We start from the raw sequence: 144,179 nt of genomic DNA, 5'->3' as shown, positions 1-144,179 counted from the left end.
ATACTGAAGTGAGTAGATGCAGAACGAATATTGAACATTCATGTTATTTTGCACTTCTAGTAAAAGAAATGGCCCACAAATGTGCAATTACCCCCTTAAATTTTTTGGTTTGCTTAACCACCTGAGCTTCCAACACTTGGCACTTCATCCTTTGAGGTTGTTTTGGGAGTGGTTTCAACATCGTGGCCATCATGTAACTGAAATCGGTCGCAGGGGGAAGTTCTGGGTGGTAAGAGCATCTACAACTGGAATGGGATTATTTGGCCCCTTATAACTTGGACGCGTCCAGATGGTGTCTGCGCTTGTCCGTTTTGAACTCTCATTTGTCCGTGCACGCAGCCATGTCGCCCAAATGGGTGAAGAGTTGACACTCATAATATCTCAGAAGGGTAAAGCGGACTCAAAACTATTGGCGATAGTTGCATATTTGCTATATATTTCACCTCTAGAATTTGGTCCAGGCAGCTAAATTTTTGTTGATTTCTTACTTGCATGTTTCCATTGATGAGGTGTGCATGCAACCGCAGTAGAAGAAATTTAGAGATGACACCAGGAATTTTGTTGTAAAACATAATTCAAACTCTGAAAATCAGCTTCATAAAACTATAATCTATCCCTTTGAAATTTTGTTGATGGGGTAAGGTGCTGACCATCTCTTTTCTACTCTCCTCTGGAATGCCATCACGCACAGCCATGAATAGTATGACTAAGCAGAGCTGTACATAGTGACTTGCTGGGACATAAAATTACTATTCCCTTTGAATCCTTTGCGGTGGCATCTTAGTACTTACATTTGCAATAAAGGTCCTAATTATAAGTAATCCTTTTGCATTGACATGATTCTTTCCACTGTTTATCAGCAAGAGTGCGAGGAATTATCCAGGAAGGTTGCTGAGCTGACAACTGAGAACAACGCCCTCAGAACTGAGCTTGACCAGCTTAAGAAGGCCTGTGAAGATATGGAAGCACAGAATGCACAACTAATGGTGAGCACATGGCACTCCGCCCATACTTTGCCATATGTACATATGAGGAATGCCAATTTCATTCTTGGTAGTACTTGCCCTGATGGTATTCTAACTCTGAATGGTGAAATGATTCAGTCTCAGGAACCTGCTGCGGTCACAACCACACTGGGCATGAGCATCGCAGCGCCCAAAGTGCAGCAGCACGATGATGAGGGTAAACTTCATAAGAAGGCTAATAATAACAGCAACGGGAAGTACGTAGGTGGCAGCCACAAACTGGAGGCTAACCCTAGGTGAGAGACCCCACGAGGGAGTGACAGAGATGAGATGTGGTGTTCCTTTATCTAACCACAACACCCATCATCGATTCAAGGTGCTTTTAGCAGATGATGTTTTAGTTCACTTCTCACAGCTCACCGGGGGCCCTGAGAGTTGCCCCGTCGCAGCCATGTATTATTTATGGCTCGTTGCCGAGAAGAATGTGTAAACTGATTGGTGTACTAGAGCTTGCTAACTTTTCATGAGGATTCATATAACCTGCCAATTTGATGGCCTGATCGGTTGATCATATGCGTAACAAATAACCTTTACACTACGTCTGACACTTCCTCTAACAAGTTCTTTTTTTGAGGGGAAATGCCCTTGGGCACACTTTATTGTTTTCAAATAATAGTTACATCGAAGATGATGTGTGGAAGAAAAAAGCTAGGAGGATCACCGTCCTCAAAAACTACTCCCTCCGTTCCCAAATATTTGTTTTTCTAGACATTTCAAATGGTTACAACATACGAATATATGTAGACATATTTTAGAGTGTGTATTCACTCATTTTAGTTCGTATGTAGTCATTTGTTAAAATCGTTAGAAAGACAAATATTCGAGAATGAAGGGAGTACAACTTTAGAATCATAAACATGCTTAGCTAAATTATGTTTGACCCTATTGGTGTTACTAGGACGGTGCTGAAAGCTAACTGTACCTAGTCTTGTTGCTTGCTGGAAACAATCTACAAGTGGCCACCTAGTCTTGTTGCTTGCTGGAAACAATCTGCAAGTATGGCCACGGACAGTGCTGAAAGCTAACTGTACCTAGTCTTTGCTCGCTGGAAACAATCTGCAAGTATTGCCGTGGCCGAGCTCAAAACTTCATTCATACTAGTGCAAGCTTGAATTAATTCCAGTGAGACTCCATGATAACATTGCATCCTATATTTTCAAGCATTTTGCACAACTATTATTTCAGTTGTGCTAGCATCATACACATTATTCAGAAGCCATGAGCCACCTGCTACTGCCTTGCTTGCAATTTCGAATCACTGCTGTTGCTCCCGACCCATCATGAAAAAAAGATGCGTCCACGTTCATTTTGTACTCCCTCCGTTTTTAAATATAAGTCTTTTTAAAGATTTCAATAAATGACTATATATGAAGCAAAATAAATAAATCAACACTCTAAAATATGTCTATATACATCCATATGTAGTCTTTTATTGGAATCTGTACAAAGACTTACATTTAGGAAGGGAGGGAGTAGCTATCAGCCGAAGGTTTCTGCAATGATAGTCCACGTTCATCTTGTAGCTGTATGTGGCTGTATAATGCTCTGAGCAGCTGTAAAGTTTGATTTGATTGCGTCGATAGAGAATGTTGTCCTGCCAGGCGAAGCCACTGGGTGTTCTTTCATAAATTCTCTGCCACCGTATATACCAAGCGTTTATGACAATCGATTCTGCAACACCAAGGTTTGGAAGAATTAGTCTAGCATATATACCCGTGCGTTGCAATGGAAAAAACAATTGGGATGTCTACCAAAACACTCATCAATGCGACACTATAATATCCAAACGACACAAGCTGGCGGCAACCGGAAGGTGCATGCCGAGGTCTAGCAGAAATGCACATTAGTCCAGCATTAAAAATCCTGGTAAACGTGGATATTTTTGGTATGATTGTTGTTTGACAGTTTATTGAGACCATCCATGAATAAATCAAAGTTGAACAAAACCTAGACTGAAATCTACTTCATCGGTTCATCCCTTTTAGTTTCTTGGGGCTATCTCAGGAATTTGAACCAGCCCACTGTCCAATCTACGCACTTTTTTTTCTCTTGAAAAAATAGATTAGCTGTGTTAAAAAAAATGGATGAACTGGCTTACAGCAACAACCCCAGCGCATGCACGCGCACCCCTCGCTGAAGCTTCTTGGGAATTCAAAAATAACGCTCACAAATCTGTCCGAGATTCGTCAAAAAGGAAAAATCCGTTCGGGATTTTTTAGAAGGAAAAATCGAGCAATATAGTTTAATGAGCGGAATTGATCTCGTACTAGAGCTCACGCGTGTGCACTCGCGCGCATGCATGCACGATCTGATCCATTTCTCTTTTTTTTCCCGCTGTTCCTGCATGCAACGCTGACTTAGTTCCTAAGGATCCCATTTAATTAGCTAGCCAAATCAGCCAAATCAGCAGTCGTGCATGTCCCTTCTTCGTACCATCCGTCAGCCATGTTCATTACTCCATCCCATCTAAATTAGGAGGGCAGCCCACAAATCCATTTATAGCATCCGCATGTCCTTCCTAAATTAAGAGTTTTTCTCGATTTAATTGAAACTTGCATCAACCAACTGAGAGGGGTTTTTCAAGCGGTAGCTCAGCAAGGAGGCGCAAGGAGGCCCGGTGAGTGACTAGGAGTAGCAGAGGTGTCAAAGTTGAGGAAGAACGCCGACAACAGTAGCGATGAAGACGTGGTCGATCCAGTTGATGTAGTGGCATAGAACTCGACCTCGTGGCCGGGGAGGAAGCATCGGACGGCGTCGGTGCTCCTGGCGCAGTCCTAGGTGGCGGGGAGGTCGTAGAGTGCGCGTGCAGAGGAGCAGGGACGGAGCCAGGAATTTGACATGGTGATGTAGGGTAGAACCCTAATCGCCTGATCTTTCACGAAAGGAGCGGATCCCGCGATGAACACGAAGAACACGGGAAAATCACTAAAACAACACAAGATAGTCACACATGTGCTAGATCCTCGGATACATAAGAGATCACACGGTACACGATTAACTAGGGACGATACAAGGGTAGCCGGTCTTCTCTGTGAGGAGGTCTTGATGTTCTTGTCCGCGAGGAGGTCTTGAATCCAAAGGGATCTTCTCCGAAGAGGCCGCGGTCTCTCTCGAGGAGTAGATCCGATGTGGATGAGCAATGCTCTATCTCTCAAATGAGCTAAACCAATGCTAACCCTAGCTAGAAGGAATAGGAGGGCTATATATAGTCTAAGTGCAAATGGAGGCGAAAGTAGGGGTACATGGGCCTTGGGCCCGAAACTGGACACAGCCAGGTACCAGACGTTCGCCGGGGACTGGTCGTTCGGTGTCTCATGAGCGTTCGGTCGTCCGGTCTCTCCGGACGTCCGCTGGATTCGTTCTGTGATGGGGGTGCCGGACGTCCGGTAGCTCCGGACTTCCGCTGATGTTGGCTCGGGTGCGGTCGCGCTGGTCATCCGGTCGGGGCCGGACGTCCGCTCCTTTGCCTCGGGTGTAGGGGCACCGGTCGTTCGGTCGGGACCGGACGTCCGCTCGCTGGGGCTCGGCTGATGCTTCAGGCGCCGGATGTCCGGTCCCGGCCGGTCGTCCGGTGGCTGGGACCTTTCCTGCACCCCTTCTTCTTCGTCTCTGTCTTCACGTCCATCTTCCTCTCCTTCTTCTCCTCGCTCCTTAACTTCTCCTTGATACCTGAGTATGCACAATGTGTCCATATGAGGTAGTAGCCATGTCTCATGTGCATCAAAGTGGAATTGTGAGAGGAGAGATGTCACCTCGGTTTCAAGAGCTCTTGCGCGTGCTCGTGTCATGGGTCCGAGTGGTGTCGTAGGAGATGTAGTTGGGTCCATGGGGATGACCTTGGGATGCTCCGCATCATCTCCTCTCCCTTGGGGAAGATCCGTCCTCAGATCAAATTCTTCATCACCATGGAAGGGGGAGAGATCTTTGACGTTGAAGATGTCGCTCATGTTGTACTTATCGCGCAGGATGTCGATCTTGTAAGCGTTGTCGTTGTAGCGTGCGAGCACCTTGAAGGGTCCATCCGCTCGTGGTCGAAGTTTGGACTTGCGTTCTTGTGGAAAGCGGTCCTTGCAAAGGTGTAGCCACACGAGGTCTCTGGAGTTGAATACCATAGGTTGCTTGTTGAAGTTGAGCTTGGTCACAAGGCGTTGAACTTGGTGCTCGATGATGTTTCTTGTATCTTCATGCACCTTCTTGAGATGTGTCGCTCGTGCACTTGTGTCCAAATTGATGCGCTCTTGGAGTGGTAGAGGTAGAATGTCCAATGGTGACAATGGGTTGAATCCGTAGACGACCTCGAAGGGGGACTTGCCGGTTGTTGAGTGTCTTGCTCGGTTGTAGGCGAACTCGGCGATAGGTAGGCACTCCTCCCACTCCTTGATGTTCTTCTTGATGAGTACTCGAAGTAGAGCGGAGAGTGTGCGGGTGATAACTTCCGTTTGGCCATCGGTTTGTGGATGATACGCCGTGGAGAAGAGTAGCTTGATTCCGAGCTTGGCGCATAATGTCTTCCAAAGTAGCTAAGGAACTTGACGTCGCTGTCCGAGACGATCGTTTTTGGCACTCCATGTAGACGCAATATTTCCCTACAAAAGAGATTGGCAACATGTGAAGCATCATCTATCTTGTTGCAAGGAATGAAATGTGCCATCTTGGAGAAACGGTCCACAACGACTGTGATGCCCCAAGACCGGAGCTTCAGACGCCTTCCTTTTATCGTGTTGTCGTTGTGTGTTTGAACTGTTTGTTGCCTTGATCGGATCAGTGTCATTGTCATATTTTGCTTCTTGTATCATGTTCATCTTTTGGTTTATTGCATTGCCATGCCCATCATTGTCATGTTGCATTTGTGCCTCTTGTATTTTTGCATTCTCATAATCATCATGTGCATTGTCATATTCATGCATGTCACTTTGTTGGATGCTCCATGTATGATCATGCATCATCACCTCCTCCTTCCTTCTTCTTTCTTTCATTTTGGCAAGTGACCTTTTCCCCTCCTCAAGAAATGTTCATTCTTTTCCGGATGCTAGTTCACCATGCCTAAACCCTCTCTGTCAAATTTAAGATCCTTTGGAGTTGTTTTGGTTAGGTTCAAAAATGCCTCAAGTTTGAATCATATTCAAACTTGTTTTATTTTTCTACCCCTAAAAATGTCCAAACCAATTTTATCAAATAGAGCTCATTTTCAGGATCATGAGAATATTTTTATATTTCTCTAGACCATCTCCTTTACCCCCTGCTCTTTCCTTTTTGTATTTCTGTCTGAAGAAATGTAAAAGAAAAGTAATAGCAGTAGCAGTGCCAGGCCGGCCAACCAACAGCCTGGCATGCTGCCAGTCGGGCCTTCCCTGCGGCCCACCTAGGCCCAGCCTCCAGTGGCCCAAGGCCCAGCGCCGACGCTGGTAACCCTAGTCGATCCCCACGTGCACTCTTTCTCCTCGACCCCTCCTCCTCGTTCCTCCTCCCGCCGCCACTCTCACCACGCGCGCATTGGGACAGGGAGAGGAGCTCCCCTCGACGTCCAATCCCCTCATCGCCTCCACCGCGAGACCCTCGCGCCCTGCTGCCCCGTCGTCCTCACGCAACCGCATGACAGCTGGAGCGCCGCCTCCCACGCTCCTCCCTCCTCTCGCCGCGCCATGGAGCTCCGCCACCTCCTCTCGCGTTGCGTGCACCCCTTCCACCATCGCCCTCGCCTTCCTGCCATGGCCACGGCTCCCCGCCGAGCCGCCCCTTGCCGTCTCCGGCCAACTTCACGAGCGCCGCCATCCACACCTCGCCGCTGTTGTGATCTGCTCCGCCCTGAGCGCCTCCTCTACCTCGACGTCGAGCCAAACCGGGAACCGCTCCGCTCCTTGCTGGACCCCGCTCACCGGCGTCCCATTCCTGTCCGGATCCAGAGGACCCCTGTCGTCGTTGCTGTCCCTGTGTCGTTGCTGCCTTCTGTCGAGCACGAGCTCGATCCCTTGCTTCCATGCATCGAAGGGACGAGGCCCGTTGACCACTCCTGGGCTGGCAGTGCCTCCAGATCCTCCTGTGTCCCAGCTTCGCATCCACAGCCGACCTCTCCTTGAGCCCCTATCGCCACTGCAACCCTTGTTGCTCCTCTGCTGGAGGCCAGCACCACCCTCGATGCCTGGCAAGATGCACCCTGGGTTTTGCCAAGACCCTACGTTGGACCTTGTGGACGACTACAGAACCTGAGACCAGGATTTTCGCCAAGTCCCTCGACGACAAGTGCATGACTATGCGGATTGTACCAAGTACCCCTTCGTTTCGTCGAGACCGGCAAGTCTGAAGACCGCGTGTACCTTTACCGTTGCCAAGTACCTATCGAATCCGACAAGTACCCTGATGGCATGTGTACCACTACGCTCGAAGACCTTGGATGCGCCAAGTTCCTGTACCGGTGACTCGAACATCTATGAAAACGTGTACCTCTACCGCCGCCTTCAGAATCGCCAAGAACGCCAAGTACCCCGACGCCCGATGCCTAGAACGACTACCGTTGTTGTGGATCCGACAAGACCAAGTGTATGACTATCGTCGACATGGATTCGTCAAGTACCTCTCCAAAAAACGGAACATGTACCACTACGTCCGGAGGCATCGGATCCGTCAAGTCCAACAACGAATTTGTACAACTATCGGCGACCCCAAACGACTACGAAACGTGAACCTCTACTTCCCCTCCAAAACGTGTCCCACTACCGTCGTCGAGATCGCGAGAACCTCTACCGTCGACCCTAGAGCATGCGAGAACGACTACTTCCACTACCGCCATCGTGAGAACGCCTACCTCCCTCTACGAACGAGAACCGTCCCCTTTGCACGCTCAGAAGGTATAACCCCGAGACGAAGCCGTGGACCGAATGCATGTGTTGTATGAGATGCATGGTTGGTTGTTGTATTCGCGCGTGAACCTTAGTTGTTCCTCCTCGTTTCCATGCCGTCGACACATGGGAACCCGGTAACCGGGAGCACCCCATCGTTCTTTGCATGACACGCTCCCGTCACACTTGTTCTTTTCCACCGGTATCTCAATCGAGTTTTTGGAACCGGAACGTTGCCGTGGCACCGTTTCCGTTATCGTCGCCGTGGCACCCTTTCTTTCCGCCACGATGGCAAATGCTCCATATAATGCTCTTATCAACATTTTCTTTAAAACTTGCATAATTTTGCACATGTCATCCGCATCATGATAACAACATTAAGGATGTTTAAAATTGTTGTTTGCTTTAAATTGCTAATTGCATATGGGGTTTTATCGGAATTGTTGTTTGGCGTTCCGGCCTCATTTAAACTTGACTAAATAGATAATTTCCTTATGCTCTCCTCTTGCCATGTTTAGCAACATTTAATATTGTTGAGTACCTAAACGAGATCGAACTAAATAACTTGAATGTGGTGTTCCATCAATATGCAACTCGTTGCATATTGAGCTCCACTTAATTTGTAGGATTGTTTGTGCATTTTGCCATGCCATGCCTCATTAAACCGACATGCATCATACTTGGTTGTGCATCATGCCATGTTCATGTGTTGGTTGTTTACTATGTTGTGTGCTTCTTTCCGGTGTTGCTTCTTCGGGTTGGTTTCGATAATGTCGCGTTTGTGAGGATCCGTTCGACTACGTCCGTTTGTCTTCTTCATGGACTCGTTCTTCTTCCTTGCGGGATCTCAGGCAAGACGACCATACCCTCGAAATCACTTCTATCTTTGCTTACTAGTTGCTCGCTCTATTGCTATGCCTATGCTGCGATACCTACCACTTGCTTTATCATGCCTCCCATATTGCCATGTCAAGCCTCTAACCCACCTTGTCCTAGCAAACCGTTGTTTGGTTATGTTACCGCTTTGCTCAGCCCCTCTTATAGCGTTGTTAGTTGCAGGTGGAGATTGGAGTTTTTTCCTTGTTGGAACATGTTTATTGTTGGGATATCACAATATCTCTTATTTAATTAATGCATCTATATACTTGGTAAAGGGTGGAAGGCTCGGCCTTATGCCTGGTGTTTTGTTCCACTCTTGCCGCCCTAGTTTCCGTCATACCGGTGTTATGTTCCTTGATTTTGTGTTCCTTACGCATTTGGGTTATAATGGGAACCCCTTGACAGTTCGCCTTGAATAAAACTCCTCCAGCAATGCCCAACCTTGGTTTTACCATTTGCCACCTAGCCTTTTTCCCTTGGGAGTCGCGCTCTCGAGGGTCATCTTTATTTTAATCCCCCTGGGCCAGTGCTCCTCTAAGTGTTGGTCCAACCTGTCAGCCGCCAGTGGCCACCAGGGGCAACTCTGGGTTGGCCTACCGGAAGTTTGGACAATCCGGTGTGCCCTAAGAACGAGATATGTGCAGCTCATATCGGGATTTGTCGGCACATTCGGGTGACTTTGCTGGTCTTGTTTTACCATTGTCGAAATGTCTTATAACCGGGATTCCGAGACTAATCGGGTCTGCTCGGGAGAAGGAATATCCTTCGTTGACCGTGAGAGCTTGTGATGGGCTAAGTTGGGACACCCCTGCAGGGTTTTGAACTTTCGAAAGCCGTGCCCGCGGTTATGTGCAGATGGGAATTTGTTAATGTCCGGTTGTAGAAAACCTGAAACTTATCTTAATTAAAATGCATCAACCGCGTGTGTAGCCATGATGGTCTCTTCTCGGCGGAGTCCGGGAAGTGAACACGGTGTTGGAGTTATTCTTGAACGTAAGTAGTTCCAGGATCACTTCTTGATCATAGATTCTCAAACGTGCTTTGCCTTCTCTTCTCGCTCTCTTTTGCTTAAGTTAGCCACCATATATGCTAGTGCTTGCTGCAGCTCCACCTCATACCTTTTCCCTACCCATAAGCTTAAATAGTCTTGATCGCGAGGGTTTTGGAAGTATCTGTGAGTCATGGGGACTCAGCAATCTCGCACCCTCGCGATCAAGACTATTTAAGCTTATGGGTAAGGTAAAAGGTATGAGGTGGAGCTGCAGCAAGCGACTAGCATATATGGTGGCTAAACATACGCAAATGAGAGCGAGAAGAGAAGGCAAGGCATGGTCGATAAAACTATGATCAAGAAGTGATCCTAGAACAACCTACGTCAAGCATAACTCCAACACCGTGTTCACTTCCCGGACTCCGCCGAGAAGAGACCATCACGGTTACACACGCGGTTGATGTATTTTAATTAAGATAAACTTCAGGTTTTCTACAACCGGACATTAACAAATTCCCATCTGCCCATAACCGCGGGCACGACTTTCGAAAGTTCAAATCCCTGCAGGGGTGTCCCAACTTAGCCCATCACAAGCTCTCATGGTCAACGAAGGATATTCCTTCTCCCAAGACAATCCGATCAGGCTTGGCATCCAGGTTACAATACATCCTCGACAATGGTAAAACAAGTTCAGCAACACCGCCCGAATGTGCTGACAAATCCCGATAGGAGCTGCACATATATCGTTCTAAGGGCACACTCAGATGAGCTCTCCATACAACTAAAACCAAACCTCGAGTTTCCCCGAGGGGGCGCTGCACAGGGCTCTAGTTTGGACCAACACTCAGAGGAGCACTGGCCCGGGGGGGGGGGGTTTAAATAAAGATGACCCTTGAGTCTGTAGAACCCAAGGGAAATAAAAGGCTAGGTGGCGAATGGTAAAACCAATATTGGGCATTGCTGGAGGAGTTTTATTCAAGGCGAACTGTCAAGGGGTTCCCATTATAACCCAACCGCGTAAGGAACGCAAAATCCGGGAACATAACACCGATATGACGGAAACTAGGGCGGCAAGAGTGGAACAAAACACCAGGCATAAGGCCGAGCCTTCCACCCTTTACCAAGTATATAGATGCATTAATTAAATAAGAGATATTGTGATATCCCAACAAAATATCCATGTTCCAACATGGAACAAACTCCAATCTTCACCTGCAACTAACAACGCTATAAGAGGGGCTGAGCAAAGCGGTAACATAGCCAAACAATGGTTTGCTAGGACAAGGTGGGTTAGAGGCTTGTTTCAACAATATGGGAGGCATGATAAGCAAGTGGTAGGCATCGCAGCATAGGCATAGCAAAAGAGCGAGCAACTAGCAAGCAAAGATAGAAGTGATTTCAAGGGTATGGTCATCTTGCCTGAGATCCCGCAAGGAAGAAGAACGAGTCCATGAAGAAGATAAATGGACGTAGTCGAACGGGTCCTCACAAACACGACGTTAACTGAACTAACCCGAAGAAGCAACACCGGAAAGAAGCAAACAACATGGTAAACAAGCATCACATAAGCATGGCATGATGCGCAAACAAGTATGATGCATGTCCGGTTTAAAGAGGCATGGCATGGCATGGCAAAATGCACAAGCAATCCTACAAATTAAGTGGAGCTCAATATGCAACGGGATGCATATTGACGGAACACCACATTCGAGTTACTTAGTTCGATCTCGTTTATGTACCGAACAAGATTAAATGTTGTTAGCATGGCAAGAGGGTGATGCAAAGTAAAACTACCCATCTAGTCATGTTTAAATGAGACCGGGAACAACAAACAACAAACCCGGAAACTCCTCATGAGCATATTTTGGTTATGGTACTGTTCTTCCCTAAACCATATTTTATAGTTGTTAAACATGCAAAGTGAGGCCACCATGTTAAACTAGGCATTTTTCCACCCCATTTACATATAAAGTTTGTTAGGTTTGGAGCTACGGTTATTTAGTTATGATTTAAACCGTTTTAGCAAGTTATTTAAGCAAATTTAAACAAACAACATTTTAAAGATTTTAAACATAGATGAAAGTTGCAAATTATGAAACTAGACACAATTTTAAGCATTTTTCATATATAAAGTGTTTTAAAATGATGCACTGTTTGAGAGATATGATATGCATGAACAACAGGGGGTATTCTGTAAAACTGCCAACTCTGGATAAAAGACAAAGTCACCAGAGCCTAAAAAAAGACTCTGGGCCGAATCTGGCCGGCCCAAAGTGCACAGGGGGGTTCTCACCCAGTGGGCCTGGCCCAGATCGGGAGGGAGGCTGCAGGAGGGGCGCTGGGCCCTGGCGACTCGAGAAAGAGGGCGTAGTCAACATGCTAGCGAAATAGGGGGGTTGAGACGCTCGTCCTCCTCTGCATCTGCTTCGATGCAGAGGACGCCGACGATGTAGGAGGCCGCATCAGCGGGTCTGGCGGCGGCTTGAAGGATGGAAGCAGGGGCGTCTGGGGAAGAAGCACGGGCGGCACATGAGGAGATCGGGCACGACGTGAAGCTCCAAGGGGAGGACATGGCGGGTCCCTGGGTGGCGGAGGCGTCGGCAGGAGGTTCCCGACGAGGTGAACTCCGGCGGCGGGACGAGCTTGGCAGGGCGACGACTCTCTGGTGGCCAACGGCTCATGACGTCGCTGTGGGGCTCGATTTCCTGCAAAGAAGAGGGCAAGGGCAGAGCTTAGAGGGAGAGCCACGGGAGGAAATCGAAGAGAAGGGCTGACAGAAAGAGGAGGGACGGCGAGGACGGCCTGCTGGTTGTTGTTGCTCGTCGGCAGCGGCTGGGTCGACGACGGGGTCGAGGTGCACCTCGGGCGCCATGGAAGGAGCTTGGCGGTGCAGGGCTTCGCGACTGCGAGCTCCAGGACATGGGAGGAGATGGCCATTGGGAACAGGGAGAAGGAGGCTGCGGCGCGGGGCTTGGTGAGGTGCTGTTGCGCGAGGAGTCCGGCGAGGAGGCAGGAGGGCCAAGCCGTGGAGGCCTCGGGCGGCTGCAGGGGCTCGGGCTCCTCGATCCAGATCGAGGCGAGGAGGGGCTATGCTCTGGATTGGCTGGTGTTTGAACGAGAGAGGAATCTGGGATCAGGGAGAATGCTACTAGTTCGGTGTGGAACCCGAGGAAGAGAGTGGCAGCGGTGGGATGGATCCCTAGAATATTGGGATTTGGTCTAGGATTAGACTAGCTATATATAGTAGGTGGGTTTGACTAGGGGCTATCTCGTCCCTCCAATCGTAATCGAACGGACGGAAAAAAATAGTTAGGGAGCCCAATTAACAAAATGGAGAAGTTTTGTAGATGTTTGGGGATGATCCGGACACAACGGTAATGACTGTCCGGGTCGGGTCCGGGACAGATTTCGGACGCGCGCGAGGAGGGGTCGGTGCACTATGCGAAGAGGGGTTAGGTTGGGTCTGGCGGATTGTTAAGAGCGGGTTGGTCTGAGAGAAGAGGGGAGAGATGCAGCCCGACACGGTTTCCGAAGACCGAAAACGTCCGATGTTAGATGGGCTATAATGCCGCTATAGTTTAACGGTTGGGCTATCAAACGAACTCTGAATGCGATGAAACTTGACAGGCGGTCTATCTACACTAAAATAATACCGCACGCCAACTTTCGTCCCATTCCGAGAACATTGTCCGGCCACTTATAAAATAATATTCGGACGTGCCGCGGGCGCGTGCGAGTGTGTCTGGGTTCTGAATGGACAACAGACGGAACTGGGGAAACCCGGACGGATGCAAGTTTTGAAAACATGATGATGCAATGCACATGATGACATGATAATATGCAACACGCAAGCAAATGACAAACCAACAACAGCAAATAAGCGGAGGACACCTAGCACATCGGTCTCGGGGCGTCACAACAGTCCACCACTACGATAGGATCTCGTCCCGAGATCTAGAATGGCACCGGAGGGAAAACGAAAAAAAGAAAGAGGAGAGGTAAAACTAAGTTGCTTCTACGACAAACGAGTGAGAACAAGGAACCTTGAAAAGGTTAAGCCATTTTGAGAAAAGAATACAATGAAGATGACGAAGTTGAAAACACTCCGTTAGCAAAAGAGGAACAAGGAACAACAAATTCGGACAGCACTCCGGTTGAAAAGAGATGAAAGACTTGATAAAACGAAAAGAAGTTGAGGAAAGGGCACAACACTCTGGTTAAAAACAAGATAGAGAGGGAAAAGAATGGTATAATTTGGGCAACACTTCGACTGAAAATGGAAGGAACTGAATATGATCTTGACAAACAAGATGATGGGTTGAAGAGAGCAACATCACAATGCCCCCGGAACAAAAGTAAGAATGGAATCAAAAGAACGGAGGAGAAAACAACATCTTCTAACTCAAAAGAGCTTGAAAAGCATCTTTAGGAGAAGAGTCGAACGGAGTTGTTGGAAAAAACCAACAACGAAAAGAGTAAGCTTGATGTGGGCTTAAGGAAAACATCTCAAAACTGAGGTGAAATTCTGCCACTAACGGAAATAAAAGATTGGATTGATATGAACAAGGATACGAGAAACTTAATTCACTAGGAGGGTAACTGAAGAATTTGGGTCATTTATGAGCACCATAATTAGCAACAATCCCAAAGGAAGGCTTTAGGTGAAATATATACCAAAATAACTCCAAGCGAGAAAATGATGGGTTTAAATATCTCATTCCTGACAACTTTTGAATCATGAAACATGAAAGAAAATCATCAAGAATGACATAACACCACCTCAAATGATACTGCAGAAAGAATTGCACTATCGAATGCAATAAGAGGAATACTTGAGCTCCTCTGAAGAGAAACTCAATGAACACTTCGAGAAGGAATTAAATCCTTGATGAACCATCATGTAGAACCTCCATGAAGAACTCCGGTAACAAAAGGATAACGAAAAGAAAGCGAAGTTGAAAACACAAGGTGAAACCTTGTAATGATTTAGATGGATCTCCGTGATAATTAGAGCTTGGATCTCCGAGAAAGAAAAGATGATCAAAAGAAAAACAATAATTTTGATGAACCTCCGGAGTAAGGAATTAATCACTTGGATGAAACAAGAATAAGAATTACCTTATGCCCATCCTTCACCAATTAAATTGATGACAAACAATGGATTTGGCATACTACTTATTCTCGTAGAAAGGATTAAGATAGATATAGCGCAAACTTGAGAAAGTCTTCAACGAACCACCGGAAGGATTGAAAACAACGAATAAATTGATATGATTACGAATGACGAGAACTCTTGAACGAACCACCGTAAGAATTAAAATGAACGAAGAGAAGATAAAGAAAACACCGGGAAGAATTAGCAAATGAATGAAGGTGCTTGAGAGAATTTATATATGAGAGAACGAAGAGATCATGCACTGATTAGAGGATATTAGATCGATGCACCGGTAAAATTTAGAGAATGAGAGCTGAAAGCTGGAATGAATAACTCTGAGATGATGGGCTCCGGATAATCAGACTGAAAAGACTACTGGATTGCTCCGGAAGGATGAAAAGAATTCCCACAATCGAAAATAATTATGAGAGGATGGCCTTGAACTAGAACCACAAATCTCTGGGAGAACGGATAAGATATGGAGGTAAAACTCTTCTTCGGTCTTCAAATGCAGAGAATGATGATGAGAAAACACCACCATGAATTATTTAGACACTCCGGAAGAATCAAAACGAAGAGGTTGAGCCAACGATGAAAAGATTTTGACAGATCTTGGAGAAGACATTTGACTGATGATAACTCATTCTTACGTCAAACTTTGAAAAGAACTTTAAGGATATCTCCGGGAGAATAGAAGAGTCAGGTAAGATCCTGGAAAAGACCTGTGGGTTAGGGCCCATTCAAAAGAAACATCGTAGAATGATTCAAAAGAGAGAAAGCACCGGTTGAATTAAATGACTTGAATGAGGGAACATCCTCGAAAGAGCTTGAACGAATGTAGAGTGGAAACACGAATCTTCGAGATATCTTCAGCACTCCGGAATAATAAATAGCGAGAAGTGGAATGATAATGAGGTGCACCGGCATGAGAAAGCATTAAAACAAGGAAAAAAAGGTATGATCAACAAAACTTGACTTGAATCCACTGGAGAAGAAAAAGAACGAAGAACGATGAACTTGAAGCTCCGTTAGAATCTTCATGAGAATCACCGGGTAAGAACTTGAAGGAAAAGAATGGAGAGACTTCACATGAATCAAAGAATCAAATGATACTTGATTAAGAAATCTGAGTCCTTGAAGAAAAAGGGTGGGTGGGTGGGAAAAACAAAGACAACTTGGGATGGACGAAACGAACAACATTGAGAAAGTTGAGATTGAATCTTGCGGATGTTGAAAATGAACGGATCCGCTTGAAGAGAAAACACACTGGTTGAACAAGATTTACATGACAATCTCAATTATCAAGAAGGATTAGTATTCACATAGGAATATGAGAACACCACTTAGGAAAGGTATGGAATCAACATTTGACTTCGAAGCAACTCGAATACCACAACTCAAAACAAAACAAAGGATTGGCTTGCAAATAAGCCGGAACAAACATATGATAGAGATTTCTTCCAAAGTTTTTGTGGTGGGGCCTACACGGGCTCGATCGTACATCACCATCATGTACAAGGCAGTGCACATGACATACGAAGCGTCCCTGAGTCGGCATAGCCAAGGACTCTTTAAGACACAAAGAGACCACTGTAAAACCAACCGTGGATAGGCGGACCACTAGACGTCGAACCCCAATTTCATATCATACATCTGTCGGAAAGATATCCTAAGAGCTACTTGAATTCCCACTTATAAACTCCCAAAACTTTCCGGTTATGCAATCGGGTGTTGGGGATACAGGGGAAGCATAATATCTCACCCAAAACTAGCAAATCCTACATCCAGCTGTATCCATCCTTCAACACATAACCAAGAAACCTTCGGAAATCGTTTTTCTCAACCTTCGAAAAGCATCCGTTATACGAGTTATGGCAATACTCCCGAACTCCCGCCACAGTACTGGGTGGCGTCGAGGTTATCTCACCAACAACTGCATAAAAGAGATTTTCGATGTCGGCGAAACTAAACTCAGGTATTCCAGAACTGCAGCGATAAAATTGTGATGACAACACCTCGGAGCTCAACTCCCTGGGACACTGCCACAACCCCTAAATGACAGGAGGCACCAAGAACAATGTTCTCGTCACAAATCGATCGGAACGATTCCAAGATACCCACGTGATCCTAATTTTTTTTGTGAAATTTGAGAAGAGAAGAGACAAAACTCTACGTCAGGATGCCTCACCAGAGCGACGAAGGGACCAAGGAGTAAAAATAAGTCCTCACTCTCTGATATATATAATCCTAAATGACTCAAAACATTTCTAGACTCAATAACGCCAGCGATTCGATCAAGCAGGGGGCTCCTAAGGTCGGGGAAGGCTCTGATTACCAACTTGTAATGCCCTCGATGTGGCTATATCTCCCACGTGTCGAAGCACGACTTAGAGGCATAACCGCATTGAAAGCAATGTCGCAAGTGAGGTAATCTTCGCAAACAACCCATGTAATACAATAAGGGAAAAGATACATAGTTGGCTTACAATCGCCACTTCACACAATACATGAATAAAGCATTACATTCATCCAAATACACTCAAGGTCCGACTACGGAACCAAAATAAAAGAAGACTACCCCAAATGCTACACAGATCCCCGATCAGCCCCAACTGGGCTCCACTATTGATCAACTAGAACGAAACAACACAAAGGACCAGATCTTCATCGAGCTCCTCCTTGAGCTTGGTTGTGTCACCTGCATGGTTCAACGGCACCTGCAAGCTGGTTTTGGAAGTATCTGTGAGTCATGGGGACTCAGCAATCTCGCACCCTCGCGATCAAGACTATTTAAGCTTATGGGTAAGGTAAAAGGTATGAGGTGGAGCTGCAGCAAGCGACTAGCATATATGGTGGCTAAACATACGCAAATGAGAGCGAGAAGAGAAGGCAAGGCACGGTCGATAAAACTATGATCAAGAAGTGATCCTAGAACAACCTACGTCAAGCATAACTCCAACACCGTGTTCACTTCCTGTACTCCACCGAGAAGAGACCATCACGGTTACACACGCGGTTGATGTACTTTAATTAATATAAACTTCAGGTTTTCTACAACCAGACATTAACAAATTCCCATCTGCCCATAACCGCAGGCACGGCTTTCGAAAGTTCAAATCCCTGCAGGGGTGTCCCAACTTAGCCCATCACAAGCTCTCACGGTCAACGAAGGATATTCCTTCTCCTAAGACAATCCGATCAGGCTCGGCATCCAGGTTACAAGACATCCTTGACAACGGTAAAACAAGTCCAGCAACACCGCCCGAATGTGCCGACAAATCCCGATAGGAGCTGCACATATCTCGTTCTCAGGGTACACTCCGATGAGCTCTCCATACAAATAGAACCAAACCTCGAGTTTCCCCGAGGGGGCGCTGCACAGGGCTCTAGTTTGGACCAACACTCAGAGGAGCACTGGCCCCCCCCCCCCGGGGGGGGGGTTAAATAAAGATGACCCTTGAGTCTGCAGAACCCAAGGGAAATAAAAGGCTAGGTGGCGAATGGTAAAACCTGTTGGGGAACGTAGCAAAAATTCAAAATTTTCCTACGTGTCACCAAGATCTATCTATGGAGAGACCAGCAACGAGTAGAAAGAGAGTGCATCTACATACCCTTGTAGATCCCTAAGCGGAAGCGTTCAAGTGAACGGGGTTGATGGAGTCGTACTCGTCGTGATTCAAATCACCGATGATCAAGTGCCGAACGCACGGCACCTCCGCGTTCAACACACGTACAGCCCGATGACGTCTCCCACGCCTTGATCCAGCAAGGAGAGAGGGAGAGGTTGAGGAAGACTCCATCCAACAGCAGCACAACGGCGTGGTGGTGGTGGAGGAGCGTGGCAATCCCGCAGGGCTTCGCCAAGCACCGCGGGAGAGGAGGAGGACTTGGGAGAGGGGAAGGGCTGCGCCAGAACTTCGTGTGAAGCTCCCATGCGTCTCCCCACTATATGTAGGGGTGGAGGGGCTGGTTTCTTGCCCTCCAAGTCCATTGGGGCGTTGGCCAAGGTGGGAGGAAAGAAATCCCATCATTTCCTTCCCCACCGATTGTTATCCCCCCTTTTAGGGATCTTGATCTTATCCCTTCGGGATATGATCTTATTCCTTCTAAGGGGGGATCTTGGTGCGCCTTGACCAGGGGTGTGGGGCCTTGCCCCCACTACCCACGTTCATGTGGGTCCCCCCATGCAGGTGGGCCCCACTCCGGAACCTTCTAGAACCTTCCCGGTACAATACCGAAAAATCCCGAACATTTTCCGGTGGCCAAAATAGGACTTCCCATATATAAATCTTTACCTCCGGACCATTCCGGAACTCCTCGTGACGTCCGGGATCTCATCCGGGACTCCGAACAACATTTGGTAACCACATACAAACTTCCTTTATAACCCTAGCGTCATCGGACCTTAAGTGTGTAGACCCTACGGGTTCGGGAGACATGTAGACATGACCGAGACGTTCTCCGGTCAATAACCAACAGCGGGATCTGGATACCCATGATGGCTCCCACATGTTCCACGATGATCTCATCGGATGAACCACGATGTGAAGGACTTAATCAATCCCGTATTCAATTCCCTTTGTCTATCGGTATGTTACTTGCCCGAGATTCGATCGTCGGTATCCAATACCTTGTTCAATCTCGTTACCGGCAAGTCACTTTACTCGTTCCGTAACACATCATCCCGTGATCAACTCCTTGGTCACATTGCGCATATGATGATGTCCTACCGAGTGGGCCCAGAGATACCTCTCCGTTTACACGGAGTGACAAATCCCAGTCTCGATCCGCATAAAACAATAGATACTTTCGGAGATACCTGTAGTGCACCTTTATAGTCACCCAGTTACGTTGTGACGTTTGATACACCCAAAGCACTCCTACGGTATCCAGGAGTTACACGCTCTCATGGTCGAAGGAAGAGATACTTGACATTGGCAAAGCTCTAGCAAATGAACTACACGATCTTTGTGCTAGTCTTAGGATTGGGTCTTGTCCATCACATCATTCTCCTAATGATGTGATCCCGTTATCAACGACATCCAATGTCCATAGCCAGGAAACCATGACTATCTGTTGATCACAACGAGCTAGTCAACTAGAGGCTCACTAGGGACATATTGTGGTCTATGTATTCACACGTGTATTACGATTTCCGGATAATACAGTTATAGCATGAATAAAAGACTATTATCATGAACAAAGAAATATAATAATAACACTTTTATTATTGCCTCTAGGGCATATTTCCAACAGTCTCCCACTTGCACTAGAGTCAATAATCTAGTTCACATCGCCATGTGATTAACACTCACAGGTCACATCGCCATGTGACTAATACCCAAGAGTTTTAGGTTTGATCATGTTGCTTGTGAGAGAGGTTTTAGTCAACGGGTCCGAACCTTTCAGATCCGTGTGTGCTTTACAAATCTCTATGTCATCTCCTAGATGTAGCTACCACGCTCTATTTGGAGCTATTCCAAATAACTGTTCTACTTGGAGCTATTCTAAATTGTTGCCCCATAATACGTATCCGGTATCTCTTCTTAGAGCTATCCGGATAGGTGTTAATCTTGCATCGACGTAACCTTTACGACGAACTCTTTTACCACCTCCATAATCGAGAAAATTCCTTGGTCCACTAGTTACCAAGGATAACTTTGACCGCTGTCTGTGATCCATTCATGGATCACTCTTGTACCCCTTGACTGACTCATGGCAAGGCACACTTCAGGTGCGGTACTCAGCATGGCATACTGTAGAGCCTATGTCTTAAGCATAGGGGACGACCTTCGTCCTTTCTCTCTATTCTGCCGAGGTCGAGCTTTAAGTCTTAACTTCGTACCTTACAACTCAGGCAAGAACTCCTTCTTTGACTGGTCCATCTTGAACACCTTCAAGATCATGTCAAGGTATGTGCTCATTTGAAAGTATTATTAAGCATTTTGATCTATCCTTATAGATCTTGATGCTCAATGTTCAAGTAGCTTAATCCAGGCTTTCCATTGAAAAACACTTTCAAAATAACCCTATATGCTTTCCAGAAATTCTACGTCATTTCTGATCAACAATATGTCAACAACATATACTCATCAGAAATTCTATAGTGCTCCCACTCACTTCTTTGGAAATACAAGTTTCTCATAAACTTTGTACAAACCCAAAATCTTTGATCATCATCAAAGCATACATTCCAACTCCGAGATGCTCACTCCAGTCCTTAGAAGGATTGCTGGAGCTTTGCATACTTATTAGCATCTTTCGGGATTGACAAAACCTTCCGGTTGTATCACATACAACCTTTCCTCAAGAAAATCGTCGAGGAAACAATGTTTTGACATCCTATCTGCAAGATTTCATAAATAATGCAGTAATCGCTAATATAATTCCAACAGACTCTTAGCATCGCTACGAGTGAGAAAATCTCATCGTAGTCAACTCCTTGAACTTGTCGGAAAACATCTTAACGACAAGTCGAGCTTTCTTAATGGTAATTCTTACCATCATTGTCTGTCTTCCTTTTAAAATCCATCCGTACTCATCTGCCTTACGACCATCGAGCCGTTCTGCCAAAGTCTTCACTTTGTTTTCATACATGGATCCTCTCTCGGATTTTATGGCCTCAAGCCATTTATCGGAATCCGGGCCCACCATTGCTTCTCCATAACTCGTAGGCTCATTGTTGTCTAGCAACATGACTTCCAAGACAGGATTACGTACCACTCTCAAGTAGTACGCATCCTTGTCATCCTACGAGGTTTGGGAGTGACTTGATCTGAAGTTTCATGATCACTATCATAAGCTTCCACTTCAATTGGTGTAGGTGCCACGGGAACAACTTCCTGTGCCCTGCTACACACTGGTTGAAGTGATGGTTCAATAACCTCATCAAGTCTCCACCATCCTCCCACTCAATTCTTTCGAGAGAAACCTTTCCTCGAGAAAGGACCTGATTCAAGAAACAATCCTTTATTGCTTTTGGATCTGAGACAGGAGGTATACCCAACTGTTTTGGGTGTCCTATGAAGATGCATTTATCCGCTTTGGGTTCTAGCTTATCAGCCTGAAACTTTTTCACATAAGCGTCGTAGCCCCAAACTTTTAAGAAACGACAACTTAGGTTTCTCTAAACCATAATTCATACGGTGTCATCTCAACGGAATTACGTGGTACCCTATTAAAGTAAATGTGGTTGTCTCTAATGCCTAACCCATGAACAATAGTGGTAATTCGATAAGAGACATCATGGTACGCACCATATCCAATAGGGTGCAACTATGATGTTCGGACACACCATCACACTATGGTGTTCCAGGCGGTATTAATTGCGAAACAATTTCCACAATGTCTTAATTGTGTGCCAAAACTCGTAACTCAGATATTCATCTCTATGATCATATCATAGACATTCTATCATCTTGTCACGAAGATCTTAAACTTCACTCTGAAATTACTTGAACCATTCAATAATTCAGACTTGTGTTTCATCAAGTAAATATTCTCAACATCTACTCGAATCATCTGTGAAGTAAGATCATAACGATATTCACTGCATGCCTCAGCACTCATTGGATTGCACACATCAAAATGTGTTACTTCCAACAAATTGCTATCTTGTTCCATTTTACTGAAACGAGGCTTTCAGTCATCTCGCCCATGTGGTATGATTTGCATGTCTCAAGTGATTCAAAATCAAGTGAGTTCAAACGGTCCATTTGCATGGAGTTTCTTCATGCATATACACCAATAGACATGGTTCGCATGTCTCAAACTTTTCTAAACGAGTGAGTCCAAAGATCCATCAACATGGAGCTTCTTCATGCGTTTTATACCATTATGACTTACATGGCAGTGCCACAAGTAAGTGGTACTATCATTACTATCTTATATCTTTTGGCATGAAAATATGTATCACTACGATCGAGATTCAATAAACCATTCCTTTAGGTGCAAGACCATTGAAGGTTTTATTCAAATAAATAGAGTAACCATTATTCTCCTTAAATGAATAACCGTATTGCGATAGACATAATCCAATCATGTCTATGCTCAACGCAAGCACCAAATGACAATTATTCAGGTTTAATACTAATCTTGATGGTAGAGGGAGCGTGCGATGTTTGATCACATCAAACTTGGAAATGCTTCCAACACATATCGTCGGCTCACCTTTAGCTAGTCTCCGTTTATTCCGTAGCTCTTTATTTCGAGTTACTAACACTTAGCAACCGAACCGGTATCTTATACCCTGGTGCTACTAGGAGTACTAGTAAAGTACACATTAGCATAATGTATATCCAATATACTTCTATCGACCTTGCCAGCCTTCTCATCTACCAAGTATCTAGGGTAGTTCTGCTCCAGTGGCTGTTCCCCTTATTACAGAAGCACTTAGTCTCGGGTTTGGGTTCAACCTTGGGTTTCTTCACTAGAGCAGCAGCTGAATTGCCGTTTCATGAAGTATCCCTTTGTTCCCTTGCCCTTCTTGAAACTAGTGGTTTCACCAACCATCAACAATTGATGCTCCTTCTTGATTTCTACTTTCGCGGTGTCAAACATCACGAATATTTCAAGGATCATCATATCTATCCCTGATATGTTATAGTTCATCACGAAGCTCTAGCAGCTTGGTGGCAATGACTTTGGGGAAACATCACTATCTCATCTGGAGGATCAACTCCCACTCGATTCAAGTGATTGTTGCACTCAGACAATCTGAGCACAAGCTCAACGATTGAGCTTTTCTTCCTTAGTTTGCAGGTTAAGAAAATCGTCGGAGGTCTTATACCTCTTGACGTGGGCACGAGCCTGAAAATCCCCATTTCAGCCCTCGAAACATCTCATATGTTCCGCGACGTTTCGAAAACGTCTTTGGTGCCTCTACTTAAACCATTTAACTGAACTATCACGTAGTTATCAAAACGTGTATGTTCGATGTTCGAAACATCCACAAACGACGTTTGGGGTTCAGCACACTGAGCAGTGCATTAAGGACATAAGCGTTCTACTGTCCGCATAATTGCTACTATCAACTTTCAACTATATTTTCTCTAGGAACATATCTAAAACAGTAGAACTAAAGCGCGAGCTACGACATAATTTGCAAAAGGTCTTTTGACTATGTTCAGGATAATTAAGTTCATCTTATGAACTCCCACTCAGATAGACATCCCTCTGGTCATCTAAGTGATTACATGATCCGAGTCAACTAGGCCGTGTCCGATCATCACGTGAGACGGACTAGTCATCATCGGTGAACATCTTCATGTTGATCGTATCTACTATACGACTCATGCTCGACCTTTCGGTCTCCGTGTTCCGAGGCCATGTCTGTACATGCTAGGCTCGTCAAGTTAACCCTAAGTGTTTTCGCTGTGTAAAACTGTCTTACACCCGTTGTATGTGAACGTAAGAATCCATCACACCCGATCATCACGTGGTGCTTAGAAGCGACGAACTGTAGCAACGGTGCACAGTTAGGGGAGAACACTTCTTGAAATTTTGTAAGGGATCATCTTATTTACTACCGTCGTCCTAAGTAAACAAGATGCATAAACATGATAAACATCACATGCAATCAAATAGAGTAGTGACATGATATGGCCAATATCATATAGCTCCTTTGATCTTCATCTTCGGGGCTCCATGATCATCTTGTCACCGGCATGACACCATGATCTCCATCATCGTGTCTTCATGAAGTTGTCATGCCAACGACTACTTCTACTTCTATGGCTAACGCGTTTAGCAATAAAGTAAAGTAATTTACATGGCGTTGTTAAATGACACGCATGTCATACAATAAATAAAGACAACTCCTATGGCTCCTGCCGGTTGTCATACTCATCGACATGCAAGTCGTGAATCCTATTACAAGAACATGATCAATCTCATACATCACATATCATTCATCACATTCTTCTTGGCCATATCACATCACATAGCATACCCTGCAAAAACAAGTTAGACGTCCTCTAATTGTTGTTTGCATGTTTTACGTGGCTGCTATGGGTTTCTAGCAAGAACGTTTCTTACCTACGCAAAACCACAACGTGATATGCCAATTGCTATTTACCCTTCATAAGGACCCTTTTCATCGAATCCGTTCCGACTAAAGTGGGAGAGACTGGCACCCGCTAGCCACCTTATGCACCAAGTGCATGTCAATCGGTGGAACCTGTCTCACGTAAGAGTACGTGTAAGGTCGGTCCGGGCCGCTTCATCCCACAATACCGTCGAAACAAGATTGGACTAGTAACAGTAAGCATATTGAACAACATCAACGCCCACAACTACTTTGTGTTCTACTCGTGCAAAGAATCTACGCAATAGACCTAGCTCATGATGCCACTGTTGGGGAACGTAGCAGAAATTCAAAATTTTCCTACGTGTCACCAAGATCTATCTATGGAGAGACCAACAACGAGTAGAAAGAGAGTGCATCTACATACCCTTGTAGATCGCTAAGCGGAAGCGTTCAAGTGAACGGGGTTGATGGAGTCGTACTCGTCGTGATTCAAATCACCGATGATCAAGTGCCGAACACACGGCACCTCCGCGTTCAACACACGTACAGCCCGATGACGTCTCCCACGCCTTGATCCAGCAAGGAGAGAGGGAGAGGTTGAGGAAGACTCCATCCAACAGCAGCACAATGGCGTGGTGGTGGTGGAGGAGCGTGGCAATCCCGCAGGGCTTCGCCAAGCACCGCGGGAGAGGAGGAGGACTTGGGAGAGGGGAAGGGCTGCGCCAGAACTTCGTGTGAAGCTCCCATGCGTCTCCCCACTATATGTAGGGGTGGAGGGGCTGGTTTCTTGCCCTCCAAGTCCATTGGGGCGTTGGCCAAGGTGGGAGGAAAGAAATCCCATCATTTCCTTCCCCACCGATTGTTATCCCCCCTTTTTAGGGATCTTGATCTTATCCCTTCGGGATATGATCTTATTCCTTCTAAGGGGGGATCTTGGTGCGCCTTGACCAGGGGTGTGGGGCCTTGCCCCCACTACCCACGTTCATGTGGGTCCCCCCATGCAGGTGGGCCCCACTCTGGAACCTTCTAGAACCTTCCCGGTACAATACCGAAAAATCCCGAACATTTTCCGGTGGCCAAAATAGGACTTCCCATATATAAATCTTTACCTCCGGACCATTCCGGAACTCCTCGTGACGTCCGGGATCTCATCCGGGACTCCGAACAACATTCGGTAACCACATACAAACTTCCTTTATAACCCTAGCGTCATCGAACCTTAAGTGTGTAGACCCTACGGGTTCGGGAGACATGTAGACATGACCGAGACGTTCTCCGGTCAATAACCAACAGCGGGATCTGGATACCCATGATGGCTCCCACATGTTCCACGATGATCTCATCGGATGAACCACGATGTGAAGGACTTAATCAATCCCGTATTCAATTCCCTTTGTCTATCGGTATGTTACTTGCCCGAGATTCGATCGTCGGTATCCAATACCTTGTTCAATCTCGTTACCGGCAAGTCACTTTACTCGTTCCGTAACACATCATCCCGTGATCAACTTCTTGGTCACATTGCGCATATGATGATGTCCTACCGAGTGGGCCCAGAGATACCTCTCCGTTTACACGGAGTGACAAATCCCAGTCTCGATCCGCATAAAACAATAGATACTTTCGGAGATACCTGTAGTGCACCTTTATAGTCACCCAGTTACGTTGTGACGTTTGATACACCCAAAGCACTCCTACGGTATCCAGGAGTTACACGCTCTCATGGTCGAAGGAAGAGATACTTGACATTGGCAAAGCTCTAGCAAATGAACTACACGATCTTTTGTGCTAGTCTTAGGATTGGGTCTTGTCCATCACATCATTCTCCTAATGATGTGATCCCGTTATCAACGACATCCAATGTCCATAGCCAGGAAACCATGACTATCTGTTGATCACAACGAGCTAGTCAACTAGAGGCTCACTAGGGACATATTGTGGTCTATGTATTCACACGTGTATTACGATTTACGGATAATACAGTTATAGCATGAATAAAAGACTATTATCATGAACAAAGAAATATAATAATAACACTTTTATTATTGCCTCTAGGGCATATTTCCAACAAAACCAATGTTGGGCATTGCTGGAGGAGTTTTATTCAAGGCGAACTGTCAAGGGGTTCCCATTATAACCCAACCACGTAAGGAACGCAAAATCCGGGAACACAACACCGATATGACGGAAACTAGGGCGGCAAGAGTGGAACAAAACACCAGGCATAAGGCCGAGCCTTCCACCCTTTACCAAGTATATAGATGCATTAATTAAATAAGAGATATTGTGATATCCCAACAAAATATCCATGTTCCAACATGGAACAAACTCCAATCTTCACCTGCAACTAACAACGCTATAAGAGGGGCTGAGCAAAGCGGTAACATAGCCAAACAACGGTTTGCTAGGACAAGGTGGGTTAGAGGCTTGGTTCAACAATATGGGAGGCATGATAAGCAAGTGGTAGGCATCACAGCATAGGCATAGCAAAAGAGTGAGCAACTAGCAAGCAAAGATAGAAGTGATTTCGAGGGTATGGTCATCTTGCCTGAGATCCCGCAAGGAAGAAGAACGAGTCCATGAAGAAGACAAACTGACGTAGTCGAATGGGTCCTCACAAACACGACGTTAACGGAACTAACCCGAAGAAGCAACACCGGAAAGAAGCAAACAACATGGTAAACAAGCATCACATAAGCATGGCATGATGCACAAACAAGTATGATGCATGTCCGGTTTAAAGAGGCATGGCATGGCATGGCAAAATGCACAAGCAATCCTACAAATTAAGTGGAGCTCAATATGCAACGGGATGCATATTGACGGAACACCACATTCGAGTTACTTAGTTCGATCTCGTTTATGTCCCGAACAAGATTAAATGTTGTTAGCATGGCAAGAGGGTGATGCAAAGTAAAACTACCCATCTAGTCAAGTTTAAATGAGGCCGGGAACAACAAACAACAAATCCGGAAACTCCTCATGAGCATATTTTGGTTATGGTACTGTTCTGCCCTAAACCATATTTTATAGTTGTTAAACATGCAAAGTGAGGCCACCATGTTAAACTAGGCATTTTTCCACCCCATTTACATATAAAGTTTGTTAGGTTTGGAGCTACGGTTATTTAGTTATGATTTAAACCGTTTTAGCAAGTTATTTAAGCAAATTTAAACAAACAACATTTTAAAAATTTTAAACATAGATGAAAGTTGCAAATTATGAAACTAGACACAATTTTAAGCATTTTTCATATATAAAGTGTTTTAAAATGATGCACCATTTGAGAGATATGATATGCATGAACAACAGGGGGTATTCTGTAAAACTGCCAACTCTGGATAAAAGACAAAGTCACCAGAGCCTAAAAAAAGACTCTGGGCCGAATCTGGCCGGCCCAAAGTGCACAGGGGGGTTCTCACCCAGTGGGCCTGGCCCAGATCGGGAGGGAGGCTGCAGGAGGGGCGCTGGGCCCTGGCGACTCGAGAAAGAGGGCGTAGTCAACGTGCTAGCGAAACAGGAGGGTCGAGACGCTCGTCCTCCTCTGCATCTGCTTCGATGCAGAGGACGCCGGTGATGTAGGAGGCCGCATCAGCGGGTCTGGCGGCGGCTTGAAGGATGGAAGCAGGGGCGTCTGGGGAAGAAGCACGGGCGACGCATGAGGAGGTCGGGCGCGACGCGGAGCTCCAAGGGGAGGCCATGGCGTGTCCCTGGGTGGCGGAGGCGTCGGCAGGAGGTTCCCGGCGAGGTGAACTCCGGCGGCGGGACGAGCCTGGCAGGGCGACGGCTCTTTGGTGGCCGACGGCTCATGGCGTCGCCGTGGGGCTTGATTTCCTGCAAAGAAGAGGGCAAGGGCAGCGCTTAGAGGGATAGCCACGGGAGGAAATCAAAGAGAAGGGCTGACAGAAAGAGCAGGGACGGCGAGGATGGCCTGCTGGTTGCTGCTGCTCGCCGGCAGGGGCTGGGTCGATGACGGGGTCGAGGTGCACCTCGGGCGCCATGGAAGGAGCTTAGCGGCGCATAGCTTCGCGACTGCGAGCTCCAGGACAAGGGAGGAGATGGCCATCGGGAACGGGGAGAAGGAGGCTGCGGCGCAGGGCTTGGTGAGGTGCTGTTGCGCGAGGAGTCCGGCGAGGAGGCAGGTGGGCCAAGCCGTGGAGGCCTCGGGCGGCTACAGGGGCTCGGGCTCCTCGATCCAGATCGAGGCGAGGAGGGGCTATGCTCTGGATTGGCTGGTGTTTGAACGAGAGAGGAATCTGGGATCAGGGAGAATGCTACTGGTTCGGTGTGGAACCCGAGGAAGAGAGTGGCGGCGGTGGGATGGATCCCTAGAAATTTGGGATTTGGTCTAGGGTTAGACTAGCTATATATAGTAGGTGGGTTTGACTAGGGGCTATCTCGTCCCTCCGATCGTAATCGAACGGACGGAAAAAAATAGTTAGGGAGCCCAATTAACAAAATGGAGAACTTTTGTAGATGTTTGGGATGATCCGGACACAGCGGTAACGACTGTCCGGGTCGGGTCCGGGACAGATTTCGGACGCGCACGAGGAGGGGTCGGTGCACTATGCAAAGAGGGGTTAGGTTGGGTCTGGCGGATTGTGAAGAGCGGGTTGGTCTGGGAGAAGAGGGGAGAGATGCAGCCCGACACGGTTTCCGGAGATCGAAAACGTCCGACGTTAGACCGGCTATAATGCCGCTATAGTTTAACGGTTGGGCTATCGAACGAACTCTGAATGCGATGAAGCTTGATAGGCGGTCTATCTACACTAAAATAAGACCGCATGCCAACTTGCATCCCATTCCGAGAACATTATCCCACTACTTATAAAATAATATTCGGACGTGCCGCGGGCGCGTGCGAGTGTGTCTGGGTTCAGAACGGACAACAGACGGAACTGGGGAAACCCGAACGGATGCAAGTTTTGAAAACATGATGATGCAATGCACATGATGACATGATAAGATGCAACACGCAAGTAAATGACAAGCCAACAACAGCAAATAAGCGGAGGACACCTGGCACATCGGTCTCGGGGCGTCACAGCTGTGTTGTTTCGTTTCTAGTTGATCAGTTGTGGAGCCCAGTTGGGGCGATTGGGGATCTGCAGCATTAGGGGTGGTCTTCTTTTATTTTGGTTCCATAGTCGGACCTTGATTGTAACTGGATGATTGTAATGCTTTATTTGTGTTATTGTGTGAAGTGGCGATTGTAAGCCAACTATGTACCGCTTTCCATTTTCAGTACATGGGATGGGTAAAGATTACCCCTCTTGTGACATTGCCTTCAATGCGGTTATGCCTCTAAGTCGTGCTCTGACACGTGGGAAATATAGCCGCATCGAGGGTGTTACAACGACAAATACCGGATCCTTTCCATTTCTAGTCCTAGGCAAGCCAAGTACAAAATCCATGCTAATGTCTTCCCATGGTTGATATGGAATTGGTAGAGGCATGTAAAGGCCATGGGATTGAGATTTTGACTTAGCTTTGCAACATGTAGAGCATCAGTTGATGAAGCGGTTGACATCGCGGAACATCCTGGGCCAAAAGTAGTTCTTGGAGAGCATGGTGAAAGTCTTGTCGCGCCCAGAATGTCCCATTAATCCTCCTCCATGGGATTCCTGCAAAAGCAACAAACGAAGAGAAGACTTGGGGATGCAAAGTTTGTTAGCTCTCATAAGATATCCATCTTTGATGTAATAGCGTTTCCAAGAGTTGTGCGTCAAACACTTGGCATAAGAAGTAGCAAAAGTAGGATCATGCTCATACAAGTCTTTTATATGCTCAAAGCCAATGACATCCAATTCAAGTTGAGTAACAAGCATGCATATGCAGGAAAGGGCGTCCGCCACAACATTTTTCTTACCTTTAATGTACTTGATGACATAAGGAAAAGACTCAATAAATTCACTCCATTTAGCATGACACTTGTTCAACTTGGTTTGGCCTTTAAGATACTTGAGCGTTTCATGATCGGTATGAATGATAAACTCATGAGGGCGAAGATAGTGTTCCCATTCATGCAAAACACAGACTAAAGCATATATCTCTTTGTCATATATGGGGTAATTGAGTTGCGTGCCGGAGAGTTTCTCACTAAAGTAAGCTATGGGGCGCTTATCTTGCGTTAACACACCTCCTATGCCATTACCACTAGCATCAGAATGAATCTCAAAGGGTTTGCCAAAGTTGGGTAATGCAAGCACGTGAGCATGAGTAAGCAAATTCTTAAGCTCATTGAAAGCAGTATCTTGGGTTGATCCCCAAACAAAAGGCACATTCTTCTTACTCAAAGCATGCAGAGGCGAAGCAATGGTGCTAAAATCCTTCACAAAGTGACGATAGAAACCCGCAAGGCCAAGAAAACTACGCACTTGATGCAAGTTGGTTGGTTGTGGCCAAGTCTTGATAGCATTGATCTTGGAACCATCAACATGAACACCCTTAGAGGAAACAACAAAACCCAAGAAAACGAGCTTCTCAATGCCAAAAAGGCATTTCTCCATATTAGCATAGAGGTGCTCTTTTTGAAGAGTTTGTAAAACGGTGCGAACATGGGTGACATGATCTCTAAGATATTTGCTATAAACAAGGATATCATCGAAGTAGACCACAACGAATATACCAATGTAAGGGCGAAAGACATGATTCATAAGACGCATAAAAGTACCCGGTGCTTCCGAAAGACCCATAGGCATGACTAACCACTCATACAACCCAAACTTGGTTTTGAAAGTGGTTTTCCATTCATCACCCTCATGTATGTAGATTGGATAGTAACCACTATTAAGATCAATTTTGGAAAAGATAGTGGCACCACTAAGTTCATCAAGCATATCGTCAAGGCGTGGAATGGGATACCTATAACAAACGGTGATAGCATTGATAGGTCTACAATCGGAGCACATGCGAAAGCTACCGTCTCATTTTGGCACAAGAATGACCGGGACGGCACAAGGGCTCAAACTTTCACGCACATGTCCATGGTCTATGCGATGCTTTACTTTCCTTTGTATTTCTTTGGTTTCTTCGGGGTTGACGCGGTAGGGAGCTTTGTTCGGAAGCGGTGCTCCGGGGATGAGGTCGATGCGGTGCTCGATGCCTCATAGTGGAGGTAGTCCCGGAGGTAGCTCGTCGGGGAAAACATAATGAAATTCCTGCAAAAGAGAAGACAACACTAGAGGAAGAGTGTGAGAGGTGTTAGCTTGAGGTTCATTGTCCTTGCACAAAAGGACGTAGTGTAGGACAGTAGATGGGTTCTCACACACTCCTCTTATCTCACTTTTGCTGGCAAACAGGGCTAAGTTCTTCTTTTCACTCATCGTGGATGTGCTCGATTTGGGCTTGTGGAGCTCACTCTCTTTTTGGTGGCTCGCTCTCTCACTATGATCTCCACGATGGGTGGCTTGCTTGTCGGCGACAACTTGGCTTGGAGACATGGGACGAAGTACGTACTCCTTTCCCTTCATCTTGAAGATGTAGTGGTTCGTTCGGCCGTTGTGGACGACTCCTCTATCAAATTGCCATGGGCGTCCAAGGAGAATGTGGCAAACAGTCATTGGAACGACGTCACACTCTAAGGTGTCTTCATAGGCGCCAATTTTGAAGGAGACTTGTACTCGATGCTTGACTTGGATAGTGTCGGAGTCTCTAAGCCATTGCACTTTGTATGGATGTGGGTGCTTCGTCTTCGGCAATTGGAGCTTGGAGCAAAGTTCTTCACTTGCGAGGTTATGACAACTCCCTCCATCGATGATGACCTTGACGGAGCGTCCATTGATGCCGGCCTTGGTGTGGAATATGTGGCATCTTTGGTCTTCTTCTTGGTGATGTTGGAGAGTCAAGACCTAGGAGATAACAAGAGCGAGACTTGAATCTTCATCGCAAAAGACTTGTTCTTCTTCATTGTTCACTTGCCGGTGCATGGCGACTTGCTCAAGAGCGTCCATTTCTCCTTCACTCATCGAGTCGTAGGTGCCGTCGTCGTTGAGGATCATGGTCCGCTTGTTGGTGCACTGATAGGACTTGTGGCCTCGGCCTCCGCATGTGAAGCATTTGAAGGAACTTGTCTTGACGGTCTCATCGGTGGGGGTTAATGATGATGACGCTTTTGGCTTGAAGTTGCTTGTAGTAGGAGGATGACTTGTAGTTGACGAAGATTTCTTGTGACTCGACTTGTCGACATTGCTTGTAGAAGGCTTGGTAGACAGTGTTGGAGTCGTTGAAGCTTGGGTGTTGGAGAAGCCGTAGGACTTGGATGAGAAATTGGCATGCTTGAAATCGTCTTGCACTTGACGCTCCGCTTTGGTAGCTTGATGCACTAGCTTGATGAGGTTCGAGTATGGTTGGAAGTCGGTGATCTTCTTGATGGGATGGTTGAGTCCATTCAAGAAACGTGCCATTGTTTGCTCATCATCTTCCGTGACGTTGGCTCTTATCATGGCAATGTCCATCTCCTTGTAGTACTCTTCAACGCTCTTGGTTCCTTGCTTGAGTAGTTGGAGTTTCTTGAAGAGGTCGCTGTTGTAGTAGGTAGGCACGAAGCGTGCTCTCATGACATCCTTCATTTGCACCCAAGTAGTGATGAGTGGTTCACCTCTTGCCCCACGGCGCTCGATGACTTATTCCCACCAAATGAGGACATAGTCTTGGAACTCATGGGATGCCATCACGATCTTCTTCTCTTCATCGTAGTTGTGCAAACGGAAGATCCTGTCAACTTTCAATGCCCATGATAGGCACCCTTCGAGATCGTTGCTTCCATTGAACTTGGGCATTGTGAACTTTAGCTTGCCGTAGCGTTGCTCTTCATTGTGTTGGGGTCGAGGATGATGACGCCCATGTTGTTGATGATTGTCAAACTCGTGTCGCTCCTGGTGAGGAGGGTTGCCAACCTCATGTTGCTCTTGTCGTGGAGGATTTCCATCGTCTTCATGCTCTTGATGAACTTGATGTTCTTGGCGAGCTTGTGGAGGAGCTTGTCGAGCTCGAGGAGGAACTTGACGATGCACACGAGCTTGAAATCTTCGTTCGTGAGCTTCTTCGCGAAGTGCTTCTTCATGTTCACGAGCTTGTCAGCCTCGGTTGGCTACGGTAGGACTTGAATTTTGGAGGGCTTGTTGCGCCTCAAGTGCTTGAGCTTCACGGAGTTGTTTTTCTTGTCGTTGTCCCTCAGCATCTTGTGCAACTTGGTGTAGGCGCGCTCACTCTTCCTCTTCATGTTGGCGTTGTCGTTGCCATTCTCATGCTAGCGCAAAAGCCTCTTGGGTATGATGTTGTCGGTGCTCTTGAGAGTTGATGTTGCATAGAGGATTGAGGCTTGCTTGACGATCATTGCGCGTGGCATGTCGAAGAGTGTTCGATGTCGGTGTACTTGAGCTGGATAGGGTGAAGTCGGAGTGGCGACTTGAACGGCTCCTTCTTGTAGAGGATGAAGTGGAAGAATAGCAGTTGAGTAACAAAGCGCGAATCTCGTCCATCCTTGTGTCATTCTCTTGCTTCTGGTCATCGAGGTTGTGGTCGAAGTAGTCCCTTGTACATTGCTCGGAGAGTCATAAGTCGGCGGCGAGGTTGTTGATGCGTTCACTCATGGCTTGTTGCTCTTGATGCAAAGCATGTTGTGCACCAAAGAGGTGACTCTTGGTGACGTAGGAGTTCATGTCGTCGTGCTCAATGAATAGTGGGTTTGTAGAAGTACTTGGCCTATCCATCATTCCAAGAAAATGTGAGTAGTAGAAAGAGAAGAACGAATACCAAATGTACCTTGACCGAAGTTGAAAGTGGATCGATGATCACTCCAATGTAGGACAAGGAAATAGCACAATTGGTATTAGCTCTTGTTGGTTTCTCACACCTACACAAGTAAAAGCTTATGGTGGAGCTTGGTTAGGATGGTGGCACAAAATTTTAATGCAATTGTAAGTGAGCTTCAATAATGTTGGAAAAGATTCGCACAATGCAATGCAACAAGTAGACCAAGCATATAAGGTACACGGGAACACACACGCAAAAAGATAAGTGGGGTCGTGCAACCAAGGATGAGCCAAAATGTGGAATCCACAAAAATGCTATTGTTGCACAACACTAGAGAGACGCTGGCACGATTGCACAATAGGCGGATACAAGAACGTGTGCACAACCTATTTAGCAAAAATGCAACGACTTATATCCCAAGTATGCTCTATGCAAGGGGGTTATATGATATGATCCAAGATGATCTAGTATGACAATCTTAATGTTGTATGATGCTATGGTTCTTGCTTAAAAGCTCTTTGCTTATCTTTCCTTTTTGCTTAAAAGCTTGTGTGGCTCTTTGTTGTTTGAGCTCTTTGCTCATGCAATGCTTGACGAACCAAGATAGCAATTGTGTATGCAATGACAATGTTGTGACACAAGAGATGATACCAATATATGCACCTATGATGTATGTATGCTATGGGAAGTATGATCACTAATGTGCACAAGTCTCGTTGTGGCAATACTCAAAGGCTAGTCTCGATGGGTAAGCAACACAAAGGAGTAAGGCTATGATGGCTATCAATGTAATCGCAAGAATGATATGTCCAATACCAAGACGAGGTAACCATTTCTTGCTTACGATATGGTGTCAAAATGGTGGCACGAATACCAAGGTGTAGTCGAGGTTGTCATTGTTGATGACGCGTCCGTGGCGAAGATGAGCGGCGGTGATTGTCGATGTCGAACCGTACCTAGATAGCTGAAACACAAAAGTATACGATACCGCAACTCAAATTCTCAAAGCTGGAAGTAGAAAACGTGTCGGGGAGCAAAACGGATAAGCAATGGTGGTGGTTTGCGGAAGTGGTGATGGTGTATAGGTGGTAGGAGTGCGTATGCGTAAATGTGGGTCGGTGGTGGTGACTAAACTAAAGAAATTCAGTTTAGTCAGGGAACTTCGGACGTCTGGTGGGGGAGCGGTCGTCCGGTCGTCGGACGTCCGGTGGCTAGCGGACGTCCGGTGCCTGGGCACTGTTCGGGCATGGGAAGAACTGCACATGGGCGATGTGGATGATGTGAAATTCGTCGATTTCGGGCGATTTCGTGGAAGGAAATGGTGGTGACAAGGGGGAAAAGCTAGATCCACTCAAAATAAAGCAAATCCATGGATCAAAACCAACAAAATCTCAACACACCAACAAATCACAAATTTTTTTGGGGGCTATTTTTGTGGGAAATTTCGAATTAGGACGAAAAACAACAAAAACTAGGCTAGAAACACAACAGGGAGGCTCCGAAATCACGATCAACGTGGCTCATGATACCAAGATGATGTAGGGTAGAACCCTAATCGCCCGATCTTTCACAAAAGGAGCGGATCCCGCGATGAACACGAAGAACACGGGAGAATCACTAAACCAACACAAGATAGTCACACATTTGCTAGATCCTCGGATACATAAGAGTTCACACGGTACACGATCAACTAGGGACGATACAAGGGTAGCCGGTCTTCTCCGTGAGGAGGTCTTCATGTTCTTCTCCGCAAGGAGGTCTTGAATCCAAAGGGATCTTCTCCGAAGAGGCCGCGGTCTCTCTCGAGGAGTAGATCCGATGTGGATGAGCAATGCTCTATCTCTCAAATGAGCTATACCAATGCTAACCCTAACTAGAAGGAATAAGAGGGTTATATATAGTCTAAGTGCAAATGGGGGCGAAAGTAGGGGTACATGGGCCTCGGGCCCGAAACTGGACATAGCCAGGTACCGGAAGTCCGCTGGGGACCGGTCATCCGGTGTCTCATGAGCGTCCGGTCGCCCGGTCTCCTCCGAACGTCCGCTGGATTCGTTCTGTGACGGGGGTGCCAGACGTCCGCTAGCTCCGGACTTCTGCTGATATTGGCTCGGGTGTGGTCGCGTTGGTCGTCTCGTCGGGCCCGGACGTACGCTCCTTTGCCTTGGGTACAGGGGCACCGGTCGTCCAATCTGGACCGGATGTCCGCTCGCTGGGTGTAACATCCCAAATTTTCAATTTGGAATGTTATACACATGTCATTCATGCATATCAGATTTGTGCATTTCGTTTTCTGCGATCCTGGAAATTCTAAGCAACTCAAGGACCCTCAGAGAGAGTTGGGGATTTCGCCATTTTGCATATTTGAATTTCATCAAATATGGAAACAAGGATCACTTTGGTTTTAATAAATTTTCTCTCCGAAAATATTTCATATCAAAGTATATGAGAGGAGATAATACGACTTCTCCGAAATAAATGAAATATTGGAAGAAAAATATTAAAATCAATTTGCAATTTTTATTTGGATTTTATTGCAATTTTATTGAATTAGGAAAATATGTGTTCTTAAAAAATTGTATTATAGGCCCAAATAAATGTTCACCCTGTCCAACTTATTTTTAGAGGACGGGGAAAATTTATTTCGGGATTTTTGGAGTCCGTTTAGTATTCTTTTTATTTCTTTTTCTGCGCATCGGAATTTTTTTTGAAAAAAGTCAAACCGACTTCGGGCCGTAACTGGCCAGGACTCCCCAGGCCGGCCCCCTCTTATAAGCCGCCCCGCAACCCACCCCGCCGCCTCAGCCCGCCCCCGTGCCACCCTCGAACCCTAGCCGCCGCCGCCAGCTAGCGCCGCCGCTGGTGCCGCTCGTCGCCGGAGCCGCCGGGGCCGCGTCGGATCTCGTTGTTGACCCCGCCGTTGACCGGTCGGTTTTCCATGGTTAACCCCGGTTTTCTTTTAGTTTTCAATTTAATTTACTAGATCGGTTCAGTTTTTCATCCATTTACTTATTGTGCGGACGTTCGTCCGTACGTTCGTTTTAACGAACACCGTTCACCCGTTAGCCGCAGACAGCGAACGTTCGTTCATTAGCCTGTTCGTTAGTTTTGCTTTTTCCAGGGTTTTCCGCGATTATTTTCGATCGCGATATGTGCCCTAATTTTCGATCTAGTATATCTTTTCGCTCGTTTATCGGAATCAGGCGATTCAAGTGCCTGGATCTTCGTCTCGAAGCCCTTTTTTTGTTTAACCAACTTGAATAAGATTTTGGTACTATAAAATTTGACTTTAGTCCAGATTAGTAACCGGATCTGTTTCTTTCGCAGTTTGAGTTTCGTTGTTTCGTTTGATTTGATTCTTTTTGCAAACCGGAGTTCTTAAGTTGAACTTTTTGGTTAGTTCTTCTTATTTGAGACTTACCCATGCAACTTTGCTTGATTGCTTATGTATGATATTGTTTGTTTGCGATAGAACACCCGGAGTGCGAAGCGTGCTACTACGAGTCTTTAGGATTTGCAGATCATCAGCAAGGCAAGTAACACATTGATCATACTTCTTTTGTACCCAGTTTTTATGCATTAGTTTTAATCCCCAAACATTGCATGATTAGGATGTGATTAACTTGTGGGTATTGGGAAGTAGATGATGAGGTAGAACCTATTGCCCTTTTATTCAAACCTTGGGAGTTACTTCTACGTTATGCATATATTGCTATGGTATGCTCGTAGACGTGGTTTGGTTTGGGAGATCCCGATGCGGAGCATTCCACGTTCATCCCCATGTACACTCTGACTACTCTCCAAGCCCCAAGAGGACATATGACAAGACCTCATACATACGCCATTGGACACAAGCTGAACTCGCTCCTCTCCGAACTTTCACTTTCCACATGTGAGACAGGGCTACTACCTCAAACTTGTGTTCTATGCATGTCTAGGAACCAAGAGGAAGCCCATGGACCAGAAGGCGAGGACACCAAGCGCGAGGAACAAGAAGAAGGGCTACGGAAGAAGCTCCAGCCACCGGACGACCGGCCGGGACCGGACGTCTGATGCCTGAAGACCAATCGGACGACCGACCCAGACCAGACGACCGGCGATCGTACACCCGAGCCAAATGAGAGGATGTCTGACAAGTCCCGGACGTCCGACACACTCCAGCGTCCGGACATCCGACCGCCCCTAGAAATCCGGCACCAACTCAACCGAGCCGAAACGCCAGACGTCCGATAAGTACCGGACGACCGGACCCTCGTGAGCCACCGGACATCCGGTACCCGTCAGACGACCGACGCCTGTCTGTGCACAGAGATCGGGCCCAAGGCCCATGTATCCCCCACTTACCCCTTCGTGTCCCTAGACTATATATACTCTTCCACCTCCTCCTAGTTAGGGTTAGCATTGGTTTAGCTCATATTTAGAGATAGAGCATTGCTCATCCACATCGGATCTACTCCACGAGAGAGACCGCGGCCTCTACGGAGAAGATCCCTTCGAATTCAAGACCTCCTTGCGGAGAAGAACATCAAGACCTCACGTAGAAGTCCGTCTACCTTTGTATCGCCCGTTGTTGACTTTGGATCTTGTATCTTCCTTTGTGTTCATGGATCTAACGCGTGTGTGATAATTCTTGTTGGTTTGAGTGTTCTCTTGTGTTCCCCTCGTGATTTTCCCCTCGTTTCCCTCCTCGTGTTCTTCATGTTCATCGCGGGATCCACTCCTTTCGTGAAAGATCGGGCCACTAGGGTTCTACCCTACATCATCTTGGTATCATGAGCCACGTTGATCACGATTTTGGAGCCTCCCTCGTTATTTTGTAGCTTGATTTTGTTGTGTTCTTCCCCAATTTCGAAAATCCCCACCAAAAATAGCCCCAATTTTTTGTGATTTGTTGGTTTGACCAAGTTTTGTTGGATTTGATCCATAGATTTGCTTGGTTTCAAGTGGATCTAGCATCTCCCCAATTTTCCCCGCTTTCCATCCACGAAATCCCCTCTATTTGACCCCAAAATTCCCAAATTCCGCCCAAAATCGCGTCCCGGATATGAAATTTCGCGTTGAGCCCGACCGACCGGACGACCGACCTTTTACGGACATCTGGAGCCCCTGGAACGATCGGACGTCCGACCTTTTCCGGAAGACTAAAACCCCTAACCCGAGCCGAATTTACGGATTTCCGAGCCCACCCGGATGTCCGGCCTCCGCACATCCGACCTTGTCCGGACATCCGTAACATGTAGTTTCAGATTGCAGCTGATTTTTGTTTCGGCCATAACTAATTCATCCGGCGTCCGATTTTCGAGTTCTTTAGCTCATCTAGAATCTCTTGAAATCCCCCTTCCCACAAAAATACCACCAGCATCTTTTGACTCCATCAAAGTTTGACAATTTTGGCATCTTTGCCTAGGGCTTCCACCACATCATCCGCTACACCACCACCGACTTCTGCAACCTAACCAATTTTGTTCCCCATCGCATTAGTGGTTGCTTGAGGAGTGATTTGAGTCTCCTAAGGTGTCTAGGCTACCATATCGATATCATCTTGGTATCATATCATCCTTTGTGCCACAAGTTTGTTCCCGCATATATACAATTGCTATCTTGGTTTGTGCATTGTGCAAAAGTGGCCATACAAAAAAAAAGAAAAAAAAGAAGAATAAGCTTTTAAGCAAAAGAAAAAGAGTGAACAAAGAGCTTCTAAGCAAGTGCCATAGCATCATACCACATTGCATATAAGATTGTCATATCCGATCATCTTGGATCATACCGCCGGATCATCATACATATATAGCATAATTGGGATAGAAAGTCGATACATTTTGCATCTTATAGGTTGTGCACAAGTGTCGTATCCGCCTATTGAGCAATTGTGCTAGCGTCTCTCTTGAGTTGTGCAACACGAGCATTTTCCCTGGATTCCACATTCTGTGCTCATCCTTGGTTGCACGACCCCATTTATCTATCCGTGTGTGCGTTTCCGTGTGCCATTCATTGCTATTGGTCTACTTGTTTCACTTGCGAATTTGTGAATCTCTTTCAACATTATTGACTCTTGCTAACATTTTGCATCAAATTTTTGTGCCACTATCCTCACCGAGCTCCACCATAAGCCTTATTTGTGTAGGTGTGAGAAACCGACAAGAATTGGTACCAATTGTGCTATTTCCTTGTCCACATTGGAGTGATCATTGATCCACTTTCAACTTCGTTCAAGGTACATTTGGTATTCGTTCTTCTCTTTCTACCACTCACATTTTTCTCTTGGAGTGATGGATAGGCAAGGCATTTCATCTCCGGTCTTCGACAACAACGACGGTGTGAGCAAATACATCACCAAAGCGTCAATCTTCGATCTACAACGACAAATGCAAGGCGCACAATCAAGATTGCGAGAGCGCATCGAGAACCTCTCCATCGACATTCGCCACTCCGAAGCGAGGAAAAGGGACTACATTGACAACAAGCTTTCCACACAAAATGAGGAGCAAGATGCAATAATGGAGGAGATTTGGGCCTTGATCAAGTCTACTTCCCCTTCGTCATCTTCAAGGCGGCGACGAGCAAATCGATCATCTTCGGAGTGCCCAAGCGACACAAGCGCAAGTCGTCCACATCCACATCTCCATGGCGACCACCATCACATCTGTGATCCACCTCGTCATGAAGGGCAAGTCACCTCCAAGCATCATGTGCACGACGACGACGAACGCCATCGAGCTCAAGCACGACAACGACACCATCATCATGATGATGCTCCACAAGCGCCTACCTACAAGTCCCAACAAGCCCTACTTCATGCCAAGTGCAAACATCATGAGCACAAGAGAAGACCGCGAGACGAGCACCACCAAGACAGAGCTACGGCTACACCAACCACTTCGGCATCTTCGCCAAGTGCTATCAAGGCATCTTCGCCTTTGGATGTACGACATCTTTGCCTACTTCCTGTGAGTTCGCCTACATAAACATCTTCACCTACAAGGCGATCACCTACGAGCGAGGGCGACACTTCCATCTTCGGAAGCCCCTCAAGGAAGATGGCCGAGCACGGGAAATTCCCTTCGGTCATGGAGACGAGCTACGAGGTGCCACATCATATGGGCCTCTAACAACAAGATGACTACAAGACGGTCGAGCTAGGGCCATCCCCTTCGACCACGGCAATGAGCATGAACCTCTTCAACAACATGAAGACGACGCCCATATTGGACTCATACTCCGAGCCAAGCTACGAGACCGCACATGAGACCTTATCTTCGGTCTTAGAGGAGAGTGATGATGTGCCATCTTCGGCCTTCATCCACGGCTATGACTACGACATGATTGAGCATGGAGACGTTTGCACCTACATCTCTCTGACACCCACATATCATGAGATGACCCAATTGCCATGTGAGGCGAGCCACCACCCCATGAGTGAGATGAGTGACTCCACCATATATGACATTGAGTGCATTTCCTATGAGAGGATGAGTGTGACCACCACTAGCCCCACACTTGAGAGCATGCCACACATCCTATGTGAGGTTGAGAGCCATTTGAGTGACTCCACCAACCATATGAGTGAGAGCATCTTACCGGGAGTGAGTGAGCCACAACACTTAGTGAGTGAGGTAGTTGACACAGCATGTGAGGCCACTATGATTTCTAACGACCTAACCTCTACTCCGAGTGTGTTTTCTTCTTTGGTGCTAGGTCTCCTACATGATGACACGCCTATCCTCGATGAGTCCATATCTCCAATGGAGACAACGATGGCCATGGTGGAAGAAGATGCACCCCCACATGGTTCCATCAAGATGAAGATGACCACGACTTGGTCTTCGACACCTCACCTACAACACATGAGCGATGCTCCAAAGGTAACATAGGTGATGGTGCTTCTCTTGTCCCACTAGTGGACTATTTTGCGAATGATTGCTTGCATGATGTTGACACACCTATTACCATGCTTCATGCTAGTGCGAATTCTTCATGTCATGACTTACCTATTTATGATGAATATGATGACGAGCATGTTGATTTGCCTAGTTATGATGCTATGCTCCATAGGATATCATGTGAAAATTCTATTGGTCACATCATGTTTGATAATCCTTTGAACTTGTCATATGCTATGAATGAGATCTCCCATATCACATCATTTCAATCTCAACATAGTAGCTATGCATGCCCCATTCAAATAAATCCCATTTGCACTTATGGCATAGATGACGAGATGATGGTCATTGGCTTTTGTTTTTCATGTGATGATATTGCCATGCTTCCTTTACATGATTTGCCCAATTCATCTACTATGCCATGCCATGATCACATTGTTCCAAATATGCTTTGTTTTGGATGTTGTCAATATTCTCCGTGTGATGTTTCCATTAATGATCATGAGGATACCCCCATAGTTTCCTCATACATATTAGGAGAGTTTGATGCACTCCATACATTGCATGATTCTCCTAATTGCTTGCACCATATGCATCCCACGCATAACAATGCTCTAGATATTTCCCATGATGCTTTACACAATTTGAGTCTCCATTATGCTATACATAACAACAAACCTATCATGATGGATGACATGTTTCTATATCACACATCTCATTTATTTGAGCATTTGCTATTTTGTGCTAACCAACACTTGCACGTGCGCATCATGATGGATGATGTGTACATCTACCACGCACACAAAATTTTCCCTTTGTCTTTGTTTTGTGTAGGTACTCACGTATACTGGTCAACCTCTCAATCCCAAGAGTTGACGAAACGAGGTCTTGAGAGCAAAGATGACTTGGGATCCCGTGAACTATCCTTCCCACCGCCCTCTTCGCGCAATGACTACGCGCATCTCTCTCACTTGGCTCTCACACGGCTATGGGCTATATACGGCTTGTCACTTCATGCTCATTTTACCCTGTTCACTTTGCATGCTATGCTTACTTCTATGCCTTTGGCATGCAATTGTGACCCTTGCGTGCATCTACCCATGTTTCACCATTATGCTACTCCTGTGTGTATTTGCATGCTTGGTGGAGATCCTTGTTGCTATTGCCATCTTTATCATGTGCCTCATGCTATTGATGCTATTTTGCTCATATCCTTCTTTCATGCTAGTGCTATGTCATGTGAATTATTCATGCACACTATTTGCCCCCATGACATGCTTGCTATGATTCCCTCTAGTATGTTGCATCTTCGCACTACTAGCTCACACCACTTGTTTGCTATGATTGCTTGCTTTGTCGCATCACCCATGTTTCATTATTACTTGCTTTCTTGGGTTGATGATGTATATGTTCATGCCTCTCACATGATATATTTTGTTCATTGCCGCTTGCCTCCAATTGTTGCATCTATGCTTATTGATCGTGGAGACTTGGACACTTTACTTGTGATGCATGCTTGCTTGATTGAGCCTATTGTATTTGGTTGTTCTTGCATCATATGCCTCCATACTATGAAATGCTCCCTTGTCCTTTCTTATGATGAGCATGATGCATCCACTTGTTGTGTATTTTACCACATGAATGATAGGTTTTGCATCTCCGCTAACCTCATTTGTTTTTTCGAGTGTTTGTCATGTTCTTTCATTTTGAAGGATTCACAAGGCATTATCGTCATGAGACAATTTGGTCATGTGAAGACATACACGATATGCAACACCAACATTTGCGAGAATCTCCTAAAAGTGAACTCCTTCCCTTTGAGCCATCCTCAAATATGCATATTGGATGGGTCACTCTTTCATTGTTGTTTCCTTCTTGTTGTCTACATGGTACATCTCGCGAACGGAGGAGTGTCATTGGAGATTGGCTCTATGGACCTTCACATTGAGGAGCGCTCGAACTTATTGGATGCACCTTCGAACCTCTACTCATGCCATGACATCGAGCTTTGGTACACCAACACCTCCATATTTGTTAATTGTGCTCACACATGTCATGCTCGATGGACATCTCACACACATGACAAATTTTCATCTTATGCATGGATTGACTCATATTATGATTGCCTTGTTGCATCTTGTATTCCCATGTCATCCATGATATATGAGCTTGTGCATTTCCTTAGCAAATTTGTTGTGATCTTTCTTGATGGCATATTCATACATCATGATCTTATTGCCTACCATCAATTGCATGATCACATCACATTGATCATCCATTACCATATTCATGCTATTGATAAACCGTCTCACTATGACATCATTTTGCACTGTGGTTGCATTGATCATATTCTTTCTTTTGCTCCCATGAATGTTGTGCATACATTTCCATATCGTTTGGATAAGCTTCATGCACCTTGTCATGAACAATATTGTCGCACGGACACATGTTTACTTGATGGACACTTTATGTGCGCTAACCATTGTATTTCCAAGTGTACTTCATGTTTGCTCATTTTACATGTACCACATACCGGAGACACCTTGGAGTACTTGGATTGCGCCATGCCTTCAACTCCATCCAACTACAAGTCCGTCCATGACAACCATTTCCATGGTGATGAGGATCACGATCCGAGGTCGGATCTTCCCAATGTGGGAGGGGGGAGATGATGCGGAGCATCCCACGTTCATCCCCATGTACACTCCGACTACTCTCCAAGCCCCAAGAGGACATATGACGAGACCTTGAACATACGCCATTGGACACAAGGTGAACTTGCTCCTCTCCGAACTTTCACTTTCCACATGTGAGACATGGCTACTACCTCAAACTTGTGTGCTATGCATGTCCAGGAACCAAGAGGAAGCCCATGGACCAGAAGGCGAGGACACCAAGCGCGAGGAACAAGAAGAAGGGCTACGGAAGAAGCTCCAGCCACCGGACGACCGGCCGGGACCGAACGTCCGACGCCTGAAGACCAACCGGACGACTGGCCCGGACCGGACGACCGGTGATCCTGCACCCGAGCCAAATGAGCGGATGTCCGACAAGTCCCGGACGTCCGACACACTCCAGCGTCCGGACATCTGACCGCCCCCAGAAATCCGGCGCCACCTCAACCGAGCCGAAACACCGGACGTTTGACAAGTACCGGACGATCGGACCCTCATGAGCCACCGGACATCCGGTACCCGTCGGACGACCGGCACCTGTCTGTGCACAGAGATCGGGCCCGAGGCCCATGTATCCCCCACTTACCCCTTCGTGTCCCTAGACTATATATACTCTTCCACCTCCTCCTAGTTAGGGTTAGCATTGGTTATTCTCATATTTAGAGATAGACAATTGCTCATTCACATCGGATCTACTCCACGAGAGAGACCGCAGCCTCTACGGAGAAGATCCCTTTGGATTCAAGACCTCCTTGCGGAGAAGAACATCAAGACCTCCTCACGGAGAAGACCGGCTACCTTTGTATCATCCGTTGTTGACTTTGGATCTTGTATCTTCCTTTGTGTTCATGGATCCAGCGCATGTGTGATCATTCTTGTTGGTTTGAGTGTTCTCTTATGTTCCCCTCGTGATTTTCCCCTCGTTTCCCTCCTCGTGTTCTTCGTCTTCATCAAGGGATCCGCTCCTTTCGTGAAAGATCAAGCCACTAGGGTTCTACCCTACATCAGACCCATGACAGATGTGAGATTGTTAATTAATGGTTCAACTTAAGGTGGCAACTTTAATGCACATCTGGGTGGATTGCTTGTTTTGGGCACCTGGGGATATACCAGTGTTGTCCTAGGAGATCCCGGGGATTTACCGTGCGATCCTCCTACGGTCCGCCACCCAGGCTCAAAGGGATCATGAGATTATTCATGCTAGAAACTTCCGTGTGCAGCCACAAGCCATTATGGGCTCTGTCATAGTGGAGTAAGTTGCGTGACCTCTTTCAGTGGTGGGCTAGCAGATGTAGAGGGAAAGTAGGTGTAACTATCCACCCGGAGTAAAGAGTTAATGCTTCTAAAAGACCGTGTCTTGGTCATCCGTTTCTCAAACATCATGTAGTGCGAGAATTCCAATGGAGCAGATCGAGTCTTGTGGGGAAAAGTGCGCAAACCTCTATAGAGTGTACAAACTAATCATGGTTAGCCGTGTCCCCGGTTATGGACAACTTGAGTATCTAGTAATTGGATTATCCTAGTGTATCTCATCAATCTAAATTAATTTGTTGGGTTGATAATTACTTTTAATTGGGATTGAGATGGGGGCACCATTCTCAAGTGTTTCAACTACCATGATAGTTAAATAAAAACTTATTCCTTTGTTATAGGAAAAAATTAGCTTTTCGCAAAAACCATGTAACCATAGAGCCTCCACCAGCCATATATGCATGTAGTGATAGCATTTATATATTCATTGCTCTACTGTGTTACATTGCCAGCATATTCCATGTGCTGACCCGTTTTTGGGCTGCAACGTATTATGTTGCAGACTTTTTAGACGAGGAGTAAGACGCGATAGGTCGTTTGTCATGCACTCAGCTATGCCGTTGGAGTTGATGGACTCACTTTATCTTCCAAGCCTTCTGCTGTTATCGTATTAGATGGCCTTAAACCATATTTATTATAATAAGTTCTCTCTTGAGACATCCGATGTAACAAGTGTGTGATTGCTACTCTGTTATAAATCCTTCGAGTACTGTGTGTGTCAGTGTTACCGATCCAGGGATGACACTGAAGCACAGAGACTTGACCGTTTGAGGTCGGGTCGCTACAAGATGGTATCAGAGCACATGCTGAATGTACGACACGACCACTAAGAAAAGCCACATGTCACTTTTCTCTACTCATTTCTGACTCCTCTCCATTTTCTACTCTTTAGGATGGCGGATACGAGGAACAAGTTTGCACAACCGGATGAAGACACACCTTTTGGACGACAGTTGAAGGAAGTCACTAGGTACCTGAACATTGGAATACCAAGCTTCGCCGGGACCTACAATGCCACTTTACCAGAAGAGGAGCACTGGATGATTAGAGTTCAAGTTCCAGGAAGGACGTTCACGCCAGTTACAGATTCTATAGAGTTTTCCTTTGATGCACCCACTTGGAGTCTAGGCAAGAGCATGGCAGCCCACATTGCTATGGGATGTATTGGAGAAGTCTACAAACAAGCGCTGAAGGACACTATATACCAGATATGTGGGCGCCGAGATGAGCAATGGGTGATGATCAGCACCAGGAGGGATAGATCCATTGCAGCATTCATCCAGGAGCTAAACCAACACATTCGACGCCAGGAGAACCAGATGTGTGCAAGCATGATGGATCTGCAGAAGGCAATGACCAGGATCGCCGAGCTAGAGGAGGAACTCAAGGCTACATGCGACGATTATGAGGAGGAAATCATCGTACCAGTGGAGAAGAATGGCGACCTAACAAGGAAGCTAGGAGTTTTCATGGGAGACCCAGTGCCAGGAGGAGAAGACGACGAACCTAAGGAGATTCGTTCTGAAGACTACATCATCATCGACGACACCGACTTCGACCCCGACGATAGTGATGATGACTATGAAGACGAAGCTGGAGCGGATATCATGGAGTCTTCCACCGAGCAATATTTCTAGATGACCACCATATGACTAGTAGTTTTACCCCCATGTAAATAGTAGTAGTCCGAGCACTTTTAATGATAGTTCTAGATCGTCTGTATGCCCTTGCTTGATTGATTGAGAGAAATGATATGATTGTGTTTGTCTCATGTGCATATGGGTAGTGCTATCTCACTAGACCTCATTCTATTCTAAACTCTTCCCTCTAAACCCATCAGATGCCTCCGAGACGTGACCCCGGTTTTGCTTTCCCACCGGAGCTCACTCAGTTGATCCAGCAGCAGAATACCTTGATGCAGTTGTTAGTTCAGAACCAAGGCAACAACAACAACAACAACAACAATAACCCACCGCCACCACCTCCAATTGACAACTTAGCCCATTTTCTGAGGCTGCAGCCGCCGGTGTTTTCCAGTAGCACCAAGCCCATAGTTGCTGATGATTGGCTGCGCAGGATAGGAAGGGAGTTGACCACCGCATGTTGCACAGATGCGAAGAAGGTGCATTTTGCCGCACACCAATTGGATGGACCAACAACCGCATGGTGGGAGAATTACAGCCACTTTTCCTATAGCCAATGTCACTTGGGAGCAGTTTTAGCAAGCATTCCGCACAGCCCACGTATCCACTGGAGCTATGAGCATGAAGAAGCGTGAGTTTCGCAACTTGCGCCAGGGAAATCGTATTGTGGCTCAGTACGTAGATGAGTTTAGTAAGCTATCTCGTTATGCCCCTGATGATGTGGCCACAGATGCCACGAAGCAGGAGAAATTTATGGAAGGGCTAAATGATGAGATGAGCATGCAGTTGATGGTGGCAACATTCAACAACTACCAGGAGTTGGTAGACAAGGCTCTTATGATTGAAGGGAAGCAGTAGCAGATAGAGAGCCGCAAGAGGAAATATGGACAAGGAAAGTACAATTCTGGAGCTTAGCAGAAGCCTCGTCTCACCCCAAACTCGGGAGGACTTGTCCATAACCATGGAGGTGAAGGAAATATGCCCTAGAGGCAATAATAAAGTTATTACTTATTTCCTTATATCATGATAAATGTTTATTATTCATGCTAGAATTGTATTAACCGAAAACATAATACATGTGTGAATACATAGACAAACAAAATGTCACTAGTATGCCTCTACTTGACTAACTCATTAATCAAAGATGGTTAAGTTTCCTAACCATAGACATGAGTTGTCATTTGATTAATGGGATCACATCATTGGGAGAATGATGTGATTAACTTGACCCATTCCGTTAGCATAGCACTTGATCGTTTAGTTTGTTGCTATTGCTTTCTTCATGACTTATACATGTTCCTATGACTATGAGATTATGCAACTCCCATTTACCGGAGGAACACTTTGTGTGCTACCAAACGTCACAACGTAACTGGGTGATTATAAAGGTGCTCTATAGGTGTCTCCGAAGGTACTTGTTGGGTTGGCGTATTTCGAGATTAGGATTTGTCACTCCGATTGTCGGAGAGGTATCTCTGGGCCCTCTCGGTAATGCACATCACTTAAGACTTGCAAGCATTGCAACTAATGAGTTAGTTGCGGGATGATGTATTACAGAATGAGTAAAGAGACTTGCCGGTAACGAGATTGAACTAGGTATTGAGATACCGACGATCGAATCTCGGGCAAGTAACATACCGATGACAAAGGGAACAACGTATGTTGTTATGCGGTCTGACCGATAAAGATCTTCATAGAATATGTAGGAACCAATATGAGCATCCAGGTTCCGCTATTGGTTATTGACCGGAGACGTGTCTCGGTCATGTCTACGTAGTTCTCGAACCCGTAGGGTCTGCACGCTTAACGCTACAATGATAGTTATATTATGAGTTTTATGTTTTGATGTACCGAAGGTTGTTCGGAGTTCTGGATGTGATCACGGACATGAAGAGGAGTCTCGAAATGGTTGAGACATGAAGATTGATATATTGGAAGCCTATGTTTGGATATCGAAAGTGTTCCAGGTGAAATTGGGATTTTACCGGAGTACCGGGAGGTTACCGGAACCCCCCGGGGGCTTAATGGGCCTACATGGGCCTTAGTGGAAAAGGAGGGAAGCTAAGGAAGTGTGGGGCACTGCCCCCCAAGGCCCAAACCGAATTGGTTTTAGGGCAAGGGGGCCGGCCCCCCTCTTTCCTTCTTCCCCCTCCCAAGTCCTAATCCAACTAGGAAAGGGGAGGGAGTCCTACTCCCGGTGGGAGTAGGACTCCTCCTGGCGCGCCTATGCCCTGGCCGGCCACACCCCCCTTGCTCCTTTATATACAGGGGCAGGGGGGAACCCTAGAGACACAACATTAGATCATTGATCTCTTAGCCATGTGCGGTGCCCCCCTCCACTATAGTCCACCTCGATAATACTGTAGTGATGCTTAGGCGAAGCCCTGCGTCGGTAGAACATCAACATCGTCACCACGCCGTCGTGCTGACGAAACTCTCCCTCAACACTTGGCTGGATCGGAGTTCGAGGGACGTCATCGGGCTGAACGTGTGCTGAACTCGGAGGTGCCGTACGTTCGTTACTTGATCGGTTGGATCGTGAAGACGTACGACTACATCAACCGCGTTGTGCTAACGCTTCCGCTTTTGGTCTACGAGGGTACGTGGACAACACTGTCCCCTCTCGTTGCTATGCATCACCATGATCTTGTGTGTGCGTACAATTTTTTTGAAATTACTACGTTCCCTAATAGTGGCATCCGAGCCAGGTTTTATGCGTTGATGTAATATGCACGAGTAGAACACAAGTGAGTTGTGGGCGATATAAGTCATACTACTTACCAGCATGTCACACTTTGGTTCGGCGGTATTGTTGGATGAAGCGGCCCGGACCAACATTACGCGTACGCTTACGCGGGACTGGTTCTACCGACGTGCTTTGCACATAGGTGGCTGGCGGGTGTCAGTTTCTCCAACTTTAGTTGAACCGAGTGTGGCTACGCCCGGTCCTTGCGAAGGTTAAAACAGCACCAACTTGACAAACTATCATTGTGGTTTTGATGCATAGGTAAGAACGGTTCTTGCTAAGCCTGTAGTAGCCACGTAAAACTTGCAACAACAAAGTAGAGGACGTCTAACTTGTTTTTGCAGGGCATGTTGTGATGTGATATGGTCAAGACGTGATGCTATATTTTATTGTATGAGATGATCATGTTTTGTAACCGAGTTATCAGCAACTGACAGGAGCCATATGGTTGTCGCTTTATTGTATGCAATGCAATCGCCCTGTAATGCTTTACTTTATCACTAAGCGGTAGCGATAGTCGTAGAAGCATAAGATTGGCGAGACGACAACGATGCTACGATGGAGATCAAGGTGTCGCGCTGGTGACGATGGTGATCATGGAGGTGCTTCGGAGATGGAGATCACAAGCACAAGATGATGATGGCCATATCATATCACTTATATTGATTGCATGTGATGTTTATCTTTTATACATCTTATTTTGCTTAGTTCGGCGGTAGCATTGTAAGATGATCCCTCACTAAATTATCAAAGTATAAGTGTTCTCCCTGAGTAAGCACCATTGTGAAAGTTCTTCGTGCCGAGACACCACGTGATGATCGGGTGTGATAGGCTCTACGTTCAAATACAACGGGTGCAAAACAGTTGCACACGCGGAATACTCGGGTTAAACTTGACGAGCCTAGCATATAACAGATATGGCCTCGGAACACGGAGACCGAAAGGTCGAGCGTGAATCATATAGTAGATATGATCAACATAGTGATGTTCACCATTGAAACTACTCCATCTCACGTGATGATCAGACATGGTTTAGTTGATTTGGATCACATGATCACTTAGAGGATTAGAGGGATGTCTATCTAAGTGGGAGTTCTTAAGTAATATGATTAATTGAACTTTATTTTATCATGAATTTAGTCCTGGTAGTATTAGCATATCTATGTTGTAGATCAATAGCTCGCGATGTTGCTCCCCGTTTAATTTTTATATATTCCTAGAGAAAACTATGTTGAAAAATGTTAGTAGCAATGATGCGGATTGGATCTGTGATTTGAGGATTAACCTTATTGCTGCACAGAAGTATTATGTCCTTGATGCACCGCTAGGTGACAGACCTATTGCAGGAGCAGATGCAGACGTTATGAACGTTTGGCTAGCTCAATATGATGACTACTTGATAGTTTAGTGCACCATGCTTAAACGGCTTAGAATCGGGACTTCAAAGACATTTTTGAATGTCATGGACCATATGAGATGTTTCAGGAGTTGAAGTTAATATTTCAAGCAAATACCCGAGTTGAGAGATATGAAGTCTCCAACAAGTTCTGTAACTAAAAGATGGAGGAGAATAGCTCAACCAGTGAGCATGTGCTCAGATTGTCTGGGTACTACAATCTCTTGAATCAAGTGGGAGTTAATCTTCCAGATAAAATAGTGATTGACAGAATTCTCTAGTCACCATCACCAAGTTAGTAGAACTCCGTGATGAACTATAGTATACAAGGGATGATGAAATCGATTCCCGAGCTTTTCATGATGATGAAATCGATGAAGGTAGAAATCAAGAAAGAGCATCAAGTGTGGATGATTAACAAGACCACTAGTTTCAAGAAAAGGGCAAAGGGAAAGAAAGGGAACTTCAAGAAGAACGGCAAGCAAGTTGCTGCTCAAGTGAAGAAGCCCAAAGTCTGGTCCTAAGCCTGAGACTAAGTGCTTCTACTGCAAAGGGACTGGTCACTAGAAGCGGAACTACCCCAAGTATTTGGCGGATAAGAAGGATGGCAAAGTGAACAAAGGTATATTTGATATATAGATTATTGATGTGTATATTACTAGTGTTCGTAGCAACCCCTCGGTATGTGATACTGGTTCAGTTGCTAAGAGTAGTAACTCGAAACGGGAGTTGCAGAATATGGAAACAAGGACCCTCGGAGAGAGTTGGGGATTTCACCGTTTTGCATATTTGAATTTCATCAAATATGGAAACAAGGATCACTTTGGTTTTAATAAATTTTCTCTTCGAAAATATTTCATATCAAAGTATATGAGAGGAGATAATATGACTTCTCCGAAATAAATGAAATATTGGAAGAAAACTATTAAAATCAATTTGCAATTTTTTATTTGGATTTTATTGCAATTTTATTGAATTAGGAAAAATATGCGTTTTTCAAAAATTGCATTATAGGACCAAATAAATGTTCACCCTGTCCGTCTTATTTTTAGAGGACGGGGAAAATTTATTTCGGGATTTTTGGAGTCCGTTTAGTATTCCTTTTCTTTCCTTTTCTGCGCGTCAGAATATTTAAAAGAAAAAGTCAAACCGACTTCAGGCCGTAACCGGCCAGGACTCCTCAGGCAGGCTCCCTCTTATAAGCCGCCCCGCAGCCCACCCCACCGCCTCATCCCGCCCGCGCCGCCCCGAACCCTAGCCGCCCCTGCCGCCGCGCGTCGCCATGCCGCCTCCCGCCGTCGCGCCGCCACCGCCCGCCGCCGCGCCGCCACCCACCGCCGCCGCGCCGCCACCCACCCGCCGTCGCCGAAGCCGCCACCGCCGCGTCGGATCTCGCCGTTGACCCCGCCGTTGACCGGTCGGTTTTCCACGGTTAACCCCGGTTTTCTTTTAGTTTCCGGTTTAATTTATTAGATCGGTTCGGCTTTCCGTCGGTTTACTTATTTTGCGGATGTTCGTCCGTACGTTCGCTTTAATGAATACCATTCACCCGTTAGCCGCAGACAGTGAACGCTCGTTTGTTAGCCTGTTCGACAATTTTTCTTTTTCCAGGGTTTTCCGCGATTATTTTCGATCGCTATATCTGCCCTAATTTTCGATCTAGTATATCTTTTCGCTCGTTTATCGGAATTAGGCGATTCAAGCGCCTGGATCTTCGTCTCGAAGCCCTATTTTCGTTTAACTAACTTGAACAAGATTTTGGTACTGTAAAATTTGACTTTAGTCCAAATTAGTAACCGGATCTTGTTTCTTTCGCAGTTTGAGTTTCGTTGTTTAGTTTGATTTGATTCTTTTTGCAAACCGAAGTTCTTATGTTGAACTTTCTGGTTAGTTCTTCTTATTTGAGATTTAACCGTGCATCTTTGCTTGATTGCTTATGTATGCTATTGTTTGTTTGTGATAGAACACCCGAAGTGCGAAGGTGCTACTACGAGTCTTTAGGATTTGTAGATCATCAGCAAGGCAAGTAACACATTGATCATATTTCTTTCATACCTAGTTTTTATGCATTAGTTTCAATCCCCAAACATTGCATGATTAGGATGTGATTAACTTGTGGTTATTGAGAAGTATATGATGAGGTAGAACCTATTGCCCTTTTATTCAAACCTTGGGAGTTACTTCTACGTTATGCTTATATTGCTATGCTATGCTCATAGACGTGGTATGATTTGAGAGATCCATGACAGATGTGAGATTTTTAATTAATCGTTCAACTTAAGGTGGCAACTTTAATACACATCTGGGTGGATTGCTTGTTTTGGGCACCCGGGGATATACCAGTGTTGTCCTAGGAGATCCCGGGGATTTACCGTGCGATCCTCCTAAGGTCCGCCACCCAGGCTCAAAGGGATCATGAGATTATTAATGCTAGAAACTTCCATGTGCAGCCACAAGACATTATGTGCTCTAGCATAGTGGAGTAAGTTGCGTGACCTCTTTCAGTGGTGGGCTAGCAGATGTAGATTGAAAGTAGGTGTAACTGTCCACCCGGAGTAAAGAGTTAATTCTTCTGAAAGACTATGTCTCGGTCATCCGTTTCTCAAACATCATGTAGTGCGAGAATTCCAACGGAGGAGATCGAGTCTTGTGGGGAAAAGTGCGCAAACCTCTGCAGAGTGTACAAACTAATCATGGTTAGTTGTGTCCCCAGTTATGGACAACTTGAGTATCTAGTACTTGGATTATCCTACTATATCTCATCACTCTAAATTAATTTGTTGGGTTGATAATTACTTTTAATTGGGATTGAGATAGGGGTACCATTCTCAAGTGTTTCAACTACCATGATAGTTAAATAAAAACTTATTGCTTTGTTGTAGGAAAAAATTAGCTTTCGCACAAACCATGTAACCATAGAGCCTCCACCAGCCATATATGCATGTAGTGATAGCATTTATCTATTCATTGCTCTACTGTGTTACATTGCCAGCATATTCCATGTGTTGACCCGTTTTCGGGTTGCAATGTATTATGTTGCAGACTTTTCAGACGAGGAGTAAGACGTGATAGGTCGTTTGTCATGCACTCGGCTATGCCGTTGGAGTTGATGGACTCACTTTATCTTCCAAGCCTTCCGCTGTTATCATATTAGATGGCCTTAAGCCATATTCATTGTAATAAGTTCTCTCTTGAGACATCCATGTAATAAGTGTGTGATTGCTACTCTGTTATAAATCCTTCGAGTACTATGTGTGTCAGTTTTACTGATCCAGGGATGACACTGAAGCACAGAGACTTGACCGTTTGAGGTCGGGTCGCTACACTGGGGCTCGGCTGATGCTTCAGGCACCGGACGTCCGGTCCCGGCCGGTTGTCCGGTGGCTGGGACTTTTTCTGCACCCCTTCTTCTTCGTCTCCGTCTTCACGTCCATCTTCCTCTCCTTCTTCTCCTCGCTCCTTAGCTTCTCCTTGATACCTGAGTATGCATAATGTGTCCATATGAGGTAGTAGCCATGTCTCATGTGCATCGAAGTGGAATTGTGAGAGAGATGTCATCTCGGTTTCAAGAGCTCTTGCGCGTGCTCGTGTCATGGGTCCGAGTGGTGTCGTAGGAGATATAGTTTGGTCCATGGGAATGACATTGAGATGCTCCGCATCACATGGGGGGGGGGGCGAGCTTCAGACTTGAGCTCTTATAGAATGATGAGCACCAGATGATCAATCAGAAGTTTAAAGTGTGCAAAGAAACATAAACTCGGACTCGTATTTTTGTTAGTTTGAACAGCTAAAGACTACAAAATTATTATGAAAATTCATCTTTGATATCAAAAAAATGTATCTAAATTAGTTATATTACATAATTTGGCATACGGTACTATGTTGAATTGACCAACTCTGATTTTCGTGTTAATCAATTAATTATCATTCACATTAACCAACAAAAAACAGAGTTTTGAATCTAATGTTAATTATTGAGAATGGTGTGCATCGTCATCTCCATGGTCGCTCATGGTGGTGGTGCTTTTGATAATCCCTTTGCTGGCTAAGAGGAATGATCGATTGGGGTCTGTAGGGTTGGACATTTGGACGCATATGCTCTTGGCAAACATTTTTCATTTTCTCTTCCTCGTCATATCTATACAAGAGTATAACAATATAAGGACAACCAATAGGTTGTAATTAATTTCTGATGTTTGTAGATTTTTTATGGGACAACCACACAAATTTGAACATATTAAAGGTCAAGAGATGAAGAAGGGACTTAACTGTGCAGGTGCAGCTACCATGGATCTGGATCGCTCTCTTGGAACTCTCGCTGGGAGGTTGGAGCACATTTGCTGTCCTCCTCTCCTTCACGAGGAGCCTTGCCGGTCGCGACGGTAGGGTCTACTACGGCGAGCAATGGATGGAGATTGGACCGCATGACAGTTGGGAAGATTGGTGGTGCTAAAATCATGACGATCGTAGCAGTAGAGAATCAAAGCGGTTGTGTACGTGCTGCTGTAGCCGCAATTCCCAGGACCAATGGACCCTAGCCCCTTTTCTCCTCGATAGTGGGCATTTCTTTTTTCTTGGTTTTGATCTCCTATGTAGTGTACATGGGCCGGCCCTGGGGGTTTCACGTGGTTATGCGCGACAGCCGGACAGGGGGGCGAATTGAGGAAAATCGAGTCAAAACACTGTCTAAATACCAGCCTCCCTAATCGCTATTGAGGTGAAACAAGTTCGTCAGGGGGGGTCTAGCCCCCCCCTCGCCCCCTTGAATTCGTCCCTGCAGAGGAGGCCATAGGGACGGTGGCGTTGGTCATCAAACGACACGAATAAAGCAAGGGAGTGAGGGAAAAATGCCGATCTAAGGTTCGGGGGGCCGCGGCCCGCGGGGCAGGTCTTGTAGGCGTCGGAGAGATGTCGGGTGGCCGCCACACATCCTGGTGCGGCCGTGGCGTCATGGATGGCTGCCACGGCTCTGTTCAATGAACAGAGATAGAAGGAGAGGGGGGAGTTGGGCTGGGCCGTGCACTGTGCACTTGTGGCCCAGTGCCAGTTTGTTCTTTTCTTTATTCTTTTTCTATTTTCTATTCTAGTATCTGTTTTGTATTTCTTTAAGGCACCAAATGATTTTTTCTCTAGTTCAAACTTGGCACATAATTTAACTAGCAATATGAAAAGGCAACACATAAAGTCTCAGTCCATTTGGAAACACCCAAACTTACGTTTGGAATTAAATAGGCTTGTTTTGTTGTTGTTGGTACACCAATTTGTTGCTAGGGTCAATTTCAGAAAACCAAATGGTGTTGGATTCTACATGAAAAATGCTTGGGGAATATTTAGAACACTACCGACATTTTTGTTTTACTGTTTTAAGAAATATTAATTTTAACTTGCAATTTAAATTTGAATTTGACTTGAGTTTTAATTAAGTGATAATTTAGATTAGCAAACATGGTGACATGCCATCATTAGGGTGAGATCACTGTAGCTTAATTGTAGAGGCGTTACAATCATGCTGGTGGTGCCACTCTACATAGTACAGCGAGCGAACTGTAAATGCATATGCCATAGTAAAGTTCCATGCTACAAAATCCAAACATTCAGTGGAATTCTCAAAATCCTCTCATCATCTGTAGGGAGAACATGTTTCTGATGAGTGTTTCATCCCACTCTCATGAGTACGGATCAATCAATTCTTACACTTTAGATAGCAAACAAGCTCCCTTTGGTGTCAAAACCTTTCTAGTTGGGCCGTTTTTCACCTAGCAGTCATTCCATATATTGGTTTCCGATCCTGTCCCAACACGCCAAATATGAAATAATAGACTGCCAAGTAAAGGAAGATCCTAGCTTCAAAATATTACCATCCAGATAGTATTTCACGCAAAGCACATGTGCACATAACGTATCTGGATTAGAGATCAATCTCCAGCATTACTTAGTGTAACATCCCAAATTTTCAATTTGGAATGTTATACACTAGTTCATCATTGCATATCATATTTTGTTGCATTCTGGTTGATCCTAGAAATTCTACGCAACTCAAGGACCCTTGGAGAGAGTTGGGGATTTTGTTATTTTCATATTTGAGTTTTCTCAAATTTTGAAAATAGGATCATTTGATTTTATTTATTTTATCTTCAATTATTTCTATTACAAAAATATGAGAGAGGGAATAAAATGACTTCCCCAAAATAAATAAATATTGAGGATTTAATAAAAAATCAAATAAGATTTTTTTGGTTTTATTTGCTATTTTATTTGTATTAGGGAAAAATACGCGTTTTTCAAAATTGCATTTAGACTCCAAATAAATGTTCATCTTGTGCGGCTTGATTTTAGAAGCCGGGGAAAATTTATTTCGGGATTTTTGGAGTCCGTTTAGTATTTCCTTTTTTCCCTAGCGTAATTATTTAAAAAAAAGAAAAAAAAACCAACCGACCTAACCGGGCCGTGTCCGACTAGGACACTTGGCCCGGCCGGCCTTCAAATAGCGCCCTGAGGCCCCGAGGCCAGCCCAAGTCGCGCCCCGCCCCGAAACCCTAACCCTAGGCCGCGCCGCCGCCGCCGCCCATGCCGCACCTCGCCGCCGCCCCACGCAGCGCCGCCCGCCGCCTCGCCGCACGCCGCTCCGCCGCCGCCTTGCCGCCGCCCCGCCGCCCGCGCCGCGCCGCTCGCCGCCGCCGCGGGACCACCGCCGCCGGAGGTAGTTTTTTTTCGCCACCAGTTTTTTTTAGAAAACCGATCGGTTTTCGGTGGGTTTTGTTTAGTTTTTTTAGTTTCAATTTTTTAAATAGATCGGTTTTTCCGGTTTATTTATTTAGCGTGCATTCGTCCATTCGTTCGTTTTAACGAACGTTCGTCATTTTTCTTTTTCTCGGATTAAATCCGCGATTTTTCTGATCGCGATTTCTGATCGCGATTTCTGATCCGATTTTCGTTTTAGTCTAACTTTTCGCTCGTTTATCGGAATCAGGCGATTCAAGCGCCTGGAGTTTCGTCTCGAAACCCTCTTTCCGTTTAGCCAATTCAAACAAGTTTTTGCCACTGTAAAAATTGCCCTAGATCCAGAATAATAAACGAAGCATGTTTCTTTTGCCGTTTGTCTTTCGTTGCTTCGTTCGATTTGATTCTTTTTGCCAACCGGAGTTCTTAAGTTGAACTTTATGGTTAGTTCTCTTATTTGAGTTTTACCTGTGCATTAGTTGAGTACTTATTGTACTCCCTCCTTCCATCTATATAGGGCCTAATACATTTTTCAAGGCTATCTTTGACCAAATGTTAGAGCAATAATATATGACATGCAACTTACACAAAACACATTGTCAAATTCGTATGTGAAAGGAGTTTTCAATAATATAATTTTCACATTATGCATGTCATGTATTATTAATCTTGTCAATAGTCAAAGGATGTCTTGAAAAACGCATTAGGCCCTATATAGATGGAAGGAGGAAGTATGCTTGTTTGTTTGCGATAGAGTACCCGGAGTGCGCCACTTGCTACTTCGAATCGCTAGGTTTCCCGGATCATCAGCAAGGCAAGTAACACGTTGATCATGCTTTCCCATTACCCAGTTTTATTGCATTAGATCAATCCTCACACATTGCATGATTAGGATCTAATTAAATTATGGGTTTGGGAAGTAGTTGAGGTAGTACCTATTACCTGTTATTATCAAACCTTTGGGAGTTACTTCTAGTTTGCTTATTATGCCATGCTATGCTAGTAGACGTGGATTGGGTGAGTGTATCCATGACATATGTGAGATTGTTAATTAATGGTTTATTTAAGGTGGCAACTTAAATACACATCTGGGTGGATTGAGGTACCTGGGTATTCCAGCGATTGCCTGTTTTTCTTTATGGACTGCCACCCAGGCTCAAAGGGATCATGAGATTATTCATGCTAGAAACTTCCGTGTGCAGCCACAAGCTATTATGGGCTCTAGCATAGTTGATTAAGTTGTGAGAACTCTTACAGTGGTAGACTAGCAGATGTAGGGGAAAGTAGGTGTAACGGTCTACCCGATCGTAAGGTGCTAGCACTTCTGAAAGACTATGTCTCGGTCATCCATTTCTCAAACACCATGTAGTGCGAGAAACCAAACGGAGGCAATCGAGTCTTGTGGGGAAAAGTGCGCAAACCTCTGCAGAGTGTTTAAACTAATCATGATTAGCCGTGTCCCCGGTTATGGACATCTTGAGTATCTAGTACCTCGATTTTCATGTGTATCTCAACATGTTACTCTAAAATTAATTTTGTTGGGTTTTGTTTAATGATGATGTTTAATTGGGATTGAGAATGCTGTCAACCATTCTCAATGTTTAACAACTACCCTGATAGTTAAATAAAATTTATTCCTTTGCAGTAGGGAAAAAATGGCTTTATGCAAAACTGTAACCATAGAGCTTTCCACCAGCCAAATATGCATATAGAATAGCCTATTTCATTCCATTACTCTCTATGTGTTACTTTGCCAGCATATTCCATGTGCTGACCCATTTCGGGCTGCAATGTTAATGTTGCAGACTTTTCAGACGACGATTAAGGTGCTTTTAGGTCATGGTTCTATACTCAGTGATGCCGTTGGAGTTGATGGACTCACTTACCTTCCAAGATTTCCGCTGTTATCATTATTAGATGGCCTTAAGCCATATTCATTTTAATAAGTTCTCTTTTGAGACACTCGATGTAATAAGTGTGTGATTGCTACTCTGTTATAAATCCTTCAAGTATTGTGTGGTGTCAGCATTACTGATCCAGGGATGACAACTGAGCATAGAGATTGGACCATTTGAGGTCTGGTCGCTACACTTAGCCAACATTGCAAGGTTAAAAGCATGAAGGTCATGGAAGCCCATTCCACCCTCATTTTTTGGTATGCACATTCACCACCATGCCAAGCAATGCATCCTCTTCTGCTCCTCTTCGTCACCCACCAAAAGCTAGTGATGCCATTTGCAATTTCCTTCCATATTTTCTTTGCGATCTTAAACACCCCCATTGGGAAAACTAGCAGAGACTAAATAACCGCTTTAAGTACGATTCTTTAGCTCCCAGAGATAGAAATTTCTCCTTCCAACCGTTTAGCCGAGCAATCACCCTCTCCACCAAATAGGCAAAACTATCACTTATGTCCACTCCAACCATAGCAGGCAAATCGAGATACTTTTCTGATAAAGCCTCTGTCATTATATTCAGTTGTACACACAAACTTGCTTTTGTTTGCACCTCCACACTTGGACTGAAATAAATGCTGCATTTCCCTTCACTCACCAATTGTCTAGAACTTGCACAGTATTGGTCAAGAGCTGTCTCATCGAGTTGCATTATTTAAATCTGCTTTCATAAGGATCAAGGAATCATCAACATATAATAAATGTGAAAAATCATGGAATCATCAATGAATAATAAATGTGAAAATGATGGTGCACCCCTGCACAACTTTATCCTTCTATGCCACAAACCTCCTCTTGGTGAGCCAACAAACTCGACAAATCTTCTGCACAAATGTGGAACGCATATGGTGATAAGGGATTCCTAGATGGCACAAACCCCCATTTCTCCTGATCATTATATCTTACTCTGTATTTCATAGATCGGACACCTACCATAATCAACTCCACAAAATTATCATGAAAACCAAGCCTTCTCATCATCATATATAGAAATCCCCACTCGACTCGATCATATGCCTTGTGCACGTCCAGCTTGACTACACAATAGCTAGTCTTTGTTCTTTTTTCAACTTGACTTGCTCTGACAAGTTGATGCATTTTCATTGAGAATCTTAGTGTTGTAGGTGATTAGAGGCATCATATCTTCTACCGTTGCTTTATCTTTTCGCGCAATGCCACAACACAGTACTCCTACATGTTGCGAAACTTGGCCAGGGTAGCATCTCGGTTTATAGTGTGTGGTAATGTATGATGATTCACCATATTTGTTGGTCTAAACTTAGTAGTTCTTTGGTGGTTGTTTGGAAAGGGATTTTTTATGGACTTGAGCTTGTGAAAAACATGACGCTTTGTAGAGTTGGTAGTGGGATACGCACCTGACACAACCTGTAGATCCTTCACGGGCTGCCCTATACTGCAGTTCTCATAAAGGTAATTGCCGGTTCAATAAGGGATTAGACTTCCTCGACCATAATGCAGCTCAGAAGGTAGATTTGCTCAAATAGTCCTTTGTCATGTTGATGTTGATGCTATTCTTAAAATTTGTACACACCCCTTTTGCTTGAGGGGTTCATCGCGTGGGCCTTGAAAGATCAAGCTCCTTTTTGGTTACAACGACGTATCACTTGGCAATGTCTAATCATGAGTTGGTTCACTTTTTTCAAAGCTAGCAGTGCAAGACCTGAGGATGATCCTCCCTACCGAGCTCGATATGGAAGGCCTTTGTGCCTCATAAATGAAGATTTTTGGTTGGAAGGTGGTCTTAGGTGGCCTTCCTACAAACCTTGCAAAGTACCATTGGCATATTGGTTCCCATGCTTCAAGTGTTTGTGGAAATGAGGTAGAATCTACATTCCATGCTCTTATTGCTTGCCCCAATGCTGGTGCGCTCTGGGATTCGATGCAACTCTAATGACCCCTGCTGAAAAGGATCGACGTCAAGTGGACTGGTGATGAATGGCTGCTTCATTTTTAGGAGAACTTGCAGCGTGATCTTACTACTTATCTATCGTGCATGGCACCTCCGAAAGGAGATCTTTCATGGTAAATCTAACCCCCTTTGGAGGCCGTCATGCTTGTTCTTGAGCAGCTACCTCAATACATTGCTTCAAGTTCGTCAGCTTAGTGCCAAAGAGGCTATTAAAGGGAAGTATCTAGTATTCGTTGAATGCCATGTGGTGCAACCCCAACCAAAGCCGCCATGCCTACCATGGTCACATCCACCTGGTTTGGCTACTTTGTCTGTGGATGGCTCGTTTCTCCAGGTGATGATTCTGCTGACATATGTAGGATCTCGAGGGATGACAAGGGTGCCGTGATTTTTGCGACATACAGACGCATGTACTTAGGCAATGATGCTTTGGAGTCTGAGATACATGCGATAAATGAGTGCACTGGCTCAACAATCCAACACACTACCTCGCCGGTGTTACTCTAGTCTTATTGCACCACTGCTCTTTCCGTGATCATGGAAGGCTTTTTGGACATATCAACTTATGGACATTTGATTTCTGAGATCAAACGCTTGACGGAAGATAGGTTTTTTAATCCTATAAAGATTTCTCTTGAACAAAATAGGTTGTAGATTGCAAATTTGGTCGTAGCTAGGATAACACAGTGTGCTAGATTAACCAATGTAACACCCCGGATGTAACTTTCCCAATTTGTACTCCAACTCTTGCCGTTTCGGCGTTAAGTTATTTTATTTTCTCAGGTTCGGGTTTTTGTCTCCATGTGTTGTTGTCGTTGTCATGCATCTCATATCATGTCATCATGTGCATTGCATTTGCATACGTGTTCCTCTCATGCATTTGAGCATTTTCCCCGTTGTCCGTTTTGCATTCCGGTGCTTCGTTCTCCTCCGGTGGTCATTTCTACCTTTCTTTCGTGTGTGGGGATTAAACATTTCCGGATTGGACCGAGACTTGCCAAGCGGCCTTGGTTTACTACCGGTAGACCGCCTGTCAAGTTTCGTACAATTTGGACTTCGTTTGATACTCCAACGGTTAACCGAGGGACCGAAAAGGCCTCGTGTGTGTTGCAGCCCAACACCCCTCCAATTTTGCCCAAAACCCACCTAATCCTTCTCCATCATCTAGAGCGTTCGATCACGATCGCGTGGCCGAAAACTGCACCTCATTTGGACTCTCCTAGCTCCCTCTACTTATAAATATAGCCTCCTCCCCGAAAATTCGCGGATCCCCTCTCCAAACCCTATCCCCTTCGTCTCCACGCGCCGGCGGAAAAATTTCTGTCCGGCCGGACGTGTCCGCTGCTCCCTGCCGCCGCCACGTGGCACCTTCCTATACGCCCGGCTGCCTCTCTCCGCCGCCGGCCCGCCGAGCCCAGGCAGGGCCCCCGCGGGCCCATCCGCGCGCGCCGCCCGCACCGTCGCCCCGCCGCCTTCTCCTACCTCGCGCCGCCGCCTCCCCTTTTGCCGGCGCCCGCGCCACCGGACGCCGACGAGCCGCCGCCGCCTCTCCGCATCGGCCACCGTCCGCCTCCTCGCCGCGCTGTCCTCGGCTCCGGTCCGGCGACCGGATTCGCCTCCTCCGACCTCCCCGGCGCCGCCCCGCGCCCTTCTCCGGCGACCTCCGGTGAACAGTGTTCCGGCCATCCTCGTTTTGCATGCCCGGGTCAAACCCTAGATCCGGAGGTGCAACCCATGTATTTTTGTGATGTGTGTGGTGACTAGCACAAGCTTGCAAAGTGGTGCACTTGGTAATTCTGATTTCAGGGACTTGGCAATTCCACTAAGTCCTTGAGCTGTTTATCTCATATGGCCATATGTTTATGTTGTTTCCTAGTGATCCCTGCCTCTTTTGAGGATGATCAGTAAGGATGTTTTGTTAATCTTGTAGTTCTCTATTCATCTATGTCTTTGTTTGCGATTATGGAGCATCCTAGCTTGAGTCAATCGAGCTCTACTTTTGCTACTTCGTGAATCTGGGCAGATTGTCAACTTGTTTGCAATTTTGCCGATGATGTTGTAGTTGATCCGTGCATGCTATGCTATTGTTCTTGCCATGTCTAGCTTGCATTTTGTGTATTCTTGATGGATGTATGCTTAGCTTATCATGACTTGCTCCGTATTGAGTGCATCGAGCTCGTAAACATGCCTACTTGATATCTGTTTTCAGCATGCTTTAGTTTTCTCTAAGTCTAATAACTGATTATGTTTTTGCCATGTTCACATGCTTGGAATTGTATTTTCTGATCCCTTTTGGCTCAAGGTCACTAAGGTACTTTTGTTAAGCTCTTTGAGTAGCTCCATGCCATGCTTTACTTTGCCATGTTCAGGTCCTGTAGCATGTAGTTTTGTTGCTCCGAAGAGAGCTACCTGATCTGAAATTCCAGACAAGTGTTGATTTCACTAAGTCTGAAATCTGTTTGCCATATGCATTTTTGCCATGCTTGTTTGAACCTGTTAATGGATGAATTGGCCGTAGCTCAGTGCTAGACTTTTGTTAGGCATCATGAATGCATCCCTTCCATGTATTTTGTTGTCATGTTTGGGTGCTGTAGCATGTTCTTCTCATTGCATTTAGATGACTACTTGCTGTAAATCACACACCGGTGTCATATTTGAATCGCTTGCCATTTCCAAACCGTAACTCCGATTCCGGCATTCTTTATATCGTTTTCAAGAGATTTCATCTCATTTTTCCAGTGGCACACTTGAATTTCCAAGTTGAGGCCAGGTTCTTGCATTTCCTGTCACATCTTGCATATGCATCCCGCATAGCATATCATCTTTGCATCATGTTGTTTGAGTTGCACGTGGTTGATTTGTGTGCTTGTTACTTGTTTGTCTTGTTTGGGTAGAGTCGGGAGAGGAGTTCGCTAACGAGGAGCCCGTTGAGTTTGCTTTCGAGGATCCAGTCAACTCTGACAACTGTGCAGGCAAGATGATCATACCCTCGAAATCACTACTATCTTTGCTATGCTAGATTGCTCGCTCTTTTGCTATGCCAATGCTACGATGCCTACCACTTGCTTTCAAGCCTCCCAAATTGCCATGTCAAACCTCTAACCCACCATGTCCTAGCAAACCGTTGATTGGCTATGTTACCGCTTTGCTCAGCCCCTCTTATAGCGTTGCTAGTTGCAGGTGAAGATTGGAGGCCGTTCCTTGTTGGAACATTTATTTACTTGTTGGGATATCATTATATTATCTTGTTATCTTAATGCATCTATATACTTGGTAAAGGGTGGAAGGCTCGGCCTCTCGCCTAGTGTTTTGTTCCACTCTTGCCGCCCTAGTTTCCGTCATATCGGTGTTATGTTCCCGGATTTTGCGTTCCTTACGCGGTTGGGTTATAATGGGAACCCCTTGATAGTTCGCCTTGATTAAAGCTTTTCCAGCAATGCCCAACCTTGGTTTTACCATTTGCCACCTAGCCTTTTCTTTCCCTTGGGTTTCTGCAGACTCAAGGGTCATCTTATTTTAACCCCCCCCCGGGCCAGTGCTCCTCTGAGTGTTGGTCCACCTGTCAGCTGCCGGTGGCCACCAGGGGCAACTCTGGGCTGGCCTACCCGTACCTAAGACAATCTGAGTGTGCCCTGAGAAAGAGATATGTGCAGCTCCTATCGGGATTTGTCGGCACATTCGGGCGGTGTTGCTGGTCTTGTTTTAACCTGTCGAAGTGTCTTGAAGAACCGAGATCCCGAGTCTGATCGGAACGTCTTGGGAGGAGGTCTATTCCTTCGTTGACCGTGAGAGCTTGTCATGGGCTAAGTTGGGACTCCCTTGCAGGGATTTGAACTTTTGAAAGCCGTGCCCGCAGTTATGGGCAGATGGGAATTTGCTAATGTCCGGTTGTAGATAACTTGAACCTTAACTTAATTAAAATGAATCAACTGAGTGTGTTACCGTGATGGCCTCTTCTCGCCGGAGTCCGGGAAGTGGACACGGTGTTGGAGTAATGTTTGCGCAGGTTGTCCTCTAGTTTCTCGCTCGCGCTTTGCCTCCTCTTCTCGCTCTCTTTTGCGAATAAGTTAGCCACCATATATGCTAGTCGCTTGCTGCAGCTCCACATATATTTGTACCTTGCCTTACCTATAAGCTTAAATAGTCTTGATCACGAGGGTGCAAGATTGCTGAGTCCCTGTGGCTCACAGACTACTATTACACCAGATGCAGGGCCCGATGATTCCGCTCCGGGAGACGTGTTTGAGATCAAGTGGGAGTTCGACGAAGACTCTCAACGTTACTATGTTTCCTTTCCTGATGATCAGTAGTGGTGCCCAGTTGGGGGTGATCGGGACCGTGTCGCTTGTTGGGTTATCTTTTATTTTGGCGCCGTAGTCGGGCCATGAGTGTTTGGATGATGTAATGTTATTTATGTACTTGATTGATGTGGCGAGTGTAAGCCAACTATGTTATCTCCCCTTTTATTATCTATATTACATGGGATGTTGTGAAGATTGCCTAACTTGCGACATATGCCTTCAATGCGATTATGCCTCTAAGTCGTGCCTCGACACGTGGAAGATATAGTCGCATCGAGGGTGTTACAAGTTGGTAATCAGAGCCTTCCCCGACCTTAGGAGCCCCATTGCTTGATCGTTTTGAGTCATTTAGGAATTATATATCAGAGAGTTTAGGAATTCTTTTTACTCCCCAGTCTCCTCATCGCTCTGGTAAGGCATCCTGACGTAGAGTTTTGACTTTTCTCTTCTCAAATTTCACTAAATTTTTTTTAGGATCACGCGGGTATCTTGGAATCGTTCCGATGGTTTTATGATGAGAACATTGTCTTGGTGCCTCCTATCAGGGGTTTTGTGGAAGTGTCCCGGGGAGTTGAGCTCTGAGGTGTTGTCGTCATAATTTTATCGTTGCAGTTCTGGAATACCTGAGTTTAGTACGCCGACATCGAAAATCCCTTTTATGTAGTTTGTTGGTGAGATAACCTCGATGCCACCCAGTACTGGGGCGGGAGTTCGGGAGTATCGCCATAACTTGTATAACAGATGCTTTTCGAAGGTTGAGGTAGATGGTTTCCGAAGGTTTCTTGGTTATGTGTTGAAGGATGGATACAGCTGGATGTAGGATTTGCTAGATTTGGGTGAGATATTATGCTTTCCCTGTATCCCCAACACCTGATTGCATAACTGGAAAGGTTCGGGAGTTTCATAGGTGGGAATTCTTGTAGCTCTAGTTCTTCTTCCACGGATATTAGTTTGAGATTGGGATTTCTTACCGATTATTCGTTCTCGATCCGTACCTTGTGGATTTATTTCTCTACCTTAATTCTACGTGGCTTCTCAATTTATTGATATGTGACCACTTCAAGAGGAATGCATTCGTTCTTTTTGTTCGGATGTGAAGACTATATGTTGCAATTTTCATTCCGTTGGATTCAGCTTCAATATTTGTCTATCAATGTGCTAATGGATGTCAACCTCTTCAGGATGGCTCCTCCAACGCGCACGACTCCGAATCCTAATCCGCCACCACCTCCCCCTCCTCCGGAGGCATGGCAAGCTGTGATGGCCGCAACCAATGCAAACACACAGTTGATCATGCAAATTCTCCAAGAGCGCAATCAAGGCAACCAAGGGAACCATGGCAACAATCAGAATCACTTTGCTACACTCAACCAGTTCCTTGCTAATGGGCCAAAGACTTTCAGCAATTGTGTTGAGGCAACCGATGCTGACGATTGGCTTGTGGATCTGTGCAAGCATTTTGAGTGCACTAATGTCAGGCCTGAGGATTTCGTCAAGTTCGCTTCCTTCCAACTCAAAGATCAAGCTGTAGAATGGTTCCAGCAGTACAAGGATTCCAGAGGTGGACGCGTTATTACTTGGGATGAATTCCGTCGAGATTTCCGAGCTCATCATATCCCCCAGAGCGTGGTTGAAAGCAAGCGTGAGGAATTCCGCAACCTGAAGCAAGGCTCTTTGTCTGTCTATGACTACAACAAGTTGTTTCAGAAGCTCGCCCGCTTTGCCAAGCAGGACGTGCCTGATGAGAAGAGCATGATATACCAGTTCAGGGGTGGTCTCAGAGAAGAAATTCAGCTAGCTCTTGTTCTCTTTGAGCCCTTGAGATATGATGAGTTCTACAACATGGCACTGAAGCAAGAGGCTGCTCCGTTGAGGTGTGATGCTTCCAAGAAGCGAGTCAGAGATGTTACTCCTTCTTCCTCTACTCAAGTGGCCAAGCAGCAAAAGTATTGGCTTCCTCCTCCTCCGTTCCGTCAGTCGTATCAGCAGAAGAGCAAAGGTGGCAGTGGATCTTCCCACCCACCCAACCCTGGCTTTCAGAACAAGACTTCATCTCAAGCTCCAAGATCGAGTGCTCCGTATCACCATCCGCTTTTAGAGGTCACGTGCAACAAGTGCCAACAGAAGGGTCACTATGCCAACAAGTGTTTCAACCAGAGGCGTCTTCCTCCTCCTCCTCCTGTCAGATTGGCAAGTACAGCTGTGGTCAAGCATAACCCCAAGCACGCCAAGGTCAACTTGATGAATGCAGCTCAGGCAGAGGATTCATCCGATGTCATCATGGGTAACCTTCCAGTTAACGATATTCCTGCAAAAGTTCTTTTTGACACGGGTGCATCGCATTGTTTCATCTCGAGACCGTTTTCATCTAAGCATGGTTTGGCTTTGCAAATTTTGCCTAGTCCATTAGCAGTTGTATCTCCCGGTAGGCACATGCATGCTAACTCCATTGCTCCGGATGTTACTATCACTTTGGGAGACTACAAGTTTCTATCTTCTCCTACGGTTCTTGGTGACTCGGATATTGATCTTATTCTCGGAATGGATTGGCTTTCTAAGCACAAAGCTCAGCTTGATTGTGCAGCCAGGCAGATTCAATTGACTCATTTGTCTGAGGATGTAATTGTCTTTGCCGCTCGTGATGATACCATCCGTCTGTTTTCTCTCAATGAGAAGGGTGAACTGGATGCTATCTCGCAAATTCCAGTCGTTTGCGAATATCAAGACGTCTTTCCAGAAGAGCTTCCAGGAATGCCTCCGCACCGGCCAGTTGAATTCATTATTAATCTTGAGCCCGGCACGGAACCTATGTGCAAGCGTCCTTACAAGCTCGGACCTGAAGAGTTGAAGGAGCTGAAGAAGCAACTCGATATTCAAGAGAAAATGGGTCTCATCCGGCCTAGTTCTTCTCCATGGGGTTGTGGTGTTCTTTTTGTGAAGAAGAAGGATGGAACAGACCGACTGTGTGTTGATTACCGTCCATTGAACAAGAAAACCATCAAGAACAAATACCCACTTCCCAACATCAACGAGCTGTTCGAACAACTCAAAGGTGCCCAAGTATTCTCCAAGCTTGATCTCCGTATGGGTTATCATAAAATTCGAATCCGTGAGCAAGATATTCCCAAGATGGCTTTCAGGACAAGCTTTGGTTCATATGAATACACTGTCATGTCTTTTGGTCTCGTCAACGCTCCTCCGACGTTCTCTCGCATGATGAACTTCATCTTCAACGCCTACACCAATGACTTCGTTTTGGTCTATCTCGACGACATTCTGGTTTTCTCCAAGAACAAGGAAGATCATGCCAAGCACTTGCGTTTGGTACTCGATAAGCTCAGGGAACATCAGTTCTACGCCAAGTTCTCCAAGTGTGAATTTTGGCTCGATGAGGTTCTTTATCTTGGTCATATCATCTCTGCCAAGGGCATTGCCGTGAATCCTGAGAAGGTGTCTGCAATTGTGAATTGGGAACCTCCTCAGAACGTGAAGCAACTCCGTAGCTTCCTCGGTCTCGCAAGCTATTGTCGAAGATTCGTTGAAAACTTTTCTAAGATCGTGAAGCCTCTCTCTAATCTTCTCCAGAAGCACGTCAAGTACGTTTGGTCTCCGGAGTGTGACATTGCTTTCAACACTTTGAAAGAGAAATTGATCACTGCTCCAGTTCTGACTCCGCCTGATGAATCCAAGCCGTACGAGGTCTTTTGTGATGCCTCTCTCCAAGGTCTTGGCGCAGTATTGATGCAAGAGAAGAAAGTTGTTGCTTATACCTCTCACCAGTTGAAGCCCAATGAGAAGAACTACCCCACTCATGATCTCGAGTTGGCGGCAGTTGTGCATGCTCTTTTGACTTGGAGACATCTCTTATTGGGAAGAAAAGTGGACATTTTCACTGATCACAAGAGTCTCAAGTACATCTTCACTCAGCCTAATCTCAACCTCAGGCAAACTCGATGGGTCGAAATGATTCAAGAGTATAATCTGAGTATCGAGTATACTCCAGGCAAGGCTAATGTGATTGCTGACGCATTGAGCAGGAAGGCTTATTGCAACAGTCTTATTCTCAAGCCTTATCAACCCGAGCTTTGTGAAGCTTTCCGCAAACTTAATCTGCAAGTTGTTCCTCAAGGTTTCCTCGCCAACCTTCAAGTCTCTCCTACCTTGGAAGACCAGATTCGCCAAGCCCAGCTTCTAGATGCTATGGTGAAAAAGGTGAAGATTGGGATTGCCAAGAGTCAACCCAAGTACAAGTGCTACCGCCTTGATGACAAGGATACTCTCTTCTTCGAGGATCGTATTGTGGTACCCAAAGGTGAACTTCGTAAAGTGATCATGAATGAGGCTCACAATTCTCTCCTCTCCATCCACCCTGGGAGCACGAAGATGTATCAGGACCTCAAACAGGCTTATTGGTGGACTCGAATGAAACGCGAGATTGCTCAATTCATGAATGAATGTGATGTCTGCTGAAGAGTGAAGGCAGAACACCAAAGGCCAGCTGGTCTCCTCCAACCTCTTGCCATTCCAGAATGGAAGTTTGACCACATTGAAATGGACTTCGTGACTGGGTTTCCAAAGTCCAAACGTGGCAATGATGCTATATTCGTTGCCATCGACAAACTCACCAAAGTGGCTCATTTCTGCCTATCAAAGAGTCAATCACTGCATCTCAATTGGCGGAACTCTATACCTCTCAGATTGTCTCTCTGCACGGTATTCCACAAGTGATCTCTTCAGACCGTGGCAGCATCTTTACATCCAAGTTTTAGGATTCTTTTCAGAAGGCCATGGGCACCAACATTGGCTTCAGCACATCTTTCCATCCTCAAACTAGGGGTCAAGTCGAGCGTGTCAACCAGATTCTTGAAGATATGCTCAAGGCTTGTGTGATCTCCTTCGGCATGAAGTGGGAGGATTGCCTTCCTTATGCTGAATTCTCCTACAACAACAGTTTTCAAGCAAGTTCGGGCAAGGCCCCATTCGAAATTCTGTATGGCAGGAACTGCCGTACCCCTCTCAACTGGTCTGAAACCGGTGAACGTCAGCTTTTGGGTAATGACTTAATCATAGAGGTAGAGGAAATGTGCAAAGTCATTCGTGATAACCTCAAAGCATCCCAATCCCGTCAGAAGAGCTACTATGATAGTAAGCACCGTGATTTGGCTTTCCAGATCGGAGATCATGTTTACCTCCGCGTCTCTCCTATGAAAGGTACTCGTCGCTTCGGTATCAAAGGGAAGCTTGCCCCCAGATACGTGGGACCTTTCAAGATTGTCAGCAAGAGAGGCCACCTCGCCTATCAACTCGAGCTTCCTTCAAACTTTGCAAATGTTCATGACGTGTTCCATGTCTCTCAGCTTCGAAAGTGCTTCAAGACTCCTGACCGCACCATCAACTTCGAGGACATTGAGCTCCAAGAAGATCTCTCTTATCATGAGCACCCAGTTGCTATTCTTGAAGAGACTGAACGCAAGACTCGCAACAAGTCAATCAAATTTCTCACAGTCAAGTGGTCACACCATTCCGATTATGAAGCTACCTGGGAACGCAAGGATCACCTCCGTTCTAAGTACCCGGCGTTCTTTCAGTCCTAGATCTCGGGACGAGATCCTTTCGTAGTGGTGGAGTGTTGTAACACCCCGGATGTAACTTTCCCAATTTGTACTCCAACTCTTGCCGTTTCGGCGTTAAGTTATTTTATTTTCTCGGGTTCGGGTTTTTGTCTCCGTGTGTTGTTGTCGTTGTCATGCATCTCATATCATGTCATCATGTGCATTGCATTTGCATACGTGTTCCTCTCATGCATTCGAGCATTTTCCCCGTTGTCCATTTTGCATTCCGGCGCTTCGTTCTCCTTCGGTGGTCATTTCTACCTTTCTTTCGTGTGTGGGGATTAAACATTTCCGGATTGGACCGAGACTTGCCAAGCGGCCTTGGTTTAGTACCGGTAGACCGCCTGTCAAGTTTTGTACCATTTGGACTTCGTTTGATACTCCAACGGTTAACCGAGGGACCGAAAAGGCCTCGTGTGTGTTGTAGCCCAACACCCCTCCAATTTTGCCCAAAACCCACCTAAGCCTTCTCCATCATCTAGAGCGTTCGATCACGATCGCGTGGCCGAAAACCGCACCTCATTTGGACTCTCCTAGATCCCTCTACCTATAAATATAGCCTCCTCCCTGAAAATTCGCGGATCCCCTCTCCAAACCCTAGTCCCTTTCGTCTCCACGCGCCGGCGGACAAATTTTTGTCCGGCCGGACGTGTCCGCTGCTCCCCACCGCCACCATGTGGCGCCTCCCTATACGCCCGCCCGCCTCTCTCCGCCGCCGGCCCGCTGAGCCCAGGCAGGGCCCCCGCGGGCCCATCCGCGCGCGCCGCCCGCACCGTCGCCCCGCAGCCTTCTCCTACCTCGCGCCGCCGCCTCCCCTTTTGTCGGCGCCTGCGCCACCGGACGCCGACGAGCCGTCGCCGCCGCCTCTCCGCCATCGTCTGCCTCCTCGCCGCGCTGTCCTCGTCGCCGGCAGGAGCTCCGGCGACCGGATCCGACCGGATCCGCCTCCTCCGACCTCCCCGGCGCCGCCCCACGCCCTTCTCCGGCGACCTCCTGTGAACAGTGTTCCGGCCATCCTCGTTTTGCGTGCCCGGGTCAAACCCTAGACCCGGAGGTGTTTTTTTCTACTAAGTCCCCGATTTCCAGTTTCAAGTGCCCATCTTCATTATGCTATAACTTTGCATCCGTAGCTCCGATTTGGGCATATAGCATATGAAAATGTTCATCTCAGAGAGTACATCATTTCATTCCATTGCATCATTTTCATTTGAGTTCATCTTGATGCCCGAAATGCTGTTAGAAGAGGGCTACTTGAGATAATTGTCAGGTCTGCTGCTCCATTTAGCTTTTTGTCATTTTTGCCATGATTATTGTGTGCATGATATGCCCTTATGCTCTACATATGTTTTGTTAAGGGTTTTGCCATCTTTCCAGAGGTGCAACCCATGTATTTTTGTGATGTGTGTGGTGACTAGCACAAGCTTGCAAATTGGTGCACTTGGTAATTCTGATTTCAGGGACTTGGCAATTCCACTAAGTCCTTGAGCTGTTTATCTCATATGGCCATATGTTCATGTTGTTTCCTAGTGATCCGTGCCTCTTTTGAGGATGATCAGTAAGGATGTTTTGTTAATCTTGTAGTTCTCTATCCATCCATGTCTTTGTTTGCAATTATGGAGCACCCTAGCTTGAGTCAATCAAGCTCTACTTTTGCTACTTTGTGAATCTGGGCAGATTGTCAACTTGTTTGCAATTTTGCCGATGATGTTGTAGTTGATCCGTGCATGCTATGCTATTATTCTTGCCATGTCTAGCTTTAATTTTGTGTATTCTTGATGGATGTATTCTTAGCTTATCATGACTTGCTCCGTATTGAGTGCATCGAGCTCATAAACATGCCTACTTGATATCTGTTTTCAGCATGCTTCAGTTTTCTCTAAGTCTAATAACTGATTATGTTTTTGCCATGTTCACATGCTTGGAATTGTATTTTCTGATCCCTTTTGGCTCAAGGTCACTAAGGGACTTTTGTTAAGCTCTTTGAGTAGCTCCATGCCATGCTTTACTTTTCCATGTTCAGGTCCTGTAGCATGTAGTTTTGTTGCTCCGAAGAGAGCTACCTGATCTGAAATTCCAGACAAGTGTTGATTTCACTAAGTTTGAAATCTGTTTGCCATATGCATTTTTGTCATGCTTGTTTGAACCTGTTAATGGATGAATTGACCGTAGCTCAGTGCTAGACTTTTGTTAGGCATCATGAATGCATCCCAGCCATGTATTTTTTTGTCATGTTTGGGTGCTGTAGCATGTTTTTCTCAATGCATTTAGATGGCTACTTGCTGTAAATCGCAGACCGATGTCATATTTGAATCGCTTGCCATTTCCAAACCGTAACTCCGATTCCGGCGTTCTTTATATCGTTTTCAAGCGATTTCATCTCATTTTTCCAGTGGCACACTTGAATTTCCAAGTTGAGGTCAGGTTCTTGCATTTCCTGTCACATCTTGCATATGCATCCCGCATCGCATCCCGCATAGCATATCATCTTTGCATCATGTTGTTTGAGTTGCACGTTGTTGATTTGTGTCCTTGTTTCTTGTTTGTCTTGTTTGGGTAGAGCCGGGAGACGAGTTCGCTAACGAGGAGCCCGTTGAGTTTGCTTTCGAGGATCCAGTCAACTCTGACAACTGTGCAGGCAAGATGATCATACCCTCGAAATCACTACTATCTTTGCTATGCTAGATTGCTCGCTCTTTTTCTATGCCAATGCTACGATGCCTACCACTTGCTTTCAAGCCTCCCAAGTTGCCATGTCAAACCTCTAACCCACCATGTCCTAGCAAACCGTTGATTGGCTATGTTACCGCTTTGCTCAGCCCCTCTTATAGCGTTGCTAGTTGCAGGTGAAGATTGGAGGCCGTTCCTTGTTGGAACATTTATTTACTTGTTGGGATATCATTATATTATCTTGTTATCTTAATGCATCTATATACTTGGTAAAGGGTGGAAGGCTCGGCCTCGCGCCTAGTGTTTTGTTCCACTCTTGCCGCCCTAGTTTCCGTCATATCGGTGTTATGTTCCCGGATTTTGTGTTCCTTACGCGGTTGGGTTATAATGGGAACCCCTTGATAGTTCGCCTTGATTAAAGCTTTTCCAGCAATGCCCAACCTTGGTTTTACCATTTGCCACCTAGCCTCTTTTTCCCTTGGGTTTTCAGAGCCCGAGGGTCATCTTATTTTAAACCCCCCCGGGCCAGTGCTCCTCTGAGTGTTGGTCCACCTGTCAGCTGCCGGTGGCCACCAGGGGCAACTCTGGGCTGGCCTACCCGTACCTAAGACAATTTGAGTGTGCCCTGAGAAAGAGATATGTGCAGCTCCTATTGGGATTTGTCAGCACATTTGGGCGGTGTTGCTGGTCTTGTTTTAACCTGTTGAAGTGTCTTGAAGAACCGAGATCCCGAGTCTGATCGGATCGTCTTGGGAGGAGGTCTATTCCTTCGTTGACCGTGAGAGCTTGTCATGGGCTAAGTTGGGACTCCCCTGCAGGGATTTGAACTTTCGAAAGCCATGCCCGCGGTTATGGGCAGATGGGAATTTGTTAATGTCCGGTTGTAGATAACTTGAACCTTAACTTAATTAAAATGAATCAACTGATGTGTTACTGTGATGGCCTCTTCTCGGCGGAGTCCGGGAAGTGGACACGGTGTTGGAGTAATGTTTGCGCAGGTTATCCTCTAGTTTCTCGCTCGCGCTTTGCCTCCTCTTTTCGCTCTCTTTTGCGAATAATTAGCCACCATATATGCTAGTCGCTTGCTGCAGCTCCACATATATTTGTACCTTGCCTTACCTATAAGCTTAAATAGTCTTGATCGCGAGGGTGCGAGATTGCTGAGTCCCTGTGGCTCATAGACTACTATTACACCAGATGCAGGGCCCGATGATTCCGCTCCAGGAGACGCGTTTGAGCTCAAGTGGGAGTTCGACGAAGACTCTCAACGTTACTATGTTTCCTTTCCTGATGATCAGTAGTGGTGCCCAGTTGGGGGTGATCGGGACCGTGTCGCTTGTTGGGTTATCTTTTATTTTGGTGCCGTAGTCGGGCCATGAGTGTTTGGATGATGTAATGTTATTTATGTACTTGATTGACGTGGCGAGTGTAAGCCAACTATGTTATCTCCCCCTTTTATTATCTATATTACATGGGATGTTGTGAAGATTGCTAACTTGCGACATATGCCTTCAATGCGATTATGCCTCTAAGTCGTGCCTTGACACATGGGAGATATAGTCGCATTGAGGGTGTTACAACCAACCCCTTACTTGTGTCGCTGAGCTTGTTTCAGCCGATTGGAACTCTTTGGCTATGGAATGAATAACCTATCTTTTCCTGGCAAAAAATATTGATTGCCTCTATAATCAAATGTTTTATCATACCATTTCAAAATCAGTCATGCATATAATTTGAATAGGTTGCATGAACAAATACATTTAACCGATGACATGAGTCAATCATATGTTGTCGGTGTGTGCATCGTCCCCTCCGACATCCTTAGAATGTATCATCGACATTTGTATCTTCTCCAAAAATTCGCATGCCATTGGTTCCATGGAGTTCACATCCAACATAATGAACTGATTCTCCTTGGCTATCCATTTAGCTGCCGCCAGATGCTTCTCAATTTTGAGCCTACATGCCTCCATCCTTCTTCACGCTGCCCTCTCTCTTGCATAGCATCCCATATTGCCCTCTTCTAATGCATATTCTTCTCTTCCATCTTCATATTTTTTGCTTCCCCCTCTTTAGGTACTCGTTCCTTGTCCTCATTAGGAAACCAATCTTTTTTTCATCCCCTCCATCTCACTTTCTCTCTTGAGTTATCCTTTGCTTCATTCCTTTCCTCGGGGTGTCCCATGTTAGACATCAAACTAAGACTTCTAGACACCATTTCCTCTCCATCACCATCATCATCTTCACCATCTTCCATGTCCCGAGACGAATTGCTACACTTCCCAGTGGAGAGACATCATTCACCCATTTCCACTTTTGGCCACCTTCCAATAGATTCCAACACTGCCGGAGGCCAAATGATTGTCCCTTTGACTTGGCCATTTTGATGGAAATATGCCCTAGAGGCAATAATAAAGTTGTTATTATTATATTTCCTTATTCATGATAAAGGTTTATTATTCATGCTAGAACTATATTGATCGGAAACTTAGATACATGTGTGGATACATAAACAAATACCGTGTCCCTAGTAAGCCTCTACTAGACTAGCTTGTTGATCAAAGATGGTTAAGGTTTCCTAACCATAGACATGTGTTGTCACTTAATAACAAGATCACATCATTAGGAGAATGATGTGATGGAAAAGACCCATCCTTTAGCTTAGGATATGATCGTTCAGTTTATTGCTATTGCTTTCTTAATGTCAAATACATATTCTTCGACTATGAGATCATACAACTCCCGAATACCGGAGGAATACCTTGTGTGCTATCAAACGTCACAACATAACTGGGTGATCATAAAGATGCTCTACAGGTATCTCCAAAGGTGTCTGTTGAGTTGGTATGGATCAAGATTAGGATTTGTCACTCCGTGTATCGAAGAGGTATCTCTGGGCCCTCTCGGTAAAACAAATCACAAGAAGCTTGCAAGAAAAATGACTAAGGAGTTAGTTACGAGATGATGTACTACAAAACAAGTAAATAGACTTGCCGGTAATGAGATTGAACTAGGTATGAAGATACTGACGATCAAATCTCGGGCAAGTAACATACCGACAAACAAAGGGAATTTCGTATGTTGTCGTAAGGTTCGACCGATAAAGATCTTCATAGAATATGTAGGAACCAATATGAGCATCCAGGTTCCGCTATTGGTTATTGACTAGAGAGGTGTCTCGGTCATGTCTACATAGTTCTCGAACCCGTATGGTCTGCACGCTTACCGTTTGTTGACCATATAGTATTATATGAGTTATGTGATTTGGTGACCGAATGTTGTTCGAAGTCCCGAATAAGATCACATACATGACGAGGAGCTCTGGAATGGTCTGAAGGTAAAGATTGATATATAGGACAATGCTATTTGTACACCGGAAGAGTTTCAGGAGGTTCTGGTAGTCAGCGGATCACAGGAAGGGGTTCCGGGAACCCCCGGGAGGTTAATGGGCCATATGGGCCAAAGGGGGGGGACACACCAGCCCACAAGGGGCTGGCGCGCCCCTCCTAAGGCTGCAGCCCTTGGGGAGAGAAGGAAAGGGGGGAGTCGGCTTCCCCCTTCCTTCCCCCTTGTGCAAACAAGGTAGGGGGGCATAGGGTAGGAGCCCAAGGGGGCCGACGGCCACCCTTGGCACGCCCCTGGCTGCCTCTCCTCCCCCAACCTATATATATATATAAACACTATTCTGATCACGGGATCAGAATAATATTCTGATCACAACATGAACTTCCCGAGTAATGCGCCTGACCTTCCCTGTAAACTAGGTTGAACTTCCGCCAACATTGCCCAAATGGGGCTTGCGATATACCGTTGGAAAGCTATGGACATCAGTATCATGACCAAGTTAAATTTTTGGCAAAATGTAAGTGATATAAGAGCAGTTTTGAAAACCGTTATTTCTTCATATAAAAACGTGAATCGTATTTTTGATCGCATTTTTAAACCGTTTATCGGAATGAGGCAAACAATATGGCGTTGGATAGCTGCTGCAAAACCTCTCCTTCCACATGTTGAAAGTTTTCTCTAATTCCCTACGGTTAAAGAGTAATTCGGAAAATCATAAAATTTCGCAAACCGAACACCCGAATTCGTATTTTCGATGCCATTTCTAAACGGCTAATCCAATTGAGGCAAATAATATGGCGTTTAAAAGCTTATGAAAATGCGCTACTTTTTTATGTTAAAAGTTTTTTCTAATTTTGAATTGTTTAAAAGTAATTTAGAAAACGGTACAAGTTCCACCGAGTTTGTATTTTCGAGCTAATTTTTTAACCGTACGTCCAAATGCAGCAAATGATATGGAGTTGGAAAACTTGAAGAAATGCAAAACGTTTTTGTATATATTGTTTCTCCTAATTCATTACGGCTTTATGTCAGTTTTGAAAATGGTTAAAAACGTATTTTTGCCGTAATTTCTACAAACTTTATCGGAATGGGGCAAATAATATACCGCTGAAAAGCTACGGAAAATGCGAAACTTTTTCATGTTGATGGTTTTCTCTGATTCCTAGTCGTTTTCAAGTAATTTCGAAAACGGCGGGATCATGCGTTCTGCCTTTATCGTGAAACAGATTCTTCGAAAATGCACCGCGTGAAGAACCTGAACTTCTCGGCGCGTGTACCTAAACTTCACTCTGTTTTTCACGTGATTTTTTGCTCGTAGGTCTCCATCCACTTGCTCGTAACTCTCCATCCATTCGCCGGAATTGAGCAGGTGATATACCGATGGAAAGCTGCTGTAAGCACGCAAGTTTCCCGTGTTGATCATCTTTTCATACTCGCGACAATTTTAAAAGTTTTTCATCTAAAATTCATTCAGTGTAGTCGATGAACTTCATACTGTTTTTACGTTGAACTTCTATGACGTATTTTTATTTGTAATTTTCTCATCCATTCGTCAGTGTTACACAAATGATATTCTTGTTGTACAAATCTCTCTCACAATAATTTTTTGAACTTTCTCCGACGGAGTACTTGAACTTATAACGACAACAAATTTAGCCTTTGCATTTTTATTCTTTTTAATACAAAATGCACACCGTGTAGAACGTGAACTTCTGATAGTTTATCAACCTGAACTTCTCTCGGTTACGTGAAAATATCTAAGTTTTTAATAAATATCAATCTGAATTTCTTAATCCTTTTTTTGTGAATTTTGAAGCGCTCCATTTTTAAAAGTTAAACTTCTTGTTATTTTATTTTTTGAACTTCTTGTTTCCATTCTTTAATAACGAGGAAAATCTGAGTTTTCTATAATCATCGAACTTCTCCATCTTTTTAATATGGACTTCCTGGTTTTATTTTATTAATTTTTTTATGAAACTTTGAAGCGCTGTATTATTAAAAGTTGAACTTCTTGTTATTTTATTTTTGAACTTCTTGTTTCCGTTCTTTAATAATGAGGGAAATCTAAGTTTTCTATAACCATCGAACTTCTCCATCTTTTTAATACAGACTTCCTGGTTTTTTCTTAAACTTTTTTATGAAATTTTGAAGCGCTCTATTTTTAAAAGTTGAACTTCTTGTTATTTAATTTTTGAAGTTCTTGTTTCTATTGTTTGATAAAGAGGAAAATCCGAGTTTTCTATAATCATCGAACTTCTCCATCTTTTTAATTTGGACTTCCTGGTTTTATTTCTTTTAGTAATTAGAAAAATCCAACTTTTTGATAGACATCGAGCCGCTCCATTTTTAAATTTGTACTTCTAGGTTTATTTTAACAGAGAAAATTATTTTTTATAAAATTGTTTGAGATGCTTATTTTTAATTTGACCTTCTTTGGGTTTGTAATAAGCATTGAACTTCTTCGTCTTTTTAATCTGGACCTATAGGTTTTTTTTAGAAACGAGGAAAGGTTTTTTATAGTTTTTGAAATGATCATTTTTTTAATTTGAACTTCAATGTAATAGTATTACACAAAGGACAATTCAAAAAAGCTCCAACTTTTCCATGGCACTAGCACATGAGCAACATTTCTTGCATGGTATGGCATCCAAAATGAGAACTTCTGCACACAGCGACACATGTATCTTGCACAAGCTTCTTTTCATGCAACCGGATATACACAAATTTGCATTGAAGCTAATCGGGTGGGGCGAGAAACGAGAATGGATCGACCTTCTTTGAATTTCTCTTCAGCTAGGCGTTTGTGCCACAAGAACAGAGAGAAGCTGCCTATACGTGGCAAAAAAACACGAGAACACTCTGGCTCTGGCTGCTAATGCATGTACTTAGAAAACACTCAGAGATGTAAATGAAGTTCATCAGCAGCTTGTATAATTTAGAGGCCAAATCACACAAACATAAGACCGGAGTGTTCTCTAATTCCCGCTATTCTTGGCCATGCACTTGGCACCAACAATCATGCCGAGCTAGCTTTCCAAGCTGCCGGATATTTCCGATGTTCTTGCCTGTACATTTTCCTCTCCATCGGAAGAGTTACAACACGGCACACCACCAGTGTGCATTTAGATAAGCTGTTAGTGGCAATCGCTGGTACTAACGAGCACCAACCTTAACATCACATGACAAACTTTCTTCGTCTGTTCATGTGTGCGTCAATTAAGAGGCGGAATAAATTGTGACCTCCACTACTGCTTGAAAACCGGCTGAATTATGTCGGCCCCCATGACACATGGGTACGCCTCCAACGCATGCTAGCGTGTCTACATGGTGTGCCGGCCATGAACGCGGCAGCGACCGATCAAACCACATGATTTCGTAGCTCCACCACTGGACTGGATTCCTTGCGTTCTCCCTCGCCCAGCCTGCGCGCCGCCAGCAGTTACGCTATGTCTGTCGCTGTCCCGGACAGCGCCAGTACGTGAGAGCAAACGTACGATTCTGTCTTCTGTTGTAACAGCCTATTTGACATTTGGACTAGTGGATGGGGAATGTAAAAATCCACTTCAAAATTACTGCTCACCAACTTTCATTTAGCTAAAATAAGAAACAACAATTTAACGTTGCTCACAACTGCTTTTTTTTTTTACTTTGTACATCTTTGGACATCTTTTCCCTGGTTGAACTTCTTGAACTGCTCTATTTCTTTATTTTGACCTTTTTGGTTTTGTAATAAACATTGATTTTCTATGTTATTTAAATTTGAACTTCTAGGTTTTCTAAAAGAGGGAAAGTACATTAAAAAACTTGTACGAATATATAAGGTAAAAAACAATTATAGAGACTAGTAGGAATCAGTACATGCATCCATTAGATGAGAATCGATTGGAGAGAGAAAGAGAGAGTAATTTCCTAGCTAAGTTTGATTAAGAATAAGTAGAGACTAGTAGGAATTAGTGCATGCATCCATTAGATGAGAATCGATTGGAGAGAGAGAGTAATTTCCTAGCTAAGTTTGATTAAGAATAAATAATGAAGGTAGATTTTACATCTCATAGCCAACTGAATGGTGCGCCATGTGAAAATCAGTGGCCTTTTTCTCGACCACAACTTCATTTCTTATCCATTTCCTCTCTCCAGTTACTACCGAACACTAAAAAAAACCGTCTCTCTTTTTTATGTTATTTTTTTCTGAACTTTTCAGGGTATAAGACTATCTGAATCTTCTTTCTATCAGCTTAGTAGTACCAACAACTACTTTGCGGAGGACACACCTAAAGCGCGTGCGATGGGGGTCCAGGATCCCATCTGCGCCATCCAGCGTTGGCCCGCTCATATATAGCCACATCCTATTTCCTGTTACATTAGCGCTCGCCCGCCATGCGAGTGCTCGGCGCCATGGTTGAACTTCTATAGTTGCACACATTGATCTGATCTCCACGTCTGCAGCAACTCGCCCTATTTTTTGACATGCTCAACTTGGTTTCTCTAAACTTCTATCATCAGTAAATTGCAGCCACAAGGCCACCATGTTCAGACATCGACTGAAACTGGCGCTTGCTGTTCATTTTGGGATGCTGTACGCAAGCACACTGAACACCAAAATCATGCAAGAACACACACAGAGAACAATAGGGAGGGGATGGACGACGGAGAGATGTAGATGAGAGGACTATGCGCAGTCGTCCGCATCGAGGAAAGTTGACCCGAGGCTGTAGCGCGTGGGAGATGACGACGACGCCAGGGAGCAGTCCATGGCGGCGGCTGGAGGCAATACAGGGTGGGAGCTGGGGGAGAAGCCCCAAGGAGGAGGAGCAATGGCGGGGAAAGCCAACAGGGGGGAGGAGCCACCATGGTGGGGAGGCTAGCCCGGGAAGGAGCCACCGTAGACCAGCAACATGGGTAGAGGGAGCTGCCGGAGCAGTCGCCAGGAAATAGCCGCGATGGTAGAGGGAGCGGCCGGGGATCCTGTTGGTGGGCGGAGGCGGCGCGGGATCTTGATGGGGGATGATAGCGGGGCTGGTTCGTGATGGTGGGGGGGGGGGGGGGGGGGGGGGATCCTCATGGGGACGGCGACATCGCGGGGTCCTAATGGAGGACGGCGGCATTGCGGGGTCCTAATGGAGGACGGCGGCGGCGGGAGGTTGGGCAGCGGGGCGGTGGGCGGTGGCGCGGTGGGAGCCTGGTCAGTGGCGTGGTGGGCGGCGGGGGATGCGCCAGATGCAATCGAGGGGCTTGGGTTGGGTGTTTTTCCCCTTTTTTTCAGAGTTCGGGAAGACTTGGGCGCGCCCTTATATTGCCATTGTGATCAGAATAAGTATTATGATCCTGGGATCATAATAGTCCTACTATATATATATATATATATATATATATATATATATATATATATATATATATATATATATATATATATATATATATATATATATATATATATATATATATATGATGAAGGGGGCGCCATACATAACCACGACAATCTCTTAGCCATGTGCGGCACCCCTCTGCACAATTTCGTCCCTCGATCATATTTTCAGAGTGCTTAGGCGAAGCCCTACGGAGATAGCTTCACCATCACCGTCACCACGCCGTCGTGCTGCCGGAACTCATCTACTACTTCACCCATCTTGCTAGATCAAGAAGGCAAGGACGTCATCGAGCTGAACGTGTGCTGAATGCGGATGTGTCGTACGTTCGGTACTTGATCGGTTGGATCGCGAAGAATCTCGACTACATCAACCGTGTTTATAAACGCTTCCGCTTTACTGTCTACGAGGGTACGTAGACATACTCTCCCCTCTCATTGCTATCCATCTCCATGGATAGATCTTGCATGTGCGTAGAATTTTTTTTGTTTACCGTGCAACATTTCCCAACAGTGGCATCTGAGCCATGTCTATGCGTAGTGATATGCACGAGTAGAACACAAAGAAGTTGTGGGTGGTGATAGTTGATAACCCACAAGTATAAGGGATCACAACAGTTTTCGAGAATAGAGTATTCAACCCAAATTTATTGATTCGACACAAGGGGAGTCAAAGAATATTCTCAAGTATTAGCAGCTGAGTTGTCAATTCAACCACACCTGAAAGACTTAATATCTGCAGCAAAATATTTAGTAGCAAAGTAGTATGGAAGTAACGATAACGATGGAAAAAATAATAGTAGCAGTTTTGTAGCAAGTGTAACAGTAGCAACAACAAAGTAACATAGCAAAGGTCAATATGTGAAAATCTCGTAGGCAATGGATCAATGATGGATAATTATGTCAGATGGCATTCATCATGCAACAGTTATAACCTAGGGTGACACAGAACTAGCTCCAATTCATCAATATAATGTAGGCATGTATTCCGTATATAGTCATACATGCTTATGGAAAAGAACTTGCATGGCATCTTTTGTCCTACCCTCCCGTGGTAGCGGGGTCCTAATGGAAACTAAGGGATATTAAGGACTCATTTTAATAGAGAACCGGACAAAAGTATTAGCACTTAGTGAATACATGAACTCAAACTACGATAATCACCGGAAAGAATCCCAATTATTGTCACCTTGGGGTATGCGGATCATAACTCGTAATAAGTGTCTACAACTTGCAAGATAAGATCAAGAACACAAATATATTCATGAAAACATAATAGGTTCAGATTTGAAATCATGGCACTCGGGCCCTAGTGAGAAGCATTAAGTATAGCAAAGTCATAGCAACATCAATCTTAGAGTATAGTGGATATTAGGGATCAGACCCTAACAAAACTAAATCAATTACATAATAAATCTCATCCAACCCATCACCGTCCAGCAAGCCTACAATGGAATTACTCACGCACGGCGGTGAGCATCATGAAATTTGTGGAGTAAGGTTGGTGATGATGATGGTGACAAATTCCCCTCTCCGGAGCCCCGAACGGACTCTAGATCTGCCCTCCCGATGAAGAACATGAGGTGGTGGCGCCTCTGTTTCGTAAAACACGTTGAGTCCTTCTCTCAGATTTTTTCTCCCCAAAAGTGAATATATGGAGTTGGAGTTGAGGTCGGTGGAGGTCCAGGGGACCCACAAGGCAGGGGGCACGCCCTAGGGGAGGTGGTGCCCTCCACCCTTGTGGATTCTTTCGCCAGTATTTTTCATTTATTTCAAAAATATTCTGCGTAAATTTTCAGGTCATCCCGAGAACTTTTATTTCTGCACAAAAATAACACTAAGGCAATTCTGTTGAAAACAGCGTCAATCCGGGTTAGTTCCATTCAAATAATGCAAATTAGAGTTCAAAACAAGGGCAAAAGTGTTTTAAAAGTAGATACGATGGAGACGTATCAACTCCCCCAAGCTTAACCCATTGCTTGTCCTGAAGCAATTCAGTTAGCAAACTGAAAGTGATAAAGGAAAACTTTTACAAACTTTGTTTATCTTGTTGTTGCAAATATGTATAGCCAACATTCAGGTTTTCAGGAAAGATTACAAACTAACCATAATAAAAATAACATTTAGGTCTCACATTTACTCAAATCAATGGCATAATCAACTAGCGAGTAATAATAAATCTCGGATGACAACACTTTTTCAAAACAATCATGATATGATATAACAAGATGGTATCTCGCTAGCCCTTTCTGAGACCGCAAAACATAAATGCAGAGCACCCTTGAAGATCAAGGACTGACTAGACATTGTAATTCATGGTAAAAGAGATCCAGTCACAGTCATACTCAATATCAATTAATAACAACACATACAAATGAAAGTGGTGCTCTCTAAGTGGTGCTTTTTATAAGAGGATAACGACTCAACAATAAAAGTAAATAGATAGGCCCTTCGCAGAGGGAAGCAGGGATTTGCAGAGGTGCCAGAGCTCGAGCTTTTTGAAACAGAGATGAATAATATTTTGAGCAGTATGCTTTCATTGTCAACATAACAACCAAGATATCTTGGTATATTTCATGCTAGATACATTATAGGTGGTTCCCAAACAGAATGGTAAAGTTTTTACTCCCCCTACACCAACGAGCACACTCCACGACTGTTTCGAAACAATGGGTACCGTCCATACAAACAACAGTCCTGGAGTGTGTGTGTGTGTGGGGGGGGGGGGTTGTTTGAAATTATATTTTGATTTTATTTGAGCATGGAACTAGGCATCCCGAATACCAGCCACTTTCTCGTGAATGACAAGTGAATCAACACTCATCGTGAGAATAACCCACCTAGCATGGAAGATACTGACAACCCCCAGTCGCTACATGAGCGATTCAGGCAGACAAAACAAATTATTATTTGGAAGTTTAGAGTTTGGCACATGCAAATTTACTTGGAACAGCAGGTAAATACCGCATACTTGTGACGCCCCCAATTCAATCGTACACTAATCATGCACGCAAATGTGTACGATCAAGATCAGGGACTCACGGGAAGATATCACAACACAACTCTAAAACATAAATAAGTCATACAAGCATCATAATACAAGCCAGGGGCCCCGAGGGCTCGAATACAAGTGCTCGATCATAGACGAGTCAGCGGAAGCAACCATATCTGAATACAGACATAAGTTAAACAAGTTTGCCTTAAGAAGGCTAGCACAAACTGGGATACACATCGAAAGAGGCGCATGCCTCCTGCCTGGGATCCTCCTAACTACTCCTGGTCGTCATCAGCGGGCTGCACTTAGTAGTAGGCACCTCTAGTGTAGTAGGAATCATCGTCGACGGTGGCGTCTGGCTCCAGGGCTCCAGCATCTGGTTACGACAACCAGGTAGAAGGGAAAGGGGAAAAGAGGGAGAAAAGCAACCGTGAGTACTCATCCAAAGTACTCACAGGCAAGGAGCTACACTACATATGCATGGGTATATGTCTAAAAGGCCATATCAGTGGACTGAACTGCAGAATGCCAGAATAAAAAGGGGGGTAGCTAATCCTGTCGAAGACTACGCTTCTGGCAGCCTCCGTCTTGCAGCATGTAGAAGAGAGTAGATTGAAGTCCTCCAAGTAGTATCTCCAAGTAGCATCTCCAGTAGCATCGCAGTAGCATAATCCTACCCGGCGATCCTCCCCTCATCGCCCTGTGGAAAAGCGATCACCGGGTTGTCTGTGGAACTTGGAAGGGTGTGTTTTATTAAGTATCCGGTTCTAGTTGTCATAAGGTCAAGGTACAACTCCAAGTCGTCCTGTTACCGAAGATCACGGCTATTCGAATAGATTAACTTCCCTGCAGGGGTGCACCAACTTACCCAACACGCTTGATCCCATTTGGCCGGACACACTTTCCTGGGTCATGCCCGGCCGCGGAAGATCAACATGTCGCAGCCCCACCTAGGCACAACAGAGAGGTCAGCACGCCAGTCTAAACCTAAGCGCATAGGGGTCTGGGCCCATCGCCCTTAGCACACCTGCACGTTGCGTACGCAGCCGGTGAGCAGACCTAGCAACCTCCATTACAAAGGAAGTTGCGTTAACGCAGTCCAACCCGGCGCGCGCCACTCAGTCGCTAACGTCAAGAAGGCTTCGGCTGATACCACGACACCGGGATACCCATAACTACTCCCGCGTAGATGGTTAGTGCGTATAGGCTCGTAGCCAACTTAGATCAAATACTAAGATCTCGTTAAGCGTGTTAAATATCCGCGAACGCCGACCAGGGCCAGGCCCACCTGTCTCCTAGGTGGTCTCAACCTGCCCTGCCGCTCCGCCACAAAGTAACAGTCGGGGGCCGTCGGGAACCCAGGCCCACCTCTACCGGGATGGAGCCACCTGCCCCTTCAGCCCCCATCTCCGAACAGTATCACATGTAATGTAACTGTGTAAAGTATATCGTATATGCCCGTGATCACCTCCCGAAGTGATCACGGCCCAGTAGTATAGCATGGCAGATGGACAAGAGTGTAGGGCCACTGATGGAACACTAGCATCCTATACTAAGCAGTAGGATAGCAGGTAATGGTAACAACAGTACTAGCAAGGACAGGCTATGCATCAGGATAGGAATAACGGAAAGCAGCAACATGCTACACTACTCTAATGAAAGCAGTATAGAGAAAAGAGTAGGCGATATCTGGTGATCAAGGGGGGGGGGGGCTTGCCTGGTTGCTCTGGCAAGAGAGAGGGGTCGTCAACTCCATAGTCGAACTGGGGCATCAGCATCGTCACGGGGTCTACCGAAGAGAAGAGGGGGGGAGAAACAATAAATACATAGCAAGCAAGTGCATAACAGGATAACAGGCAGAGCTAGACGTGTTCTAACGCGGTATGAGGTGATACCGGTGAAGGGGGAAACATCCGGGAAAATATCCCCGGTGTTTCGTGTTTTCGGACAGATGACCCAGAGGGGGAAAGTTGCGAGTTTGATATGTTAGGGGTGCGTGGCGGATGAACGGGCTGCGTTTCCGGGTTCGTCTCGTCGTTCTGAGCAACTTTCATGTAGAAAGTATTTTCATCTGAGCTACGGTTTATTTTATATGATTTTCTAAAGTTTTAATCATTTTTAGAATTTATTTAACTATTTAATTCTAACATTATCCAGAATAGTGCATGCTGACGTCATCATGACGTCAGCATGACGTCAGCAGTCAACAGGGAGTTGACTGGGTCCTTTTCCCTTTTTTTGTTTGTTTTCTCTTTTGTAGTTTCTTTCTTTTATTTATTTTCTTTTCTATTTTTAAATCATTTTAAATTCCTTAGGCATTTTATTTTGTTGCACCATAATTACCTTTGTAATATTTAGTACAAACCAAACATTTGTATTTTAATGTTTGAAAACTTTTATTGTTTGACTTAAATTCAAATTTGAATTTGGATCGGTTCTGAACTAACGCGAGAATATCAACAATAATCGAGGTGACGTGGCATCATTACTAGAGGGTTACTATAGCTTGATTGCCCGGGCGTCACAATTCTCCTCCACTACAAGAAATCTCGTCCCGAGATTTAAGAGGTAGTGTAAGGGGGGAAGGTTTGATAATGAATCTAGCGAATCTTTTCGGTCTTGGTTGCTCTTCTCGAAGAGGTCGATCCATTACATTGATTTCTTCATTCCTCTGTTTCAGGTCCTCATGATGAAGTCGGCTCTTTTCTTCGGGAACTCCATCGTATTTACGAATAGGTAATGGGGCAGGTCGGCAACGACAGAATGTTATAAGGGTTATAATCTGGGATTAACCCATGAATGAGCATATGAGTACCTCTCGAGTTTGAACATTTAAAAGACATCGAGAGTAAAGTTGGGAGGTACAATAAGAAGTTTCAAGCAGCCAGGCAATCATTCAATGCCTAGTCAGAAGGTGAAAGTGGTTTCAAAGCAACGGTATAATTATTGTGTCCGATGCCAGAATTGATGATCTCATCGGAAAGGTGGCTCATGAATTACTTACAAGTCCACGCAGGAGGAATAACTTTGGAAACTGGGGTGTGCAGGAGAGTCAGGTTTCGATCCTGGGAACTGTGGGTTATGGGCCCACCATGTTCTTAAAAGTATAAAGGGCGGAGACGTCTTGCGTGATCATGCAAGCAAGGAATGTCAGGGGGGTAGCCTATCGATTATGTCGGCGACAACGTCGATACCAAGGGCGAGGGACGAAGAGAACTATTTTTCCTGCTCGTTGAACGAGGCGGGCCAAGAGGCAAAGTTCTCATCCATCGGCGGTTACCAAAATGTCATCAACAATAGAAACAGGGTCTTACTGACCGAGTTGTACACCAAGGTGTTTGCACAAGTAGGGAATTATTACTGTTTATATCATATAGATCATAGAAAGGGTTTAAATAAACCAATGGAAAGGAAAGGTGATTTCCAGGTTTAATCAAAATAATGGGGAGGAAAATGTGTATACACACATATTTCAAGGGTATATCCTTCCCAAGGACAAGCGGGGCATGATATCCATGACAGGATAGAAGTAGAGAATCATTGAGGTAAAGGGAGAGGAATTTCATGACGGTACCCATACAACGATGTTTGGATAATTGATAAAGAGAATTTAGCATTGTGCTTCAAATGTTCTTGTTGATGAACGGAGTACCACAGACATGCTTCGAGATAGCATTGACATGGTCTTCAAGCAAAGGTCGGACGTTGGATACTCAAAAGATTCATCAGGAACAACTTGCAGAATAAGTCTTATAGTTTCCCCATGGAAGAGTGGGTAACCTTGCTGAAAAGGGGAACTATAACAAGAGGGCCTCCGACCAGGTGTGCTAGGCACGACATCACCTTACCGGGTCACATAAAGACCATTGTTATAACTCTTGGAAATATGTTCCAACCATCATATCTGACCGAGATTCAGATCTGATTGGTGTCAGGTATGGGAGCAAGTTCCTAAACAAGAGCTCATCATTAAATCAAGGAGAGGATGAGGGGGTAGCTGATGGAATCAGCGAAAATCCTCAAGATTTCCAAAAAGGTGGATTTCCACAGTTATGCGAACAAGGAGATAACACTTGTTGGATCAAATGATATAATGATGTATGCTTGAGGAAAACATACACAGTTAAACATTGGTTAAAGGTGCAACCGAAATATGGGACTAGGTAGCACGATCAATGATAGAATGGTGATTCAATAATCAATAGTCTAAGAATGAACGGTTGACCATTAACTTCAAGCAATAGGGTTGCTAGAAGTACAGAATCCAAACAACACCGTTCACTTGTAGGTACCTTGGTTAGAATCAACACGGGAACCAAGAAAGAATGGTGATGGTGAGAAGTATCACTATACCAAGAATTCTTAAGAGGTGGAGTAATCCTCATGACATTCTTGTCATAAAAGATGGTAATACTCCAAGCTAAAGAAGAACAAATGTTGGATAGTAAGGATCTCAAGGTATAACACGAAACACGAACCAGTTTGTGTTGAACGGAAGGCAATAAAGTGGTCGATGATAACACCAATCATCGAGGGCAAGGATGGTATTTCTCATCATGATTTCAATAGACCTCTTGGAAGAGCTCAGAATGTTGATGATATTCACGACACATTTGTCGCGAGAGTTCATGAAGATGTAATCGATCGGCGACGACATCAAGTCAAAGTAATGATAAAGTGAAAGGTTATTGGAACCAAGGGTACGACACAAACTCGAAACCAAGCTTGTTGTTCAAGGCGAAATGATATGACGATGATGATCGACGTAAGGTTAGTTCATCGTCGAAAATTGTGCTCCGGGAAGAAGGACCGGGTAGCACAGTTAAAATTAGCTCGATAATGATATAGCCGATCAGGCTAGGAACGACTTGAAGGATTAATAAATTTGTAAGCAGTGATGGGTTCAAATACTTATTGAATCGCAATGCGAACTCGATTCAGTTATCGGTGTCTTTGAGTTTTTAATAACTCAGAGCCAGTGAAAAATTTGAATCGGTGAGAAGGTAGTACTTGATGAACTCATAAAAATTTAGGCAGTTCCATGATAATCTTGAGATACCATGGGGTAATACTCGATGACAGATCGAAGTAGAGGTTGGACTGGGGCATTGCTCTGCAGAAGACAAGTGCTTAAACTTGCACGAGAAATGGTATTTAAAGGAGAACATGGTCGGAACCACGATTGCAAAAAGGCCAGATCCCAGATATAAGATGATCTTATATCAATGGAATAATTAATTTTAAAAGAAGCTTCGATGAGAAGATGTGTATCGTGTCCATGGGCATGAACACAAAGTTCAAGGTCGACTCCCACTTCCCCAATGCACAACCTTTCATTCACTTCTCGCGTTCAATGAAGTTGTAGTGTTGAAATTTTATCTGGCAAAATACCAGAAGAGTACAACTCGTGAAAACTTTCGAGTCCACACATATTAAGGAAGGCATAGGTTCAACCCATCGAGGCATCTTAGAATCATATACCAGAATCTTTAGAAGTAATTAACTCAAGCTCGAAGGCAGAGCATGGTTGAGAAAGCAGAGGATAAAATTTACCAAAGGCGTTATGTATCAGAGGAAAGGCTCACAAGGTTATTGAATATGAAGGGCGTTGTCAGATAAAATCCAACAAAGGATCTGGTGGTCCACAAGGGATCTGACGTGAGCATCGGTACTCAACTAGGGGAAGAAGAATGCAAGGAGATCAGATTATAGAAACAACTGACTAACTCAATTGTCAAATGCAAAGGAATTATCATTTCTAAATCAAGGGATCAGAAGCAATGCTCTGATTAGGGACGGATAAGTTGAATAGCCTTAGGGTACAATCAACGACAATTGGATTGGTCGAGAACCAATTCCAGTTAAAAGAATAGCAGCTCAGCTGGGAAGGTAATTTATAAGGATCAATGATGATTGCGGGTATTTGCAAACATATTGAGTCAACAGACTCAAAATGATAATGACAAGGAATGTCAATAAGACTACGAGACTTATGGGATTAACCATAATGCAAGCAAGCAAGAATTTTAAGAGCAAAAGGCTTCAGAGGATTTTCGGAAGATCGAATAGTATTTTGAATACTTTTGTGAAACACATGAACAACTGGGGATGAGCGGATATTCGACAAGTGCGAGGATTTATTTGAAGGGGTATTCATGTGGCAAAGAACTGCTAGGCAATAGGCACAAAGTATTCTCGGAACAATAGAGAAAACTTCAGGGTATCTTGTAATAACAGGATCAATGGGGGATGATCGTATGAATGGCAAGTGTAAGTAGTTATCCATAAGGATTTATTGGTGGTCGGGAATAGCAAAAGTGATGGGCACAAAGTCTCGAGAGAATATCAAAGAGTATCTTCGGAATCTTCTGGTGAAGCAGGCCATCATCTGGAATGAAGGGGCTCTCCGGGAGAAAATATTTACGAGAACCTAGAGTTAGAGTTAGCAAAACCATTTAACCCGAATAGAAGAGAGATCAGGGTCCCAAAGTAAAGGCGAGGAATAAAAGATCCTAATACCACCCAAATGGCGACGTGGGCTCGTAAGCCACACAGCCATGTTAGTAAAAGTTTTTCAATGACAAGACTCGACTTCAGCCAAGGAGTTGGAAAGGGGGATTCCTACAGGCAGTTGGCTCTGATACCAACTTGTGACGCCCCCAATTCAATCGTACACTAATCATGCACGCAAATGTGTACGATCAAGATCAGGGACTCACGGGAAGATATCACAACACAACTCTAAAACATAAATAAGTCATACAAGCATCATAATACAAGCCAGGGGCCCCGAGGGCTCGAATACAAGTGCTCGATCATAGACGAGTCAGCGGAAGCAACCATATCTGAGTACAGACATAAGTTAAAAAAGTTTGCCTTAAGAAGGCTAGCACAAACTGGGATACACATCGAAAGAGGCGCAGGCCTCCTGCCTGGGATCCTCCTAACTACTCCTGGTCGTCGTCAGCGGGCTGCACGTAGTAGTAGGCACCTCCAGTGTAGTAGGAATCATCGTTGACGGTGGCGTCTGGCTCCAGGGCTCCAGCATCTGGTTGCGACAACCAGGTAGAAGGGAAAGGGGAAAAGAGGGAGAAAAGCAACCGTGAGTACTCATCCAAAGTACTCGCAAGCAAGGAGCTACACTACATATGCATGGGTATATGTGTAAAAGGCCATATCAGTGGACTGAACTGCAGAATGCCAGAATAAAAAGGGGGGTAGCTAATCCTGTCGAAGACTACGCTTCTGGCAGCCTCCGTCTTGCAACATGTAGAAGAGAGTAGATTGAAGTCCTCCAAGTAGTATCTCCAAGTAGCATCTCCAGTAGCATCGCAGTAGCATAATCCTACCCGGCGATCCTCCCCTCGTCGCCCTGTGGAAAAGCGATCACCGGGTTGTCTGTGGAACTTGGAAGGGTGTGTTTTATCAAGTATCCGGTTCTAGTTGTCATAAGGTCAAGGTACAACTCCAAGTCGTCCTGTTACCGAAGATCACGGCTATTCGAATAGATTAACTTCCCTGCAGGGGTGCACCAACTTACCCAACACGCTTGATCCCATTTGGCCGGACACACTTTCCTGGGTCATGCCCGGCCGCGGAAGATCAACACGTCGCAGCCCCACCTAGGCACAACAGAGAGGTCAGCACGCCGGTCTAAACCTAAGCGCACAGGGGTCTGGGCCCATCGCCCTTAGCACACCTGCACATTACGTACGCGGCCGGTGAGCAGACCTAGCAACCTCCATTACAAAGGAAGTTGTGTTAACGCAGTCCAACCCGGCGCGCGCCACTCAGTCGCTAACGTCAAGAAGGCTTCGGCTGATACCACGACGCCGGGATACCCATAACTACTCCCGCGTAGATGGTTAGTGCGTATAGGCTCGTAGCCAACTCAGATCAAATACCAAGATCTCGTTAAGCGTGTTAAATATCCGCGAATGCCGACCAGGGCCAGGCCCACCTGTCTCCTAGGTGGTCTCAACCTGCCCTGCCGCTACGCCACAAAGTAACAGTCGGGGGCCGTCGGGAACCCAGGCCCACCTCTACCGGGATGGAGCCACTTGCCCCTTCAGCCCCCATCTCCGAACAGTATCACAGGTAATGTAACTGTGTAAAGTATATCGTATATGCCCGTGATCACCTCCCGAAGTGATCACGGCCCAGTAGTATAGCATGGCAGACGGACAAGAGTGTAGGGCCATTGATGGAACACTAGCATCCTATACTAAGAAGTAGGATAGCAGGTAATGGTAACAACAGTAGTAGCAAGGACAGGCTATGCATCAGGGTAGGAATAACAGAAAGCAGTAACATGCTACACTACTCTAATGCAAGCAGTATAGAGAAAAGAGTAGGCGATATCTGGTGATCAAGGGGGGGGCTTGCCTGGTTGCTCTGGCAAGAGAGAGGGGTCGTCAACTCCATAGTCGAACTGGGGCATCAGCATCGTCACGGGGTCTACCGAAGAGAAGAGGGGGGGGGGGGAGAAACAGTAAATACATAGCAAGCAAGTGCATAACAGGATAACAGGCAGAGCTAGACGTGTTCTAACGCGGTATGAGGTGATACCGGTGAAGGGGGAAACATCCGGGAAAATATCCCCGGTGTTTCGTGTTTTCGGACAGATGAACCAGAGGGGGAAAGTTGCGAGTTTGATATGTTAGGGGTGCGTGGCGGATTAACGGGCTGCGTATCCGGGTTCGTCTCGTCGTTCTGAGCAAGTTTCATGTAGAAAGTATTTTCATCTGAGCTACGGTTTATTTTATATGATTTTCTAAAGTTTTAATCATTTTTAGAATTTATTTAACTATTTAATTCTAACATTATCCAGAATAGTGCATGCTGACGTCATCATGACGTCAGTAGTCAACAGGGAGTTGACTGGGTCAATCTGACGTGTGGGTCCCACATGTCATACTCTATTTACTCTAATTAGGATTTAACTAATCTAATCACAGTTTAAATAACTCACAATAGTTAATTAGGTTAACTAAACAAGATTAATTAAGTTAATTAATTCACTAATTAATTGATTATTTATTTATTAATTTTATTATTTCATTTTTATTTTATTTCCTTTTTCTTTTCTTTTCTTTTTTAAAACGTTCTGGGGCCGGGCCCCACATGTCTGTGGCCCATAGGGGCCTAGAGGGCGCGGGCGTCGGGGCACAGCCCGAACAGGGGCGCACCCGACCGAGCGTTGCGGGGCGACGGTGTGGGGGTGAGGCCACCGGGCGCGATCGAGGCGGTCGGCACGCGTGCGGGCGCCGGGAATCGGCAGCGAGGGGCGGCGTCCAGGCGAAGGCCGCGACGCAGTGGGGGGGCGCATGAGGAGGCGATGGTGGCGCGGCCACGGGTCATGAGCAGGGCGGTCGAGCGCCGTGGCCGCGGCCGTGGGCCAGCGAGGCCGTGCGCGGGAGCGACGGGGAGAGGCACGCGGTGAGCACGCAACGGGCGGGGCCGGAGCGCGTCGACCGCGGGCGGGGATGGTGGTGACCGGGGCGACACAGGGAGAGAGGGGGCGAAGGGGGACGGCAGCGCTCACTTGCGAGCAGGGAAGGGGGGCGACGGGGCGCATTGGCGTCAGCGAGGGAGAGGCGATGGAGCGGCGACGACGAGGTGGCGGAGCACAGCAGCGACGAGGCGGCGCCGGGGATGGGCGCCGGCGTCGCAGGCTCAGGGCGGCGCGAGATCTGGCCCCTCCCCGATCCAGTCGAGTAGGGGGGGCCTGGGAGGAGGCAGGGGGCGGTGGTGCGGCGGTCCGGCGAGGTGGCCCCAGGCGGTGGCGACGGGCAGCACCGCGGGTCGAACGACGGCGGCGGGCTCGGGTACCTCGACCCAGATGGGATCGGAAGAAAGAGAGGGAGAGTGGGGAACGAGGAGGAGTGGGGTACTGGGTGTTGGTTAGGGTTTGGGCAGGGGTGTATAGGGAGCGTGGGTGGGCTGGCCGGTTGGCCGAGTGGGCCAGCCTGTTGGGTCGGTTGGCCCGTGGGTCCTTTTCCCTTTTTTTGTTTGTTTTCTCTTTTGTAGTTTCTTTCTTTATTTATTTTCTTTTCTGTTTTTAAATCATTTTAAATTCCTTAGGCATTTTATAAAAATGGGTTTGTTACACCATAATTACCTTTGTAATATTTAGTACAAACAAAACATTTGTAATTTAATGTTTGAAAACTTTTATTGTTTGACTTAAATTCAAATTTGAATTTGGATCGGTTCTAAACTAACGCGAGAATATCAACAATAATCGAGGTGACGTGGCATCATTACTAGAGGGTTACTATAGCTTGATTGCCCGGGCGTCACATATAGGTAGGTATGGTGGACTCATATGGAACAACTTTGGGTTTATGGAAGTGGATGCACAAGCAGTATTCCCGCATAGTACAAGTGAAGGCTAGCAAAAGATTTAGGAGCGACCAACTAGAGAGCGATAACATTCATAAACATGCATTGAGATTAACCAACGTTGAGTGAAAGCATGAGTAGGATATAAATCACCATGAACATAAATATCATGGAGCCTATGTTGAGTTTGTTTCAAGTACATGCGTGAACATGTGCCAAGTCAAGCCACTCGAATAATTCAAAGAAGGATACCATCCTATCATACTACATCACAACCATTTTAAAAGCATGTTGGCATGCAAGGTAAACTATTATAAACTCCTAGCTAATTAAGCATGGCATGAGTAACTATAGTATCTAATTGTCATTGCAAACAAATTTCATTCATAATGAGCTGAATCAAGAACGATGAACTAATCATATTTACAAAAAACAAAATAGGTTGAGTTCATGCCAGCTTTTCCTCATCTCAATAATTTCATCATATATCGTCATTATTGCCTTTCACTCGCACGACCGAACGGTGTGAATAATAATAAGAGTGCGCATGCATTGGACTAAGCTGGGATCTGCAAACATGCATTTCAAAGGAGAAGACAAGGTAATATGGGCTCTCTGTTAGATCAACAATAATGCATATGAGATCCACTCAACATTTTCATTGTGATCTTCTCCTCTCGACCCAAAGAAAGAAAAAATAATTTCAAAGAAACACACTAGAATATTTTTGGAGTTTTTGTTTTTCTGAAGAAAGTAAAACAAGAACGAGAAAAACTATTTACACGAGAAAGCTCCCAACAAGCAAAAGAAGAACGAGAAATATTTTTGGGTTTTCTTTTAATAGTACTACTAAATAAACAAGGAAAGGAAAACTAAAAAGAAGCTATAACTAAATTGTTTTGGATTTTCTCAAAGTTTTTTCAAACACAACAGAAGAAAGAGAGAAAAAGAAATAAACTAGCATGGATAATACAATTAAGAAGTATGAACACCGACAACTGGAATGAGTGTGTGAACATGAATGTAATGTCGGTGAGAAATACATACTCCCCCAAGCTTAGGTGTTTGGCTTGAGTTGGCCTATGCTCGTGGATCAAAGTAGCCCTCTCCTGGGTGCTGAGGAGGATCCTGGGGGTTCTACTGGTTAGCGAGCTCCTATGGTTCCCACTGATAAATAGACTCCTGATACATATCAGGTGATGGTTCTGGCTTAGGAACTGGGGATCGCGTCCGCTCCCAGTATGCATAAATGTCCTTGGGCAAAATGAGGTACCTGCCTAAATGAATATGGAACAAAGAAGGTGTAGGCAAAGTAATAATCTGACAAGTATCCTGGCTAAATACCAGGTTGTAAATGAGTCTCTTGTCTTTATCATTCTTAATAAAATCATGCGCTACCATACTGTTATAGTCTAAGTATATAGTGGGTAGCAACATCTCCTCTTCCTCATCGTGCCTAATAGGTATCTCGAAGCATCTAGCAAGGCGTGAGGCATAGATACCTCCAAAGATAGGACTCCTTGAATGGTTTAAACTCAACCGTCGAGCAACCATGGCACCCAAACTAAAAGTTTTATCACGAAGTAAAGCATGGCGCAAAATAGCGAGGTCGGGGGCACTAAGGCCTCCACCCTCCCCACTACCAATTAAACATCTCCCAGCAAATAATGAGTAATAGCGTAAAACAGGAAAAATGCAAACTAGACACTCTCGCTTCCAACACTCCTCTCCCTTCCCCTATGGTAACTTCATCAATAAAATCTTCCACATCTCTAGGACGTGGCTCATTGATGCTGCCCTCATAAGGCAATTTGCAAAACTCACAAAAATTATAAAGCACCATCTCCTTATGCTCATCATATAAATAAATCTCTACCATGGGTGGTGATTTCCTAGCATGGAAGTGAAAATTGTGCATGAAGGTATTAGTGAGTAGGAGGTACTGACCACACTTATCATGGAGGAAATCGGTGATGCCTGCATTTTCTGCCAAATAATACAAATCCTCATCAATTCCGGCCGCCCTCAAGAATGCATCACTTGGCCATTCACACGGTCGAACCTCCGCGGTGCAAGGAAGGTTATACTTGGGCTTCTTCCTCTCTTCGTTTTCATTTTCCTTTGAACCCCGACTTGAAGAGGCTCTCAACCATATTTTCATCATTTCTTTTATCAAATTTTTTTTTGAAATTTTTAGTGACTCAAAATAAAAGTGAACCAAACTCAACAAGATTTATAACAACTACTCCTACAAGTGTCTAGAGGCTATATCATGCATCAAAACTACTTTGGACCATATAAATTTGACATGCAAGCTCAAGAACAAGGTCACCACAACAACAAAAATTTGCAATATATAAAGCACTATAACAAAAACTAATTGGACCACTGAAGAGTCACATACCAAAGAACAATCCCCAAAGCAGTTTTGCAAATGGAGCTTTGCACAAGGAGATCGAAAATGGCAGCAAGATGAGCAAGAACACGAGTCTGAGCAACAGGATGATTTTTTCTAGAGGAAGAAGAAGTGGATGGGTGCTGGAATAAGTGAGGGGGATGCATGTGGGACCCACAAGGTAGGGGGGCGCGCCCAGGGGGTAGGGCATGCCCTCCACCCTTGTGGTCCACTTGTGTAGCCCCCTGGTGTGTTCTCAGTGCCAAAAAATCTTAAAAATTCTATAAAAAATTATACTAAATTTTCAGGGCATTTGGAGAAATTTTATTTTCGGGGCATTTTTTATTGCATGAATAATTCAGAAAACAAACAAATAACACTATTTTGTCTAAATAATAGAAAGTAAAAAGTAGCTACAGAAAGTTGTACTTTCTAAATTCATCCATCTCATGCCCATCAAAAGGAATCCATTAACAAGGTTGATCAAGTCTCATTAACAAACTTCTTCCGACTGACATGAAACTGGAGAACTTTTGAATGACACTAGGTTACCTCTACGGGGATATGCATATCCCCAACAATAAGAATATTATATTGTCGGTGTCAAAACCGGCCGATCTCGGGTAGGGGGTCCCAAACCGTGCATCTGAGGATCGAAGGTAACAAGGGACAAGGGGGGCACAATGTTACCCAGGTTTGGGCCCTCTTAATGGAGGTAAAACCCTACGTCCTGCTTGATTGTATTTGACGAGTATAGAGGTTACAAGAGTTGATCTACCTCGAGATCGTAATGGCCAAACCCTAGATGTCTAGCCTATGTGAATTCTCATTGTCCCTACGGACTAAACCCTCCAGTTTATATACACATCGGAGGGGCCTAGGGTTGTACAGAGTCGGTTTGTAGAGGAATGAAATTATATATCCGGACATCAATCTTACCACCCACGCATAGGGGAGTCCTACCTGGACACGGGGGAAGGTCTTCCGCCTTGTATCTTCATGGCCCATTAGTCCGGACCATATCGAATAGCCCGGACACCCGAGGACCCCCTAATCCAGGACTCCCTTAGTAGTCCCTGAACCAGTCTTCAATGACAATATGTTCGGCACGCGGATTGTCTTCGGCATTGCAAGGCAGGTTCCTCCTCCTGAATACTTCAAAGCAATTTTCTGAACAAAAGAACTGTATCCGGCTATGTATTGTAAATGTAACCCTTAGCCACGAAGGCAGAGTATCAAAATGAAACACTATCTTTTAATGACAACTTTTCAGTGAGGCATCACATCTGGCTCTTTAACATTTTGAGCCGTTTTCATACCCGCGTTTCACGTTTTGAGGAATAGCCTCCATTGGCACGTCTTGTCAAAACAGAGATCATGCCCGCACATTACGGGATTCTCATTAATATGGTTTCGGGTGAAACAACCGTGCCGCTCGCACGAACTCTTCGGTAACAAGCAAGTTTTAAGGCTCGAGAGGGGGGCGTTTGGTACTTCACTGCCTATAAAAGGGTAAAGAATTGATGTAGGGTAGAACCCTATACGACCCATCTTTCACGAAAGGAGCGGATCCCACTAAGAGCACGAAGAACACAGGGATGAACGGAGAGAAATCACAAGGGGAAACGCTCAAGAACAAGTCCAATCAGACATCCACTAGACAATCAAACACACAAGATCCACAAGGCACATGAACAACAAAGGGAAAGATACAAGGTAAGGTTCATCTCCAAAAGGAGGTCTTGATGATATCCTAGACGGATCTTCCCATGAAGGGGTCTTGACGATATATCCCGCAGGATATTCTCCTAGATGGAGGTCTTGGCCTCCAATGGAGTAGTAGTATCAATCTCTCAAGACTAGAGTGGTACAAGGAGCAAAGCTCTCTATCAAATGAGCTATCACTTTGCTAACCCTACAAAGGATGAGGGGAAGGGCTATTTATAGGCTAAGCCATGAAGGGGTAAGTGGGAGAGAGATACAAGGCCAAAGGCCCGGCTGCACACAGACAGGGTCGGACGTCCGGTCGCTCGTGGGGGTCCAGTCATCCGGAGGGTGTCGGACATCCATCGTTTTGCTTCGGGATGGGTGGCATCTGCTTTCCGGAGAGCATCGGACGTTCGGTGCCTGGGACATGTCAGACGTCCGGTGTTCGTCGATTGTCCAGCGGCTGTAGAGGGTCGGACGTCCGGCGGCTTCCGGTCGTCCGGTCGTTGTAGACTTTGCAGCTCCTTCTTCCGTCTTCTCTTCTAGGCTTCCCTCGCGAATGGTGTAGTTGTACACTTGCGCTCACACTCCTCCTCGTCATCCGTACCATTCCAACAATACATATGCATGCACACGAGTGGAGTGTCACGTAGTATACCATCCTCGAAGGGGTCAAGTGAGCACGTGTAAAGGAGATGATTCACCTTTGTGTATGTGAAGTAGATGTCGCACGTGTCACTTACCAAATGGACTCTTGACATGGTGATGTCCGTAGGATGCTCCACATCATCTCCCCTCCCTTGGGAAAGATCCGACCTCGGATCGAAATCCAAATCACCATGGGAGAGAGATGGCGTCGCCGTGTAGGAGTGGTCGATCACCAAGTTCTCGTCATCTCGAAGCTAGAAATGGGCACTCTCCAATGTCGCACCATCTTGGGATTCCTTCAAAAGGAGCAAATACAACAAACACTTGGAAAAACAAATGTGGTCAGCGTTAGTGCAAAACCAATCATTCAAGAGGTGATTCACCAAACAAGTGTCGTCATCATGCAAATCATATGGTTTGACAAAGGATTGTGACATGGCATATAAGCACATAAATTGAGCACAAGCAAGGATATCATGGAAATAAGTATGCAAGTGTGAGGTAGTGATGCAAATGTGTGTGACAAGAGAAGAAGCATCTACCTCATGGTCATAGCAAGCATGCATAAAGCTCTCAATGAAAGGTCTATGGTAGGCATAGGAAGCATTCACAACACCAAATAAAATGAAGTGTCTAAACACATGGGTCAAGTGCAAGACAATCCAAGCATAATGTGCATGGGGTGTAGTGAATATAGTGTGGCACTCAACACAATAGAAAGAGTGATGTAGGGTAGGAACCCTATAGCCCGATCTTTCACGATAGGAGCGGATCCCGCGATGAACACGAAGAACACGAGGTGGAAAGAGAGGGAAAACACAAGGGAAACACAAGAGAAACACTAAACCAACACAAGAAAGTCACACATGTGCTAGATCCTTGAATACATAGGGTTCACACGGTACACGATCAACCAAGGATGATACAAGGGTAACGGTCTTCTCCGTGAGGAGGTCTTGATGTTCTTCCCTAAAGAGGAGTCTTTAATCCGCTTGGGGGATCTTCTCCGTAGGAGGCTCGAATCTACGAGGAGAAGGTAACCAAGTGGATGATCAAATCTCTCACACGAAATATGAGCTAATCCTTTGCTAACCCTAGCTAGAAGGAATAGGAGGTCTATATATAGTCTTAGTGCAAAAGAGGGGGCGAAGGGGTACATGGGCTGCGGCTCAACACGAAAATGGCACAAATGCGTCAGACGTCCTGGACTCACCGGTCATCCGGAGGCTCGCGAGGGTCCGGAGGTCTGGTGCCTGTTAGATGTTTGTAGATTCGGCTCGGGTGGTCTTCTGTCGGACGTCCGGTCAGGGTCGTACATCCGGGCGTCGGTCGTCTATTGTGTTCCAGAAATCCGTAGATTTGGCTCGGGTGCGGTGGCGTCGGTCGTCTGGTCTGGGTCGAACGTCCAGAGCCTGGAGATCATCGGACGTCCGGTCCTGGTCGATCGTCCGGAGCCTGTAGCTTCCTCTTCATCACTTCTTCTTCTTCGTCGTCACTTCCACCTTCCTCTTCTCCTTGCTCCTTAGCTTCTCCATGATACCTAAGCATGCACAAAGTGTCCGTATGAGGTTGTAGCCATGTCTCATGTGCATCAGAGTGGAATTGTGAGAGGAGAGATGTCACCTCGGTTTCAAGAGCTCTTAACATGCCCGTGTCATGGGTCCAAGAGGTGTCGTAGGAGATGTAGTTGGGTCCACGGGGATGGCCTTGGGATGCTCCGCATCATCTCCCCTCCATTGTGGAAGATTTGTCCTCGGATCAAATTCTTCATCACCATGGAAGGGAGAGAGATCTTTGACATTGAAGATGTCGCTCACATTGTACTTGTCGCACGGGAGGTCAATCTTGTAAGCATTGTCGTTGTATCGTGCGAGCACCTTGAAGGGTCCATCCGCTCGGGGTCGAAGCTTGGACTTGCGTTCTTGGGGAAAACGGTCCTTCCGAAGGTGTAGCCACACAAGATCACCAATGTTGAAGACCATAGGGTGCTTGTTGAAGTTGAGCTTGGACGCAAGGCATTTATCTTGGCGCTCGATGGTGTTCCTTGTATATTCATGCACCTTCTTGAGATGTGTCACTCTTGCACTAGCGTCCAAATTGATGCGCTCTTGGAGTGGTAGAGGGAGAATGTCCAATGGTGACAAAGGATTGAAACCGTAGATGACCTTGAAGGGGGACTTGCCGGTTGTTGAGTGTCTTGCTCGTTTGTAGGCGAACTCGGCGATAGGTAAGCACTCCTCCCACTCCTTGATGTTCTTCTTGATGAGTACCCGAAGTAGAGTGGAGAGTGTGTTGGTAACTTCCGTTTAGCCGTCGGTTTGTGGATGATACGCTGTGGAGAAAAGCAGCTTGATTCCGAGCTTGGTGCATAGGGTCTTCCAAAAGTAGCTAAGGAACTTGACGTCGCGGTCCGAGACGATAGTCTTTGGCATTCCATGTAGACGCAATATTTCCCTATAGAAGAGATTAGAAACATGTGAAGCATCATCTATCTTGTTGCAAGGAATAAAATGTGCCATTTTTGAGAAACGGTCCACAACGACAAATACCGAATCCTTCCCATTATGAGTCCTAGGCAACCCAAGTACAAAGTCCATGCTAATGTCTTCCCATGGTTGATATGGAATTGGTAGAGGCATATAAAGGCCATGAGATTGAGCTTTGGACTTAGCTTTGCAACATGTAGAGCAATGGTTGGTGAAGCGATTGACGCTGCAAAACATCTTTGGCCAAAAGTAGTTCTTAGAGACCGTAGCGAACGTCTTGTTGCGTCCAAAATGTCCCATTAAGCCTCCTCCATGAGATCCCTGCAAAAGCAAGAAACGAAAAGAAGACTCGGGGATGCAAAGTTTGTTAGCTCTCATAAGATATCCATCTTTGATGTAATAGCGTTCCCAAGAGGTGTGCGACAAACACTTGGCATAAGGAGTGGCAAAAGTAGGATCATGTTCATACAAGTCTTTGATATGCTCAAAACCAATGACATCCAATTCAAGTTGAGTGACAAGCATGCATATGCGGGAAAGGGAATCCGCTACAATGTTTTCTTTACCCTTAATGTACATGATGACATAAGGAAAAGACTCAATAAATTCACTCCATTTAGCATGACGCTTGTTCAACTTGGTTTGGCCCTTAAGATACTTGAGCGTTTCATGATCAGTATGAATGATAAACTCATGAGGGCAAAGATAGTGTTCCCATTCATGAAAAACACGGACTGAAGCATATAGCTCTTTGTCATAGATGGGGTAATTGAGTTGCGCGCCGGAGAGTTTCTCACTAAAGTAAGCTATGGGGCGCTTCTCTTGCGTTAATACACCTCCTATGCCATTACCACTAGCATCGCAATGAATCTTTTCAAAGTTGGGTAAAGCAAGCACGGGAGTATGAGTAAGCAAGTTCTTAAGCTCATTGAAAGCGGTATCTTGGGATGGTCCCCAAACAAAAGGCGCATTCTTCTTGCTCAAAGCATGCAAAGATGAGGCAATGGTGCTAAAATCCTTCACAAAGAAACGATAGAAACCCGCAAGGCCAAGAAAGCTACACACTTGTTGCAAATTGGTTGCTTGTGGCCAAGTCTTAATAGCATTGATCTTGGACTCATCAACATGAAGATCCTTAGAAGAAATAACAAAACCCAAGAAAACGAGATTGTCAACACCAAAAAGGCATTTCTCCATATTAGCATAGAGTTGCTCTTTTCAAAGAGTTTGCAAAACGGTTCGAACATGGGTGACATGATCTTTAAGAGATTTGCTATAAACAAGGATATCATCAAAGTAGACCACAACAAACACAACAATGAAAGGGCAAAAAACATGATTCATAAGACACATAAAAGTAGCTGGTGCTTCCGATAGACCCATAGGCATGACTAACCACTCATACAAGCCAAACTTGATTTTGAAAGGGTTTTCCATTCATCACCCTCTTGTATGCAGATTTGATAGTAACCACTCTTAAGATCAATTTTTGAAAAGATAGTGGCACCGCCAAGTTCATCAAGCATATCATCAAGGCGTGGAATGGGATACCTATAACGAACGGTGATAGCATTGATAGGTCTACAATCGGAGCACATGCAAAAGCTACTGTCTTGTTTTGACACAAGAATGACCAGGACGGCACAAGGGCTCAAACTTTCACGCACATGTCCATGGTCTATGAGATGCTTTACTTGCCTTTGTATTTCTTTGGTTTCTTCGGGGTTGACGCGGTAGGGGGCTTTGTTAGAAAGCGGTGCTCCAGGGATGAGGTCGATGCAGTGCTCGATGCCTCGTAGTGGAGGTAGTCCCGGAGGTAGCTCGTCGGGGAAAACATCCCGAAGTTCCTGCAAAAGAGAAGACAACACTAGAGGAAGAGTGTGAGAGGTGTTAATTTGTGGTTCATTGTCCTTGCACAAAAGGACATAGTGTAGGACACTAGATGGATTCTCAGTTTTGGTGGCAAATAAGACTATGTTCTTCTTTTCGCTCATCGTGGAGGTGTTCGATTTGGGCTTGTGGCGCTCACTCTCTTTTTGGTGGCTCGCTCTCTCACCATGATCTCCACGATGGGTGGCTTTCTTGTCGGCGATCACTTTACTTGGCGACATTGGATGGAGGACGTACTCCTTGCCCTTCATCTTGAAGATGTAGTGGTTCGTTCGGCCGTTGTGGATGACTCCTCTATCAAATTGCCATGGGCGTCCAAGCAGAAGATGGCAAACGGTCATTGGAACGACGTCGCACTCCAAGGTGTCTTCGTAGGCGCCAATTTTGAAGGAGACTTGTACTCGGTGCTTGACTTGGATGGTGCCGGAGTCGCTAATCCATTGCACTTTGTATGGATGTGGATGCTTCATCTTGGGCAATTGGAGCTTGGAGCAAAGTTCTTCAGTTGCGAGATTATGACAACTCCCTCCATCAATGATGACCTTGACAGATCGTCCATTGATGTCGGCCTTGGTGTGGAATATGTGGCATCGTTGGTCTTCTTCTTGGTGATGTTGGAGAGTCAAGAGCTTGGAGACAACAAGAGCGGGACTTGAATCTTCATCGCAAAAGACTTGTTCCTGTTCATCGTTCACTTGCCGATGCATGGCGACTTGCTCGATGGCGTCCATTTCTCCTTCACTCATTGAGTCGTAAATGCCGTCATCGTTGAGGATCATGGTCCGCTTGTTGGTGCACTCATAGGACTTGTGGCCTCGGCCTCCGCATGTGAAGCATTCGAAGGAACTCATCTTGATGGTCTCATCGATGGGGGTTGAGGATGATGAAGGTCTCGGCTTGAAGTTGCTCGTAGTAGGAGGCTGACTTGGGGTTGATGAAGCTTTCTTGGAACTCAACTTGTCGATGTTGCTAGTAGAAGGCTTGGTAGACGGTGTTGGAGTCGTTGAAGCTTGCCTGTTGGAGAAGCCGTAAGACTTGGATGAGAACTTGGCATACTTGAAATCGTCTTGCACTTGACATTCCGCTTTGGTAGCTTGATGCACTAGCTCGATGAGATTTGAGTATGGTTGGAAGTCAGCTATATTTTTGATAGGATGGTTGAGTCCATTCAACAAACGTGCCATAGTTTGTTCATCATCTTCCGTGACATTGGCTCTTATCATGGCAATCTCCATCTCCTTGTAGTACTCTTCAACACTCTTGGTTCCTTGTTTGAGTAGTTAGAGTTTCTTGAAGAGGTCGCGGTTGTAGTAGGTAGGCACAAAGCATGCTCTCATGACATCCTTCATTTGCGCCCAAGTAGTGATGGGTGGTTCACCTCTTGACTCTCGGCGCTCGATAACTTGTTCCACCAAATGAGGACATAGTCTTGGAACTCAAGGGATGCCATCACGATCTTCTTCTCTTCTTCATTGTTGTGCAAACGGAAGATTTTGTCTACCTTCAATGCCCATGAAAGGTATTCTTCGGGATCGTTGCTTCCATTGAATTTGGGCATGGTGAACTTGAGCTTTCCGTAGCGTTGCTCTTCATTGTGTTGGGGTCGGGGATGATGACACCCATGTTGTAGATGATTGTCAAGGTCGTGTCGCTCTTGGTGAGGAGGGTTGTCAACCTCATGTTGCTCTTGGTTTCCATTATCTTCATGCTCTTGATGAACTTGATGTTCTTGGCGAGCTTGTGGAGGAGCTTGTCGAGCTCGAGGAGGAGCTTGAGGAACTTGACGATGCACGCGAGCTTGAAATCTCCGTTCTTGAATTTCTTTGCGAAGTGTTTCTTCTTGTTCTCGAACTTGTTGGCCTCGGTTGGCTACGGCTCGACTTGAATCTTGGAGGGCTTGTTGCGCCGCAAGTGCTTGAGCTTCACGGAGTTGTTCTTCTTGGCGTTGTGCCTCGGCATCTTGTGCAACTTGGTGTAAACGCGCTCACTCTTCCTCTTCATGTTGGCGTTGTTATTACCGTTCTGGTGCTAGCGCAAAGGCCTCTTGAGTTTGACGTTGTCGGCGCTCTTGAGAGTCGGTGTCGTGTAGGGGATTGAGGCTTGCTTGACCATCGTTGCGCGCGGCACGGCGTAGAGTGTTTGATGTTGGTGTACTTGAGCTAGAGAGGGTGAAGTCGGAGTGTCGATTTGAGCGGGTCCTTTTTGATGAAGATGAAGTGGAAGAAGAGCGGTTGAGCAACAAAGTGCGAATTTCGTCCATCCTTGCATCATTCTCTTGCTTGTGATCGTCGAGCTTGTGGTCAAAGTAGTCCCTTGTACGTTGCTCGGAGAGTCTCAAGTCGGCGGGTAGGTTGTCGATGCGTTCACTCATGGCTTGTTGCTCTTGATGCAAAGCACGTTGTGCACCAAAGAGGTGACTCTTGGTGACGTAGGAGTTCATGTCATCGCCGTGCTCAATGAAGAGTGGGTTGGTAGAAGTACTTGGCCTATCCATCATTCCAAGACAAATGTGAGTGGTAGAAAGACAAGAACGAATACCAAATGTACCTTGACCGAAGTTGAAAGTGTATAGATGATCACTCCAATGTAGGACAAGGAAATAGCACAATTGGTACTAGCTCTTGTCGGTTTCTCACACCTACACAAGTAAAAGCTTATGGTGGATCTTGGTTAGGATGGTGGCACAAAATTTGATGCAATTGTAAGTGAGCTTCAATAATATTGGAAAAGATTCGCAAGATGCAATGTAACAAGTAGACCATGCATATAATGTACACGGAAACACACACGCAAAAAGATAAGTGGGGTTGGGCAACCAAGGATGAGCCAAAATGTGGAATCCACAAAAATACTATTGTTGCACAACACTAGAGAGACACTAGCACAGTTGCACAATAGGTGGATACAAGAACTTGTGCACAACCTACTTAGCAAAAATGCAACGACTTCTATCCCAAGTATGCTCTATGCAAGGTATTTCTATGATATGATCCAAGATGATCAAGTATGACAATCTTAATGTTGTATGATGCTATGGTTCTTGCTTAAAAGCTCTTTGCCTATCTTTCCTCTTTGCTTAAATGCTTGCTTGGCTCTTTGATGTTGGAGCTCTTTTCTTATGCGAGGCTTCACGAACCAAGATAGCAATTGTGTATGCGATGACAACTTCGTGACACAAGAGATGATACCAATATATGCAACAATGATGTATGTATGTTATGGGAAGTATGATCATTAATGTGCACAAGTCTCATTGCCGGCAATACTCAATGGCTAGTCTCGATGGGTAAGCAACACAAAGGAATAAGGCTATGATGGCTATCAATGTAATGGCAAGACTGATATGTCCAATACCAAGATGAGGTTACTGTTCTTTGGCTCCATGTCCGTAAGCAAGACCGGAGGACGGTGATCCAATTACGACCATCAAGATGTAGTCAAGGTGGTCGTTGTTGATGATGCGTCCGTGGCGAAGATGAGCGACAGTGATGTCGATGTCGAACCGTACCTAGATAGCCGAAACACAAAAGGATACGGAACCACAACTCAAATTCTCAAAACTTGAAGTGGCAACATGTGTCGGAGTGTGAAACGGTCCAAATGGTGGTGGTATGTGGAAGTGTTGATGGTGTATTGGTGGTGGGAGTGCGTATGCGGAAATGTGGGGCGGGGGTGGTGACTACACTGAAAAAATTCAGTTTCGTTAGGGTCGGTCGGACGTCCGGGCTGGGCCGGTCGTTTGGTCGTCGGGCATCCGGGCTGGGTCGGACGTCTGGTGCCTGGGCGAAAATTAGGCACGGGATGAATAGCTAGGGATCGAGGTGGAGATGGCGAAAATAGACAAATCTGGATGATTTTGTGGATGGAAAGGGTGGGGAAAGGGGGGAAAAGCTAGATCCACTCAAAACAAAGCAAATCCACGTGTCCAAACCAACAAAATCTCAACACACTAACAAATCACAAAAAAAATTGGGGCTATTTTTGTGGGGAATTTTCGAATTAGGACGAAAAACAACAAAAACAAGGCTAGAAACACAACAGGGAGGCTCCGAAATCATGATCAACGTGGCTCTGATACCAAGATGATGTAGGGTAGAACCCTATACGGCCGATCTTTCACGAAGTGGATCCCAACTAAGAACACGAAGAACACGAGGTGGAAAGAGAGGGAAAACACAAGGGAAACACAAGAGAAACACTAAACCAACACAAGAAAGTCACACATGTGCTAGATCCTCGAATACATAGGGTTCACACGGTACACGATCAACCAAGGACGATACAAGGGTAACAGTCTTCTCCGTGAGGAGGTCTTGATGTTCTTCCCTAAAGAGGGGTCTTGAATCCGCTTGGGGGATCTTCTCCGTAGGAGGCTCAAATCTCCGAGGAGAAGGTAACCAAGTGGATGAGCAAAGCTCTCACACGAAATATGAGCTAATCCTTTGCTAACCCTAGCTAGAAGGAATAGGAGGTCTATATATAGTCTTAGTGCAAAAGAGGGGCGAAGGGGTACGTGGGCTGCGGCCCAACACGAAAACAGCACACAGGCGTCGGACGTCCGGGAGTCACCGGTCATCCGGAGGCTCGCGAGGGTCCGGATGTCCGGTGCCTGTTGGACGTCCGTAGATTCGGCTCAGGTGGTTTACTGTCAGACGTCCAGTCAGGGTCGGACGTCCGGGTGACGGTCGTCCGTTGGTTTCGGAAATCCGTAGATTTGGCTCGGGTGCGGTGGCGTCGGTCGTCCGATCTGGGTCGGACGTTCGGAGGCTGGAGATCATCGGACGTCCGGTCCTAGCCGGTCGTCTGGAGCTTGTAGCTTCTTCTTCATCACTTCTTCTTCTTCGTCGTCACTTCCACCTTCCTCTTCTCCTTGCTCCTTAGCTTCTCCATGATACCTAAGCATGCACAAAGTGTCCGTATGAGGTTGTAGCCATGTCTCATGTGCATCAGAGTGGAATTGTGAGAGGAGAGATGTCACCTCGGTTTCAAGAGCTCTTGCACGTGCTCGTGTCATGGGTCCAAGAGGTGTCGTAGGAGATGTAGTTGGGTCCATGGGGATGGCCTTGGGATGCTCCGCATCAAAGAGCAAGTGTTCATCATGTGTGAGGCAATCAAGGCAAGCATGTAGCAATCGATGGGACATGGCATATGTGAAGTGATGACATTGTTGAAACCAAACATATAAGAGGAGCAAGTAATCCAATAATTGGATGCAACACACAAGGCATATATATCATGATGCATGGAGTGGTCAAAATGACAAGTCGAAGCAAGGTCTCTAACATCTGTGCAATCAAGTGGTCCAAGTCTCATGGTGCAAGCAACACAAGTAGTATGATCCACAATATGCATGCTCATGGTTTGGGGGTTCTCAAAAGAGAAGGATATCACCTTGAAAGCATGTCCATGTGCGTCCTTCACAATGCCGAAGCACAAGCAAGTATGATGTAGAAGCGCCATGGTAGAAGGTGGTTCGCTCTCAAGAGCTCGGATTGTCAACTCACGTGACGTGGAAGTTGACACGAAGTCCAAGTTTCCTACACATGCACAAAACAAAGCAAAGTATGTATGCGCATGGTAGATAAACACATCATCCATCATGATGGTTCTCTGCTCTTGCACATAACCATTAGTAGCACAAGTGCATGAATAATATGATGCAATAATGGCTATATTCATGGCACTAGGTATATGGTGCAAAGAGGCAAGACAAGCATGCTTCATAAGTAATATGTCAAAATCTCCAAACATATGTGAGAATGCTATGGGGGCAATCTCATTAGCAAGACTAAAATCATGGTTGCGCTCAATACATGGAAACTCATCTAGCATGAGAGAGGCATCATATGGAGATATATGACGGCAAGAAATAACAATCATGTGCAAAGCATGTACTCCCTCTGTACCGTTTTATTTGTCGTTGGGGGTTTCTAGTACAAAGTTTGTCACGTACAATTCTTTTTGCTGTTTCCTAAACTACCCTCCCACCGCTCACTCTCGTCCACTCTCTCGCTCACTCACCCGCTCGCTCTCAGTCGAATCCCTAGACCACGTCGCCGGCGCCTCTGCCTCGGCCTCGCCTATGTCACCGGCACCTCTCCCTAGCCTGCGTCGCCTGCGCCTCTGCCTCGTCTGTGTCGCCGGCGCCTCTCCCTCGCCCGCGCCGCTGCCGCTTTTCCATTGGCTCCATCACCGTTGCCGTTGCCAATATCTCGTTTTTATTCTCCGACGGCTGATCCGGAGCGCGGCGGCTCGATTTGCAACGGCCTTCCTCCATTCCAACACCAGCAGCTGCGATACGTCGGCCCTCCTCGGCATCCTCGCTCCCTTGCTGTTGCTCATCTACCAACGCCTCTCCGAGATTGGAATAGGGATTGAACTTGGCGATTCAAGCAGGTGCAGATCTCCGAGCTTTACCAACGCCTCTCTGAGCTCGTCCCCAATGTGCGGTAGCCGACCATGTAGCTTCGTCGCCGACAAGCTGGAGCAGAGGAGGACTGAACCAAGCTGGAGCAAGTTGTAGCGTGCTTCCTCGACGATGATGGTGAGTATTGTTGTTGATCATGTTCATGTGCTTCTAGTAGATGCACTGTGATTCAAGTATTCCAGTTTATAGTGTCTGAATTTTGTTCATGTGCTTTATAGTGTCCGAATTTTGTTCATGTGCTTTTAGTAGATGAACTATGAGTAGTTCTACTGCATCAGATGCAGTTTATAGTATCTGAATTTTTTTGCAGTAGGAGTACATCAGTATTTACTGAATTTTGCAGCTACTCCATTGAAAATTCCACTATTACATGAGTAGTTTCAGTAGTTTTACAATAGCAGTACTCTTGCCAGTTGGCAAGTTTCAGTACTCTTGCTTCTAATACACCAGTATTGGACTATTCCTTTCAATTATTGGAATAGCAAGTTGTATAGTGCAGATTACTAGGAGTACATCAGTATTTTCATTGAGATTGTTCCCTTGGTGGTTCTAGCCTTCTACTAAAAGGAGAAGCTGATGCTCATAGGAGATCTTTCATCTTGTGTTTGTGTGAGGCTTTGGCTGTGCTTGTCTTCCTCTGCTCCTACATGAGCTTCGGTTTTTCTTCAAACTGTTAGGTGTTTTGGTAGGTTGGCTGTACTACTCCATTTGCCAACAGGAGTAGTAACCGCAGTAGATTGCCAGAAGTGTGCTTCTACAATTCATGTTGATGCTTGGTGATCTGCAGGATTAAATGCATGGTGATGCTTTTCAGTTAATTTTGTTCCATATCATTGATGCATGGAGTATTTTGAATCCAAGTTATCAGGTTCAAATGATTTTGAGTTTTTATGATTTTTATGCACATAGGTGAACCCATGCTACGTCTTGAGCACTGCGTTGGTTTTCCCTTGAAGAGGAAAGGGTGATGCAGCAAAGTAGCATAAGTATTTCCCTTAGTTTTTGAGAACCAAGCTATCAATCCAGTAGGAGGCCACGCACGAGTCCCTCGCACCAACACAAACAAATAAAATCCTCGCAAACAACGCAATAAAGGGGTTGTCAAACCCTTCACGGTCACTTACGAAAGTGGGATCTGATAGATATGATAAGATAATATTTTTGGTATTTTTATGATAAAGATGCAATGTAAAGAAAGCAAAATAAACGGAAAAGGAAATAGCTTGTTGACGGAAGATTAATATGATGGAAAATAGACCCGGGGGCCATAGGTTTCACTAGTGGCTTCTCTCGAGAGCATAAGTATTACGATGGGTAAACAAATTACTGTTGAGCAATTGATAGAATTGAGCATAGTTATGAGAATATCTAGGTATGATCATGTATATAGGCATCATGTCCGAGACAAGTAGACTGACTCCTGCCTGCATCTACTACTATTACTCTACACATCGACCGCTATCCAGCATGCATCTAGAGTATTAAGTTCAAAAGAACAGAGTAACGCTTTAAGCAAGATGACATGATGTAGAGGGATAAACTCATGCAATATGATATAAACCCCATCTTGTTATCCTCGATGGCAACAATACAATACGTGCCTTGCTGCCCCTACTGTCATTGGGAAAGGACACCGCAAGATTGAACCCAAAGCTAAGCACTTCTCCCATTGCAAGAAAGATCAATCTAGTAGGCCAAACCAAACTGATAATTCGAAGAGACTTGCAAAGATAACCAATCATACATAAAATAATTCAAAGAAGATTCAAATACTGTTCATAGATAAACTTGATCATAAACCCACAATTCATCGGTGTCAACAAACACACCGCAAAAGAAGATTACATCGAATAGATCTCCACAAGAGAGGGGGAGAACTTTCTATTGAGATCCAAAAAGAGAGAAGAATCCATCTAGCTAATAACTATGGACTCGAAGGTCTGAAGTAAACTACTCACACTTCATCGGAGAGGCTATGGTGTTGATGTAGAAGCCCTCCGTGATAGATGCCCCCTCCGACGGAGCTCCATAAAAGGCCCCAAGATGGGATCTCACGGATACAGAAACTTACGGCGGTGGAATTAGGGTTTTGGCTCCGTATCTGGTAGTTTGGGGGTACGTAGGTACATATAGGAGGAAGAAGTACGTCGGTGGAGCAACGTGGGCCCCACGAGGGTGGAGGGCGCGCCTAGGGGGGGGGGGGGTAGGCGCGCCCCCTACCTCGTGCCTTCCTGGTTCCTTTCTTGACGTAGGCTCCAAGTCCTCTGGATCATGTTCGTTCCGAAAATCACGTTCCCGAAGGTTTCATTCCGTTTGGACTCTGTTTGATATTCTTTTTCTGCGGAACTCTGAAATAGGCAAAAAACAGCAATTCTGGGCTAGGCCTCTGGTAAATAGGTTAGTCCCAAAAATAATATAAATGTGTATAATAAAGCCCAATAATGTACGAAACATGATATAATATAGCATGGAACAACCAAAAATTATAGATACGTTGGAGACGTATCAAACATCCCCAAGCTTAATTCCTGCTCGTCCTCGAGTAGGTAAATGATAATAACATAATTTTTGATGTGGAATGCTACTTGGCATAATTTCAATGTAATTCTCTTAATTGTGGTATGAATATTCGGATCCGAAAGATTCAAGACAAAAGTTCAATATTGACATAGAAACAATAATACTTCAAGCATACTAACTAAGCAATTATGTCTCTTCAAAATAACATGGCCAAAGAAAGTTATCCCTACAAAATCATATAGTCTGGATATGCTCCATCTTCACCACACAAAGTATTTAAATCATGCACAACCCTGATGACAAGCCAAGCAATTGTTTCATACTTTTGGTGTTCTCAAACTTTTTCTATCTTCACGCAGTACATGAGCGTGAGCCATGGACATAACACTATATGTGGAATAGAATGGTGGTTGTGGAGAAGACAAAAAGGGAGAAGATAGTCTCACATCAACTAGGCGTATCAACGGGCTATGGAGATGCCCATTAATAGATATCAATGTGAGTGAGTAGGGATTGCCATGCAATGGATGCACTAGAGCTATAAGTATATGAAAGCTCAAAAAAGAACTAAGTGGGTGTGCATCCAACTCGCTTGCTCACGAAGACCTAGGGCATTTTGAGGAAGCCCATCATTGGAATATACAAGACAAGTTCTATAATGAAAAAATCACACTAGTATATGAAAGTGATAACATAGGAGACTCTCTATCATGAAGATCATGGTGCTACTTTGAAGCACAAGTGTGGAAAAAGGATAGTAGTATTGTCCCTTTTTAATTTTTTTAGGCCTCTTTTTTGGCCTTTCTCCCTTTTTTGGGGGACAATACTCTATGAATGATGATCATCACACTTCTATTTATTTACAACTCAATGATTACGACTCGATACTAGAACAAAGTATGACTCTATATGAATGCCTCCGGCGATATACCGAGATAGCAATGATTCATGAGTGACTTGTATGAAAGAATTATGAACGGTGGCTTTGCCACAGCTAAAATGTCAACTACATGATCATGCAAAGCAATATGACAATGATGGAGCGTGTCATAGTAAACGGAACGGTGAAAAGTTGCATGGCAATATATCTCGGAATGGCTATGGAAATGCCATGATTGGTAGGTATGGTGGCTGTTTTGAGGAAGGTATATGGTGGCGTATGATACCGGCGAAAGGTGCGTGGTATTAGAGAGGCTAGCAATGGTGGAAGGGTGAGAGCGCGTATAATCCATGGACTCAACATTAGTCATAAAGAACTCACATACTTATTGCAAAAATCTATTATTTATCAAAGCAAAGTACTACGCGCATGCTCCTAGGGGGATAGATTGGTAGGAAAAGACCATCGCTCATCCCCGACCGCCACTCATAAGGAAGACAATCAATAAATAAATCATGCTCCAACTTCTTCACATAACGGTTCACCATACGTGCATGCTACGGGAATCACAAACTTGAACACAAGCATTTCTCAAATTCACAACTACTCAACTAGCACGACTCTAATATCACCATCTCCATATCTCAAAACAATTATCAAGTATCAAACTTCTCATAGTATTCAACATACTCATAATAATTTTTTTATTAATCTTGAATGCCTAACATAATTAAAGCAAATTACCACGCTGTTTTGTAGGACTCTCAAAATAATCTAAGTGAAGCATGAGAGAACAATAGTTTCTATAAAACAAATCCACCACTGTGCTCTAAAAGATATAAGTGAAGCACTAGAGCAAAAACTATATAACTCAAAAGATATAAGTGAAGCACATAGAGTATTGTAACAATTTCCGAATCATGAGTGTCTCTCTGAAAAGGTGTGTACAGCAAGGATGATTGTGGAAAACTAACAAACAAAGACTCAAATAATACAAGACGCTCCAAGCAAAACACATATCATGTGGTTAATAAAAATATAGCTCCAAGTAAAGTTACCGATGGAAGTAGACGAAATAGGGGATGCCTTCTGGGGCATCCCCAAGCTTGGGCTTTTAGGTGTCCTTAGATTATCTTGGGGTGCCATGGGCATCCCCAAGCTTAGGCTCTTGCCACTCCTTGTTCCATAATCCATCAAATCTTTCACCCAAAACTTGAAAACTTCAAAACACAAAACTTAAAGTAGAAAATCTCATGAGCTCCGTTAGCGAAAGAAAACAAAGCACCACTTCAAGTACTGTAATGAACTCATTCTTTATTTATATTGGTGTTAAACCTACCGTATTCCAACTTCTCTATGGTTTATAAACTATTTTACTAGCCATAGATTTATCAAAATAAGCAAACAACACACGAAAAACAGAATCTGTCAAAAACAGAACAGTCTGTAGTAATTTGTGGCTAACGCAAGTTATGGAACCCCAAAAATTCTAAAATAAATTGCTGGCGTGACGAATTTATCTATTAATCATCTGCAAAAATAATTAACTAAATAGCTGTAACACCCATGATGCGGCTATATCTCCCACGTGTCGGAGCAAGACTTAGAGGCATAACCGCATAGTAGGCATGTCACAAGAGGGGTAATCTTTACACATCCCATGTACTGAATAAGAATGGGATAAAGAGTTGGCTTACAATCGCCACTTCACAACAATACATAAATATATCATTACATCATTCAGAATACAATCAAGGTCCGACTACGGAACCAAATAAAGAAAGACAACCCCAAATGCTAGATCCCCGATCGACCCAACTAGGCTCCACTACTGATCGTCCGGAAAGGAAACATAGTAACGTCCCAAATCCTCGTCGAACTCCCACTTGAGTTCTGTGGCGTCCCCTGCACTGGCATCATCGGCACCTGCATCTGTTTTGGAAGTATCTGTGAGCCACGAGGACTCAGCAATCTCACACCCTCGCGATCAAGACTATTTAAGCTTAAGGGTAGGAAAGGGTAGTGAGGTGGAGCTGCAGCAAGCACTAAGCATATATGGTGGCTAACATACACAAATAAGAGCGAGAAGAGAAGCAAAGCCATGGTCGTGAACTAGAAGTGATCAAGAAGTGATCCCGAAACTACTTATGTTCAAGCATAACACAAGGACCGTGTTAACTTCCCGGACTCCGCCGGAAAGAGACCATCACGGCTACACACGCGGTTGATGCATTTTAATTCAGTTAAGTGTCATTTCTCTACAACCGGATATTAAAAAATTCCCATCTGCCCATAACCGCGGGCACGGCTTTCGGAAGTTCAAAAACCCTGCAGGGGTGTCCCAACTTAGCCCATCACAAGCTCTCACGGTCAACGAAGGATATTCCTTCTCCCAGGAAGACCCGATCAGACTCGGAATCCCGGTTACAAGACATTTCAACAATGTTAAAACAAGACCAACAAGACCGCCTGATGCGCCGACATCCTGATAGGAGCTGCACATATCTCGTTCTCAGGGCAACACCATATGAACACTACGTACAGCTAAAACCAGCCCTCAAGTTTCCCCAAGGTGGCGCCGCAAGTGGCTCTGGTTTGGACCAACACTGAGACAAGCACTGGCCCGGGGGGGGGGGGGGGTTAAAATAAAGATGACCCTTGAGTCTGCAGAACCCAAGGGAAGGTGATAGGTTGTTAGGCAAATGTAAAACCAAGGTTGGGCCTTGCTGGAGGAGTTTTATTCAAGGCGAACTGTCAAGGGGTTCCCATTATAACCCAACCGCGTACGGAACGCAAAATCAAGGAACATAACACTGGTATGACGGAAACTAGGACAACAAGAGTGGAACAAAACACCAGGCATAAGGCCGAGCCTTCCACCCTTTAACAAGTATATAGATGCATTAAAGTAAAAAAGATATAATACTAATGATATCCCAACAATATCCATGTTCCAACATGGAACAAACTCCATCTTCACCTGCAACTAGTAACACTATAAGAGGGGCTGAGCAAATCGGTAACATAGCCAAACAACGGTTTGCTAGGAAAGGTGGGTTAGAGGCTTGACATGGCAATATGGGAGGCATGATATAGCAAGTGGTAGGTATCGCGGCATAGCAAAAGAGCGAACAACCAGCAAGCAAATATAGAAGTGATTTCGAGGGTATGGTCATCTTGCCTGCAAAGTTCTCCGAGTTGACGAAAGCTTGATCCTCGTAAGCGTACTCAACGGGTTCCTCGATCACGTAATCGTCTCCCGGCTCTACCCAAAGAAAGAACACAAGCAAAGGAAACAACAATCAACCACAGTGCAATGCGCAAGCAACATGATGCAAAACATGGCATGCCATGAGGGATGTGATATGCAATGCATATGCGTGCTCCGGAAGGGAAAGGATGAACAAGGCATCAACTTGGCAAACCAAGTGTGCCATTGGAAAGATGAGTTGATTTCGGTCTAAATCGATATAAAGATCACCAGAATCGGATGGACGGTTTGCAAATGGCAAGCACAACAAGAATGGCACAATTCTGCGATTAACAGCACGGTGCCATCTAGAATGCAACAAGAAACTAAGCTACTGCACTCCAACATAACAACAAAGCACATGGAAGTGATCTACTCAAGATGCTCGACAAAAGATGAACACTGAGCTACGGCTAAATCACACAAGAGCAGGTTCAAACAAGCATGACAAAAGTGCAAAAGATATCAGCATCAGACTTAGTGAAAATAACATGTCAGGAATTAACATCAGAAAGCAATGTTTAGAGCAAGCAAACAACATGCTACAGGAACAGAACATAGCAAAACAAGGCATGACATGAATCTACTCAAAGCATATAACAAAAGTCCCTTACTGACCATGAGCCAAAAAGGATCAGAAAATAAGAAGGCACCCATGCAAACATAGCAAGTTTCATTAACAGATTCAGACTTGACAGAAAACTGAGCATGGCAAAACATAGTTATGAAGGCATCTTTGCGAGCTCTATTCACCCAACACAAGGCATTGCATGACAAGATAAGCATAGAATCAGCAGGATGTCATGTTCAAGAAGCTAACCATGGAAAGAACAAGTTTATAGCATGCTTGGATCAACTACAACAACCATAGAAAAATTGATTAACATGTAAACAATCTTCCAGGAACATTTTATAGCAAAAGTAGAGCAAGATTAAGTCATGCTAGGGCACTCCATAATTGCAAACAGGGGCATGGATGGATAGAGCACAACCATATGTCCAAATCATCCTTACTGAAGATGCTCAAAAGAAGCATGGATCTCACTGTAGCAACATGAACACATGGCATAAAAATAACAACATGGAAATGACTTAGTGAAATTCTAAGTCCCTGAAATCAGCAATATCACGAGAGAAACTTTGCATGCTTGTGCTAGTCACCACATTGATCACCAAAATACAAGGCATACACCCCTGTAAAGATGGCATGGCATAGCCCAAAACACATGTAGAGCTCATGTTCATATGCAGCACACAACAAATGTAGAAAAAAATGAGAAATGCTCATACTCCGATAAGAATCAGCACCTAACAATTTATGGCACTCTCGCATCAGTCATTTGGGCATCAAGATGGACTCAAACAAGCATGTCGAGCACATCATGATGAACATTTTGATATATCATGCACATGAAACGGAGCAGTATGCAACAAGTTATGGTGTGATGAACAGGGGCTGAAAATGTTAGGGGGAAAAGACTTAGACAAAAACAACACATCAGAAAAGTGGGACGGGATGGTGCTCGGATGAGCCGGTGCGGGATGCAGAGATGCGCGGGGGTGTTTGGTTCGCGAAGTGGTGGATCTGGTCCCGATCCACCGGATCCGCCGGAGTTGAAGACGAGGCGCCGAACGAAGGTGATGTCGGGCAACGTGGGGCGCGACGCAGCCGGCGCGGGTGGCAGCGCGGAGGAGATGAAGCTATGGGTGGCAGTGGCGGTGCGAGGGCGCGACAGAGGCGGCAATGGGCACGGCGGCAGAGAACGGCGCCGACCGGCCGACGGAGCAGGTCGCCGGCGGCGAGCGGTGCGGTGGCGCGAAGGAGGTGGCGCGGTGACGGAGATCCCGGGCGGCGGGCGGCGGCGCGGAGGGGCGCGGCCCGGTTTGGCCCGGGGGCGGGCCGGCGATGGGCCCCGCTGGCCCGGTGACACGGAGGAGAGAGAGAGGGCCGGCGGGGTGATGTGGCAGACTCCGGTTGGATGAAGGAGGCGGCGGACATGTCCGGGCGCGGGAGGATCTGTCCGGCGGCGCGAGGTGGAAGGAGGTTAGGGTTTGACTGCGCGAAAAATCCGGGGAGGGGCACCTATTTATAGATAGAAGGAGGTAGGAGTGTCCAAATGGAGTGTAGTTTTCGACCACGCGATCGTGATCCGACGGCGGAGGACATGGGATAGGTTTGGAAGGGTTGTTGGGCCTTTTTGGAGGGGTGTTGGGCTGCAACACACACAAGGCCTTTACGGTTCCCCGGTTAACCGTTGGAGCATCAAACGAACTCCAAATGGCACAAAGTTTGACAGGCGGTCTACCGGTGGTGTACCAAGGCCACTTGGCAAATCTCGGTCCATTCCGAGAACATTTAACACCCGCTCACGCAAAGAGACAAAAGGAGACGCCGGAGGACGTAGGAGTGTCGGATTGCAAAACGGACAACGGGGAAAATGCTCAGATGCATGAGACGAACACGTATGCAAATGTGATGCACATGATGACATGAGATGAAATGTATGACATGGGCAAAATGCAAAACGAAGACAAAACCCAACCACGAAGGGAATCTCCTATCGCATCTCCGGAAAAGGCAAGAGTCGGAGTACAAATATGGAAAGTTGTATCCGGGGCGTTACAATAGCACTTTCCAAATAAAAATGGCAGCAATTCTCGTGAGCGCTAAAATTTCTTTTTTTTACAACAAGATTAAAAAGACTTTCCCCAAGTCTTCCCAACGGTTCTACTTGGCACAAATGCTAATTAAACACAAAAAACACAACCAAAATAGAGGCTAGCTAAATTATTTATTACTAAATAGGAGCAAAAAGCAAGGAATAAAAATAAAATTGGGTTGCCTCCCAACAAGCGCTATCGTTTAACGCCCCTAGCTAGGCATAAAAGCAAGGATAGATCTAGGTATCTTTAGTTGGTAATTCTTCAATGAGACATCTATCACCCTTAAGAGTTTCTTTCCTTTTATCAATTATCAAACTTCTAGGCACAAAATCGAAACAATCATTAGTAGCAAACGGTTCCTTAATGATAGCAAAAAGATTGGGATGAATACTTATAGATTTGAGATCCGCAGTTTCCTTGCTAGAGGATTCACCCTTATTTTTAGGAACATACATAAGCTTGGTAATTTTAGTTGGAGGATTTGGAGTATTCTTTATGGAAGAAAAAGCGGTTCCCAAGTTGGTAATGATACCCTCAAGTTTATCGATTCTAGAGGAATCCTGATTTATTCTTTCATTAACTATGGGTTCCTTCTCCTTAATATTTTTCAAAGTGACTCCTAATTTAGATCCATATTGAGTAACTTGGTTGTTGATCTTTTTATCCAAATTTTCGATTAACTCTATGGTAGCAACTTTATTTTCAATAATTTCAAGTTTTTGCATTACATTCTCCAAAGTTAACATAGTTCCATTAACCAAAAGAGGGGGTGAGCCAAACAAATCTATCATAGCATTATAGGAATCAAAAGTGTGGCTACCCAAGAAATTCCCTCCGGTAATGGTATCAAGGACATATCTGTGCCAAGGAGTAGTGCCTACATAAAAATTGCGGAGAATAACGGAAGTAGATTGCTTTCTGGTAGATCTATTTTGAGCATTGCAAATTCTATACGAAGCATCTTTTAGATTTTCTCCTTCCCTTTGCTTAAAATTAAGAACTTCATTTTCGGGAGACAACAGAGAAGATAGGGGACTAGCCATAACGACAAGCAAGCAATCCAATACACAAGCAAACAAGAAACGGGCAATAAGAGGCAAATAGAGAAAGAGAAGGAGGACAGAGAGAGAGAGAGGGTGAATAAAATGGCAAGGGTGAAGTGGGGGAGAGGAAAACGAGAGGCACATGGCAAATAATGTAGTGCGGGAGATAAGGTTTTGTGATGGGTACTTGGTATGTTGACTTTTGCGTAGATTCCCCGGCAACGGCGCTAGAAATCCTTCTTGCTACCTCTTGAGCACTGTGTTAGTTTTCCGTTGAAGAGGAAAGGGTGATGCAGCAAAGTAGCGTAAGTATTTCCCTCAGTTTTTGAGAACCAAGGTATCAATCCAGTAGGAGGCCACGCACGAGTCCCTCACACCTACACAAACAAATAAAATCCTCGCAACCAACGCAATAAAGGGCTTGTCAATCCCTTCACGGTCACTTACGAAAGTGAGATCTAATAGATATGATAAGATAATATTTTTGGTATTTTTATGATAAAGATGCAAAGTAAAGAAAGCAAAATAAACGGAAAAGGAAATAGCTTGTTGACGGAAGATTAATATGATGGAAAATAGACCCGGGGGCCATAGGTTTCACTAGTGGCTTCTCTCGAGAGCATAAGTATTACGATGGGTAAACAAATTACTATTGAGCAATTGATAGAATTGAGCATAGTTATGAGAATATCTAGGTATGATCATGTATATAGGCATCATGTCCGAGACAAGTAGACTGACTCCTGCCTGCATCTACTACTATTACTCTACACATCGACCGCTATCCAGCATGCATCTAGAGTATTAAGTTCAAAAGAACAGAGTAACGCTTTAAGCAAGATGACATGATGTAGAGGGATAAACTCATGCAATATGATATAAACCCCATCTTGTTATCCTCGATGGCAACAATACAATACGTGCCTTGCTGCCCCTACTGTCATTGGGAAAGGACACCGCAAGATTGAACCCAAAGCTAAGCACTTCTCCCATTGCAAGAAAGATCAATCTAGTAGGCCAAACCAAACTGATAATTCGAAGAGACTTGCAAAGATAACCAATCATACATAAAAGAATTCAGAGAAGATTCAAATATTGTTCATAGATAAACTTGATCATAAACCCACAATTCATCAATCTCAACAAACACACCGCAAAAGAAGATTACATCGAATAGATCTCCACAAGAGAGGGGGAGAACTTTGTATTGAGATCCAAAAAGAGAGAAGAAGCCATCTAGCTAATAACTATGGACCCGAAGGTCTGAAGTAGACTACTCACACTTCATCGGAGAGGCTATGGTGTTGATGTAGAAGCCCTCCGTGATAGATGCCCCCTCTGGCGGAGCTCCAGAAAAGGCCCCGAGATGGAATCTCACGGATACAGAAAGTTACGGCGGTGGAATTAGGGTTTTGGCTCCGTATCTGGTAGTTTGGGGGTACGTAGGTATATATAAGAGGAAGAAGTACGTCGGTGGAGCAACATGGGCCCCACGAGGGTGGAGGGCGCGCCTGGGGGGGGGGGGGGTAGGCGCGCCCCCTACCTCGTGCCCTCCTGGTTGTTTTCTTGACGTAGGTTCCAAGTCCTCTAGATCATGTTCGTTCCGAAAATCACGTTCCCGAAGGTTTTATTCTGTTTGGACTCCGTTTGATATTCTTTGTCCGCGGAACTCTGAAATTGGCAAAAAACAACAATTCTGGGTTGGGCCTCCGGTTAATAGGTTAGTCCCAAAAATAATATAAAAGTGTATAATAAAGCCCAATAATGTCCAAAACAGGATATAATATAGCATGGAACAATAAAAAAGTATAGATACGTTGGAGACGTATCAACCCACTAACTATACTTCAGGTTCTACTCCTGGAACACTTCAGGAATTTTACTTCATAACTGGAGTATTTTGAATTTGGGGTTTCAGAACAGGAGTATAGCACTTGCAGTAGTGTAGGACAACAGTAGTTTCAGTTCATTAACTGGATTTTTTTAGGTACTTACATGAAACTTTTTCAGTTATAGTAGGACTTCTCTTCTCTCTTCTCTTTCTCTTCTTGCATCTGTAGTTTAGTGTAGGGTTTATTGGAGTACTTCCCTTGTGCCATCCATACTCCTCTCCTGTCCCACTCCTTTCCTCTCCTACTACTTTCCTTGTTTTCTTCTTCTCTAAATTATATTCTCTTCTCTAAATTCACTCATTTTTCTCTCCTACTCCTACTACTCTCTTATCTTTTCTTTCATTTAAATGGAGTACTCCATACAAGCAAATGAAACTTTTGAAACAAAAAAGATTTCTCTTCTCTTTTGTTCTTTCTCTCTTCTCTTCCCTTGTCTTCTGAAACTTAAAAGCAGCAGGAGCAACAACAAGTCCTTTTACTCCAGTATTAAATGAAACCTTTCCTTTAATTAATTAAAATGAAGCGTTTCCTTTAATTAATTAAATAAAAGATTTTTTTAATTAAAACTAAAGAATTACCCATACTCCACATCTCAAGTCTCACAAAATGGAGAAAAAATATATGGAGAAAAAATGATCACAAAATGGAGTTACACATACTCCACATTTGACCAAGCCTCATGTCAAGCATCTGAACAAGCCTCATCTCAAGCATCTGAACAAGCCTCATGTCAAGCATCTAAACAAGCCTCATGTCAAGCATCTGAACAAGCCTCATCTCAAGCATCTGAACAAGCCTCATCTCAAGCATCTGAACAAGCCTCGTCTCAAGCATCTAAACAAGCCTCATGTCAAGCATCTGAACAAGCCTTGTCTCAAGCATCCGAACAAGCCTCATCTCAAGCATCTGAACAAGCCTCATCTCAAGCAGCACAAGCCTCATCACTGAACCCTCGCCATTACCTCTAAGTTGTATAGGGCATTTGCCTAAACCTCTTTAGGGAATGTTAGTCTTGGAGGTAGCTGCCCATGACCCTCAAGCCTTTCCTTGTTAACATGTGGTATTTTATACCCATTTTCCCTTGCATGGTTCAGGATCTCAATCATGCACATCTGTAGAGTTAGGAAAATTATGTTGAGCTTGTAAACCTCATAGCCTTCAAATTCCTCCGAAACACCTGCAATAAGGTCTTGTAGTGTTTTAGGACTCAGACAACCTGTCAAGGATTGCAACAAGTTGGAAAACCCAAGGTCAAGCACATTCAAATCAGGACTGTTGGCAGGTTGTTTTATTCTAATGTCAAGTCCAGTTTTTGAGACAGCTGCTAGAAATTCAGGGTCATCTGGCAAGATATGGGGCTTAGCATTATCCTGTTGAATGTAGATGGTCTGTCCAACATCACTTTCCAGCCAAACAGCTTGTATCGCTGGCAAGACCTTCTCTATTAGGAACTCCCTCATCACTTTTCTGTCGACCTTTATTGACTTTGTCTCTATTGTACCTCTGGGCCTGTTGTCGCTTCTCCTCTGAGCAGGAACTTCTTTCATGAATGGCCAGATACCGATTTTCCCAAAGAAGGTCACGTTTCCTTCACTGTCCCACCTTGGCCTGGCAACGGCCGTTAAAAACATCACCTTGCCAATACAGTTGCCATGAATAGGCCTTGTAGGCTCTTCCTCCCCATCCAGCAGATAATATGGTCTATTCTTCTTTGTCATGTTAAACCACTTCTCGTCAATATGGGCAACATTATGCATAGTCTTGAACTTAGGCCTCGCAGTTGCTGTTGTTGCCTCATCAAGCATCGACAAACAAAATTTCATCCTATCCATCTTATTATTTTCCTTTAGAGCCGGCTTCACACAGTTTGTATGCCCCCTTATCAAATTCAGCACAAACTGTTCTGAAAATTGGATTTGTTGAAGTCAACCTATTACATTTGCCTGTTATGAAAATTCAGTTAATTTGCTACTCCTTTGCAAGAGGTAAATGTAAATGTTTAGATGTTAATTCAGTTAATTTATATGCACCTAAATTTGTAATGTGAACAGGAGTAGATAACCAAGTACAATACTGAGTTTTCTTGGATTACAAGTGTACTAAATTCATATAACTCCATATTTAGTACGTACATATAAATTTAGTTAGTGCTCCCTAAATTCAGTATATTTTGAGTGTGGAGTATAAGTGTACCGAGTACTCCAGTATATAATGTATTTTGGATTACACTAGATATAAAATCAGGCCTTCAGTACAGTACTCCAGTATATAGTGTATTTTGGAGTAGTTCACCAGCTAGTGTTTCAGTAGCTTGCAGTGTTTGTAGCTACAGTTAATTGAAGATTAGGTAAAACAACACTTGTGATCATTTTAATTCAAATTTTGCTTTAACTGAATGGTGCTGCTTCTGGATAATCAAATGATCATTAGGAGTAGCAAGTGATCATTTTAAAAGAAAGACAATAAACAAACTTGGCGGTATGGAAACTTGTGAATAACTTGACCAAATTAATCAAAATGCTCCACTAAATAACTAATGTAACTTCAATTTTTTTGTCATATCAAAACTTAGTCCATAAAGTTAATCTTAATTTACTGTCAAATTACTCCTAGTGTTGACACTATTGACTCCTAGTGTTCACACTATGACAACAACCTGTCAAAATGACACCGTGACAACAATAGTTTGGAATACTCCCATTTGGTTTAATTTAAATGCACCAAAATTATGATGGGAAAGAAGAAGAAGACATGTTGCTTTTGTTATGGGTAAAAATGAAATGGAGTACACTATGACAACGACAATGAAGAAGACATGTTTAATTCAAATTCACTATGACAACAACACTGAATTAGGAGTACAAGATGCCATGAGGAGTAAAAATGGAGTAGCTCATCTAGATCTACTGATTTGTCAATTGATCCTGTGTACCTCATCTTGCTCTTGTTGATTTGTCAACTTCACAGTAATTATATTGTTGTTGCTGATGTTCACACAATTGACCCAAGTCTTCTTAACTGCAGATTTGGCAGCTCCAATACTCCAAACTGTTGATGGACAGATGTAAGGAGCCTGTATCTACTCCAACATAGCAGAGCGAGCTTGATCAACACAATAGAGATTGATCAACACAACAATATTTGTACTCCAAGTCTCCAACACAGACTGTTGATGGCGCTGGCTTCTGTACTCCAACACAGACTCTGGGAATCAACTTGCTGCTCCTGCGCATGAATCCGGAGAACTAGGGTGGAGAACCAGTATCTACTCCAGCAAAGACTCAGGCGATCAACACAGACTGTAGGACTACCAGCAAGGAAGAGATCAATTCGAGCGACGGGTCGACCTGGCTGCTCGCCGACGAGGTCAATTTGCCGGATCAGGAGCTCTGGTGCATGAATCGAGGAGGGCATCGGGTTGCGCTGCTGCTGGTCAGTGCGGGGAGGAGCACGGGCGGCACGACAGGCAGGAGTCGCGGGCGGCTGGAGGCTGTGGCGGATGGCGAGTGAGTTGTGTATGGCAGGGACGGACCTTGGGTTCTCGATTGGAGCGGAGGAAGGCGGGCCGACGGGGGCGGACGTCAGAGCTGCAGTGGTGGGGCGAAGCCTGGGGGAGGGAGTAGCGGCGGAGGAAGACGATGATCCCAGCGACAAGTGTTTTTTCAAATTGGGGGTAGTTCCGTACTTTTTCTCCTTTTCACCTGGTCAGAGAATTGTCCCAACGACAAATAAATCGGTACAGAGGAAGTAGATGTTTGTCATCAACCGCATGAAATGAGCAAGTGTGAATCATCGGTGATGCAACAAGGCAAGCAATCATAGTAATGAAGTCGTGCAGACTAGTGGAGCGAAGATGCAACACACTAGAGTAAATCATGGCAATCATGTCATGTGAGAAAATAATAGGCATAGACAATGCACATGACATATCGCAAGCACGAACACAAAGCAAGATGAAAGTATCATCATAGGCATGGGGCACAAAGCAAACATGGCAATAACAAGCAATGTCTCCACCAAGCTTGCAAATACACATACAAGTATGAGAATCAATCATCATGTGTAATGCAAAGCATGGGTCACAAATGCATGGCAAAAGCATAGGAATGAGCATATCATGCAAAGTGAACATGGCAAGATGGGCATAGAATGATATATAATGGAGAATAACCCATAGCCAAGTGAGGGCCATGTAGAATAAATGCGTGAAGTCTTTGCGCGAAGAGAGTGGTGGGAAAGACAATCCATGGGATCCCAAGTCATCGTTGCTCTCTAGAGCTCGTTTTGTCAACTCGTGGGATTGCGAGGTTGACAAGTATTCATGGGTACCTACACAAAAGAAACACAAACCAAAGAAATTGTGTATATGGTAAATGTACACATCATCCATCATGATGTGTATGTGCACGTGAGAGTTAGCACAAGATAAGCATCGCTCAAATAAATTTGATGCATGGTATAAGAACATGTCATCCATCATGAAAGAATAGGTATTGTGTATAACATGATGGGGATGCAAATTGAGCATACAAGTATAAGGCACAACAATAACATTTTTATTCATGGGGAGCATATTGTGCACACAAGTATTGGGATCATGAAAGGAATGGGATGAATCAAAATCTCCTAAAATGTATGAGGAAACTATGGGGGTCTCCTATGAGCAATATCGGAAACATCATATGGAGAAAATGGAGAACATCCAAAATAATGCATATCCGAAGCTAGGTGGTTATGGCATGGCATATGAGATAAATGATGCAAAGGTAGCATGTCAATATCATCACAAGAGAAACAATTGCCAATAACCATAGGCTTGTCATCTATGCCATAAGTGCAAATTGGGTTAATTTTAATAGCACATGCATAGTCACTACGAAGAGATTGCAAATAAGACATATGGTTGTTCTCATGCATAGCATATGACAAGGCAAGCGGGTTGTCAAACATGATGTGACCTAGAGAATTGTCACAAGAAATCCTATGTAACATGGCATCACAAATAATAGACTCCACATGAGAATCACCATACTCGTCATAAATGGGCAAGAAATCATCACATGAGGGAGTTGCACTAGCATGAATCATGGAAATAGGTGGATCAACATCATGCAAGCAATCAATGTCAAGAATGTCCACTAGTGGGACTAGAGCATCACCTTCACCTATGTTACCTTGTTCATTCCACTCTAGTGGTGTAGGTGAGGTGGGTAAGACCAAATGGTGGTCAAGATCATCATCGTGATGGAACCATGTGGGGGGTGCATCATATTCCACCATGGCCATCGTCTTGTCCAAAGGTAGGATGTAGTCGTCGCAAATCGGCGCGTCATCATATATGGGACCTAGCACCAAATGAGAAGACACAATAGAGGTAGAGGTCAAGTTGTTAGAAATGCAAATGGCCTCACATGCCCTATCAACTATCACACTTCTTTATGTGGTGGTTCACTCACTCCCTCAAGGTAGGTGCACTCAATCTCACGTATGGTGGAGTCACTCATCTCACTCTAGTGGTGGGGGTTGTGGCTCTCCTTACATGGGAATTGGGGTAACACATCATATATGGGGCTAGTGGTGAAGTCACTCTCACTCTCAATATGGTGGTAAAAGTCACTCAAGTCATTATACATCACCGTGGTCGAAGGGAAAATCCCATGCTCAACCATCTCATCACCGTCATCATGGATGAAAACCGAAGATGGCACATCATCACTCTCGCCTCCTAAGATGGAAGCATCATCCTTGCTTGCCACCTTGTCGCTTGCCTCCAAAGCTTGGTCCTTAAGGGTCTCCGTAGTCGTACTCGTCGCCGCACCGTCTTGAAAAAGAGTCATGGAGGACTCGGCATCATCAATGCCACAAAGAGGGATGGTGGTGAAGTCTAACTTGGGAGCGTCGTCTTGGAGCTCGTCGGGCTTGGACATCATGGTGGTACTAGCCTCATGCTCGTTATCATGGAGCCTGGTTGTCGCGAAGTGAGCTTGGGGTGGAGAAGCTTTAGCCTTCATGAGTTCTTATGCCGCCTTGAGAGCACCAATGTAGTTCTCGTCGAGGGACTTGTAGTTCTCGAGGAAGATCATCTTGGAGATGTCGTTGTGCAATCCCATCATGAAGTGGAACTTCATCAAAATTAGGTCGTCCACGCCGGCTCGTCGCAAGGCTTTCTTCATCTCCTTGAAGTACTTGTCGATGGAGTTGGATCCTTGGATGGTGTTCTCCAATTGGCATTGAAGTTGTTCCATGTAGGTTGGAGGCACGAACTCTCACTGCAAAGCTCTCTTCGTCTTGCACCAACTCATGTTGTAGGTCTCGGAAGGTGCGTGAAGCCACCATGTGGACGTGTAGTCGTGGAAGTTCCTTGTGGCGCACTTCACTTGATCTTCAGGAGGAACTTGATGTAGCTTGAGGTAGTCGTCCATCAAACACTCCCACTCGAGATACTCCTTGGGTTCTAGTGTCCCATAGAAAGGAATCTCATGGTCGGTGTCGAGGTCGTAGTAGCTCATAGAAGTCGTGGACTTGAGCTTGGGGAGCTTCTCTTGAGCGTAGTCTTGAGGTGCTTGTTGGCGACGATGTCGTATATCCACAGGCGAAGATGCCTTGAAGTCGCTTAGCGAAGATGCCAAGGGAGATGGTGAAGTCGTTGAGCAGTTGTTGGTGTTGAGCTCTTGACCTTCACGTCCTTTTTGGTGATGGTGTCGATGCCGATTTGATTTTGCCAGACATGATAGCTCGAAGACATGTGCTCTTGAGTGTCTTCTCGAAGATGAGGAAGACCGCTTGTAGGACTTGATGAGGGCTTTGATCTCCTCCATTTGAGCTTGCATCTTGGTGTCGTTGGAGTTGTTCGTGGCATTGAACTCGTCGTTGTTGTTGTAGACCGAAGATGAAATGCCTTTCCTATCCATCACAAGACTCGAGTAGAGGTGAGTAGGAAATGAGATAAACAATACCAAGTTACCTTTTCCCAAAGTTGAGGATGTATCTCGTTTCACTCAATGTGAGATGAAAGAATAGTGGAATTGGTACCGGACTTGTTCACTCACACCTACAAACTAAAGGTTATGGAGTAGCTCGGTCAGGATAGTGGCACAAAAATTTAATGTAAAATGTTAGCAAGAGTCAATAATGTTGGAAGAGATTCACAAATTCACAAGTGCAACAAGTGGACCAATAGCAATATATAGCACACGGAAACGCACACACGGATAGATAAATGGGGTCATGCAACCAAGGAATGAGCTCAAAATGTGGAATCCACGGAAAATGCTCTTGTTGCACAACTCTAGAGAGACGCTAGCACGATTGCTCAATGGGCGGATACAACACTTGTGCACAACCTATAGGAGACAAAAATACAACGACTTCTATCCCAAGTATGCTATGTATATGATGTTCCGGTGGTATGGTCCAAGATGATCGGATATGGCAATCTTATGCAATGTGGTATGATGCTATGGAACTTGCTTACAAGCTCTTTGTTCATTCTTTTTCTTTGCTTAAAAGCTTATTCTTTTTTTGTATGGCCACTTTGCAAAATGCACAAACCAAGATAGTAATTGTTTATATGCGGGAACGAACTTGAGGCATAAGAGATGATATGATGATACCAATATGATATGGTATGTATGCAATGTATGGTGTAGATCACTAATGTGCACAAGTAACATTGCCGGCAATACTCAAATGGCTAGTCTCGATAGGCAAGTAACGCAAAATGGGCTAGGGGTTATCAATGCAATGGCAATGGAATATACAATGGAGGGATACCACGATACCAAGATGATATGGAGGTTACCGTCCGTGTCGATGATGAGTGGCGGTGATCTTGATGGAGATACCAAGATGATGGAGACTCGTCCCTAAGTAGCCGAAACACCTTAGGAAACGGAAAAACCACGAACTCAAAATCTCAAATGTCAAATGTCAAATGGTGGTAGCGGGAATGCGGTGGTGGTTGCGGAAGCTCAAAGGGATTGCGAAAATGCAATGATGTGTGGATTATGCAATGCGGAAATGGAGGGTAAGGTTGTGGACTATACACGGTTTCGGAGTTGGAAGCACGGTCCCTAAGTAGCCTAAACACATTAGGAGACACAACTCGCAACACAAACAAAATTGGGTTAAGTTGGGGTGGAAGAAGTGTATGGTTGGTAAGCCTATGCGGAAGTGGTGGTGGTGGTTGATGAAGAAGCAACCGTCCCTAAGTATCCAAGACACCTTAGGAGACTCAAATCACTCCTCAAGCAACCACTAATGCGAGAGGGAACAAAATTGGTTAGGTTGCGGAAGTCGGTGGTGGTGTAGCGGATGATGTGGTGGGAGCCCTAGGCAAAGATGCCAAAGTTCCAAAAATTTGATGGAGTCAAATGGGGATGGTAGTATTTTTGTGGGAAGGGGGATGTCAAGAGCTTCAAAACGAGCTAAAGAACGTCAAAATTAGAGTTCAGATGAATTAGTTATGGCCGAAACAAATTTTAAGCGAAGGTGATATCTACAGGTTACGGACGTCCGGACAAGGTCGGATGTCCGGGGGTCGGACGTCCGGGAGGGCTCGGAAGTCCGTAAATTCAGCTCGGGTCAGGGGTTCTGGTCGTCCGGAAAAGGTCGGACGTCCGGTCATTCCAGGGGCTCCGGACGTCCGTGAAACGTCGGTCGTCCGGTGGGTCAGGGTCAACGCGGGATTTGAGATCCAGGACGCGATTTTGGGCGAAAAATGGAGATTTTGGGGTCAAAATTGATGAGATTTTGTGGATGAAAGATGGGGAAACTTGGGGAGATTCTAGATCCACTTGAAACCAAGCAAATCTATGGATCAAATCCAACAAAACTTTGTCAAGCGAACAAATCACAAAAAACATTTGGGGCTATTTTTCGTGGGGATTTTCGAAATTGAGGAAGAACAGAACAAAATTAGGCTAGAAAACAACAAGGTGAGGCTCCAAAATCGTGACCAACGTGGCTCATGATACCAATATGATGTAGGGTAGAACCCTACACGACCGATCTTTCACGAAAGGAGTGGATCCCAACTAAGAACACGAGGAACATGGGGAAGAATGGAGAGAAATCACAAGGGGAAACACTCAATAACAAGTCCAATCACACATCCACTAGATGATGTAGGGTAGGAACCCTATAGGCCGATCTTTCACGATAGGAGCGGATCCCACGATGAACACGAGCGGATCCCACGATGAACACAAGAACACGAGGAGGGAAACGAGGGAAATCACGGGGGAAACACAAGAGAAACACTAAACCAACAAGAACAAGTCACACATGTGCTAGATCCTCGAATACATAGGGTTCGCACTGTACACGATCAACCAAGGACGATACCAGGGTAGTTGTCTTCTCCGTGAGGAGGTCTTGATGTTCTTCCCTAAGGATGGGTCTTGAATCCGCTTGGGGGATCTTCTTCGTAGGAGGCTCAAATCTCTGAGGAGAAGGTAACCAAGTGGATGAGCAAAGCTCTCACACGAAATATTAGCTAATCCTTTGCTAACCCTAGCTAGAAGGAATAGAAGGTCTATATATATTCTTAGTGCAAAAGAGGGGGCGAAGGGGTACATGGGCTGCGGCCCAACTCGAAAATAGCACACATGCGTCGGAGGTCCGGGAGTCACCGGTCGTCCAGAGGCTCGCGATGGTCCGGACGTCCGGTGCCTATCGGACGTCCGTAGATTCGGCTCGGGTGGTCTTCTGTCGGACGTCCGGCCGGGGTCAGACGTCCGGTTGTCAGTCGTCCGCCGGGTTCCGGAAATCCGTAGATTTGGCTCGGGTGCGGTGGCGTCGGACGTCTGGTCTGGGTCGGACGCCCGGAGCCTGGAGATCGTCGGACGTCTGGTCCTGGCCGTTCATCCGGAGCCTGTAGCTTCCTCTTCATCACTTCTTCTTCTCCTTGCTCCTTAGCTTCTCGATGATACCTGAGCATGCACAAAGTGTCCGTATGAGGTAGTAGCCATGTCTCATGTGCATCAAAGTGGAATTTTGAGAGGAGAGATGTCACCTCTATTTCAAGAGATCTTGCACTTGCTCGTGTCATGGGTCCAAGAGGTGTCGTAGGAGATGTAGTTGGGTCCATGGGGATGGCCTTGGGATGCTCCGCATCATCTCCCCTATCTTGGGGAAGATCCGTCCTCGGATCAAATTCTTCATCACCATGGATGGGAGAAAGATCTTTGATGTTGAAGATGTCGCTCATGTTGTACTTGTCGCGCGGGAAGTAATTCTTGTAAGCGTTGTTGTTGTATCGTGCGAGCACCTTGAAGGGTCCATCCGCTCGGGGTCGAAGCTTGGACTTGCGTTCTTGGGGAAAACGGTCCTTGCGAAGGTGTAGCCACACGAGATCGCCAATGTTGAAGACCATAGGGTGCTTGTTGAAGTTGAGCTTGGATGCAAGGCGTTGAACTTGGTGCTCGATGGTGTTCCTTGTATCTTCATGCACCTTCTTGAGATGTGTCGCTCTTGCACTAGCGTCCAAATTGATGCGCTCTTGGAGTGGTAGAGGGAGAATGTCCAATGGTGACAAAGCGTTGAAGCCGTAGACGACCTCGAAGGGGGACTTGCCGGTTGTTGAGTGTCTTGCTCGGTTGTAGGCGAACTCGGCGATAGGTAGGCACTCCTCCCACTCCTTGATGTTCTTCTTGATGAGTACCCTAAGTAGAGAGGAGAGTGTGCGGTTGGTAACTTCCGTTTGGCCGTCGGTTTGTGGATGATACGCCATGGACAAAAGTAACTTGATTCCGAGCTTGGCGCATAGGGTCTTACAAAAGTAGCTAAGGAACTTGACATGGCAGTCTGAGACAATAGTCTTTGGCACTCCATGTAGACGCAATATTTCCCTACAAAAGATATTAACAACATGTGAAGCATCATCTATCTTGTTGCAAGGAATGAAATGTGCCATTTTTGAGAAACGGCCCACAATGACAAATACCGAATCCTTCCCATTTCGAGTCCTAGGCAAACCAAGTACAAATTCCATGCTAATATCTTCCCATGGTTGATATGGAATTGGTAGAGGCATATAAAGGCCATGAGATTGAGCTTTGGACTTAGCTTTGCGACATGTAGAGCAACGGTTGGTGAAACGATTGGCATCATGAAACATCTTTGGCCAAAAGTAGTTCTTCGAGAGCGTGGTGAACGTCTTGTCTGGTCCAAAATGTCCCATTAAGCCTCCTCCATGAGATTCCTACAAAAGCAAGAAACAAAGAGAAGACTCGGGGATGCAAAGTTTTTTAGCTCTCATAAGATATCCATATTTGATGTAATAGCTTTCCCAAGATGTGTGCGACAAACACTTGGCATAAGGAGTAGAAAAAGTAGGATCATGCTCATACAAGTCTTTGATATGCTCAAAACCTTAATGTACTTGATGACAAACACTTGACATCCAATTCAAGTTGAGTGACAAGCATGCATATGCAGGAAAGGGCATCCGCCACAATGTTTTCTTTGCCCTTAATGTACTTGATGACATAAGGAAAAGACTCAATAAATTCACTCCATTTAGCATGACGCTTGTTGAACTTGGTTTGGCCCTTAAGATACTTGAGCGTTTCATGATCGGTAAGAATGATAAACTCATGTGGGCGAAGATAGTGTTCCCATTCATGCAAAACACGGACTAAAGCATATAGCTCTTTGTCATTGATGGGATAATTGAGTTGCGCGCCGGAGAGTTTCTCACTAAAGTAAGCTATGGGGCACTTCTCTTGCGTTAACACGCCTCCTATGCCATTACCACTAGCATCGCAATGAATTTCAAAGGGTTTGTCAAAGTTTGGTAAAGCAAGCACGGGAGCATAAGTAAAAAAGTTCTTAAGCCCATTGAAAGTGGTTTCTTGGGATGGTCCCCAAGCAGAAGGTGCATTCTTCTTGCTCAAAGCATGCAAAGGCGAAGCAATGGTGCTAAAATCCTTCACAAAGAGACGATAGAAACCTGCAAGTCCAAGAAAGCTATGCACTTGTTGAAAATTGGTTGGTTGTGGCCAAGTCTTACTAGAATTGATCTTGGACTCATCAACATGAACACCCTTAGAATAAACAACAAAACCCAAGAAAACGAGCTTATCAACGCCAAAAAGGCATTTCTACATATTAGCATAGAGTTGCTCTTTTCGAAGAGTTTGCAAAACGGTTCGAACATGGGTGACATGATCTCTAAGAGCTTTGCTATAAACAAGGATATCATCAAAGTATACCACAACAAATATACCAATGTAAGGGCGAAAGACATGATTCATAAGACGCATAAAAGTGCCCGGTGCTTCCGTGAGACCCATAGGCATGACTAACCACTCATACAAGCCAAACTTGGTTTTGAAAGCGGTTTTCCATTCATCACCCTCTTTTATGCGTATTTGATGGTAACCACTCTTGAGATCAATTTTAGAAAATATAGTGGCACTGCTAAGCTCATGAAGCATATCATCTAGGCATGGAATCAGATACCTATAGCAAACGGTGATAGTATTGATAGGTCTACAATTGAAGCACATGCGAAAGCTACCGTCACGTTTTGGCACAAGAATGACCGGGACGACACAAGGGCTCAAACTTTCACGCACATGTCCATGGTCCTTGAGATGCTTTACTTGTCTTTAAATTTCTTTGGTTTCTTCGGGGTTGACGCGGTAAGGAGATTTGTTTGGAAGCAGTGTTCCGGGGATGAGGTCGATGCGGTGCTCAATGCCTCGTAGTGGAGGTAGTCCCGAAGGTAACTCATCGGGGAAAACATCGTGATATTCCTGCAAAAGAGAAGACAACACTAGAGGAAGAGTGTGAGAAGTGTTAGTTTGTGGTGCATTGTCCTTGCACACAAGGACGTAGTGTAGGACACTAGATGGGTTCTCACACACTCCTCGTATCTCACTTTTGGTGGAAAATAGAACTATGTTCTTCTTGTCGCTCATCGTGGAGGTGTTCGATTTGGGCTTGTGGCGCTCACTCTCTTTTTGGTGGCTCACTCTCTCACTATGATCTCCACGATGGGTTGCTTGCTTATCGGTGACAACTTGGCTTGGAGACATGGGACAAAGTACATACTCCTTGCCCTTCATCTTAAAGATGTGGTGGTTCGTTCGGCCGTTGTGGATGACTCCTCTATCGAATTGCCATGGGCGTCCAAGAAGAAGATGGAAAGTGGTCATTGGAACGACGTCGCACTCCAAGATGTCTTCGTAGGCACCAATTTTGAAGGAGACTTGTACTCGGTGATGTAGCTATGTACCTAGGGTAGGGTCATGGACCTGTCCAGCATACCCTCCCCAAGGACATCTTTACAAAGAATCAGAAGCAGTCGAAGAGAAATCATCATCCACTCGACTGTGGAGATGCGCTCACTCGACCACCTTGAAGACACTCGACCACCAGAAGATGAGGAACCCTCCACTCTGCAACGGTTAGGACTTAAACCATAGCATTATGAGCATGTATGACATTTACTGTAGACGTTACCAGTAACGCCTTTCCTTTATGAGCATTGAACTCTATGTAACGGAGGGGAGCTGGGGTCCTGGCGCACTCTATATAAGCCACCTCCCTCCTCTGGGACAAGGGTTCGCACTTTTGTAAACACACACACACACACACAAACATATAATCCAGTCGACCGCCTCAAGGCACCGAGACGTAGGGCTGTTACTTCCTCCGAGAAGGGCCTGAACTCGTAAAACTCATGTGTACAACTACTCCATAGCTAGGATCTTGGCTCCTCATACCTACCCCCCATTCTACTATCAGTCTTAGATCCACGACAGTTGGCGCCCACCGTGGGGCAGGTGTCTTAGCGACTTATTGGAGAAGTTGCAATTTTTTCGATCCCCATCATCATGGTTCCAGGCGGAGGTTTGGCCGAGGGCCGCGAGATCCGTCTCGGCGCACTCGTGTTTGTCGCCGACGACTCCGCTTGGCTTCAGGAGGCACCACTCGACGTCGACGCGCTCCCCGCTTGCGAGGCGACGCACTTTCACGCGTGCGTCCGCGGCGTCTTCCTGCGGCAACCATCGACCTAGTACCAGTCGACTCCAACGGCTTTCCCCCTCCCTGCGACCTGCTGGAGCAAGCGCACCGGCCGGTCGAGGATTCAACGGTGGGTGAAGCATGCGGTGGCCCGCCAATCGGCCACCCCTCAAGTCACGGCGCTTGAGCCCGACGAGTCTCTCTACGGCCTGTTCGATCCGTCGACTGGCTCCGTAGAGACTACATCCGTGTGCGGCGGCAATGACTCGACAGCGGAAGTCCTGATGGTCAATGGACCATGCGGTCCTCCTGGTTTCGATCGTGAAGACGGAGGTGACGGGAACGGCGATCTGTCGCGCGTTAACAAGGAGTACCGCCCCGAGCCTCTCTCCTCGCAGTAGAGAGAAGAACTTCGTCTCCGAAAGATGGATGCCTTGCATGCTCCTATAGTTGGTGAAACGCCCGAGGCCTAGGCCTTGGAACAGGCTCGCTTGGCCAATCTGGCTGAGCGCACTCGGCTGGAGAACCTACAGCGCGCACTCAACGATCGCGCTTGTCAACGTGCTCCTGAGTCCAGCCGATGCCAACTTTTTCCACCTCCGGCTCAGGTATACCGAACACCGATCCAAAACCTAGCAGCTGCTGCCCGGATAGCAGAGTCGATTTAACCTTCCTAGTCAGAAGCTGGCCGAGGTCTGGCACAGATCAGGGCCTTGCTCCGGGCAGCAGGAGAGCAGAATACGGTCGTGTCTCAATCGCGGGATAGGATCCATAGCAGATCTGTGGTCGCAGATACGGTACAGTCGGCCCATAGCCCGAGATCGCCCCCGAGGCGTGAGGGACGTGGAGAGCGGCGTGATTAGTACAGAAACCAAGAGCAGTATGATCGTTGAGATGATCGCGATGGTCGCCATCGAGTGCCCACGCCTCCTCCAAGGAGTGGGTCATACGTGCCGCGGCCACATGAAGACAGGCGCCCTAACAGAATCGAAAGAGGTATTCCAGTCGACCCCAGGGAGCCAGGCTTTGATGCGAGATCTATTCTCGTACAAGGCTTGGTCGACAAAAACAGAGCTCACCGAGATGGCCATGACAGAGGCCCGCAAACCAGCAATAGGGTGCATGTCTCTGGCCCAGAGTGCTTCAGCAGAGCTATCAGAGCTGCAGTGATTCCCCCCAACTTCAGGTTGGCGACTAGAGTCAGTAAGTTCACCGAAGATTCCAAGCTTGACACCTGGCTCGAAGACTACCGAGTGGCTGTCCAGATTGGTGGCAGCAATGATGAGGTGGACATGAAACACCTTCCTCTGATGTTGGAGGGCTCGGCTAGGGCGTGGCTGAATCAGTTGGCACCTGGCAGCATCTATACTTGGGAAGATCGCCCGAGTGTTTGTCAGAATGTTTGAGGGTACTTGCAAGCGGTCAGCAGGTTTGACAGAATTACAGTGTTGCACCCAAAAACCGAATGAAACTTTGAGAGATTATATCCAGAGGTGGATCACCCTGCACCACATGGTGGAAGATGTGTCTGATCATCATGCAATTTGTGCTTTCAAGGAAGGCGTCAGGTACCGGGAGTTGAACCTGAAATTCGGTCGGACAGTAAACATGACTCTGACTCGGATGATGGAAATCGCCACAAAGTATGCCAATGGTGAAGAGGAGGAACGACTGCGGAGTGGCAAACACAAAGCAGTTGCCCACGAAGCTGGAGGAGGAAACTCCAGTCGGAAACAAAAACGCAAGGCCGAACCAGCTGCTCCGGGTGAGGCCTTGGCTGTGGTTCAAGGAAAGTTCAAGGGGAAGCCCAAAGGGCCGTGGAACCCCAAGAAAGTAACAGATCAGGATGGAAATGACGTGTTGGATCTACCATGCCATATCCACACTAAAAAGATGAAGAAGGTAATTTCATTTACCCGAAGCATACCACTCGACAGTGTCGGCTCCTGATCCAGCAGTTCCGAGAGAAACAACCCAAGGAAAAGGAGAAGGAGACAAAGAAGGCTGAGAGTGAAGGGGAAGATGATGATGGTTATCCTCACGTGAATTCCACTCTGATGATTTTTGCTGATGTTGAAAACAAGAGTCGATTGAAAGTCATCAACAGAGAAGTGAACACGGTTGCTCCGGCGACACCCAGTTACTTGAAATGGTCGCAGACTGCCATTACATTCGACCAGTCTGATCACCCAGCGCACATCGCCACCCCGGGGTGGCAAGCACTGGTGGTCGACCCGGTGGTCGAAGGCACTCGACTAACAAAGGTCCCGATAGACGGTGGCAGTGGCCTGAACATTCTGTATGCAGAAACGTTGAAAGGAATGGGCATTCCGATGTCTAGACTCAGTGAAAGCCATATGAGTTTCCATGGGGTCATCCCAGGCAAGAAGGCTATGTCCCTCGGTCAGATTGCACTGGACGTGGTTTTCGGTGATGCCAAAAATTACCGCAAAGAAAAGTTGACATTTGAAGTCGTGGATTTTCAGAGTGCATATCATGCAATTCTAGGCAGGCCGGCTTATGCACGATTCATGGCTCGACCTTGTTACGTCTACCTCAAAATGAAGATGCCAGGTCCCAGAGGAGTGATCACTATCTCTGGTAATCGGAAAAAGGCGGAAGAGTGTTTCCAGAAGGGCTCAAAGATCGCCGATGCCCAGATGGTCGTGGCAGAATTGCAAGAATACCAAAAAAATGCAGACCCGAGTGCCTTGTTGCGAGCGAAGAAGCCAGCCACGGATTCAGCATTCCAGTCGTCTGGCGAGATGAAGTCTGTTCACATCCACCCGATGGACCCCAATGCAGCTCCGACCCACATTTCGACCACACTCGACTCCAAATAGGAAGAAGCGCTCATCCAGTTCCTCCGTGAGAACTGGGACATCTTTGCATGGAAGCCTTCTGACATGCCAGGTGCTCCCAGGTGACTGGCTGAGCATCGTTTGAGAGTCGACCCGAAAGCGAAACCAGTCAAAGAGCATCTTCGATGGTCCGCCGTCCAGAAAAGAAAAGCAATCGGCGAAGAGGTGGCTCGGCTTTTGGCAGCTGAGTTTATCCGAGAGATTTACCACTCTGAGTGGTTAGCCAATGTTGGCATGGTCCCAAAGAAAGATGACTCACTCCGCATGTGCATCAATTTCAAGCATATCAATCGGGCCTACCCGAAAGATCACTTCCCTCTCCCTCGCATCGATCAGATAGTTGACTCGACTGCTGGGTGCGAGCATTTGTCCTTTTTGGATGCCTACTCCGGGTACCACCAGATCCGTCTGTACGGACCTGACGAAATAAAGACAGCTTTTACCACCCCGTTCGGGTGCTTCTGTTATGTCACAATGCCATTCGGCTTGAAGAACGCCAGAGCCACATTTATGCGAATGATTCAGAAGTGCATGCTCACTCAGATCAGTCGGAATGTGGAAGCATACATGGATGACATTGTGGTCAAGTCACGTAAAGGTTCTGACCTGCTGACCGACCTCGCTGAAACCTTTGCCAACCTCAGAAGGTATGATATCAAGCTCAATCCATCAAAGTGCACGTTTGGAGTTCCAGGCGGAAAGTTGCTCGGTTTTCTTGTTTCCGAACGAGGAATCGATGCTAACCCAGAGAAAGTAGGCGCTATACTCCGAATGAAACGCCCTGTGCGTGTGCATGATGTCCAGAAGCTTACTGGTTGCTTGGCCGCCCTAAGTCGATTCATTTCTCGCCTCGGTGAAAAGGCGATGCCTCTTTACCGACTGATGAAGAAATCAGATAAGTTCGAGTGGACTCCAGAAGCTGATACAACATTTGTAGAGCTAAAAGCCCTGCTTTCCACCCAACCGGTGCTTGCTGCTCCAATCAGCAAAGAGCCTCTTTTGCTCTATATAGCAGCCACTGGACAAGTCGTCAATACAGTACTTACGGTCGAGCAGGAAGAAGAAGGAAAAGCATACAAAGTTCAACGCCCAGTTTATTATATTTCTGAAGTCCTGACCCCGTCAAAGCAGAGATATCCTCACTATCAAAAGCTTGCCTATGGAATTTACATGACCACGAAGAAGTTTGCACACTACTTCTCAGGTCACTCTATTACAGTCGTCAGTGACGCTCCATTGTCAGAGATTCTGCACAACAGGGATGCAACTGGTCGAGTGGCAAAATGGGCGATTGAACTCCTTCCCTTGGATATCAAGTTTGAGGCAAAGAAAGCTATCAAGTCCCAAGCAATAGCATATTTCCTCGCCGAGTGGATCGAATAGCAACTGCCGACTCAAGTTCACTTTGAGCACTGGACCATGTTCTTTGACGGATCCAAGATGTTGAACGGTTCTGGTGCTAGAGTAGTTCTGGTATCCCCCCGAGGAGACAAGCTCAGATATGTCCTCCAGATTCACTTTGATTCCTCCAACAATGAAGCAGAATATGAAGCACTCCTGTATGGGTTGTGCATGGCCATCTCACTCGGCGTCCGTCGCCTCATGGTCTATGGCGACTCAGATTTGGTAGTTAATCAAGTGATGAAGGAGTGGGACGTCAGAAGCCCAGCCATGACTGGTTACTGCAACGCGGTGAGAAAGCTTGAGAAGAAGTTCGAGGGGTTAGAACTCCACCACATCCCCCGATTGAAAAATCAAGCAGCCGATGAATTGGCAAAGATAGGTTCCAAGAGAGAAGTCGTTCCCAACAATGTGTTCTTGGAGCATATTCACACGCCAACAGTTCAGGAAGACCCTTTCACTGAAGAGCCCCCACAACCCAAGAGCACCACGGATCCGACTGAAGTCGAGGTCCCAGCTGTGGTCGACCTAATCATGGAGGTTCTGGCCATTACTCCCGATTGGACGGTGCCCTACATTGCATACATCCT

At 45.4% G+C, this 144,179-nt stretch overlaps 1 protein-coding gene across 3 annotated transcripts in view; it reads left to right on the top strand.

Annotated features, from left to right (window-relative positions):
• LOC123188645 (DNA-binding protein EMBP-1-like) overlaps positions 1 to 1,563 on the top strand; it is a 6,835-nt gene extending 5,272 nt beyond the window's left edge. For 2 of the 3 annotated variants that reach the window (XM_044600856.1, XM_044600855.1), the window contains exons 8-9: positions 861 to 986; positions 1,104 to 1,563. In XM_044600856.1, coding sequence (XP_044456791.1) covers positions 861 to 986; positions 1,104 to 1,265 — 288 coding nt within the window. In that variant the 3' untranslated portion in view covers positions 1,266 to 1,563. The other variant, XM_044600857.1, reaches the window with a different exon arrangement.
• Positions 1,564 to 144,179: the final 142,616 nt, after the last annotated feature.

Source organism: Triticum aestivum, chromosome 2A (assembly GCF_018294505.1).
Source record: "Triticum aestivum cultivar Chinese Spring chromosome 2A, IWGSC CS RefSeq v2.1, whole genome shotgun sequence".
NCBI lineage: Eukaryota > Viridiplantae > Streptophyta > Magnoliopsida > Poales > Poaceae > Triticum > Triticum aestivum.
This window is presented reverse-complemented; position numbering and strand designations above follow the sequence as displayed.